The sequence below is a fragment of the Panthera pardus genome, unplaced genomic scaffold (assembly GCF_024362965.1).
Source record: "Panthera pardus isolate Hobbes unplaced genomic scaffold, ASM2436296v1 HiC_scaffold_22, whole genome shotgun sequence".
NCBI classification, from domain to species: domain Eukaryota; kingdom Metazoa; phylum Chordata; class Mammalia; order Carnivora; family Felidae; genus Panthera; species Panthera pardus.
This window is the reverse complement of record NW_026526788.1, coordinates 58632914-58774927: the sequence shown is the minus strand read 5'-3', so window position 1 is coordinate 58774927 and position 142014 is coordinate 58632914. Positions and strand designations below refer to the sequence as shown.

General features: G+C 52.4%; 1 protein-coding gene across 12 annotated transcripts; it reads right to left on the bottom strand.

Moving 5' to 3' along the window:
* Positions 1–21592: 21592 nt before the first annotated feature.
* On the bottom strand, positions 21593–99352 carry PAX2 (paired box 2). 12 transcript variants are annotated; one of them, XM_019459163.2, is made up of 11 exons: positions 99197–99352; positions 95498–95666; positions 94501–94698; positions 68308–68393; positions 66918–67037; positions 61269–61337; positions 41372–41547; positions 39052–39178; positions 24581–24682; positions 22317–22403; positions 21593–21824 (listed from the first exon to the last, which is right to left on the bottom strand). In XM_019459163.2, the coding sequence occupies exons 1-11, from the start codon at positions 99237–99239 to the stop codon at positions 21703–21705; spliced, it is 1299 nt and encodes a 432-aa protein (XP_019314708.2). In that variant the 5' UTR covers positions 99240–99352; the 3' UTR covers positions 21593–21702. The 12 variants fall into 12 exon arrangements, with proteins under 12 accessions (XP_019314708.2, XP_019314709.2, XP_019314712.2 ...); XM_019459164.2 differs by having other exon boundaries at positions 95498–95663; positions 99197–99344; XM_019459165.2 differs by having other exon boundaries at positions 21659–21843; positions 99197–99344.
* Between the last annotated feature and the right edge of the window lie 42662 nt (positions 99353–142014).

Here is a 142014-nt window from a genome sequence, read left to right as displayed (position 1 = left end):
AGCAATAATAAGGGCCCTCAGTTCAGCCACACTCCAGCCTCACATCCTCTTTGTTGACACTTTTCAAAACGTCTACACATGACTCTGACACCTACCTCCCAATTCCATTTGAAAAGGAACTCAGGGTTTTCCCTGTACGTCACTATGTTCAGAATGCCATATTGAATTTTGGGGATGCAAATGCTGTATATGTGTTTCCTAGATAAATAATTGAAACACATTATTGGGAGATACATGTGTTCTATAAAGTCTGAGTGCCGAAAACCTAGAGATGTTCTGCCAGGAAAATGTTAATGGGGGAATATGTTCTACAGGACATGCCAACATAGTTAAATAAAAGCCCAAAGCATATGTTTTTTAAATGTACATATATGTGTGTAAATGCATAGAAGAGTATACACCAAGCCAGTAATAAAGAATGGACTAGAATTAGGAGGACTGGTCAATGACAGCTCTAGCTTTATTTGTAATATTTGCATTTTAATGAGTGTGTATGATATGTGTGATTACAAATAAATGAATGAATGAATTTTACTTATTAATTAATTAAGTAAATAAATGAATAAAATGTGCTTAATACCCAGGACAACGTTTGGGGTAGAAGGTCATGGTGTTAACCAAATACGGAGAGAAGGGCTGCTATCTTCCCCTACTCCCTTCTTTCCGGGGTACAGAGGAGAATGACTTCAAATCAGAAATAGTAGGAAAAAAATCATGCACAAAGGGTTCAGGTCCAGATAGGTGTCAAGATCACATGTGATCAAGAATCTGCTCTCAGTGACCTTTGGGGAATCATGGCAGATGGGAGGGGTGCTATGAGTAATGGGCAAGCGTTGCCATTATATTCGTTGTAGACAACGGATTTGGAAATTAAGGACTGTCAAGACTGAGGTTATTCCTGACAAAATTCTTGAAATGACTATTATATATGGTAATATGTAGCAAGGTATATATATCATGACATACCATAATGTATATGGTAATGTTTATATGGTCAATGTTTAGCAAGGAAAATGTGTCTCCTTTTTGACAGAAGCCAGCATGAGTTCTCTAAGAACACATTGTCAAAGGGCAGAATATCATGCTGCTTTTGTTGGGAAGTATCCTGGATGAGGAGGTGAGGGGAATGCTGAAGATACCGTTTTTTTGTTTTTTGTGTTGTTTTGCTTTCAACAGGGCATGAAGCAGTTTGTCATATTATCCCTGTGGATACAATGAAGAAGTGTGGGCTGCGTGATGGCCCCGCTTAGAGGATTCATAACTGGTGACTCACTACCCAAAGAAATGCAAGGATGATAGGGATTATGTCTTGCCAGTGGAAGGCCCCGGTCAGGCAGTGTTTGTAGAAGTGGCTCAGATGACGATCTAGCTGTCCAGCGCATCACACTTCCAGATGTCACATAGAGGAACAGGGTCACTAATAGGTTGGATGACGGAATTGAGATTCAAAATGATCTTGACAGGCTGGAACAATGATCTTCCATGAGCAAGTGACACTTGGAGAAGGGCAAATATGGAATCCTGCAGGCAGGTTAAAAAGATCAGAGGTACAAATATGGGACTGGGAGCCCTCTTCGAAGAATGAGTCACTCAGAGGCGCCTGGCCCGTTCAGCTGGGGGAGCATGTGAAGCCTTGATCTCAGGGTTGTAAGTTCAAGCCCCACGGGGGGTGTAGAGATTACTTAAAATCTTTAAAAAAGAATGAGTCACTCAAAGAAGACTGAGTTTATTTGATACTTAATTCGTTGTGCATCAGTTACGTGGCACGGTCGGGAGGATGACTGCCAGGCTCCCAAGCTGCCTTGGTAGACGCAGAAGGCTTGGAATGAGAAAGGCCAATGGTTCCTAGGTTCCATATTTTGCTAGGGTCAGGGCTGAGGACCCTTCTAAAGAGTGATGACTAGGGAAGGGCAACCCCCATGGCAAAGGATTTAAACACCAAGCACTATGACCATAAAATTTATCACCTAAACCAGCACACATTTGAGAGTAAAGGAAAGTGTTATTAATAACGGTAATGCATAATAATTCTACCTTTGAGGCATCATTGGAAGAGCTAGGACTTTATATACTTGGGGGGAAAAAGAATTCAAATAACCAAATGGTTGTCATATGAAAAGGAGAATAGATTTCTATGGTTCGTTATTTTTAAAAATTATTACTTAAAAAGGAACACCTGCTCATCGAAAAAACTTCAAACGATAGCCAACTCTCTTCTGTCAAGGAGGATGGTCCGACTTGAATTGTTATGAGGATTAAATGAGTGTAAATTGTTTCGAATAGCACATGGCATAAGAATTTGTAAGATAGGGGCACCTGGGTGGCTCAGTGGGTTGAGTGTCCAACTTTGGCTCAGGTCATGATCTCGCGGTTTGTGGGTTCGACCCTCTCGTCCGACCCTGTGCTGACAGCTCAGAACCTGGAGCCTGCTTCGGATTCTGTGTCTTCCTCTCTCCCTGCCCCTCCCCTGCTCATGTTCTGTCTCTCTCTCTCTCTCTCTCTCTCTCTCAAAATAAAGAAACATTTAAAAAATTAAAAAAAAGAATTTGTAAGATAAATAATCAAAATAAAACTATTTAAAAGAAAAAAAGTTCTCCCTTCTCCACTAACTCCCATCCCTCACTTATCAGTCATGTGCCTCAGAGGTAGCCATGTTATTTACTTGTTGTGTTTTTTCCCTGGAGTTAAAAATCGCCTTTGTTTTTGCTGTTGTTGTTTGCTATGTTTTCTAGTCAGTTAACTAATTCATATCCAAATTGCCAACAGAAAGATGAAACTTTTTATTTTTGTCAAGCATATTTTGCAATCTATTGTTACCATATTTTTATCGGTGACATCCTTTTTGGATCTCCAGTTTTTCCATACAGAGCCATCACTAACACAAATGGCCCTTTCGAGTCCATTTCCTTAAAAGGCATCCCCTCTGGATGATGGATTATGAAAAGGAGCTACCTGGGATTACAAGTTACAAAATACTGCTTTCTTAGGGAAGACCAGTTAGTAAGAGTATCTTCTGCCTCTAGGTTTGATGCAATCCTTCATCAGGAATGTGGTTTGGCAAGCACTGTGTGAGATGAATTTTGGCTCTCATCTATGGCCACCACGCCAGACACCTTTGGTCAGGCAGAACGTGTATAACTGTATGTGGTATGTACCTGTTCCTGTTCCTAACTTGTACCGATTGTTCCATGGATATGTTCCCAACTGTCATTATGAAATTTTCCTTCTCCATCATTTTAGGGATTCCACTCACCTCTTTCCTGTGTTACATCTTTTGCTCACTGTGACCCAAGTATTATTCCTCTTTCTAATTCATTCCTTTTTGATGGAGAACATCCTCCAATAATTGAAGCAAGGATGCAAAGGAATGTGGGGGGGGGACGTTGGAACTGGGAGAAAGGTGTTATTTTGGTCTCACACCTCACTGATGTTTAAGCTGGGAATTCTAGACTCAGGAACATTTTTCCTAAGAATTTTGAAGATATTGTTCCATTATCTTAATAGTTTCCATTGTTGCTGTTGAGAAGTTTTCTGCCATTCGTATTTCCACACGGTCGTATTAAACCCTTACCCCCCCTAATTCTCTCATTCTGGAGGTGTCTCTTCATCCCTTGGTGTTTTTATAAGTTTATGATTATGTGCTTTGAGGTGGGAATTTGTAAATCTGTTGTTCTGGGTGTTTGGCAAGTCTTTTCAATCTAGAAATTTATGTCCTTCACTTGTGGAAAATTTATGGAATTATTTTAAAATAATTTTATCACCTCCATTTTCTTCGTCCCCTTTTTCCGACTCCTATTAGTCAGATGTTTATTTGTTCTGTATTTATCCTCTACTTTTCTTTTTTCTTTTTTTTTTCCTGGCTTCATCTCTGCGGCTATTCATTCTACTTTCTGGATATTTTCTCAACTTTACCTTGAAAACCTTCTATTAATATTTTTTGCTTCTGATATATATATGCATATATAATATACATATATGTACATATACATATATGTTAATTCCAAGGAGGTTAAAATTATTATTGTTCTCCAAATGTACCTTAAAAATATCCCCTTCTTTTGTTTCATGGATGTGAGTTTCTTTTCCCTCTCTGAGGCTATTAATTGAAGATGGATTTTTGTCTCTCTGGTTTGATTTTAGTTTTCTTCTTTTCCCTGAATTGTCTTTGGTTGCTTCAAGTTATTTTTCCTGTGGCAATCAATTCTGGTCTTTATCTCTTATGTTAGAAGCTCGTTTAAAACCATTAGTATCCAGGGGTGCCTGGGTGGCTCAGTCGGTTGAGCGCCCGACTTCAGCTCAGGTCATGATCTCACGGTTCGTGAGTTTGTGAGTTCGAGCCCCGTGACGGGCTCTGTGCTGATGGCTCGGAGCCTGGAGCCTGCTTTGGATTCTGTGTTTCCCTCTCTCTCTGCCCCTCCCCCCACTCGCACTCTGTCTCTCTCTGTCTCAAAAATAAAATAAACATTAAAACAATTAGTATCCATTCATGTCCATCAATACACAAAAGTAAGGCAATGAAAGACTGCTTGGAAACTCTATATGCATGTTTGAGATTTGTTGATTAGTAGACTTCACTGAAAAGCAGTAAGGCGGGGACTCAAATGTTTTATGGGAGAGCCCAATTACCAGAATCTAGAAGCATTTTCTTTTGGGCTGTTCAGTTTTTTCAAAATCTCTAGCTTGGACAGATAAGTAATTGAAGACAGATGTCAGCTTTCTAAAAATCAAGATGGTGAGATGGCTATCCCCAAATTTAAGTAGTTTGTTTCAATATAACAATGCTTTAACATTGTTTATTACTGAAAATTTAAACATATATAAAAATAGAGAGGATAACATAACAAACAAATCCAGCTCCAACAACGATCAATTTATAGCTGGTCATGTTCCATATAATCTCCAAGTACCCCACCCCCCAAATTATTTTATAGCAAGTCCCAGACATTATATCACTTAATCTGTAAATATTTTGGCTTATATTTCTAAAATAAAAAGGCTTTTAAAAATGATCATAATATCACTAGTACATCTAAAAAACTTCATAGCGTTCTCAATAAGATACCCAATCCAAAATTACATTAAAAGAATTATTTACCATGATCAAGTGGGATTAATTCCTAGGCTGCAAGGGGGGGATGGTTCAATATTTGCAAATCAATCAATGTGATATACCACATCAATAAAAGAAAGGATAAGAACCATTCGATCTTCTCAATAGATGCAAAAAAAAAAAAAACAAAAAACAAAAAAACATTTGACAAAGTACAGCATCCATTCTTGATAAAAACCCTCAATAAAGTAGGGATAGAGGGAACATACCTCAACATCATAAAGGCCATATATGGAAGACCCACAACTAATATCATCCTCAATGGGGAGCAACTAAGATCTTTTCCTCTATGGTCAGGAACAAGACAGGGATGTGCATTTTCACCATTGTTATTTAACATAGTAGTGGAAGTCCTAGCCTCAGCAATCAGACAACAAAAAGAAATAAAAGGCATCCAAATTGGCAAGGAAGAAGTCAAACTTTCACTGTTTGCAGACAATATGATATTCTGTGTGAAAATCTGAAAGACTCCATCAAAAAATGGCTAGAACTGATACACGAATTCAATAAAGTCTCAGGTTACAAAATCAATGTACAGAAACCTGTTGCATTTCTATACACCGGTAATGAAGCAGCAGAAAGAGAAATCAAGGAATTGATCCCATTTGCAATGGCACCAAAACCCATAAGATACCTAAGAATAAACCTAACCGAAAAGGTAAAAGATCTGTACTCTGAAAACTATAAACCACTGATGAAAAAAATTGAAGATGACATAAAGAAATGGAAAAACATCCTATGCTTATGGATTGGAAGAACAAATATTGTTAAAATGTCCATGCTACCCAAAACAATATACACATTTAATGCAATCCCTATCAAAATACCACTAGCATTTTTCACAGAACTAGAACAAATAATCCTAAAATTGGTACAGCACCACAAAAGACCTCAAATAGCTAAAGCAATCTTGAAAAAGAAAAGCAAAGCTGGAGGCATCACAATTCTGGACTTCAAGCTATATTTCAAAGCTTTAGTCATCAAGACAGTATGGTCCTGGCGCAAAAACAGACACATAGATCAATGGAACAGAACAGAAAACCCAGAAATAGACCCACAACTATATGGCGAACTAACCTTCAACAAAGCAGGAAAGAATATCCAATGGAGAAAAGACAGTCTCTTCAACAAATAGTGTTGGGAAAACTTGACAGCAACACGCAGAAAAATGACACTGGACCACTTTCTTACACCATACACAAAAAAATTCAGAATGGATGAAAGACATAAATGTCATCAAAATCCCAGAGGAGAACACAGGCAGCAACCTCTTTGACCTTGGCCATAGCAACTTCTTACTAGACGCATCTCCTGAGGCAAGAGAAATAAAAGCAAAAATGAATTATTAGGACTTCATCAAGATAAAAGGCTTCAGTCTTTTAAGGCAACCTACGGAATGGGAGAAGGCATTTTCAGATTACGTATTTGATAAAGGGTTAATATCCAAAAATCTGTAAAGAACTTTTCAAACTCAACACCCAAAAAACAAATGGTCCAGTTAAGAAATGGGCAGAAGACATGAATGGAAATTTTTCAAAAGAAGACATCCAGATGGCTAACAGACACATGAAAAGATGCTCAACATCGCTCATCATCAGGGAACTACAAATCAAAACTATAATGAGATACCACCTCACACCTGTCAGAACGGCTAAAACTAACAACACAGGAAACAACAGGTGTTGGTGAGGATGGAGAGGGGAACCCTCTTACGCTGCTAGTGGGAATGCGACCTGGTACAACCACTCTGGATAAGAGTATGGCAGTTCCTCAAAAAGTTAAAAATAGAATTACCCTACAATCCAGGAATTGCACTAGTAGGCGATTATCCAAAGGATACAAACTGATTCGTAGGGGCATATGCACCCCAGTGTTTATAGCAGCATTATCAACAATAGCCAAATTATGGAAAGAGCCCAAATGTCCATTGACTGATCAATGGATAAAGAAGATGTGGTGTGTGTGTGTGTGTGTGGGTATATATATATATATATATACACACATATATATATATATATATATATATATATATATATATATAACAGAATATTACTCAGCCATAAAAAAGAATGAAATCTTGCCATTTGCAATGATGTGGATGGAGCTAGAGAGTACCATGCTAAGCGAAATAAGTCAGCCAGAGAAAGACAAATACCATATGATTTCACTCATATGTGGAATTTAAGAAACAAAACAGATGAACATAGGGGAAAAATAAAGAGAGGCAAGCCATAAGAGACTCTTAACTATAGAGAATAAACTGAGAGTTGCTGAAGGGGTCGTGGGTGGGGAGATGGGCTAAATGGGTGATGGGGACAAGAACCTAAATCAGAATGCATCCTTGTGGTTCCTCTGTTCATAGTATTTTCTATAAAATACGAGTTATATCCAGTGACTTGTTCAGATTCAGGTTTGATATTTTTGGAAATACCAGTTAATAGGTTTTGTTGTTGTTGTTGTATTTTCATCAAGAGGCACATAATGTTCTGTTATTTCTTTTTTTGGGAAATTAACAGCCATCAATGATTGTTGTCTAGATTTATTATTCCGTTAGGGATTACAAAATGAGAATATTCTAGTCCCATCCATGTCTTCTTCATTTATTAGCTGGAAGACTTCTATAAAGAGAAACTTCCCCTCACCTACTATTTGATTCTCCTAAGGTACAGTTCATATAAGAAACACAGTAGAAGTATACTTGATTTTTTTCTCTTTATCAGTTTCCCAAATAATTAGTTGATTTCTTAGAAACCTCCAAAGAAGATCAATAAGGCTTTTCTTTTAGGTATAACTATGGACTCATGAATTTAAATATATTTTATGATTTTTAATTAATTGCAGTTATTCTCATTGATGCTCAGTTAGTCATTGGCCAATGAGAGCCTCTAATTGGCAACTAAGTCCTTTTAATATGACCCTAGTATTCTTTAGTAGATTTTTTGCTTTCTGATATGACAAGATTTCCAGAATCATCTTTTACATTTCCTATTTCAAACTTGGAATCTTCCATTTTCCCAGAGTACTTGCTCCTTTTAGTGCAAAGTGGTATTTAAAGACCACAATCTGGGGATTGGGGTGCTTGGTATTGAGTTGGTCATTTTCTTTTTCTTTTTCCATGGATAGATCCAGGAAAGTAATTTTTTAAAAAAGGTAAAATGCATTGAGTTATTACTAATACGTCCAATTAAATCCAGGACCATGGAGCTTTTACTTATCTTTGTTGATTTTCCATCTGGTTTTGTTTGTTTCTCTCACACTGAAAAACTCCACGAATATTGATATCATTATTTATTTTCTCTATTAATGTATGTCCCACTAGGGAATGTATGTACAGTCAATGACTAGGTTTTAAATTACTTGAAATGGTTTCTGTCTATGTGGTTGTGACACCAGCTCCACGAATAGTTAGGTTCATTTGTCTCATTTTGCTTTTGTTTTTTTTTTTGGGGGGGGGGTCAGAGATTCCTTATTAATTTAATTAGTTTTGTTGTATTATTATATAAAATATTTGCATGGTTCTAAAGTCAAGTCTACAAAATAAGATATAGTCAGTTATGTCTATTTTCTGCCCTGTTCCTCGTCGTTTATTTCCTCCCCTCTTCAACAGATGAACATTTTAAAAAGCCTTTTGGTTCATATTTCCATTTTGTAAAAGGTGTATAAATAAGTATATGTGTTCATATTCCTCCTTTCTTTATGAGATAGGTGGTTGCTTATTATACATATTTTTATCCACCTTAACACTGGTCTTTTAATAAAATTAGTGTTTAGGGATATGTTACACACTTTCATCGTGGCTCAACCTGCCCCCTGGTTTGCTTCTTACTTAGAGACACATGCTAAAGCAGATACCCAATGGCAAGGGCACGGATGTGCTCTAAAGGGAAATGGGCCTGGGTTTGAATTCCAGCTCTACCCCTTACTTGCTTTGTGACTCTGGGCAAATATATTAACCAATCTCATTATTCTTATCTATAAAATAGAAACAGTAAAACCTTCTTAACAGGGTTGTTGTGGATAATGCAGGGAAAGTACTGATTACCGTGCCTAGTCCATGCTAAAGATTGGATAAAGGTGAGTTGTTTTCAATTGTGTTATTATTATTAGCTCTGGGTTTTCTTTTATATATTTGTCAACTTGATGGTTCTAAGAATCTTACAAGTACAGTACTGAACGTGATTTACCGTCCTTTCTAGCTCCTGAGGGAGCAGACATCTCTTGGGCCAAATGAGCACTCAGAATACTGAACGCTGTTAGGGCTGTTCAGATACTACTCGGCAGTCAGAGACTGCCTCCTTCTGACCCCAGCCCAGGCCCCTCCATTCTGGCCAGCTCCACAGCACTGTGTCCTGTCCTGCAAAGCCAATACTATTTTTGTTTGTTTGTTTTGCCTTGCCAACTTTCCTTCTTGGCTCAACTCTTTCCTGTCCCAGGCTATATCATCCCTCCAGCAGCTGCTTCCAGACCTTTGCTGCATCCTGAGGAAGGTTCTATTCAAACTTAGGACTCTCTCACTCTGTTCTCAGGGCCTTGGGGCTCATGTTAAGAGTTCTGTCCTCTTTCTTTTCACTGATCTCGAGGCTTTATTACTGTGTGACGTCATCACCACTCTGCCATTGAGTCATGGCATCCTTATATCAGTACCTCATTACCAAGTTAACATGATTACACTGTCAGGTTGTCATTTTATTGCTGGGTTGTATGCCTTGTTACAGTCATTTCAACACTAATTCACTGCAATCACTGATTACATGGTTACCTCGTTACCAAAATACAGCCCATACTGTTAACCAATATATTGACTCATAATTTCCTGGTTGATATTCGTAAATTGTCATATGGTTATTTTATTTCTAGATTATGTTATTACATATTATTATTATTATTATTACACTATCACTTGTATTTGATGACATATCTTTACTGCATTATATGTATTATTGTAGGATTACCTTAAGCGTTATACTATTGTAATTCGTCACAAAGTTACACTGGCTTATCCAAACTGAAATGCAAATTTGGAGGATAGGTGGGAAAGCAAAGGTAGGAAGGTATAGCTCCCAATTCTACATCCCAAGGCCAATTCACACCCCTGAGCTACTGCTCTTTAATTCTGTCTTTTGGACATCATGCCCAAGCATGCCAAACTCAGGCATGTAGACAAAGTCATGTTCATTGTTTCTAGTACCGAGTCAGCCTCTTGTCTTACTGCTGATGGCCTCATCAGCCATCCAGGCTCTTGGAACACAAACCTTGGAGCCAATCATCTGTTGTTCTCTCTCTCTCCCTCACCTTCAGATACAATTGGCAGCCAAGTCCCGATATGCTATCTCAGTGAGGCTGCCACCAGGCCTTCTTGAACTTCTTGGAGAGAAGATCCCTCCGCTCACCTCATCCCCCTCTGCTTGTCATGGGAGACTTCTCTATCACAAACCTTCTTTCCATAGGTCAACTTCTCTCTCTCTCTCTGTCTCTCATAACTCTACCAGCTTCCTAATGATCTCTTTGCCTCAACTTTTCCCTTTAATCACCCTGTTGGGCAGCCTGAATTAACTCTGCAAATAAAACTCTGCATCTGGCCATCGTCAGAAGGAGTCAATGACAGGAGAAAGGCCAAACTCAGCCTGGCATTCATTGCCCTTCACAAACTGGTCTCCCTCATCCCTCTCATCTAATCAGTATCCAAGTCCTGTCAGTTCAACCTTTGGGAAGTATAGCAAAATCATATTTGGAAAGTTCTCTTTCCAACTTTTTTACCCCTTCCTTCTCTGATCAGCCCCATGCTTCAACCAACCCATGTCTCTGCATAGAGCATGCTTCTTCCAGACCCTGGGCTTTGCTCTTCTAGGAAGTCCTTCCAGCCATTCTCTTGACCAATCTAACCTCCAGCTCTCAGCAGCCTCATCTGAACCCACCTAGTGTAGCTGGTTTGGGTCAGTCTCAGGGGCTCACAAGTATCCTGAGGGTTTCTCATCTCCCCAGTCACGCCAGCATGTCTTGGGCTTCCAGGAAAGATCTGACTCTGAGGAGCTTGGCCCCAGAGTCAGGCTAGGGATAGAGCCAAGACAAGGTTAGGCCTTTATTCATTAATTTATTTATTCAACAAATATTTTCTGATATCCATTAAGTGCCAGGTTAGAAGGATAAGGACATGGACTCCATTCTCATGAAATTAACATTTTGATGGAAAGACAGACAATGCATAAATAAGGTGACATGTTGATGAATGGAAGTTTGGGAGCTATACAAGCACATCAAGGGGTCAGGGAAGGCTTTCTGGAAGGAGTAACATTTAATCTGAGATCTCAAAGATGAATAGGAGTTAGTAAAGTTAGTTGGGGGGCGGGTAGCATCACAGGGTAGAAAGAGGTTTGTAGGCGGGGAGAAAAACCAGAAAGGGAGGTCAGTGGGACTCAGAAAGGGAGGATGGTAGAGAAAGCAAGGGAAGCATACTGGAGGTGAGGCTGGGACTTTGTGCCTTGAGAGTCAAGTCAAGAGTTTGAACTTGACACCCTGCGGGTCCATGGTGGTCCACCAAAGAGTGTCAAACTGGAAGGTAGTGTGTATGTGTATGTGTGTTTGTGTGGAGGGGCACAACAGGATACTACTTGTATTTTTAAAGATAATTGTTAGTTGTTAGCAAGAGCCTAAATCAGGAGTTCAAGTGGAGCTGCTGATGGCTCAGCCTTGGGTGGTGGTCAGGAGCTAGAAGCAACTGGCCCAGATTTCATACGTTTATGGGAGGCTGAACCAACCGGACTTGGATTCTGGTTGGATGAGAGGTATAAGGGAGAGGAAAGAGTCAAGGACAACCAGTAGGATTCTGACTTGAGCAGTTGTGTGAAACATGGTGCCATTCCCTCACACCAGGATCAATGGGTGGGACAATCATATCTTGGGCTACCCACAAAGAGTTACCCAAGATGGCTGAGGGTAATGATGGAGGAGTACAGGGAGTTATGGGGCCTAACCCAGTCAAGAGGTCAAAGAGGCTTCCTGGTTGGCCTAAGCTGATGACAAGACCTGACTAAATGCACCTGAGGGTCTACAATATGAGGTTGGACATAGGATTGGGATGTGGAAGGATGTGGAAGCGAGGAAGCAAGAGGCCTGAAGACTTGGAAGTGGACTCAGGGTGGCCCAAGTCCTGGGTGACTCCAGCCTTGGTTGGTGACAGATGGCTGGGCTGGGCTGGGCTGCCCTCTCCTCCTCTGATAATTAATCCCGCGCGGGGGCCGCGGGCGATGACAGGGCTGTCTAGCGTGCACTTAAGCATTAAATGACCAATTTCTGTCAGACTAACTTCCCCAGCCTCCCTGTCCCCTCCTCTGCCGCCCACCCCCCGCCTGCACCCCCTCCCTCTGCTCCCTGCACTCTGAGTTTTTCAGCAACTGATGGCTCCTGGTTCATTTCTGTGGAATTAATTGGTCCCTGAATGAATTCTGTTGACAGGGCAATTTATCATGTGTTTGGGCTGACAGTGCGGGTGTCGGGGGGTAAGGGGGTGGGGAGACGAATGGGAGATGAAGGGGAGGAGAGGGTCTGGATTGGGGTGAATATTGACCATAGATGGGGGCCTGAGAGGTGCCATCCCAAGGGCTTGGGGTGCCATAGGGCACCCCCACTCATGGCTTCATCCTTTGCTATACATTCTTGGTCCCATAAGTTTGAGAGAAAACTCCAATTGGAAAGCACCCCCAAACTTTCCCTGGCTTCTCCCCAACTCTTCAATCATCTCAAGTGGGGGTGTCTTCATTGGGAGAATTTAGTACTACCCTAAATTAACCCTCTGAAGGCGAGAATGAGGCCTGGGGCTCTGGGAGAGAATAAGGGTGTGTGTGTGTGTGTGTGTGTGTGTGTGTGTGTGTACATGCGCGCGCACGCTCATGCACTCAAGGAGCAAAGGACTGATTAGTCTGGGGGGTAAGGGGGCTGGTCCCCAGGGAGTTGGGCGCTCAGCCGGCCTGACTAACAGGGGCCTAAGGGACTGGCTAATTAGGGTATTGGGATGCTTTGGGCAGGTGGGGGTGTGGGGGGAGGCAGAGAATGTAGTTGGCCCCAAATAGCTGCTTCCTTTGTCTTCCTCCCTTAGTCCCCTACCTTGCACCCTCAATGGGCCCCACCACTCTCCTGTCTCAATGCTTGCAGCCCCTATCCCTAGAGACCTCTGGGCAGACACTGGGAAGAGAGATAGGAAAAGGCAGTACTAACTCCCAGATGGGAGAGATGGCAACAAATAAATCCATGCCTCCTCCTTCTACAGTTCAAAAAACCCTCCTCCATCACCTTCACCATCTGAATATACCTACTCAACCTCCACAGAGGTTTCTTGAATTCTCCTGCTCACAGAGATTGCCTGAGCACCTAGAGTTTATAACTGTAGAAGCCTAGAATGTCAAAGTGGGAAGGAGTCCTAGAGGCCATCTGGTTTTTACACATGAGGAAACTGAGGCACAGAGAGAGGAAGGGCTTTATTGGCCCTTTTAGACCCAACTTTTGCGTCCCTTCTGCTCTTGGCTTAGAGATGCCTCCAGGCACACATGCTTGTTGTTCTGCCTCTAGGTTGCATATGGGGGCTGGGAATTCCTTGTGAGGGAACGCTGGGAGGATGGGTCTTCTACAGACCTCTCCTACAAGGCAGTTGAGGTCATGCCTGGGCACTTGGGGATGGACAGTCACAAAGATCAGATCATGAAAATGGGCCTGAGTGGCTGCTGGGGTTCTTTCAGGTAGGGAGGCCACATGGAGGAGGGGGATGTGGATCAGATCAGAAAGGGAGGAGCAGTGCAATCTTGGGAGGGGGTATCTAGTTGCTATGCCCTGACAGATGGAACCAGCCTGGGCAAGGGGAGCCAGAGATCTACCACCCCCGTGTGTTCTCTCTGCTGCTGGCTGGCAACACGCTCCTGCTGTCAGAAGTCCTTCTGAATCCCCAGGAGATTCTTCTACAACTCTACCCTCCTCAAGGCTGGGCCCAGCCCTGCGCCCCACACTCTGAGCAGACAGAAGTTGTGCCTCCTAAATTCCCTCTGAGTAACCCCGGCAGTTCCCTTCCCCTTACGACCTTCCTCTCCCAGTAGAATTCTCTGGGTCCTCCCCACCCCTCACCCCTATGCCTCTGCCCCATTCTTTCAGACCTCCTTCCATAAGCCTCTCACATCCATCTTCAAACAGCCTCCCTTCACCCCCTACCCCTGCCTTCCACCCTCTGCCTCAGCCAGCAGGCTTATCCACAGCCCTTAGCCTGAAAGAACATACCCTTGAACTCACCAATCACAACGTCTCAAACCTTTTCCTCTCCAAACCTTTCAAAAGAATTGTTTACACTCTGTCTCCAGCTTCCTCAGGTCTTGGCCACATCCCCTCCCCCGTCCCCACCCCAGTCCTCCCTCCACCTTCAAAAAGCACTAGCTTTCTGGTCACCACGTATCCCCTACTCACCAAATGCAATGTCCTTTTCCTTAGTCATACAGCAAAAAACCAAAATTTGGTTTATTCATTAAACAGTTATGCCTATACATGCCAAGGACCTGATTGTCTCTTTGCATTTTTTAATTTAAATTTCATTTTTTTTTCAATAAAGTTAAAATTACATTAAAAAGGTATATACCCAGAGATACCTTACTCCTTTGGGTCTGCATCTACACTGTTCCCCACACAGGGACAGCTCTTTTCATTAGATTGGTGTTTATCTTTCCAATGTGTATGTAATATAGAAGCAAATGATTTCTATTTTTCCTTTTTCTTATACAGTGTGTCTACTGCTCGACACATTTCTTTTCTTTTTTACTTAAAAATATACCCTCATCATTTTCCAATGCCAGTGTCCTTCCTGAGTGAATCCTGAGTGTAGACCGCCATTATCTCTTGCCTGGGCCACTGCAGTACAGGCCTGTCTGTACCCAATGTCTCTTCTCCTATCCTACTCCTCACATTATGGACAGAGAGCTCTTCCAAAAACACAGACCCATTAAGCCATTCTCTCTTGCTCAAAAAATTTCATGGCTCTCATTGCCTATAGAAAAAAAAAAAAATCAAAGTTCTTAACAGGGCATGTGTGCACTCTACAACTGTTTAAGTCAGAACCCCCTTTCAGGTGCAATTGACAGACATCCAACACATTTGCTTAAGTGAAAAAAAAGGAGAAAATACCGGGTTACGACCCTGGAAGTCCAAAAGTGGTCTTGTTTCAGGCCTAGCCGGCTCCAGAAGCTTGGATAAAACCAGCAGAACTCTTTCTCTCTCTCTACTTCTCAGCTCTGTGTCCCTGCCTGACTCTGAGTGGGTCTGCTTTCTCCACATGGTGGGTGGCAGTCCTTAGGGGTCCAAAGCCCTTATCACTTGAGCTTATAGGCCGAGAGAAGAGAACTTCTCTCTTCCAGTTCCCAGTAATGAGCCTTCTGACAAGACTCTGTTCCTAACTTGAGGACTATGTGCTTTGGACAAGGACATGAGGTCCTCATTGGCCAGATGTGGGTCTCAGGCCCACAGCTGTGGTCAGGGGTTGCTAGGACGCTCTGATCGACAGCCCCATAAGCACTGTACAGGATGGTGGAGGGGCAGTGTCCCACTGGATGAAGAGATGCATCCTCAACGCCCCCGTGGGGACAACGGTGGGAAAGAGTCACCCTAGGTAACGGAGGAAGTTGTTCAAGGAGTTCTGTGATCACATCAAACCACTGGGCCGTGAGAGAAGTAGGAACAGCCTCTGCCCTTTCTCACTTCTTTCTTAGCTACTCGGCTGCTCTCTGGGGGTCATCCTCCTCTTCTATGTGACTGAGGGTTCCTCTCATCTCTCACTCTTTACTGTTTCTCTCCCCTGCCTCAGCCCCCTGCCTACTCACAATTTCTTGTTCTCATCACCCCATTCATTTATTTGTCCATCACACATTTGCTGAGCATCTGTGTGCCAAACACTGTCCAGGCATTGGCGATACAGCAGCAAACAGATCACACAAAAATCTGCTCTCACGGAGCTCACATTCTAATGGGAGAGGACAAGACAGAAGCCAATAAAACATAATCTTTCAGGTGGTGGTAAAGAGCATGGAGAAGCAGAGGGATATTTAAGTTGGTCAGGGAAGGCCCTGTTGATAAGGTAACATTGGAGCAGAGTCCTTAAGGAAGTGGGGGCGAGTGTCGGGGGTATTAAGCACATCAAGCGCAAGTGTCTTGAGAAGGCTCATGCTTGGAGAAACCAAAGTATTGTGCAGGGGTCAGCAGGCTCAGAGCACAGTGAGCTAGAGGAGGTAATGGGAGGTGACTTATAGCAGCGGAAGGGATGTGGGGGCGGGGAGAGAGCCAGAATGTGCAGGGTGCAGAATGTGCATAGGTGCAGTTTTAGGATTCTGACTTTGACTCCGCAGGAGAAGGGGAGCCACTGGAAGGCTCTGGGCAGAGGAGGGACATGGTCTGCTCTACATTTTGGAGCATGAGTCTGGCTGCCTGGGGGAGAACAGACTGGGGTGGGTGGGGCAAAGACGGAAGCAGAAAGACTGATGAGAATGGTCTTTTGTAAACCCAGGCAAACGATCTTAGTGGCTTGGACTAAGACAGTGCAGTGCGGGTGGTCCGAAGCGGTCCAATTCCATGTCTGTTTTAAAGGTAGAGCTGTCTGATTGCGCCAGTGGATCAGAAGTGGCGTGAGAAAGATGAGGGCGTCAGGGAAGCTGTGAGTCTTTGGCTTGAGTGAGTGGTAGAATGGAGCTGTCCTCCACGGAGACGGAGACGAGGAAGACTGGGGAATCCCCTCAGGGCCTCCGCGGGGCTTTGCTCCCCAAGGGGAATGTCCTCATTGTCTCCCTCGTCCTGTGTGCTGTCCTGATTGGCTCGGCTTGGATTTGTGCTAGAGTCCAATTCGCATAGCAGAGTCATTGGTACAAATATGGTGTCTACATGCGCAGGAGGGGCGGGGAGTGGGGCAGCTTCCCTAAAGGGGCCGTGTAGGTGATGGATACCATTTTGACATTTTCCGGCACAGTATCCTGGCTCTCAACTACTTTTATGCTTCGTCTCCCGCCCTCACCCTCCACCCCCTCTGTCTCTCCCCAGGCACCAGATTCTCCAGCCACATTTTATCTGGTATATTTCCATGCCTCTATGTCTTTCCTCCCGCTGTTCCTTCAACCCAGGACACCTTTATTCATCTGTTTCTAATTGTCATACTTGGTGCACCTCAGCTGGGAACTCTGTGGGGTGGGGCAGGGACAGGACCTGCCAAGTCAAAATTAGGTGAGTTCTGGGGGATACTGAAACTAGAGAATGGGCCCTCTTGGTGTTTGGGGTGGGTAAATGGGGCTGCAGTTAGAACAGGAAACTGGCCAAAGAGGGCAGAACTGCTTGGGGGCCCCTCAGATTTCCAAGCGGAAATCAGTACCTCAGGAGGGGCACAACGTGAAAGCTTCTGGGCAAAGATGGTCACTGTAGACAATGGGATCCTTGCTGTCCAACTTGGTCTGAAGGTGACCAGAATAGAACAGAAGGCAAGGGGTTCTGGTGGGACCCAGGTAAGGGCTGGCTTCTAATTTAATGAACCCTGGGAAGGTTTCCCAGTCTAGGGGCACCTGGAGGCAAAGCCAGGTACTGGGGGCCCAGTAGCCTTCTTCATGATGAGAGCAGCATTGGCTGGGCCAACTCAGGAATTTCCAGGAACTCACCCACTGGGCATCAGGCAACAGCTAGGGGTTCTGCTGGATGGATGTCCTGGGTCTTGATGGATTCCGAGCAGGATCTCCCAAGTGGGGTGTAACTTTTCCAGGGAGTACAAAAGAATCTATTTAGGCATGAGATGAGAACACTAGAACTTCTCTTTCTATGTATTCCAATCGCACCCTTTTTCTTTTTTTTACGTGCTATGAAATTCATAACGTTAGTCCGGTAGTACATTTATGGAATTTGTAAATAAGGAAATATACCTATATTGGGGGTACACGTTCAGAATTCTTTTTGCCAATAGATGTGTATGATCAAAGAAGTCCGAAGACCATTCTTCTAGGAGACTCACTGCGCAGGGTGGAAAATCGGGACTGTCATTTGCTGAGATGGGGAATAGGGAGGAGACCTAGGTGGAGAGGGAGAAGAGAGGGGATAGCCTTGATTAGGGACTTGCTGATTTGTTGGGGATCCTTCATATCCTCCTGAAGTCCCATGATGTGGGTGAAGCTGGGCAAATGGGCTTGGGGAAAGAAAGGCCTCTGGGATCCTGGTGGGAAGGAGGTGTCCGGGAGATACCAGCCAAGGGAGAAGGTCACTCCTTAGTCCATCTCCAGGCCTTGGTTGTCATCCTTGGCAGCTCAGAGTTTCAATAGTCTTTCAAGTGAGAAAAGGCAGAGTTGGGGGCTAACGGCCGAGAAAGGAAGTCTCTGCGAGCAGAGAGACCAGGTGGAGGCTGTGACCTTTGTGGGAGGGCTGGAGTTGGGAGGTTGCTGGAGAGATAGAGGGGGTACCCCTTTCAAGTACCCGGGATGCAGCCTGGACAATCCTGGACAATCCCTCCATCCCTCCCCAAAGTAGGAACAGAGAGACACAGGGACGGCCGCACAGATCCTTCCCCGGACACCCGGGCACAAGAACAGTAAGGGTGTCCGAAAAAACGAACTGTTCTCCTACTTCTCCACTACCAGACCCTCCCAGGGCCGTACAGACCCACGGAAACATAAATAGAAGCCACCGACAGACACACAGACAGAAGCGCCTAAGCGCCCTCTCCAGGACAAAGCCAAGGGCACATGAGGTCTGGTGAGCGGCAAGTTCTCCGAGTCTCCGCGGGTCTGGGCACTGTCCAGGCCTGGAAGTAAATGACCGGCGAGGAAACTCGTGGCAGGCGTCTGCGGCCTCCGCGGTCGCTGTGTGGACTCAGGGGACAAAAATGCGGCCGAGGGATGAGCGGAGGAAGGAGCGGGCACAGCAGGCACCCCCCACCCACGGGTAGAGCGCCTCCGACGACGTTGCGTTCAGAGAGCCTGAACCCTCAATCGGGGTGCGGGGAGAGAGGCAGGGTGACCAAATAGGCCTGGTATAGACGCCTAACTCGAAGTTACCTAAGTTTTGGAAAGCGCAATTCCTTGCCCCCAGAGCGGGCCGGGCGGTGGGGGTAGCTACTGAAGGGAGGACTCATCTGGGCCTTTGCCGGATTTCAGCCATCACGAAAGGGTCTTGGCAAAGGGGGTGACAGGGAGGTCACGGTTGGAGGATCACTGAGTCAGGTATTTGGGGTCGACCAGTGTGAGAGGAGGCCTGTCCCAGAGACAGGGAGAGACAAACCTGGAGCCATGGGGAGTGCCATACAAAATTTTATTATTATTATTATTTATTATTATTATTTATTATTATTTATTTCTCATGTGCACAAAAAAAAAAAAAGAAGAAAAGAAAAGAAAGAAAAAGAAAAGAATCAAAACGAACCGACGCGCTGAAAGTGGCTAAGGAGACCAGAGCTGTCGGGGATCTCTCGAGGGTTTGGCTGGGTCCTGGGTCTGGGGCCCCTGCCCGGCCAGGCCAGCTCCACGAGGACTGGGAAGGACCGGGCCTCGGAGTTTGAACCTCAGCGCCCTCGCCGCCCCACTCGGGCCACTGGAGCCTGGCCGGGCGCCGGCAGTTCCCTTCAACTATTCTCTTTTCTCGTTTTCCTTTTCAAATAACAAGGCTCGAAGGGGAGAGAGATAATCTGGGCGAGGACTCCAAGCCTTTTCGGATTTGTTCAAGGATTTTTATTTATTTATTTATTTATTTATTTATTTTCACTTTTATTGACTTTGTTTCTGTTATTTCGAGTCGTCACGATCCACGGGTGAGGAGACATGCAGGGCGCATCGCCGCTACCGAGAGAGCAACTACGGGGCGGGGCGGCCCAGGGCGCGCGGGGCACGGCCGGAGGGGCGAGCCCAGGGCTGGGGTCGGGGGGCCACCTCGGGGCTAGCCGGCGAGGGCTAGGCGGCCGGGCCGGGGCTGGGGGAGAGGCCGAGGGAGGGGCGGAGACAGAGACGGAGACGGAGACAGAGGGGGAGAGAGGCGGGGACGAGAGAGATGGAGAGAGGGGAGAGATGCGGAGGAGAGAGACGAGGAGAGCGAAAACACGGAATTACAGAGAAATAGCCAACGAAACAGAGGCGAGAGGAGTCCACAGGACCATGTTCGTCGTTTTGCATAGAGATTTCTTTTCTTTCGTAATTTTTTTTTTTTTTTTGTAACATAAAAAATGCCCCCCTCCCCCGGGACGTGCTGTGCTTTAGTGGGCGTGTAGCTGTGTCCCCCCCTCCCCCCCAGCGAGCGGCGACTCTCACAGCACAGACAGAGGGGCGTATCTACAGGCAGGGCGGGCGGGCAGCGGGGACTCTACCGGGCGGGGCGGGGCGGAGGGGCGGGCTTATATACATCGGGGTTCGCCTTCACACGACACACACCGTCTTTTTACAAAGCAGCAGCCTGTTGGGTTTCTGTTTTGTTTTGCTTCTCCTTTTTGGAAAGACCATCATATTAAATGTAGACTTTTCGCGGTTCTGTTCGGTTCCTGCCGGAGGAGGAGGCTGGGGGTGGGGGTGGGGATGGGGCGGGCGGCCCTCACCCCCACCCCGCCGCAGCTCAGACGCCGGCTCAGAACCGGCTCCTACCACCGGCAGATCGCGAGTCTGTGTCGGGGGAGGGGACGTCCAGGAACTGCCCGGGAAGACCAGTGCCCGCGGCCTACGGAAACTGGTCCTGCAGCGGGCACTGGAGAGCCTCCGCAGGGGCGAGGAGTTAGGAAGGAGAGGTGCAGAGTCGTGGGGTGGGAAAAGGACAGGCAGGGGGGAAGAATGGGAGGGCCGCAGATGGAAGAGACGCTGAGGTAGGGGCGAGATGGGGCCGAGAGTCTGGTCACTAGTAGGCGTGCCCTGGGGAACCAGGCAGTTCAGGTGGAATAGGGTAGAGCCAAGAGTAGGGCTCGGTGGGTGCGCGCTGCTGGGGCCTGCGTGCCTTGGGTCCCAACTTCGGAAAGACCTGATGACCCCAACCCCCGTCCCAAGAGCCCGCACCCCACGCCCCCATTCCGTTCCGCCTTCTGGGGTAGGGCACACTCGGAAGGTGGGGGCAGTCCGGCTGGCGCGAGCGTAAGGACTTTTCCCCGAGGGTTCGGCAGGGGGCTCTTCCTCCTTCTGCAGAAAAATCGTTTTGTTCTTAATTTCCTTCGCCCAGTCCCTCCAGCGAAGCCTCCAGGCGCCGGAGCGTCCGAGGCGGGCCGCTCCGGGGCTGGGCCACGCTGCAGTCCGCGCTGATTGTGTGTCACAGAAACGTGTCCCCCGCGCGTGGCGGCGGGCCCGGCCAGGGTCCCGCGGTGTGGCTGGTCCGCTCCGGGGCCGGCTCGGGCCAAGTCGGGGCGAGCTGGGTCGCGCCCTCCTCTCGACGCCGCGCAGTCCAGGCAGGCGGGGAGGGGCGGCGGGCGGGGTTGGGGGCGGTGGGCCCGGGCCTGAGGGTCCCGCCCGCGGCTCCACCCGTCCTGTCCGGCCTTCGACGGGGTGGTGTGAAGGGCTGCAGGGTTCCTGGGGTGGGGGTGGGGCTGGGGCGGTGGCCGGGAGGCATCGCGTCGCGTCGGTCCTCCCTCCCTCCGGGGTGGGCGGTCAGACGGGGACGATGTGGAGGCCGAAGCTGTCGGCCTGAAGCTTGATGTGGTCCCCGCGGTAACTAGTGGCGGTCATAGGCAGCGGCAGCAGCGGCAGGGGCGGAGCCCCGGGGGGCGGCACTATAATAATAAGGGGAACCTGGAAGTTAACACAGGAGAAGAATGGGCTGGGTGAGAGGACAAACAGGAGAACAAAAAAGGAAAGAAAAGCAAAGACCTCCCCGGGGCTGGGGTCTGGCGGGATGGGGGCAAGGGAGACCTCGGCTGGGCTGCTGGGCCGGTTGCCCCCAGGAGAGCTTCATTCACGATGGGAGAGGGGCCCGATCAATGGGTGACCGCCGCCGCCCGACTGGGGACTTTCCAGGGGGGCCGAGGGTGGGGGCGGCGCAGAACCTTCTAACCCCCGGGAAGGGAGAGGAAGGGAGAGAAGGGACGGGAGGCGCGGGCGTCCTCTAGGGATCCCGGGGCCTCAGTGCTGCACTAACAGAGCCTGCCCGCCCGGCACCCGAAGGGCGGGTCGAGGGGAGCAAGACCGGCGTCCGGAAGCAGCCCGGCCAAGCCTGCCCGCGGGCTGACGCGCTGAGCCGCCGGCCAGCCAGGTGGCGTACTCACTTAGTAAGGCGGGGTTGCTGAATCTCCAAGCCTCGTTGTAGGCCGTGTACTGGGGGTGGCTGTACGGGTTGCCGGAGAACTCGCTCCCTGCGGGAGGGTTGGGGAGTGGGGATCAGACCAGCGCAACGCCCGGGCGGACCCGACGTGCCCCGCCAGCGGCCTCCCCCGGGCCCGAGGTGCAGGTGCGGCGGGCAGGACAGAGGCAGAGCAATCCACTGGGTCTGTGTGGGGAGAGCCCGTTGCGGGGGGGCGGGTGCAGAAGCACCGACGGCCCTCGCACATGGGCCTGGGGGCTCGGGGCTCCGCCGCGGAGGCGCTCTGGGTCACCCAGGGAGGGTTTGTTCCGGGTCCAGGCGCGCCTACCCCGCTGCGTTGGGGTCTAGGGCCTTTTTAGTGGATACTCTGGTTCTAGGAATCGTAGCCCCCACGGGATGGAAGCCGGGGAGGGTGGCGAAGAAAGGCCCTCGGGACACTTTGTCCCAGAAAGTCCTGAGAATGGCATCTCAGCACGGTGCCAATGCAAGGGGTGGGGGTTTCTGCTGGGAAACACCGCGCCCCCCCCCTCCCGCCTTTCCCTGGAGAGATTCGATAGGCGGGCCACGCAGCAGAAGGAGGCGGTGGGAAGCAGGGGGACAGCCCGCCGGTCCGCGAGCGGTTAGCGGAGGGCCCCGTGGGCTGGGAGCGGACGGAAGCTGCTTCCCTCCCTCCGCGGGAGAAAGGCCAGGCCTCCGGGTTTCCCCCTCGCCCTTTCTCCTGTGTGATGACCCCAGACTGTTTACAGTGATCCCTAACCGCGGGTTAAGTAGAGGAGAAGGGGCCCCTCTCCGAGAGGGAGCTGGGGTGGGGGTGGGGGATGCAGCCACTGGAAAGCCTGTTTATTGACGAGGAGGGAAAGCATGCGTGCAGCAGGATAATGAGCTTCTGAGCTCAACTGTGACCAAGAGGAACTGAGCTATCTCCTTCCCCATCGCTAATGAAACAAGTGTAATTTCCTCATCAGCACTAGATTCTGTTTAACGACTCCCCCCTTGCCACCATGAGCTCTCTGCGGCTCCCCTCATCCCCACCTCCTTGCAGGCTTCCCCCCTCCCTCACCCCCACCTCTCTAAGACCTTCTCCAGCCTCCACCTGCTCACTGCTGGGACCTTCCCAGAAGAATCTCCTTGTCCCCAACACTCCTACCCACGCCCCTCCAGATCTGGGCAGGAATCCCCTCACCTACACCTCCCAGCTTTCCTTAGCCAGTTCCTCTAACTCCCTTCAGCCCCTATGGGGGTACAGCACCCCGGGGCAGTCTTCCTCTTTGCCACTGCCCTTCCCCCCACGCTCTGCCTCCCCAGGGCTGCCCCTGGATGCACATCCGGGAGTGGGGCCAGTCACCCTCTTCTGTCCTCCCCCACCGTGAGGGTTGTGTGTCAGGGAAGGGACACACAAGAGGGCAACCAGCAGCAGTGGACTGCAGGCCCAGCGAGTCTCACCCTCTTGAAGATAAGAGGGTTTTTTGGTGTGTATACGAACAGAAGCTTCAGCTCCCTCTGGCTTCAAGCCAGGCTCCCAATCTGGGATGGGAGGTTGGAAAGAGCACAACCTCCAGCTACAGTCCTCAGTCCCTAAATCCGGCCTCTGCCTCTCCGATTCACACAGTCCAGACCCAACTCCTCCCAGGAGCAGTGAGGGCCCGGTACCTCTGAGGAGACGTGGTTCTCTAGCTTGTCTCTCTGAAGCCAGAGTCTCTCTGGATCCTGCCATAGCCTGTCTTCTGTTCCTCTTTCCTTAGGGACTAGCTCCCTCCTCTCCCTGGGGTGGGGTCAGTTCACACTGGTTTTCCCTGCGGGTTGGTGTGGACCAGGGTGGCTTTGTCTGAGTGACTGACAATGCCCCTGGAAATGGTTCTGGGCTCCAAGTTTCCATGGAAACCAGGGCAGGCCCTTCCAAGCAGTGTCAGCTGGCTGGGGTGGGCTGGGGCACCGAGAGAGGAGCCGGGGCACAGGCTCCGCTGGGTGGGCACCGGGGAGGGGCCCTGGCATACGGTGGGGTGCACACAAGAGCCCCTTCGGCCAACTCCCTCCCTGGGTTGCTCCTGAGGGAGGACGAGGGACCAACTGCAGCCTCTAGGGAGAGAGAGGGATGGAACAGAAAAGGCTTGGGGGGAGGGGACGTTGGGTCTCCCCCCACCCCCAGCCTCAGACTACAGCCGACTCAGCAGCTCACCCACAGCGTAGTCACCCCCATCTAAACGAGGCAGCTGCACCATTGTCACCTACCAGGCACCATTCCTGCCAGGGTGGAGGTGGGGTAGCTTCCCTGGCCAGTGGGGGGCACGTGAGGGGGGTAACCAGGCAGGGTGGTGCTCGCCATGTCGCGACCTAGAAAGACACAAAGGGGAAGGGGTGAGGCCTGGAAGGGAGAGGCCTGCCTCTGCTCCCACCAGGGTACTCCATGGGAAGGACGCTCTTGGCAAGGAAGGAGCAGACACGTGGCAGAAGAGCTGAATGAGCAGGTCCGCGTGCGCCCTTAACACGCGTTGAAGCCCGTTAGCTAAACGTCTGTCCTATGATCGGCCATGCACCTCTGCTGTTTCCAGCACTTTGTGTGTCTCTCTGTGCGTTCGTGTGCCTACGTGTTCGCCTTTGCTTGTGTCCCTTTGTTGCCCAAACCCAGATGGAGAAGGGGCGGGGGGTGACCTGCTTTTATTCCTCCTCCCCAGGAAGATACTCAGCTGTGGTCTCTCCGGTAGCCAAATGGACGTCTATCATCTTGCTCACCCCGCACCTCTCTAACACCCCATCTTTCCTTCAGGCTTGGAGGGTACCCCCACCCCCACCCATTCTGGGGCCAATGGGCATTTCTTGTCCTCTCTCAGTGGAGCTGCAGGTGCTGGGCCTGGCAGGTGTGGAGAGTGGGGGTGGGGGAGGCATCCAGTGGGTTACTTTGCTCTTAGCGTTTATGGCATTTAAATGATATGGGGCGCCTGGGTGGCTCAGTGGGTTGAGCGTCCGACTTTGGCTCAGGTCATGATCTTGTGGTTCATGAGTTCAAGCCCCGCCTCAGGCTCTGTGCTGACAGCTCAGAGCCTGGATCCCACTTTGGATTCTGTCTCCCTCTCTCTCTGTTCCTTCCCCGCTCACACTTGGTGTCGCTGTCTCTCTCTCAAAAATGAATAAAGAATTTAAAAAATTTTAAATGATAAAAAAAACCATCCCTGAAGTGAATCAGGGGCTTTGAGCCAACAGTTCAAGTGGATCAGATCAAGTTCCAACGAGCAAACCCCTCTCCCCCCACCAACTGCCGGACCTCAGTCTCTGGAAACTTCTACTAGCTAGAGTCTGGAGGGTGGGAAGCAGGGCTTTCCTTCACAGTGTCCTGGAGTGAAGGTAAAGCAAGCCAGTATTAGGGAGCCACCCATGGTTCACAGACATCTCTGGGATGCAGCGACACCTGAGTGGCCTCCCTTTCTTGCCTGTCCCCTCCATCGCCATGAAGGGATCACCACCTCCCTTACGTTTTATGCCTCAATCTTTAATGCCAACAATCTGCCCTCTTCCCTCTCCCGCAGTGCCATGCCCTAGAGACAATGTGATGCTCTCCTGGGTCCCATTTATCCTCTCCAGATTCCCCTTATCCTCCTCTTCAGCCTGTCCACTGTCCCACTCTGGTGCCTCTGTCTGACCCTGAGAAGGCAAGGTGTGGCAAGATGCAGGGAGTCACAGAACTCCGCACATCTGGCCCAGTGCGTTTCCTTTTCCTCAGCTCCCCCCACCCACCCGCAGCTTTCATCCTCCCTATGGCTATTCCAAAGTGCCCCTCGTTCTCCTGGCCACTCTCTCTGTGAATTTCACCTCATCTCCTACTTTTCTGACCCGTGTGAGTTTCCTCACTTCTCCCTCAACACATCTGAGTGATTCAATTCTCCCAAAGTACACAGGGCTACAGCTCAGGCTTTTGCATTTCCAGCTGCCTGCTGAACATTTTCATTAGCTGTCCCACCGTCACCTAAAACTGAGCAGGAATAAACGCAGACTCATCTTCCTCCCAATCAGGTCTCCTGACCCTCTTGAAGACCACCAGACCAAACACTTTAGAATCCTTCTTGATGTGTAGCCTTTGTCCTTCCCCTTTAGATGAAGTCAGTCAGAAAGTGTTATCAATTCCCCTTAGCAATGTCTGTAACATCAGTCCCGTCTCCATTGCCTCTCCCACCTCCAGAGCTCAGCTCCTGAGCACCTGCCCCTGGCCAGCCACAACAGTGTTTTTGCTTGTATTCCCTGCCTCCACGTTCTTGCCTCTCCCATCTATCCCAAGGGTGGCCGCCTGGCTAGTCCTCATGAAACGTTGCTTTCAACATATCGCTTCCCTTGTGAAGACCACCATGGATTCTCTGCGGTCCACAGTTGGAATCCACACTCTGCCAAGGCTTTCAAAGCCTCCTGGGTACTCTCCCCACCTGACTTTCTCAGCTCTGATTCTCACTCCACCTGGTTTAGTTGGACTGCTTTCATGGGCGGGTGTGCTTTTGCCGTATCGTTTTGTCTTCCGCATAGCTACCCTCTCCTTCCAGCTCGAGCCTTAAAATGCCTACCATTCTACCCATCAGGGAAGTTTCTTTCTTCCAAATTTCTACAGTGTCTGTGCTGCATGGCTGACCACGACATTATATTTCATAAGGCATCAGACCCGTTCTTTCATATTATGGCTTGCTTCCTCAAATAGACCATAATCAAACTGAGGGCAGGGCCCTGTCTTCTGCTCTGCCTTGCATGGTTGGTAACTCAATAAAGGATGCTCAATAAGTATTTACTGATTGATTCTCTATCACTCTGTTGCACTTACAGCCAACGCCAGGCGGGTTGTATTGTTTTCTGACTGTTTCATGTGTGCTGGTCTCCTTTGAAGAGGTAAAGGCTGGGGCAGAATGTCAATGCTGAAATCTGCTTTTTCTCTAAAAATAGTTTGAACAGGCCATTACGAATTTTTAGGGGATGATGAGAGATGACAGTGACTTGTATTGTGACTTATAGCCCATCAAGCAATAGAATGGTTCTCTTCTCTACTGTCTAATATAGCTAAGGTCTTATATTTCCTAAAACTCAAGAACAAACAACGGAGCAGAACCATCAGACAAGAGATCACTTCAGACCCCCAGAGAGGAAGAAGGAAGTATCTGTGCCTGCTTTGTTGTGGGTTTTCTTTCATTGACTTCTATTGTCAATAAAAGTTTCACTCCTCCTGACCATCTCTCAGTGGAGTGGGTCTGAAATGGACAAGGAAGGCAATATTTATCAACTCCCTGAGAGACGAATAATATGGCATGTGCTGGTCAAAAAGCCCCAAGACAGAGGAGAGTTAGGGAAGATGTAGAGGTTTTGAAATGAGAAAGATATAGAAATCCAATTCCTCCTGGTCCTGCGATCTTAATGCCTGGAAAGCAGCCAGAAAAGTGAAAAACAGGAATTTAAATGCGCCCGAATTCTGATTTTTAGCTGCCTGGTTCCTACAGCCTGCCACACATGAATTCCTTGTAATCTGAGGTTGTGTCATACAATTCCCTACCTAGCTTCGGAGAAAGGAAGAGAGGCTGGATGCCTGGAAAGGTGTCTTCAGCTAGCCTGGAGTTATCCCCACTGCACTGTTTAGTTCCACTGGCTTTTGCTCTTGCAAAAACAGTCAGGCTAACTTCTGGCACACAGAAACTTCTGCATGCTGGAAGTCACCCGCGGAATTGTTCATTGAAAGACACATTCCCAAATTCTAGTTAAAGAACTGAACCCGGGAAGTGCTTTTTAGACATTTTTAAAATGTGAGAGAAGATGCCCAGGACGAGGAAGAAGCATGCAAGCTTCCTGGTGTTCTGCATACAGCTGTGAAGCTGCTGCCACTGCGGATTCTGAAACATCAGCATCACCACAAAGAGGTGCCCATCAGGACCCCTGAGCCAACAGAGGTGCAAGCCGCCGCATACAAAGCACGCTCAATGGCTTCATTAGTACACAGGTGACACCAGAAGAGGAGGAAAAAATTGACCAAACTCTTGCCAGAGCCATATATTCTTCTGGAACCCCGTTGTCAATAATGGAAAACACGTACCGCAGGAAGTTTTCAAATTACTAAGACCATCATACCATTTGCCCAGCAGCATTCTTTGAGCAAGCCTCTTTTAGCGAGAGATATGAATGGGTAATGGAATCTGTGCAAGGAAGAATCGGCAGAGCACTGCAGACGGATGGACACAAGGGAGCAGAGAGAGACTCGAGAACTGGAAGCACAACCAACCCCTAAAAACAAAGGAGTGAAAGCACAGAAAGAGGAGAAAACAGCCACGTGGCGAAATACATAGGTTATTAAGTACGTGTTACCCAACAGAGGATAGGGAGAGGCAAGAGTGTTTTGCTCACCCACAGTGCCAGTCATGGGACAACAGCACCAGGAATCACAAATGGATAAGAACCCACATATGACCAGGGGAAGGGGCATTTCGTGTTGGATCCTTGCTTCCTAAGATGACAAAGTTTTAAAGATGGAAGAGCCTTCGAGAAGATCTAACGCCCTTGTTTCAAAGTTGAGAAAAATGGAGGCGCGGAGAGGCATAAAGATTTCCTGATGGGTCTAGAGCTAGTAAAGGAGAGAGCCAGAGTTCGAAGCTGTGTCTGTCCCACACCGCCTTTTAATGATAACGTGAAGCCAGATAATTCCCAAAAGAGCCAAAGGAAAGGAAAAGAAGTCATCCAACAGGCAAAAGCTCATACTGTCGCCGTTGTCATTAAGATGAGGCAAGAAAAAACAGGACATAAAGAATAAAATACTGACACCGAAAGTCTGTAGTAAAACTCCATGGGGTGGAGTATTAATCTCCTTGGAGTTTTCTAAAAAACAAAGAGGCTCTTTAAGAAACAGTAGTAGTCGAGAATCTTAAAGTACCCAGAAGTGTTAGCAGCACTGTACTTGATGAGGATGTCTTCTCAGTTCAACTGCAGAAGTCCCTGAAGAGTCTACAGCCAATTTCTACAGCAATCACTACATCTGAATCAGACGGTGCACTTTTGCCAGACATTCCTTACCAAATGGGCCAGATCGAATCAACTGTTTTGGAGAATCTAAGTGCAGTTCCTCTTCCAAAGCACAGAGAAAAGCAAGGCGAATGACTTTATTAAGAAATTGGAAAATTTCAGTCACCAGAGAATTTATGCTATCTTGTCAGCTCTAAGATTCAAGGGCAGAGTTGTGTTTCTACTTGATCTAGTCTAGCTAGCATTCATCGAACGCCGATGACAGCTGGGCACTGTCCGAAACATTTTCTGTGTCTTCTCTCTTTTAATCCTCATATCCACCAACGATGTCGATCTGCTTGTAATCCCCGTTGTATAGATGAAAAACTGAAACTCAGAGGGGCTAAGTATTATGTTCGAGATTTCACAGAGAGTAGAATGGTTGAATCTGGATGACAGAACAAGCAGGACCATAGGAACTGATTCTAGAATGACATTCTTGAATATTATAGACCCAGAAAGTAGGTATTTGGTCCAGGAAGGTAACCTGGGATGATGCTAAATGAATCCTTCCTAAAGCAACATCTTGTGGCTTCTTGTTTCTTGCATGGTTCAGGTTCTTTCATTTTCTACAGCAAGGGTTTTAAACGAGTTCACTGATCCTGCAGGGACTCCATAGATATGCTTCATAGGGTCCATGTAAAGCTATACATCAGACGTTATGAGTACACATATATAACACCTAGATGGCCTTTATCATATTCGCAAAAGTATGCCTGACTCAGAGATTGAGAAACACTACTCATAACACACCAAACGAACCTCCTTTCTTTGGCCTAAGAAAGACACCGATTTGTTCGAAAGCGCTTCAATCGTACCAGTAGACGAGATCCTACAGAGAACAGCAGGAGAGCATGTGAGGGAGCGGAGAGTCTTATCTCAAGTAGGGGAAACGTCAGCATTCCGAAGACCCAGGAAACAATAAAAAGGCAGCTGCCCGAGTGGCGGAGGTGCTCGGGCTCAGGGATGACTCAGACCACCAGACTTATTAGACACAGATTTATACAGCCAAAGTTCCAGCCGGTGAGTGTAGGGGTGCTTTTCCGCAGCATCGTTCTCTGAAAATGAGCACTTCTGCTATCCACTTGACACTGTGGAGGAGCCTAAGGCCAGAAAACATAACTCTTGTTTTACTCTCCTAGTCTCAAGTTTTGTCTGCTTCTCATAAGGTACTGAAGATGAAGACATTAGATTGCTCCGAGGGTGGCGGTCTGTGCCTGCGTTTGACACAAGCATCCGTAATACTCCCAAGAATGCGCGGTTATTAAATTTGTAATTGCCGCCTAAATACACTGCACATTTCCACTGGTGTACCGATTATAATCACTTAATGACCAGTCCAAGTTTAAATAATCTGCTAAAGTAACAAACTTCACATCTGTAAAAGCTGCTTTTTAAGGAGTTTCCCACTTAGTTCGTGCTGTTTCTTATTTCCAAGGTTTCCAAATCCTCCCAAAGGTTCTTCCTCGAGGGCAGAGGTGCCTGCGCGACGGCCCGCCAGCCCCGGGGAACCGTGCTGGCCCCAGAGCTCTTCATCCTGAGCCCTGCCTACTCTGGGTTCCAGCAGAGGGGGCTGTGCCCGCAGCTCAGGTGGCTGCTCTCCTAGCTGATCTTGCTTCCCACTGACAGCTGGACCTTTAGTCCCTGCGGTGTCCTGGGCGGGGACGCCGCCCAGATCTGTGTGGGCTCAGGGGGTTCTGCGCCCAGACAGCCAACCAGCTGGATACACCAGCCATGCCGTCCCCACCCCTTCCCCTTCCAGCACACTCACTGCCCTCATCTGAGCTGGCCTAGGGCCCCCCAAGGGTGGCTTCCCTTTAACTCAGCTGGACCATGGATGGAGCTACAGCCTCAGGATCCTGGGATAAGGCTAGGGAGTGTTGGGGAGAATCACATTTTCAAAGGCCTGAAAGAGAATGTGGCTATCTCCTAGTCCAACCCCCTTACCTTACAGAGAAGGAAACTGAGGCTAAGAGAGAGGGGAAGACATCCCAGCCCTCTCCTCCCTCACTTCCCAAAGCTGCCTTCTCTGGCTCCTTTAGCAAATCTCAAGTGGAGACCAGGAGTTGGGCAGGTGCTGGCGCACCGCCGCCCCCCACCCCCCGGAGGCGGGCCCAGGCTCACTGATGGGCTCAAGAGCACGAGAGACCCTCGTGCTGGGTGGGCAGAGGTTAAGCCTGTTTGCACAGTCTCCCGATACTCCAGGTCTCCCAGTTCCTCTCCGGCTTTATTTTGTTCTCTGAGACCACTGAATTGTCAGCTCTAATCCTTCCGAAAGCGCAGCGTTTTTCAGGCGCTCTGTGTAAGTGAAACCCTAATCCCAAGGAAAACGGCCACTTAAGCTGCTGGAGCATTAGGCTGCTCTTGGAGCGGGCCGCAGACTTCCTCCCTCCCTGCCTAGCAGCCCAGCCGCCACGGGGGAGGAGAGGAGAGGATTCCAGGCTGAAGGGAGCAAAGCCCTCTCAGAAGTAACAATAGTAGCAAGGCTTGCCTCCCAAAGCTCAGGGGTGAAACAGTACTGGCTTGTTTGTCCTGAGGCTAATAGTGGGGGAAGGAAAGATTCTGATCACCCTGGGCCAGGTGTGTGAGTGTGTGTGTGTGTGGGGGGGGGGGGGTGTTTCCTGTCACCTTGGGGGGTGGCTGGCTCTCTGGGGGAAACAGGCTTTCAGGTCTTACCTAGGTGGCCCACCAGGACATTTCTGAGCCCTTGGTCCCAAAGCATACCTGGAATACTCATCAGGATACCACCATTTAGAATTTCTGGTTATTCAGAAAAGATTAAGTTGACTGATTTTTACTTTTACTTAGCCAAACTTTTCTTCTTAGAAAGGGCCAAATAATGAACAAGCTCAGTGGCAGGGGAGCCCCCTTTTGGGGAATTGTCCTTTGGGACCCCCCCCCCCCCCATGCATCTCTAAACATCTATGACAGCTGAAAGGTCCTCTGTAACCCAGCTAATCATGAAGATAGTGCCCAGTGCTTTCTATTAGGCAACTCTTTGTTAGCCTGAGTTGGCTACTATACGCGCTTGGAATAAAGATCATTGATTTCTTAAAAATATTTTGAATTCATATTAAAACTGGCCCCTCCTGGGGTGCCTGGGTGGCTCAGTCAGTTAAGCGTCGGACTTCGGCTCAGGTCATGATCTCAAGGTCTGTGAGTTCGAGCCCCGCGTCAGCCTCTGTGCTGACAGCTCAGAGCCTGGACCCTGCTCTGGATTCTGTGTCTCCCTCTCTCTCTCTCTCTCTGCCCCTCCCCTGCTAGTACTCTGTCTATCAAAAATAAATAAAAACATTAAAAAATAAACCTGGCCCCTCTCCCTGGTCTCTACATGGGTCAGCGAGCCCTTGCTGTGGAGGATGAAGCACAATCCATCTGGGATGCTCAGACTTTGGGTCTCTTGGATGGAAGGAAGAGACGAAGGGAGAAGTCAAGAGGAAGGCCCAAGGTATGACCACAGTACTGCATCTTTGTTAAAATACCCTGGAGCTTTTCATACTGTCTTCATATTCCCCATGACTCTCCTCCCCTCTGCAACTCCATTAGCAGCCCACCCCGCACCCCGCTGTGCTTCTGTCCAAGGCACCCTGCTGGGATGGGCAGCCCATCACCACTGGGATGGCTGGTAGGCACAGACATGGGATGTGGATTGAGGATGGAAACTGGGGAGGTACAGCTATTATTCTGCTCCAATTTGATCTCACTCTCCCAGGCCTAGAGTGGATTGATGCCCCTTCTTTTCAGTATCCTTTCCCTTTAGAGGTGAACTGGATAAAGGAGGAAGGGGCAGAGCCCTGATTCAATGACTCCCTAAGCTGCAGGCCCAGGGCACCCGCATTATCTGTCAATGTCTCATTGCTATGGAAATGCCCCCATAATTAAATCAGAGCTGAGGTCTAAGGCCTGGAGGTCCTTGGGGATGTAGCCGGAGGCCTCAGGGATGTCTGGAGGAGGCTAGCTTCATACTGTTGGGCCTTCTCAGCCTAAATGAAGAGTCCAGGGCCCGTGGGTGCTGTGCAGAAGCCCTCTGGTCTGGTTTGGCCTCCTCAGCAAAGGGCTCTGACTTGCTGTATGTCAGAAGTTGCCCTAGCGCCCTTCTTTCAAGGTTGGAGAGGAACTCTGATGTCTGTGCCCTAAATTCCTCTAGCTAATCAGGGTCTTTGAGCTGACAGACAAGGCTAGGAGACTCCCAGCCTCCTTTAGAAACATTTCTCAGCCTTTATTGCCCTCTCCTCCCCCGGAGGGGCTGGCCAAGAGCTAAGCTGTTTGTTTTATGGAGGGAAGTGCAGTTGCATTGGAAGGGGGTTGTTAACTACAGGAAAGAGGCAGTTTCTGGAGGTCCTCAGGACTCCCCGGTAGGAGGAGGAGGGTTTCCCAGGACCCACACTTCTATCGGCTAAAAAGCCGCTTCGCTGACCATCCCAGATGTGGGCAGGGGATCTGAGCTTCTGAGAGCTCACAACCCTTTTTCAGAAGCTGAGCCTGCACTGTCCACACAGGCCTCCAGGACCTGGGGGGGGTCAGCCCTGCTTTCCAGCTTTGACCTCTGCCTTATTGACCTCCCCCCACCTCTGCTCAAATTTACCAGCTTCCAGGAGAATCTTCTGCTCCCTCTCTCCCCCGCCTTGAGCAGCATCCACCTCTCCTCCTGGGTCTTAGCTATAGATTCCTTCAGAGCTGTAGTCTTAAGGCATCACGAGAAGTTTCTCCCAAACTCTTGGAATAAGACCCCCTTCTCCCCCCACTGCCAGGGTAGGGAAGCTAACAAGGCTCTTCTTCTCACTGAGGAGGAGTGTATTTTCCTCATCCCTAGCTTTCCAAAGTTCAGATATTTTTTTCCAAAGAAAAGGGAAGATTCTCTGCTGACCCTTTGATCTGGGAGTTTGGAGAAGCAGGGGACAGGCTGTACTCTCAGGGTACAGGCCTGAGGCTCAGCTCTTTCCATGGCGCCTGGACCTCAAAACCATGTGCTATAGGTGCGGTCTTCAGCCTTTGTCCTTTCTGATTTTTATTACCTGACGATTGGCTGAGCAGTGGCGGGGAGGGGGATGTGATATCTAGATCTGTAACAAACACAAAACTGATACTTAACTTTTATCTTTTTAAGACTAAAACATGTTTATTTTATAGATGCTTTTGGACTGCTCTACTATGTCCCGTTCTTGGGGAGAGTAATCGTCCTTTTGATTGCTTCTGCTAACTCTCCCTCACGATAGCTTATATTCACATGAAGTGTGTAGTTTGTTTTGTTTTGTTTTGTTTTTTTGTAGCAAGCTCATCTTCAGTGGCAGAGTCCCAGGTGCCCGAGGTTGGGGACTGCCCCTACAGAGAAGGTCTGCCCTTGTCCCTGCAGGGGTTTCTGAGTGGGTCACTATTCTAGACACATTTTTATGCCAGCTATTGGCTGGGGAGTTCCTGTCACACTCTCGGGTATAAACTTGAACTCTTGAACCAGGGTCAGGCTTCAGGGTGCCATTTTTCATGGAGACCATTTTTCCCCCTTGCTTGCTTCCCTGGACCCACTGGGATACGTTTATGTGTCTCCCTTTCACGGACAGTGTTGTCCTGCTCTGTCCCTGGCTTTATGCGGGGTAATACTCAGTTCTAGCTTCCAGCTTCTTGTGGACCCAACGTCATGGCTCCTCTCTGGTGTGTTACAACCCCAACGTCCCCCAGTTAGGGTCCACCTCCAGTGCGATACCCTCAGTCTCTCACAGATCGCCCGGGGCTTTGAGTTTCCCTCTACGTCTGGTGCCACAGAATGAGATTTGTCTGTGTATTAACAATTCTTGTTGTTACATTTTACCCAGCGGTGTTTTGGTGAGTGCAACCTGCCTGGTTTCTGGACATTGGCCTCATTCCTCCATTACCTCTCTGGGACTAAAAGGAGGGCGACAAGGATTACGCTCGCGTGCATCTCTCCTGGTGCTTGGTGCTGATGCCCACTAGAGGCCAGTGAAGCCCACTTGTGCATCAAGTCCAGGGGCCGCTGGGTTCCTGGGATGCCAGGGTAAGCACGGAGAGCCGCCAAACCATCCCTGACTCGCTCCGTTTGGCCTCCAGGGTGGGGAACCTGCTCTCCCCTTCAGGGTGGACTTTCGCCAGGTCAAGGGACTCTCTCAATGCTCAGGCGCGTCTCCGAGGGACTCAGGGAATCCCGAAACTAGTACTCATCTTCTCTCAGATCAACATTGTTGCCAGTGTCCCCTCATGCTCCTCTATGGCTAGAGACCTGGACAGACACAGGAAGGGAGAGGCTGGGGTGGGGGTCACGGGGGAAGAAGGGCTGTTTCCTACCGGTGGTGCGAAATTTGAAGGCATCGGCAGGCACACAGTTGGAGCCAGAGGCCTCACTGAAGTCCTGACCTAGAGGTCCCTGGGGCTACTGAGGGGTCGATGGCGGCCCCCTATGGAGTCCTTTGGAAGGGTGAGAAGTGATAGAAGGCACCAGCCATCAGCCAGCCAACCTGAGGAAGCCTGGGGCCAGAGTACCCCCAACCCACTCTCTCATCTAGCTGGTCCCTTTTTCCTTATCACTTCGGAGACGCTCGGCTCCGTTCCAGACCAGCAGCCTAGAGCAGTGGGCTGGAGAGAAGAGACGCCGCTGAGCTAGAGCAGCCCAGCGGCGGAGGGGAAAGTGGGTGATAAATTTAAATAACCAGCTTGACTTGGCAGCTTGCTGAGTTGTGATGCAGTGAAATTAAAATCTCGGCAGAACTTGCAAACACTACCCAGAAAAATCGGTCTCTCTCCTTGGTTCCAAGATGGAAGGTGGGGAGGGGAGGCTATCAGGCCAGGCCCCAGTCGCTGGCAGCCACCCTTGCTTGCAATGTGATTAGCTGTGTCCTGGCCCACTGGGCCCCACTCTCCCCTCCACACAATAGCCAAGGCTCCTCTCTCCTCTCAGTCCTGACCTTGTGGAACAGCTGTATCAAGTGGCTGGTGAAGTTTGAAATCAGCCTCCAGTGCCAGGATGGTGGCAGGAATATCAATAAGGTCGGCTCTTCAGGTTGGGCTAGGGCCTTGCTGGGCCGGTTTCCTCAGGGCTCACACCTAAAGGTTTATAGCCTCAGCTGCCTGTCCCCCGGGGAGGAAGGCGAGCTGGGTGCCTGAGGCACGGTTGGGGGGGGGGGGGTGAAGAGGGTTCCTTGAACACCTTAGCACGCCCAAGCCAGGCTGTGGGCACGGATGACCTCCCTGCTCCCTCCCCTTTAGCACACGCCTGGCCAGAACGAGCCTCCCCTTTTCCTTCTCCACCAAAGCCCTTCATATTCTCCAACCAAATAAGCTTTTTAAGACTCTCCGAGGGGAATTTCCACAAATACACCAAAAGCCTCTCCCGTATCCCAGCTGGGCTTGAAGTTGTCACAGATGCCAAGATCCTTCTAGAAGAACACAGCCCAAGTCCACCTCTCTCGTGTCTGTTCTCCTTGCATCGCTGCTCACTGCTACCCACAAAGTCCCGGCCCGAAGGCCACCATGCTGGACCCGCTCCTGAGCCGGCCCATGAAGTCTCTGGGCACTGCCCCGTTTCTCACCTTGATAGTACCTCTAACAATTTCTGTTTGTCCCCATAATAAACACATCGTGAATCATTCATCTTTAATAGATTATGCAAATCAGGAGGACATAAAATCAACAAAGATCAATAACTGCAGCCGTTTAATTGCCAGCAAAAACATTTTAAGAATGAGCATAATCTGAAGCCCTTTCTCGGGTAATGGCACCATTAATCCAAACACTGGATCTTGGCCTAAGTCTGGAAAAATCATTCCCTGCCCCCACCTCCTCCCACCTCCCCTCCCCCACCTCTCCACACACTTCCCTCTTTTTGGTAATTTCCAGTTTCTGAGCGAGTTTCCCGTCATTACCACTGGTGAACAGCTCCGAATGTTAATGGTTCTGCTTTTGTTACTCCTCGCTTGATTGAAATGTCGCATACAGATTGAGATGTTAGTGCTAACTTGCCACCTGGGAATGTCAAGCTGGGTCTGAAATGAACTTTTCTCACACTTGGATCCAGATGGATCAGCCGGAGATGTTCCCAGGCTGAGCTGGGACCGTTCCAGGGCCATGGGGGGGGCGGGCGGGAAGGCGGGCGGGGGATGCTCAAGGTGGAGGCACTTCTCTGCACCAGCCTGAGTTCTCCTGCAGCAGGAACCCTACCCGAAGGTCCATCTCTCCACCCTGGGGAGCCTCTGCCTTCTGGACTGTGGCCCCGGGCACAGAGAAGCACAGCTGGGATTAGAGACGAGTCTCTTGGACTCTCTTTTGTCAGCTGCCTGGGGTGGACCACCTTTGGGAAGTGGCCACTGAAACTCTCAGCAGACCGGAAAGGTGGCCCGGCCTGCACCATTGCTCTGCCTTGGGTCAGAACCCCCAGCGGCTCAGAGGGCTTCCACGTTGGCTAAGGAGGGCTCGAGTCGAGGCCCAGTTGATAACAGGCAGTGTCCTGACCCACCCACCTGTCACTCCCGAAAGCCCCATCCAGTTCTCTGACACTTCCAGAACAGTCTCTGATTGCCTAGCCAAAGAGCTCCACCCTGTCCCGGGCCAGAGACAGTTGTAGCAGGACACCTCTGGAGGAGAAGCTGCGAGAGCTCACAGCAGGGCCCTCCCCAGCCCCCAGCTGGAGGCCGTGTGGCCACTCACAGCCCATCTCAGGCCTGAGCCCTGCTCAGATGGGCTCCAAGTCAGAACAGGGCCTGTTCCCTGTCTTTGCCGCTGGTTGTGACGCTGGCTGCCAGGTCCCCGGGCCGCCTCCGCCCGCCTCGCTCGGCAGGTAACGCCTCAGTGTCTCCCAATCCCCACCGAGACCCTTCTCAATCATTCTGTCTCCCAAGGAACAAACGGCACATTGGCTTTAGTGTCTCCAGAATAATTAGGTGAATTTTAATAACACCTCAATGTGTGTTTCTCCCACTTGGGCACTTCCCTGGCCCGGAAAGCCTTCCACAGTGCCAGGCGCCTTCCACAGCCCGCAGCCCGGTGGCCTAGAGCGGCATCGGCTGGCCCTGCGCGGCGCCACACTCCGGCCTTCTTCCCGCGAGCTGCCTCTGCCGCTCCTAACCCATGAAAGCGGCTGGACAAATGCCCTCTCCCCCTGCGTTTGACTGTGCGACAGGCCTGACCCTGCCTTGAAATCAAGCCTCAGTCTCTGTGATTTCTCCGGCAAGCGGACGGAGGGCTGGAAGAATCGTGCTTATCTGTAACCACAGAGATGGATGCCATATGCCACGAAGCCCAAAGCCACACAGCTAACCCGGCTTCCCGGGGGGTAGAGGAAGGCACGCTTGGAGACATGGGAGTACGGAGGCTGGACCCTGGGCCTCACGCTCCATTCTCCCCAGCCCGGCCTCTGCGTTCTTCTGCACATGTCCTAGCAAGAGGCTAATAACTCTGGGCGCCTTGGTGGAGGCAAGAGAAAAAGGCAAAAGGAGAGGCAGGAGGATGGGCAGAAGGGACCAGCAGTAGCCCCCTCCTCGCTTCGACCTTTCCAGGCAGAGACCCTGACCACAACTCTGTCTCGCCACATCTGCACACATCTGTGCAGGAAGCACCCTGGTTTTCGGAGGCTCGCTCTCTCTGCAGATATCATGGCAGGGGGCCCCTTGTCACACTGGGCCCAGATGGCACCGGCTGAGGTGCCCCCACTGAAAGCAGTGCCCCCACCCTCCCGGAAGCCTCCTTACCGGTCACCACGGGGTATGTCTGCGTGCCTGACACGTTGCTGCCCAGCTCGGGGTTGGTGGATGCAGATAGACTCGACTTGACTTCATCAAGCCCAGGGGTCAGGGCTGGGAGGGAGTACTCGTTCCCCTGGGAGAAGAGAGAAAAGCGACAGCTCTCTATTGATGCACACATGCGGAGAAAGGGCTCAGTGTGCAGATGGGGAGGAGGAACAGGGAGCCTTCCCAGATGGGGTGGAAGGAGATGGCCGGGCAGAGGGAGGGGAGAGAGGGAGGGGCGGGCTCGGCGGATGATGGAGAGTTTTGTGTGGGTGGGGGGGAGACCGGACTCGGTGTAGCTGGAGGTATACGCTGTTGGCGGTTATCCCAGCATCCTTCCAATTGCCACAGCGTCCCCTGCCTAAGAAGCCCCAAGGGCGGAGTGTAGCAGTTGGGTTCCCCCTGCTGCGAGGCAAGGGGTGCTTTCAGGTCCCTCCTGGAGTCCTGGGGAGGAGGGCGAACTGTGCAGTGATGGCAGAAGCAGGGGCTGGGGGAAGGGCCTAGCGGGGCCTCTGGCCTGGCGCCGCTGGGCTAGCTGCTCGGGTGCTGGCGCCCCCTTTTTAAAAAACAAACAAAGACAGCCCCACGGGCCCCTCGCTCTCTGCCTGTGCACTGGGGTATGAAATTGGGGAGGGGGAGAGTCCACATGGCTAACAGAAGGGTGGGAGGGGGCCAGTCATTGACTCTGAAAGGGTGTCCTGCCCGAAACACTCGGGTAATTGCCTTTTTATTGCAGCCACCGCTAAGCCAGACCCCAGAGCTGGGCAGCCCAGGAGTCTGCACAAAGCAGGAAAAGTTGCTCTGATTAATATTACGTTAAATTAAAACTGATTTTCTGCTCTTTCGGGTCCGTTTTTTTCCCTTCCGCTTCCTGGCCCCCCCAGAGGGCCCCCTCCCCTCCCTGGCTGGACGGGATTGCCTCGTCATTTCCAATTCCTTCTCGTATTGATCTTCCTGTAGAAATCAGTTTTGTAATTAGCTGCAAATTAGGCCTTCTACTGGGGGTGAAGCTGCCCCCTGATTTATCACCAGAGTAATTCGCTGTGATCGGAGAGAAATTAAAATGAACTCAATTAGGCTTCGGATTTGCTTTATGGGCCCTGCTCCGAGTTTCAGGGGGAAAAATGACTGTGCTGGTGTTTAATAGTCTAATGAAAGTAAATAAAGGTTATTCATTGTAATACAGCCGGGGACTCGTGGAGGGTGCACCGAGCCGCCCGCCTCGGCCGGCTCCTCCTTTGTTGGTTTATGGCTCAGGGCACCTTAAAAAGACTTTTGATTTTTGTTTTATGAAGACAAACAGCTTATGGGATAAAAGGACGGGCGGAGAGAAAGGCGAGTGGCTGGGAGCTGCCGGAGTCCGAGGGAGGAACTGTGCCGCGCGGGGCGGCGCTGCTGTGCCACCGCGCGGGTGCGCGTGCAAGCCCGGCTGACCGTGTTGGGCGGCGGTTGTGGGCCTGGCCTGGGCCGTAGGTGTGGGAGGAATGGGTGTGTGCTCCTATCTTTGAGTGCGTGCACCGGGGGCCCACAGGGATGTGTGGGTGGAGGCAGGTGCGGGAGGTGTGCTGAGCTGTGGCCTGGGAAAGGCGCCCCTTCCGGCTCTCGGGGCCGTGCTTTGAGTACAGTGAGCAGGGGCCCGTGGTGGTGGGTGAACACGCGCACATGGGTACACGGGAGGAATCAGAGACGTATGTCCGCGTTGTGCATCGTGCCGCTGTGTTGCGGGCTGCAGTCACGCTGGGCTGTTCTGCATCTGGAGGGAGTACTGGGTGTGAGGGCCGTTGGCCTATCTGGGGTCACACCGGACAGCTGCACTGGGGAGTAGGAGGCAGGCACAGAGGGCTCTCCTCGTGACGCTGGGCGAGAAGAGCACCCAGGCTTGCACAAACTTTCTGTAAGACCTTCGGGCCATTTAGGCGAGGGACACGGCAGGGGCATGGGGACATTTTCTGGGTATTCTATGCCAGACTCATGGAAGAGCAGGGCTGGAAGGGACCTATTAGACCTTACCCAAGTCCTTCATTCTACAGATGGGGAAACTGAGGCTCTGAAGGGGGCAAGACTTACCCAAGACCATCCTAGCACCCAGAGCTCATCATTTCTAACTGCCCTATACCAGAACGGTTTTTCTTAACTCCGACCATTACGTCCTCGTGTGTGTTCACACAGCACACACGTGGTGCGCACACATGTAGCACGTGCGATGCTGGGGACGCACACTGTCCAGAGGCCTTGTCCTGCCCTGTTCCTTTGCGCTTCTGCAAGCAGAAAACGCCTTCCTCACCTGTTCTGATTTGATGTGCTCTGATGCCTGGAAGACGTCAGGGTAGGAAGGACGCTCAAAGACCCGATCCAAAGCTTCCAGCTGCTGCTGGGTGAAGGTGTCAGCTCGCAAGTGCTTCCGCAAACTGTCCACGCCACTCTGGGAGTCTCCATTGGGGACTGAGCCCTCGGACACATCTGCAGGACACATGGACACTGGGGGCATCAGCACAGGCCAGCAGAGGTACAGTGGGCCCGGGGGGCTGGCACTTGGCTTGGCCCCCAGAGCTTTGTACCCCTGCTGGGACCCCTTACTCCCAGCTTCTAGGCTGGAGTATGACCCAGGGGCTGGCCATGCCTCTGAGATCTGGCTGAGGAAGCCAGAGCCTCTGAAGGACCTGGGAAGAGAAAGGGAAGTTGTCCCAGTGTGTGTGGGTTGGTGGTGGGTGGGTGGGGGGGGGGGAGTGAGGGAAAAACTGGGCAGAAGTAGAGCCAGGGGGCTGCTAGGAATCGTCTCCTTAGGGGATGTCTCCCCTGAGCCCCTTCTGTCCCCAGGCCTGGGTCAGCCTGAGGGAGGAGCTGGGTGTCTCAGACCAGCATTACCGAGCCTGTGGAGAATTGAACTCGGCTCTGAGATGAATTTCAGTTCCACTGACTCCAGGGGTGGAAAATCATCAAATCTCCGAGGCTGAGTGTAACATGGAGACTGGGTGAAGTAATTAACTTCACCGCCGAGGGAGGAGGGGCTCTGAAAGTCAAGCTGAGGCATTCTGCTTGCATTGGGCCAGGACTCAGACCAGAGCAGGAGAACAGCGGCTGGCACGTGAGCAGTGGCACACTGCCTTGGGCAGAGACTAAACACAGGGTCTTTGTGGATGCTCTTGTGCCCAGGCCGCCTGCCTCAGCCTCTGTCCCTGACCCGGACTCTGAGTAGGCCCACATCAGAGGCCATCCTCTGCCCTCCAGTTCCTCCTGCGGGTCTCACAGAGAGCTGAGACTCACTCAGTGAAGAAAAGGCCATTCTGGTGCCACACTAGTGCCCGTCCTGGGGCTGCAGGCCAATTCTGTCTATGTCCTGCTCTGCCCGGGCTTTCTTCTAGGTGTGGGGGCTTTCCACCCCTCCCTACCTCCTTGCATCAGGTCTGTTAGGGTTTTCGGAGCACGCAGTGAGCTAAGTGCCTGCTCTCGGTCTCTCTCTGAACCTCTACCCAGCAACCCCCCAGCCCAAAGCTGGGTCCCCCCCCCACCCAGGCACAGCAGGGACACTTCTCAGCTTCCCTCGGCCCAAGACCTGCTGGGGAGCCTTGGGCCTGGGGCCAGCCCATGCTGTAGGCCTCAGGGTGTTCCTCTGGGACTGTTATATATATCAGTTTATAGGTGATTATATGATATGATATAATCAATATTGCATTATATACAGTAACACCATACAGTATCATTCAGGAGACCATAGAAAATATTACATATTGATTAACCTCCACCTGCAGCCATCCTCTCTTCTGGCCTCCCAGATGGAGCATGGGGGTCTGCTTTCCAAATGGGACCTGCTGCCTTTCCTCCACTCTATTCCTCAGGAGGTGGGAAAGCAAAGAAAGTGTGTGTGTGTGTGTGTGTGTGTGTGTGTGTGTGTAAGAAAGGGAGAGAAATGAAGACCAGGACCAAGTCTGAGGTGGACAGACAGGGACAGCTTTCACGGTATTTCGATGTCTCCACATTCCTATGGACACAAAACTTGGTGGTTGTGTTTTTTACTGTGTAAGCCTCTGGAATGACGTTCTGTCTTGGAGAGTGTGTGTGTCTCTCTTATATGAGGTAGGGTGTGGCATGTTTATTTTTTCCTTTTGTGTGGGCATTCCCTGTGTATATGTATTTGTACATGTATAAACATCCAGATAAATATGTGTCTGTGTCTTTGTAAGTGACAGAGCAAGAACCGTTATCAAAGGGTGTGTGTGTGTGTGTGTGTGTGTGTGTGTGTGATTGCATGGGGAGCATGAGCTCACGTGCCCCATGTTTCTTCTCTGCCTGTTTTTCTTTTGAGGAGGTGCTATCATCCCAATTCCACCCCCTTGTAGTTATTTGCATGTTCCATTGTGTCCAGTTCTCTCTTGCTGGAGTCCTCCTACCTTTCTGGGAAGCCCTGTTGTCAAGGCCGAGGGAGGCAGCGGGTGTCTTTGTGTGTGGTTATTACGGTGTCACCAAATGGGTCCTGGGAAGGAAAGCGTGCATTTGTCTGCGAGCATGTGCTCACACATGATGTGCATGAGTGTGTGCATATGTGTGGGAAGACTCATATCGTGCCTCTGTGTGGATTTGTGTATATGCCTGTGTGTGGCTTGGCTCAACCTTGTGTGTGTGTGTGTGTGTGTGTGTGTGTGTGTGTGTGTGTGTAGGGGCTGAACTGAGGCTTTGTCCTCAGGTCACTGGCTGGAGGAGTCTCTTTTCCTTCATTTATTCAGGGGCCCTTCAGATCTTGACAAATCTGTCACTCTAAATTTGCGAGAGATTATGGTGCTCTCTCCCCAGCCCGCAGAGAGGTGATATATGATATCTGCTGCCCCTATTGATTGCCTGATCTGGTGGCAGAGGCCGGCGAAATGAACTTGAAATGAACATCATGCCTCAACTCATTGTGCGTATAATACACTACTTAATCCCACATTTTTCAGCCGCTATGGAATTCAATTGATCAATCATGTTCCACTGATAGTACTGTTTTAGGGGTTATTGCTGCTCCCTCCACTCACTGACCTTTTTATTTATTTATTTTTTTGTATACTCAGGCCCTGGTGATAAGACAGGTTACAGAGGCAGCGATGGAAGGGGGAGGGAGGAAGGAGAGGCAGAGGGAAGCCTGCTACTGGAAGAGGTGGCAGTGGGAGGCGGGCAAAGGGAAGAACAAGAGGAGGAAGGGCGTGGGGGAAGAAGAGAAAGAAGGTGCTGGAGGATCAGGGAGGCAAGGTGGTATGATGAAAGCCTGCAGAGAAACAACCCCAAGAGAGGCTGCAGGAAGCTTGAGGAAACGCCCCAGAGGAGAAGGAAGATCCTGAAGAGTCAGGAAAGGTGGCTGTAATCATGAATGGTGCAGGAGCACAGAGAAAGTTCTGGGAGGTGGGGGGTTGGGGCTTGCGGGCGGGGAGAGGGCAGTGGCATCCTTGGTGGGGACAGGGAGCTCTCACAGGCTCTCTCCAGAGGGGGGGTGGCACCCTTGCTTCAGCTGGAGAAGGAAGGGAGGGACGAAGGCAAGGAGAAAGTGTGGGAAGGAAGTGAGGAAAGGTGGTGGGGAGAAGCCTGGGGTCAGAGGTCCAAGAAGGAAGAGCTCAGGAAGGAGGAAACCCAGAGGCGGAGAAAGGGCAGACAGAGGGAGAGGAAAAAGGGCAGAAGTTCCCCATGCCAGAAGCCTAGGGAAATGCTGGCTGGGGGAGGGCACATGAATGGTACACTTGGGTATCTAGCTAAGGGAGGGCCTGGATGGGGGCGGGTTCGGACAGTAGGGTGAGGAAGGGGAAAAGAGAAGAGAGGAGAGGAAGAGGAGCAGGCATGAAAAGAGAACAGGGGAGAATAGAAAAGGAATGGAAAAATGAAGCGTTGACCAGGGTCAGTGTTGACCGCTGGCAGGGACCTCCTCAGGATGATGGAGAAAGCGCTCAGGGTGGGGGTTCCTAAGGGTGGAACTTCCCAAGGGTGGATTCTCAGAGGTGACAGCGAGGAGAGGCTGGAACCGTGCTATGACACCAGTGCTAGGCCCGGACATTCAGGGCTCTCTGGCAGAGCTGGGCCAAAGTAGAGGAGGAGGCAGAAGCGGGTCTTGATCTAGGTTTCCGAGTGAGTGGGGAGGGAAAATATGTGAGTAATTAGATAGCACTTTTCCCCAAGAAGACTCCTGACCCAACACCGACTGCTCCCTTGTGCCAAGGTGCCAGGCTGTGAGTTCCCTGTGGGCAGAGGACATGCCTGATGCATCTCTGTTGGTCTGGCACCAGGCACAGAGGTGGGCACAGAGTAGGTGTTGATGAGTGACTGAATGAATGACTGAGGCTCCCCTGGGTAACATTCAAAGCCAAAGCCCTGGCCGGAGGTGTCTGGACTGGCCATCGGACTGGCTTGGCGCTTCAGAACACCCAGTCACCTATCAGGGAAGTCCCGCGTATCTCTAGCTATCAGAGGGATGTGGGAAGATCCACAGCAGGCCCCAGGGTAGACTTATGCTCCTCCTTCACTCACCCCCACTCTGGTGAGCACCACCCTCAGCAAACCACCTGCCCGCCTAAGTGCCAAGGGACAGAGAACACTGTGTTCCCAGTTAAGAGTCGAACTTAACCTCGGAGCTACAGAACTGCCATCCAAAGAAGGCAGTGGAATTCACTTGAGAACAGGGCTCAGAGACAGCCTCTAAATTGGACATCCCACACCATGGCCCTGTCACAGAAAGCAAGGTTGGGATAAAATGGGTCTATCGGCCCACGGTGCCTATTGGTTCCAGGGAAGTCCTTCCCTAAATGAAGGGAGGAGGCCCTCAGCCTTTATCTTGAAGACAAAAGCCAACTTGTTATCAGGGCTCCGAGAAGAGGGCTGGAGTATAGTGGCCACATGTCCTGGGCTTTGTGGAGCAATTCTGAGTTTTAGGATTCTTTCCCACTGCCAGTCCATTTTTTTAGATTAAGGTTGGAAAATGTGGTTGCTGTACGTTTAGTAAGACCTCCCCCCGCACCCTGCCAGAGCAAGGGAGGGACCGTGTGCTAGTCAGTCTCCACGTGTGGAGGAGTCAGCCCTGTTCTCCAGCTGTCCCCTACCCAGCCACCATCCATTAGCTGCTCACAACACTCAGAACTTATTACATGCCATTTAATCCTCCCAACAACCCTGTGAGGGGAGTACCGTGATACCTATGTGACAGAGAGGGAAACTGAGGTGGAGAGGTTAAGTAGCTTATCCAAGGCTATACCGCTGGTAAATGACAGTCGGGATTCGAATTCAGGTCTGCTTGGCCCAGAGCCTACCCACTACGTCATTTCACTCCGCAGGCCAGGTTCCAAACCCAGGGGCTCAGCTGGGGACCACTTGACTCCATCTGGGACATGATCTTAGCCACTCCCCCCACCCCCGCCCCAGCCTTCTCTGCCTTGCACCCTCCCTACACCGAAGGAGCGGCCTTCAGTGAGCTGGCGGGGCTGGCTGAGCACAGACTACTTCAGAATGATTAGGGGGACACTTGGTCCAAATTCTCATTTTACAGAAAGGAAAACTAGAAGGGGTGAGAGGTGATGTGGGGCAGGTGACCAGTCCCAGATCACACAACTGGGTAGTAAGGACTCTCAGGACTGGAGCCCATTCGGGCGTTTTGTCCACTACAGCATGAGAGTTGTCAAGGAGAGTAAGCTACTACAAGTCCTTTTGGAAACGAGGCCGGATATAAATTAATTAATTAAATTAAACAAACCGCTGAGCTAAAACTCTGATGTATATTATTCTTTCGGGGGAACAAAGGCTCATATTGTCTTCTCCTCTGACTGCTTCCTATTTGCTGAGCAGTTAACAAAAAGCTTTCATAGACCTTGGGTTATCTGGGCTTCCTAACTACTCTCTAAGGCAGGTAGGGATTATGGTCCCTTTTTTTTTTTTTTTTTTTCTTTTTTTTTTCCTTACTGGTGAGGAAACAGGCTCAGAGTAAACAAAGAATAGCTTCTATAAGGGTAAGTCGCTAGCTCAAGGGCATATCCACCAGGGAGCCTGGCACAGGGAAGGGGCTCCGTGCACAGCTGTGGACGGGGCAGCAATGGGCTGCAGCATCCAGAGCATGGGCTCCAGCAGCGGCGTCCCAGTCCCCACGTGGATGAAGACAACTGTAAAACCAGAGGTCATCTCGACTGAAGGGAGAGCCGCTGACATGGTTGACAATGGTTACCGTCTGATCAGGAGCAAGTTATCTTCTTTTCACCTAAGTTTTTCGATATTGTCCGGTCTTTGTATAACAAGCGTGCACCACTTCTGGAATCCTTAATAAAAATGCCTTTTACTCTTCAGCAAAAGATCTGATCTCCTCGCTCACTTAGCCTTGTCACTCCCCATCCACTGTGGGCTTCCTGAGGGCAGAGCCCTACCTTCCACCTCTCTGACCCCAGGCTAGGCCAATTATGAATAGTGTTGTCCAGTGAGGTCCCAGCAGCTTGGGCAGGAGGGAGGCTAGTGAACACCATGTCGCAGGGAGCAGGGCTAGGAACAGAAGTGTTCTGAGCTCCTTGTGTGAAGACATACTACCTGAGTTCTGAAAGTAGTCACCGCAAGGGACAGGAGAAGTTCTTGTGCACTGACCAAAAGGTGGGTGGGGTGATGATTAGAGACAGAATGAAATCATGCCATTTCCTTGGTCAGAAAGCCCCAAGGCTCACCAAAGTCTACAGAATTAAGGGGGGGACGAACAAGTGTCACCTCCCAAATCCCAAGAAGTAGGAATCAGGCCTTTGAGAGGAATTCTTTTAAAGTCTAGCAAAGAGCTATACTAACCTCAGTTTTGTGAGCCCAAATACACCTGTCTGTGGGGAAACTGACAATATTAGGGCTTTCACATACACTCATTAAATCCACCCAACTTTACAACGTACTTCTTCTTCTTCTCATTCTTCAGATGAGAGGCAAACTTATTTGTTCAACATTATCCTGGATTTGAACTCGGGGATGTCTAACCCCAAAGTTCTACGCCACCAAAGTTACCTTCTTTGTCAAAGATCAGCATCACCATCATTTACGGACACTAACTATGTACTGGGCAGGCTCCACTGCTTTCCTCACATTATCTCCAATTTCCACAGAACACTTGCCAAAGAGATACCATTAGTTCAGTTTTACAAATGAGGGAGCAAGCTGAGGGAGATGTGCGAGATCGTACAGCTGACAGGAAGCAATCTGGGGGAAAGGAAGTCTTGTTTCATCCCAAGACAGAAAATGAGCGGGGGGAAAAGTGATGCAGGAAGAAAAGAGAAAGGCATGGAAGTGGGAAGGTGGGTGATGGGCCTCGGCCCCTAGGGCCTGGGCGCAAGGGAGGAGCAGGGGCTAGCGGTGGTTGGGGTGGGGGTTCTGGGCTAACGCCCCGAAGGTGGCCTCTGCGCCCCTCCCTGGCTCCTCTAACACTACCTTCCCCCTCTGAGGGGTTCACCCCCAGCTGCCAGTTGTTGCAGTTTCAAACTCAATTGTTCTCCTCGGTACTGAGGCAAATGGAGTCATTAATTACCTTCTATCGGCTGGGCTGAGTTCAGAATGCGATCAATATCCCCGCTTGTCATTCAGGGCAGCCGCCGGTGCGGCCCCGGCCCCACCCCCACGCGGCGCCGGGCCCTCCCACGGATGCAGCGGATGCAGCGGGGCGGCCTTTCCCAGCGAGGAGTGGGCCGCTTTCATCCAGGGAAAGAGCCGGGATTCGTGCCACGGGGAGGGCAGAGGATAGGGGGAAAGAGAGGGAAAAGTGTGAGGGAGTGAAGAGGGAAGGGGAGGAAAGGGGAGTGGAAGGGGGAAGAGGGGGAGGAGATGGAAGGAAGAGGGGAAGCTTGGAGGAAAGGAGAAATTGGCAGGAACAGGGCTGCCCTGTACTGGGAAGGGCTGCAAAGGCCAGGCTTGGAGAGTGTGCCGGCGGGAACACTGTCCAAGGAGATGTGGGGTGACGTGCCCCGTTGCCTCCCATCCTTAAGCTGGACAATCTGTGGGTCTGCCCTGGCCAAGCCAAGCTCAAGAAGAGAGCACGAAGAAACCTTTGGAAATATGGCTCAAAGCTTAGGCTCGGAGCAAGACTAGCTTCTGCCTAGCCTTCTAGTCCTGGCAAACCACCTGCTATCCTTGACCAAGTTCAGCCTCTAAACGCTCAGTGAGTTCATGGCAGGGGGGAACGTGGGGGTGGCCGGCTGGTCTGCCTAACCTCAGTCTTGCTGTGCCCATTCGCACCCGCGTGCCTCTAGGGACACTAACCTGCATTAGACATCCTAACATAACGCTGGACTAGGGGTAACATCTGGTTTGAAATCCTGGTTTTGTCGCTCACTGTTACATGGCCTTGTCCAAGTCCCATGAGCTTTTCTGGACTGAGCTTCCTTAAAATTACACCAGGGTGGCTAGCTCCTCCCTCCGCAGTATTAATTTCTTCTTCCTCTGTGTTCCAATAGCCATTTATCCAAACCTCTATTGTAGAAATAATAATAATAACTGAAATCTATCCAGTTTCTATTACAGTAGCAGACAGGATGCGTAACATATATACGCTGATTTAATCCTTACACTAACAGCAACTAACATTAAGTGCTTACTCTATATTAGGTGCTCAGCTAATAACTGTACATATATTAACTCATTTAATTTGCACCAGAACTTAAGCAGGAAGCTTCTACTATCATCCCCATTTTGTAGGTGAGGAAATGGACGTGCACAGGTTCCAGAATTTTCCTAAGGCTATGAAGCTAACAAGTGATGGAAGAGGCAGAAGCAAACCCAGGCAATGAGCCTGTGGCAGCTGAGCTCGTAATGTGGAGAAACCAAGGGATAGAAAGGTAACTTGCCCCAAATTACCTACTATGGCCAGTTAGTGGCAGAGCCAAATTCGGAATCTATATTATGGTTATTTTTCTCAATGCTTCTTTGTTTTTGAGAGAGACAGAGCACGAGTGGTGGAGGGGCAGAGAGAGAGGGGGACAGAGGACCTGAAGCGGGCTCTGCATGGACAGCAGTGAGCCCGACGTGGTGCTCGAACTCACGACGTATGAGATCCTGAATGGCCTGAGCGAAAGTTGGATGTTCAACTGACTGAGCCACCCAGGTGCCCCTATCATGGTTATTTGTTTGGTTTGGGTTTTTTCCTCACTAAACTGAGACTGTTTGAAAGGCAGAAACCCATCTTTTTAATCTTTGTAAACCTAGCATAGGGCCTGAGGTGATAAAAAAAAAATGTTGACTGATTCATCTAACCGAATTCCAGAAATAAAGGCTGGTAAATTCTTAGCTTGCCTCGCTCAACAGTTTACCTTTTAGAAGAGAAAAGAAGCAACAAAGGAAATTGCCACTCTGGATTTGGTGTCATTGCATTTTACAGCTGTAAATTATTATGGAGATCATTTAATATGATTCCTTCTTAAAGGCAAAAAAAAAAAAAAAAAGGCTCAGAAAGATTGAGTAATTTTCCCATGTCACACAGCTAGTCATTGTTAGGATGGGGACTGAGGTTCTCAGTTTCACTATTCCAAGCCGCTTAATTCTGACCAAGAAACGAAAACTGATCAAAAGGATGTGACGGGGATCTGGGGAGAAAGCAACCATGTCTGGATGTGACAGTAGCAAAGGAAGGAGGCATTGGACAGAATCCAACTTGAGGAAAGCAAACTGTTACACGTGGAGGGAAAGAATGGTCGTGCGATCCCATGGCAAGAGATTCTACAAGGGAATGTGATTCCATAAAGACAGGGTGCTCTAAAAATGAAATTCCGCCTCTACAAGCTCAAATAATCAACCCAACAAAACAAAGGGGGTTGGAGTGGGGGAGGGCTTGAAAGAGAAGGACATTTAAGGAAAGTCATTGTTGTTGCACACGGATAAGCTTTAAAATATGATGAGCCTAGATTTTAAAAGGACATGTACACCGAACAGTGGAAGATTATGCAGCCATTAAAAAAACCATGTTTTCAAAGAATATTTAATGACATGTGAAAATGGTCCTATGGAATGTTAAGTGAAAATAGCAAGACACAAGCTGTATATACAGTATCATTCCAATTTTGATAAAAAATTATATATGCACAGAAGAAAAAAAAGACTATAAAGATTATACCAAATTTAAGAGCAGTTATCTCTCAGAGATGAGATTATGGGTGATTTTGTAAAAATTTACTATATCTTCCAAATATTTTACAATGAGCATGTATTGCACTGATCGTCAGACAAAAGTTATTTTTTTCCCCTCTTAAAAAGGACACACAACAGATGGGAGGAGGGGACCATAACCAAGGATGGATAGGAGAGTAGCATGAACCTGTCAGGAAGACAAAAGCTCAGAACAAGCTGAGACAACAAAAAAGGGCCTTCAATAGCTATGTTTGAAGAAAGAACAAAAAGGAAGGCAGGTTTAGGGCTCAGTACTTGGGAAGGGGAGGTAATACTGAGGAAAAAAAAGGGCGGGGGGAGACAAGGCAGAACTTCTCGACCCTCAGCTTGCCTTGGCCTTCTCCCTCAAAGAAAGAATCTTCAAAACAGGACCGGTAGGAGTTGCCCAGGTCAGGAGGGGGCCCGGCAGGTCACTCCTAACAATTTCAATGGACTTAACTTTCCCAGACCCAGATAATTCATGCACCAGGACCCTGGGGGGAAAAGTAGGTAGGGTCCTAAATGTTTTGTTGATAATCCTTGAGAAGTCATAATGGAAGGACGTAGCAGTGACAAAACTCAATGCCATCTGCCCTGCAAAAGGGGGAAAGGTACGCGTCTGCAAGTAACGCTTTGGTAAGTTTAATGCCAGGGTGCGGAAATCTTATAGGAGAAATTATTATACAGTTAATCTGTGGGCACGAGGAAGGAACATGGATGCCCTGGAACCTGTATGCGCTCACTGAAAAGTTGTGGCACATTAATTAGATATCAATGATTAGATATCAAATGCAAACCCCACTAGAACCTCCTGAACTGCCCTGGTTGGAAGCAACCGCTCTTTCTTTTTAAAAATTTTTTTCACGTTTATTTATTTTTGAGACAGAGAGAGACAGAGCATGAACGGGGGAGGGTCAGAGAGAGAGGGAGACACAGAATCTGAAACAGGCTCCAGGCTCTGAGCAGTCAGCACAGAGCCCGACGCGGGGCTCGAACTCACATACCGCGAGATCGTGACCTGAGCCGAAGTCGGACGCTTAACTGACTGAGGCACCCAGGCGCCCCAACGCTCTTTCTTTTTTCTTTTTTCTTTTTTAAAAATTTTTTTTTAAACGTTTTTTATTTACTTTTGAGACAGGGAGAGACAGAGCATGAACAGGGGAGGGTCAGAGAGAGGGAGACACAGAATCTGAAACAGGCTCCAGGCTCCCAGCTGTCAGCACAGAGCCCGACGCGGGGCTCGAACTCACGGACCGCGAGATCATGACCTGGGCCAAAGTCGGGTGCTTAACCGACTGAGCCACCCAGGCGCCCCCGCTCTTTCTTTTTTAAAGAAACAATTCATCGTAGTGCTTTATACCTTGATCATAGCCCCTATCACATTCTGCTTGTATTGTGATGTACACACTTAATCTCCCTACTGGATTAGAAGCTTCCTGCAGTCAAGAACCGCATTCTATTTACTTTTGTAAATCGTCCTGCCCTGTTTAAAAAAAATTTTTTTTAAGTCTATTTATTTTTGACAGAGACAGAGTGCGAGCATGAGCTGGGGAGGTGCAGAGAGAGAGAGGGAGACACAGAATCCGAAGCAGGCTCCAGGCTCCAAGCTGTCAGCACAGAGCCTGATGCAGGGCTCGAACTCATGAACTATGAGATCATGACCTGGGCCGAAGTCGGACACTTAACCGACTGAGCCACCCAGGCACCCCAGTCCTGCCCTGTTTTATATATAGATCTGTTCACCAACTTAAATTGCATTCTTTAATCGATTAAGAAAATGCTGTGGATGTTGTGCATGTAAACATTTCACAAAGAATCTCCTTCCTAATTTTATGGACAAGATGAAGAAAAGTGAAATGGTTGATGGCTGCTGGGCTCAATTGTACCTAAAGCATTCGTTTATTGCAACCAGAAGGGAGGTTTTCGCTGGTGGGGCATTGTCTCTCCTTTATTTTATTTTTTGACGTTTATTTATTTATTTTGAGGGAGAGAGAGAAAGAGAAGCAGAGAGACTAGGAGAGAGAGAATCTTAAGCAGGTGCCACACCCAGCGGGGAGCCCGATGCGGGGCTCGATCTCATCAAGTCAGCTGTTTTACCCTCTCCTTTATTTTAAAGGCCAATACTTCTTGTAAAAAAAACCCTACTAGGATGATGCTACATAAGACATCCTTGTGATCTTAATCAGGTGGAATTAAGAGCCCAAAGCAACGAGATGAAATTCAACAGGGATAAATGGAATGCCCTATGTTTAGGTTAAAAAAATCAATTATACAAGTGCAGAATGGGGTAGACCTGGCTTGATAGCAATTGATGTGAAAAAGATCTCGAGGTTTTAGTTGACCACGAACTCAATATGATCTTGAGTGTGACAGAGCTGCTAAAAAAATCGAAGGTAATCTTAGGCTACCGTATGGACGCAGACTCTCCAGATGGAGAGCGGCAATGGTTCTACTGATCTTGGCATTGGCTAGACTGTCTGTAGAGTTCAGTGTTCACGTAGGAGGGACTTTGACTGTCAAGAATGAATTCAGAGATGGGTAACCAGGATGGTGAAAAACCTTCCTCAAGTGCAGGAAACTAAAATCCACCCAGGGCTCAGCCCAGTGTTTTTCCAGGCACTCAGCAAATCAGGTGGAACGAATGGAAGGAAGGGTGGGAGGGAGGGAGAAAAGACAGAGTGTCAAAGGAAGATCTTTACCACCACTCTAATAAGGAGTTAATATTGTCGTCGCTATTTTAAAGATGAGGAAACTGAGATTCAGAGAGATTATGTAAATAGCCAAAGGTCCCACAGCAAGCAAGGAGTAGAGATAGACCCCACATCCAGACATTCGGATTCCAAGGTGTTTCCCTCAACACTACCGGGACTCAGTATAAAGGCAGTGGTGCTAACAATGACAACCGTCCATCTATGTCCTGTGTCCAGGCAGGGGCAGTGGCCTGTCATGCAGAACTGCTGGAAGGGAGAGTCCTATGTGAGTGGCAGATAAGACCAGATGACCTTCAAGAATCTGAGGCTTTGCCTTGTCACCACCCTCAGCACAGCCACAGGGCCCCCCTCCACACGGGAGGGGGTCTCTGGAGACAGTCTGTCTGCATCTTGGCCACTCCCAGGCTCAAGTCCCATCTCCTGCTTGCCCTTCTAGCCACTTCCTCGGATTCCTATTGGATGCTCAGCCACATGGTTTAGCATTTAATTAAGAGCTTATTGTCTGATGTGTGATAGCCTTGCCTCCCCCAGCAGATTGTACGTTCCTGGAGACCCAAGTCCTCATTACGTGTCCCTCTCATACATCCCAACACAGTGGGCACCTGGGCCCGCATTGATACACAGCTCCCCAAAGAAGTAAGTGTAAGTTTTGTCAATATTCCACTATTTACACACCAAAGCAAAACCATAGGCTCTCAGCCCTCTGAAATGGTTTATAGGAAATTTGCCCAAGGACAGAGGGATGGCCTGAATGATCACTTAGGGCCCTCATATTTTGTAACCAAACAGTAGATAAGAGGGAGATAAGGGGGAGACCTAGAACTCCACGGAGAATTTATGCCAGTTCGGTTACTTTCCCCCTTCTGAGTAAGAGGTCCCTTCGCTCCTCCCAGAAGCCCCCGGGGTTACCTGTAGCAAAGAAGGGCGTGGGCACCCACGGCCAACGCACAGCCAGCGTGAGTGTGTGTGACTCATATATGAAGTAGAAGGAGGGTAAGCAGGTAGAGATGAAGCTGGAGGGAAGGGAAGGCCAGAGCCAGTGATGGGAGGGGAGCAAACAGGTAGTGGAGAGAAAACTGAAATGCACGGAGAAAGGGGAGGGGTGAGTACTGGGTGGGACTGGGTGACTTCCCCAGAGTGATCAGCTTTCCTGCCCGAGAGCATGTACTGTGTCTTTTTGCTGGCCGGCTGGCCGAGGCTGGGACTCCAGGCTCCCCAGCCGCCAGTGGGGAAGGGGGGTTGGCAGAGGGTCTGTCTGTGTGGGACCTGTGTCCTCCTTCAGCCCTACGTGGGCTCTCAGGGAGGGGCTGGGGCCTCCTGCCTGATGCTGGGTTCCAGCTGGGGCCAGAACCAGTTAGAAACCTCTCTGGAGCCGGGAGGGAAGGGGGCTTTGTTAGCTCAAAGGACACAAGCAAGGCGAAAAATTACATACCAGGCCGCCCTAAGTATGCTTGTTTAGAGAAACTGCTTGCATTTATGAAGTCTTTGGTGCGGAAAGCAGGGTTGCAAATGACTGCATCAGAGCGACAGTAAAGGCCATTAATTTCCTGTTATGTTTTCCTGTGTTGGGGGCTTTATTAATTTAATTTTACACTGTCGAACAACAGCGAGAGCTGACACTGCCACACCGCCACGGCTGGGGTTTTCTTTTTGTGTGCGTAGCAAGGCTTTGCCTGACATGCAAATCAACGCTATTACCGGAACCAATAAAGATGTGTGGCGGGAAGAGGGGAGGGATAAGGGAAGGAGGGAAGGGAAAGGGGAGAGAAGGGGAGAGAAAGGGCGAGAGCCATCCTTGGCCAGTTTCTGCCTCCCTCCATGCCTGGCATCTCCTGGCTTCCAGAGCGTCCTCCGCAATCAGCAATTTCTGCCCACTTTCCCTCTGACTCTTCTCTGGACGCCCTGCCTTCGGATGACTCTACCTCTGCTGTCCTCCTCTGTCCCAGCTCCTGGCAGAACTTGAACAGGGACAGAGTTCCCAGGAAGAGGCGGGAGCCAGACTTCTTCTCCCCACTTCCCATCCCCAGATGAGGCACAGGGGCAAGGGAGCGCCATGCCCCCACCCGGGCCGAGTGACACCCTTTACCGGACACTCCCCTTTCCTCTAAAGTCAAGGCCCACTTACATATTATTAGTGTACGTACACACAAACCTGCGTGCCTGTGCACACGAAGAAAGGTCTAGAAGGGCAGCTATCCCACCTTGCTTGTAAGTCCCTCTGAGAACGCTGGTATCCTAACCTTGTCAACCATTTGTTTCCTCTGAATTCCCAGAAAAAATACGGTTGCTAATCGTGTCTGCTTAAGAGACTCCAGCAGCTGTCTTCAGTAGCTGCAAGGTACCCAGTTGGCCTAGACCAAGGTACCGGAGAAAATGAATCCCAGCCTCAGAAAAAAAAAGGCAGCTCCCTGGGAGACCACGTTCTGGTCCTTTCTACTACTTAGGCCTCACGCCTACCACCCCAAGACCATCCTCACTGCGCTGTCCCTCACCCGGGGCAGCTTCCACCAGCCGGCTGCCCCGGGGTCCACACTGCCCACATTACCCTCGGCCCAGCTTGCCACACCACCAGTCCACCCAGGCGTCCACGTCGCCCGTGTGTCTGGGTTGGCCACGCCACCAAAGGAGATGAGGTGGGGGGCTGGGGAAGTGAGAGGGAAAGAAAGTGAAGGTCCTGGAGTCACTCGCACCAAACACACCAACCCCCACCCCCACCCTGCCGTCCCAGACTTTGCAGTGGCCTCGGGAGACCTGGCGGAAGAGGTGGGGGGGACGGGGAGGAGAGAGAGAAAGAGGGTATGTGTCCACGCATCTCTCCCTCTGTCACTGGCTTGCTTGAGCTCCTGCCCGCACTTTCTGCTTCAGGAGCTGTTTGCCAGGCTCTGAGAGGCTGTTGGATAGAATCCAGCTCTCCCTAGGAGGAAAGCATAAACTTCATAAACTGCATTTCCTTTAATGCAGGTTCCTGTGGCTGCTTTCCTCCGGCTTTTCTTCCCTCCTCTGTCCGCTCTGTCTCCATCACATTTTATCCCTGCCCCTGTGTGCACTCAGACCGCGCACGCGCACGCACACACACATACACACACACACACACACACACACACGCCATGTTTCTAGAAAAGATGAAGCCTCAGGCAGGAGGAGAACGGGCAAGGCATAAAAGCCCAATTTACGGGCGCCTGGGTGGCTCAGTCAGTTAAGCATTCGGCCCTTGATTTCCGCTCAGCTCATGATCTTGCGTTCCTGGGATCGAGCCCTGAGTTGGGCTCTGCGCTAACAGCTGGGAACCTGCTTGGGATTCTCTCTCTCCCTCTCTCTCTGCTGCTCCCCTGCTTGTGTTCTCTGTGTCTCTCTCTCACTCTCTCTCAAAAATAAATAAACCTTTTTTAAAAAGCCCTATTTAAAGGAGAATTCCTGGACCTGGCCCTGCAGCCCACCCCCCCCACCACCACCCCATGAGATGCCCATGTACTGTCTCCAGTGGAGCCAAGCACAGAGGGTGCTTTGAGGCAGGCAGGCGGACGGGCGGGTACTTCAGGGAGGCAGAGATGCTGACATTTGGTGGGGACAGCCAAATTAGGAGCCACCTGGAGGCTGGGCCACAGGGCTCCAAGTACGGGAGGGAGAGAAGGCGAGGCCTTCGTGCAGGTTGAGGTTTGTGAGGCCTCCCTTGTCTGGTGTTGTCAAGGTCAGCAGGTTCGGGTTCACCGAAGGGTCAGGATGGTTTGAATTACTGGCGCTGCTGCAACTCGGCTCTGAGGCTCGTGATCTGTCTCCCAGCCCCAGAGCCAGGTCCGGCCCTCCCCCAAGCCTCCTTGCCTTTTCACCCCCCACACAGGGCAGAATGGAGAGGGTCCGGGAGAGTCCTGTGGCCACCATGGCCCTGGCGAAGGCAGGCAGGGAAGGGGTCCCGCCCTGAGCTCAGGGCTCCTCCGCGGGCAGCCAGCCAAGGTCCGGAGGCTGCTCGGATCCACCCCTCCGGCAGCAGCACTCGGGGTCTCCCCAGCCTACCTGCCTTCCGGACCCTTTCTCTGAAGTGTCCCCCACGCCCCTGCGCTTCCCAGCTGCCCCCTCCCCGGCCTGCAGAGGAGGAGGCGCCTGGGAAGGTGAGCCCGAGAGCAGCAGGGCCCGGCTCCTCCCTCCTGCATCCCTAGCCTGCACTTGGGGGAGAAGGGCAGAGCTGAGGCAGCGGATTTCTCGCTTGGTGCCCTTGCCGGTGGAGGAAGGAGAACGATGCCTACCGGCAGGGCTGGAAGGTAGTCACCGGGTGGAAGACTCGGAGGCGAAGACCTAGTCTGACAAGACGGGCGCGTGTGCGTGGTGGGCAGCAGTGCACAGACGCAGGGGTGGGGGCAGGAGGCGGCCCTTGCTGGAAAAGTTGCGATGCTGTGGTTCCCCCAGCACAAGTTCCAGTGGCGGAGGGACACATACAGGCCCCTCGACTGCAAATCTGTACCTTCTCTCCTGGGGGGTGGGGGTGGGGGGAGAGTCTACCTACCTATTCCGACCTTTTGGCACCTTATGAAAAAAATTCTCTTTCGTGCTAAACCTCAACATACTTCCTCAAACAACCAAACGGAACTCTTTATCCACAGCAGCATGAACTGGCCAGGAGACTGCGCTGGTTAATGATTTGGCTGCCAGTCTCTGGCGTAAACGCAGAGACTTATGTGCAATTCAGGCACCTATGTCCACTGCACACAGCCATGGCTAAGTCCTAGGGCTTCCCCACAGACACACGTAAGTCCACGTAAGCACAGATGACAAGGAAAAAGGTCTTAAGAAAATATCAGCATGACCTACCCCTACCTCTGTATAACGACATGGTCGGTGTTCAACAGGCTCATGGCCAACGCTACCCAGAAAGTTTGGCTAAAATATGTGATCCAACTAAGATAGAAAAACTCCCCCCTCAGGTATGAACGGTCTAATTTCCCAGGTTACTAGGAAGATATAATCATAACAATGAACGTGTGTTCATGAGTGGATTTTTTTTTTTTTTTGGTGGCTTAGTGAATGCTGACCTTTGAAGATTAGCTCTTTCTTGGACTGGCGTGGACAGTAGCCAGGTTTTGAATATTTGTTGGAAAACGAACATAGGTTGAGTTGTGTTGATGCAGTTAAACTCGGGCGCTTGTCTAGACAAATGACTACCTTCATGTGCATTTGGTTTCTGGACTCTTATAGGACCTGCCTCATGAGGCGCAGAATCCGTGACCCGGGCTAAGTACTATCGTGCATGTGGAATCATATAATCCCAGCAATAATCCACAGAATACGTCCTCGTCTCCTTTGAGAAACTCAAACTCTGCTCAGCTTCCCTCTGCCAATATAATGTTTTCTTACAGTCCCTGGCCAGGGCCTGGAGGAGAGTAAAAGCCAAAAGAGGTTCTGTGATTCCGTTGCCTGCGATGTAAACTCACGCCAGAGTTCTGAGAGCACAATGCCACCCCGGCCACCCTGCTGGGTGAGTGTTCTTTGAGAAGGGAAGCGGACGGCTCGGTACAGGTGTAAGGGTTAGGTGGCAAACAGACATAACTGTGCCCCAGTCCTGGGTTTAGGTTAAGGAATCTGCAACAAGGTACAGCCTCAGGGAGTCTTCCGGACCCTCCTCGGCACCCCTACCAGCTCCTTCGGGCCGAATCCTGCTGACATGGTGTATACTCAACAAAACTTCCCTAAGCTCTTCCCGTGCAAGGAGTGCGTGGGTCCCTCTCTGCTTCTGCCAGTCCTCTGCATCTGGACCAAAAGGCCACAGAAAACGGCCCTGCGGGCCTGGGCGAGTCAGGCTCTGGCCCCTGCCTCTGCCTCTAAGCGTCCGCCCACGCCAGCCTACCAAGGAATGCTCACCTGCAGGCTTCCCCCATCACCTCCTCTGGGACTGTGGGCGCACCCCAAGTCCCAGGGCCTGGCAGCCGGGCAGTGCAGCCTCTCCTCTTCCCCGGGGTCCTCCTCGTCTGCCTTTTCTGACACCGGCACTCCTCCCGCTGCCCCTCCAGAAAGAGTGAGGAAGAGAGACCGGTGGCCAGGGCATGCCTGGTTTACATTAATGAGATACACCGAGTGTGATCCAGCCATGGAGGCAGCCCACAAAAGGAGGCGATCGCGGGCGGCCAGGAGCAGGGCTGCTCAGGTAATTGGTTTATCTATCTGGAAGCAGGGGGAGCAATCTCGGCACAGACAGACTAGCAGTAAAGTCTCTTCCTTAAGGCTATTTCCTTTGTCTTTTCAATTGCTTGCACATCCATGTGAGAGAGGGAGAGAGTGTTAAAGAGAGAGGGAGAGGGAGAAATGTTAATTTGTGAATTAATGGCTTTTCTCAGCGGAATTGTAAATTCAAATGTCACCTCACACGGTGACACCACGGCTGGTCTGCTGAAGAAGCAATGATAAGATCCCCCACCTCCCTCGGTGCCCCTCCCTCCCCAAAGATAGCTGTGGAGTGGAACATGCTACTTTTAATTTGCAATAACAACACAACAGAGGTATGCAGTAATGACTGCCTTCTTCCACCCTCCTCCTGGCTTCCTTCCCCCCAGTCCAGTTGGCTCCCCATTTCCTCCCTCCCCACCCCTCTGGTCTTCTGCAACACCACCTCACCTCACCCGGGCTGCCCCCCGCCCCACCCCAGCCCGGGCTTGATCACATGGGGGGGGGGGTGTGCCTTTGGAATTGAAGGTGCTGCAACCCTCTCTTCTCCTTCAATAATCAGGGAATTAATGACCCTGAAGTTAAAGTGGGGCTGATACCGAGGCCCTGCCCAGCGTTGGGAAAAAGCCTTCATTGTTTTCAAGCAGGAGGCGGGCAGCAGTGAGGGAGATTCATGGATGGAGATTGAATATGCAATTTTCTTTCACCTTGCCAAGAGCTGCCCCTGGGCTGTGCCTGGCCTAAATTTTTCCTTTTACCATCTCTGCCTTATCCGGCCCTCCCACCTCCCTTCCATTCTTTCCAGAAAATTACCTTCAAAATTGATTTCCACTTTTACAAACAAATATAATGGGAACACAGGAAAAAACTTGGGCCGTGATGAATTAGGGCTGTCAGGTGCTTCCAGGTCTCCTTTGCTTTTGTTTTACTACCCGATCCGCTCTTTGTTTTTCCAAGGGCTGGGAAAAGTACCCCCCATCCACTGAGCGCCTGACCCTCCAGGCCACCGGGGCCTCCGCCCCCGAACCCAGCGGTCGCCCATGGCGGAAGTGATCCAGGCCCCGAGACTCTGTTAGCCTCTTGGTTTCCCAGTGGAAGCCTGACCCACCTCCTCCTTCTCTGCTCCTTGGCTCTCAGGAGCCCACTCTCTGAATAGTCTCTAACCGCCACCCCCCCCGGCTCTTTCCCCTGACCCCCACACCAGGTTCCCTCTGGCCCCCATACCTCTTAAAGTCCAGACCAGATGCAAACCTCCACCTCCTCTAATGTGGGCAGGATCAGTGTATACCTCGACTAGAGCAAATAAGAGACAGACAGACACTGAGAGATCCCGAAAGACAGGCAGGTAGAAGACCGAGACCCTGAGACTGGGAGACCAGGCTCCTCTTCAAGAGAGGGGTTGTGAGGTTTCTGAGAGACGACTCCCACACAGCCTGAGGGTGTCAGGGTTCCCAGCCTCAGTCTCCCCAGCCTTCGGCCCTGAGCAAACCTGGAGGCAGGCTCAGGACAGCCCATCCATTTGCCAACAGAACGCAAGGCGATGCCTACGGGGCCCTTTGGGCAAAACTCTATATGCACACCTGTGTCTTAGTACTGTGGACCCTTAACGCACTCAGGCCTAGCTTCGAGCTCTCCCCGCTCACTAGTACTGGTGGAAACGCACCTGCTCGCATCTGGTCATCTCTCCAATCATCTCTCCATCTCTCCATCATCACCCGGAAGATGGCACGCCTGCCCAGTGCATGGCGTTCCACACCCCTTTTCACCCAAAGATCTCAGCATGGTAGAAAACACACCCACATTTGCATAAACCACGTAAGAAATTACACGGGGTCCATAAAACAACAAACACATGTTTCCCTAGATAAAGAAAGTTACGTGTGGAAGCAGAAATGCACAGCAATGGATGGAGGGAGGGGTGCCTCCACGTTAGAAAAGAAGGGGGTCCTAGATTTACTGAGACACATCTAAAATGCCTGCGGACGCTACGAGATGCCATGCGGCCCTCCTGGATAACCACAGAGCAAATGACTGAGCAGAGCTACACAAAGGTCCTCCCAAGTCACACAGGCGAGGCTGACATCTCTCCCCCACTGCCCCGGTCCCATCCAGGTTGGCTCATCCCAGCATTAGCTTTTCCCGCACCAAGATGAGGGAGCCTGTGCCCGAATGTTTCCTTCTGTCATGACTTTATTTCCCCTCAACACATAAACCTGCCATTTAGGTCTTCCCCCAGAGACCCCCGACGGCCCATCTGCCAAGATGGAGTTGACTCGACACTACCTCCGTGATTTTGTGTAGCCCGCTCCACAGCCCCGTGACATAAGTGCTGTTACCATGTCCATTCTACGGAGGAGACCGAGCTGATGAAGGGTAAGTGACATGCGCAAAGCCCTAGGATTCAACCCTGGGTGTGCCTCATTCCAGAGCCCACACCCCTCCCCACCGAGCCACGCTGCCCATCCACGCCACTCCAGGGACTTCCTGCTGGCCTCCCCCTGGCACCCTCCTTCTCGCTGGGGGTCTTACAGCCTCCTCTTGCCCGAGGCCGGGGCTCCTGGACAGGGCAGGCACTGCTCATGTTCGCAGCCTAATCCCCTCATTTGCCCCAAGTCTAACCTGAGCAACGCACTCGGGGACTTCGAGAAGGGAAACCAACTAAGGAAATAAGCCTCTTTTTTCCAGTTATAGCTTCATCCAAAGCAGAAGGGAGCTATTAGAGGCAGTGACAGGACTGAGCCGTTAGTGGCCGTGCAAACCCGTCCTGTCTGCAAACGCACAACGGTACCGGTTTGGCTCCACTCAGCTGCACAATTCATTGTGCACCTAATTAATGGAATGCAAAATCACGGCCCCCTGCAATCCCACACATCAAAGGATGATACCAACACACCTCCCCGCACACAGATCAACAGACTCACGCCATATGACTTCATTTGGATTTCTGGACAAGTTATGTAACTGCTCCGTGCTTCAACAACACGGATGGACAGCAATGTTTTGGGCTACGGCCGAGAGCAACTGGGTAAAGGCAAAGGTCTTTGGTTTCCCAGCCTGAAAACATCGAGAGGCTGTATCTTCCAGCCACATAAACCAGGGAATGCAACAGTCATGGAAACAGGGTCCCTCCCAAGGACCCTAATATACTCCCCCCGAATCGTAGCCAAAAAGAGGCGGAGATTTTAGCAGGGTACTAAATGGGGATCTACCTTCTCAGACTGATGGACAGCCTGTCTTCTGGATACTTCATGACACAGCTTCCTCATCTACCCGGGCCCATCTACCTGTCCCATTCTGGGGGCTCCTGGACTCAGGCAGGTGGGGAGTGTCAAAGCTTCCTGACTAGCACATTTCTCAAAGGAAAGCCCCGGAATGTTTCCGTACTTCCAATGGCCAGGGTGTGAGAAGGCGTCTCAAGCAGGCTGATAGCCACTGTGGGTTTCCTTTCTCCCCAGAGTCACAGCTGATCGGCCCTTTACTAATATCCCCACAGATATGATTGCTGCAGATACTAATAACGCTGTCCATATTCGGAGTGCCAATGCCAATAACGCTCTGGGTATTATCACTGTGAACACCAATAACTACTGCTGAGATTGTCTCCAATAATGCCAGCACACGCCGCAGCGATTGTCCTCGCTAATGCCCACCACCGTGACATTGTTAGAGCTGAAGAATAGGCCGGACCGTACCCAGAGGCGGGAGCGGGAGTGGTTTCCTTGAGGACAGACAGGCTCACGGCTTGCCCTCGGGATATGGCACTTCTAGAAAGATGCCACAGTGTGTGGGGCCCAAGGAGAGCCAGCCTGGCAGGGAGAGTGGGGTCCTCCGGGAGGAAGCTATGGCCCTCCACTCCCCCAAGGTCTAGTCCCTTGACATGGATCCCCGTCCTCATCCCAACACCCCTCAGTGCCCCAAGTCGGGTTTCTCTTAGCCCTCGGTGCTGGCCCAGTAGCTGAAGGACATACCTGGGTGTCTGCAGCCCACGCCTGAGGCTGCCTCCTGCTACCGGCCTGCCAGCTGCTGTGCTACCTTGGCCTGACTGCAGACTTGGGCTACATCATCTTGACACATAATTATCTCTCCTATTCTTAATCATCTGAGCTGCTCCCTAATGCAAACCGGGCCTGGCTGCTTGGAGGCACCCAGGGTGGGGGAGGGGGCAGGGCTGCGAAAGGTCTGCCTTTGCTCTCTCCTTTCCTTCTTCTCCCTTCCACCTGGATCTGACAGGTCAAGTGTGCACCGTGGCCTGGGGGGGGTGGGTGGGGGAAGGTCAGGGAGACCTAGCCTCCCTCAAAGGTGCTGGCCTCCACCAGGGAAAGGGCAGCTCCATCTGGTTTGGGGTTAGTCAAGAGAAGCAGGAGTCAAGGCCAGAGAACCGTCCCCCCACCAAAAAAAAAAAAAAAAAAAAGAAATAGGGCCTCTGATCCTCCTTGTACCCTGGCTAGGCCCAGAAGAGAAGTGTTTAAGCAGGAAGAGGAACCTAAGAGTCCCCATTATCCTTCACCTAGGAGATACTGACTGCTTCCTGAGATGTCTCCCCACTCCCGTCACAGTCACTCTGCTGCAGGATGGTCTTCCCAAACCCGGCCCTGCTCTTCTCTCTTCCTGCTCAGACACTTTCAGTGGCTACTCATGCTTGCAGAAAAAAGTCTAGACTCCTTATAGTTGGTCCGGTCTTGGCCTAGCCCCCTGTGGCCCTAACCCATCTACTGAGCTTCCCTCCCAGCCCTTCCCTAGTGCCCTCGCAACTCTGCCAGAGCACATCTGCACCTTCCCGGCACAGCACCCTCTGGTCCTAAGGCTCCCCCACCAGACAGAATTTCACCCTGCATCGTCCATGCACATGCCCCTCACCCATCGTTCAGGTTCCTCCTCAAAATGCGGCCCTTTCTGCCAGGTTACTCCCTCCTGACTCTGAGTTCCCATGGCCTGCGGCCCAGGCCTCCCATCACGACACAGATATCTGATGGAGCTTTCTGCTTTCTGGGGTCACGTGTTTTACACGCCCCGCTAGACTGGAAGCTCCTTAAGGACAAGAATCATATCTTGTTCTGCTTTGGGATCCTGTAGCACCAAGCCTTTCTTGCAGCTGATGCACAGGAAAAGGTTCACTGAATTGAATTGACTTGAAACAATGAATGTAATCAATTGCAGGGAGGAGAGCAGTCTGTTCTGGGCCAGTGGGGCCTGACCCTGGGTGGCCACAGCCTCATGCCAGTGCCTCCCTACTCTTGGCCTCCTCTCATGGCCCACGGGAGCCCGGGAAGCAGAGGGTATGCTTGGCCCCAACTGAGAACCAGCAGGGGAGAGCACACAGGGGGTCCTGTGGCCTCCCCCGCCCTGCCTGCTGGACATCTCACACTCTAAAAAATGCAGGGGCCAGTGGTTAAAGGAGAAACCCTTGGGGCCTGAGGCAGAATCTTCCCAACCACTCGGGGTGCCAGGGCACCTGGCTAAGGCTGGAGTATGGTCAGCCCCCAGGGAGAATTAGGACTTAGGGCCTTTCGCGAAGCCTCCCCCTGCCCATCAAGGGTGGCCGCCAAAACAACCACAATGAAATTTAGTGAGTGGCAAAGGCCGTGGCAGCCAAATGGGTTTGGATATTTTGGAAGAAGGAGAAATAGAGCCAGACAAGCTGTTTCCCTGTGAAACGAGGCCATTAGGGCTTCTGGAAGGAGGCCAGCACCAGGTCATCACTGTCTTGCCAGACCTAGGCCTGTCCTGTCCCTTCCGCTGGAGGCCAGGGCTTTCACACTCTCTTTCCCCTCAGCCTGGGCCCAGGGAAGCTCAGTTTTGTTCCTTTTCTCTGTTCCTTACCCTCTAAAGCCGCCCCAATCAAGGGCTTGTCTATGCTTGGGATGGCCACATGATTTATCGCCCAAACAGGACATTTTTGAGAGAAAAAGGAGATGCTGACTGGCCAAGATGCAGAGACAAAGAGCATAAATTGGGACTGTCCAGGCTAAAGGGGTATGCAGTCCCCCTGTATGCTCATCTCTAGAGGATTCTATTTCATGGGAGATTCTCTAGACCTCCCTAGACCAGAAGGTTACTGCTTCCCCAGCAGGGACCATGAGACTGGGGCAGGAAGCAGGCTTGAGACACTGGTGTCTCCGTTTGTCTGGGCTGGTCAGCCCTGCGCCCTGGGCTCATGCATGAGAAGAGCACCAGATGGTCACCAAGGGACCCCTCACATCCCAACATTTGTAAAACACCTTCTCCCAGGCCCATGGCCACCACTCCCTCTTCCTGTATCCTTTCCCCTCTCTTCCTCCTCTTCATTTCTCCCTCGCCTGAACTCCCTGCCTAACAGCTGGCTGCACTTGAGGCATTATAGGGAACGGAAGGGAAGGGACAGAGAGGAGCCTGAGTGGTGTCTCCTCCCATAGGGAAGAAGAGTACAGAGGGCCCGTGTCCAGCTCAATGGGGGGCAGAATCCATGTGTCACAGAGAAAGGACACTGGGGTCAGCTGCACGTGACATCACGCCCCCATCTTTTGAGGGGTCGGATCAGGTAAGAATAAGGCAGATCGGCCTCTCATCCTTGGGTCAAAGACCAGCTGTCCCCCAACTTCCCGAACCCTCCCAAGGTACCTGGTTTGTGCTTCTCCCCTGGCACCCCACTGGGATATTAGGGGCAGTCCCGGTGGAAGGTGAGGCCACCAAGACTGCTGAGCAGATGGTGAAGCTGATGGCCCCACCAGCAGCCTGCCTCCCTCTCCAGGAGCCAGCAGGGCAGTGGGGGGACCTGGGCTTTGCTACTAAAACTGATCTCCCAGCAGAGCAGCTGCGAGGCCGGGCCGAAACCGGAGCCCTGAGTCCAAGGACAAAGCATGCACAGGGAAGCCAAGCCTCTTCCCTCCTCCCTACCTTCATCACGTTTCCTCTTCTCACCATTGGAGCGAGGGATCCCCAGGATCCCGTTGATAGAGTAGGATCCCACTGGATCGTTGGAGGCGCTGGAAACAGGAGGGGAGGCCGTACTGGGAACTGGACGAGAGTAAGGAGGAAATGCCATCAGGATAACAGTTGTGATCACAGACCAAAGCCCCGAGGCTGGGGGCAGAGAGAAGCAGAGGATTAAGAGGGATGGCGAGCCCATGTTCTCCTCCGCCCTCTAAACAAACCCCAGCTCGCTGCCTCTGGTCTCCTGGGCTGGCCTTTACTTATCTCCTTTCAGACGCCGTGGCTTTCTAAGATCTGTCTCTCTCTAGGAGACACAAGAATGGCCACGATATTCCCCAGGAGGGCACAGCTCCTCTCTCCCAGTTGCTTCTGGTCTTGAAATCACTTGAGAAGTTCCCAATTTCTCCCTCAGGGCACAGACTAGTGAAACCATTCACTCTGCTCAGGTACAGCCCGGCCCGATCCTCCCTCCCGGCGCACGTTGTGACACGGCCTCATGAACAGCGGCTCCTGCCAACTTCAGGAGGCCTGGGACCAGCCATTCTACTTCCTGCTGGTCAAGAGATAAGGGGACAGCTTCCAAGAGGGGCAGCAACAAAAGTATAATCACATTTCAGCCCCTTAAACTCCAGGCTTCATCTATGGCTGCAGGACCACCAAGCACCCTTGGGTCAAAGGGAAGACAATATGGGGGGGGGGGGTCTATCTGGTGCTCTGGTAGGCCTGGGTTGTGTCTCTGAGAGGCCATGGCCAAGGATCAGTAAACAAGGAGGCTGGAGCAGCAGAGAGTTACAGAGGGGAGGAAGGAGAGACAGATCAAGAAGAGACAGGCTAAGAGGAGAGAAGCTGTGAAGAGCGAAGCAGAGAGATGTGAACAGATCCAGAGCCACACATACAGAGAGAAGAAAAGAGAAAGGGAGAGGCAGAGAGAGGAAAGGAGAGAGAGAAGGGAGAGGAGGGGAGAAGAGAGAAAGAATTTAAAAAATTTTAAAAAGGCAGTAAGAGGGTAGGCAGGAAAGAAAAAGGGGCAAGGGGAGACAGAATCAGATAAAAACAAAAGATGAGGAAGGGGAAGGCAGGGAGAGAAGAAAAGCCAAAGGAAAAGCTTGATTTAGAAGGAGACAGAGACAGAAAGACAGACAAGGCAGCTACAAGGTGATGTGCGCAAGAAGCAAAAACAGTCCTGGTGAGCTAGTCTCCTGGGAAGATCCCCACCTCTAGGAGCTCAGGGAGAGCGTGGGCTGGGGAAGGGGTCCTGGGGCCTCAGCAGGAATGCCATTTTGAAGGGAATGGGGGTGGCGTCCTGGCTCTCCTGGGTGGGCCCCCGCTTCCTCCCTTCCCTGAGCCCTCTTACCAATGGTGTGGCCAGGGGCAGTCACTCCCGTCCCAGCCCCATCCGGCGTTGGGTGGAAAGGCTGCTGAACTTTGGTCCTGATGATCCTGCAACAGCATCACAACAGCATCACACATCACGTGCCTTCTCCTGCCTGCACCAGCTCCAGCCCAGCCCAGAGGGGCTCGCCCAAGCTCCCCAGCTCCTTCCTCATGTAGCTGTTCCCTGCACCCCTGCCCTCACTGACTGCTGCAAGGCACGCACTTTCCCTCCCACTGGCTCTGCAGACCCAACCTAGTGCAGCTGGACAGAGGGAGTCTGTATTCTCTCCTGCGGTGTGCATCATCTGAATTGCAGCTTGATTTTTGGTAGCAAGGATTGGGGCAGCAGAGTGAGTGGAGCACAGCATCCTTCCCCTTTCTGGGGGTGGGGGCTGCCCTGATGGCTTGCTGTCCCCCCTTCCCTCCTCAACCACACGCAAACCTCCTCCTGGGAACAAGACTCCCTTGTCTAGAGATCATCTTGGAGCTGGTTTTCCTATTGGGACTGTATCACAGTCTTCTAGAGTTGGGGGGGAAAGTGAGATTTTCCTATTTCTTGGGCTAAAAAGAAATAGCCCGGAAAGGGCTGGGTCACAGATGACCCTTTTGTCCCAGGGAATCCAGCATAGCACATGGCCCCTTTGCCAGATGTCAGGCCTTGAACAACTTCTTCCTGAGCCCACTTACTGTCCTATCTCTGCCCAGCTTGCTGGCCCAATGGCCTGCTTTTCTGGGGTCTTACTTGGACCACAGCTTCTTTTCCAGCCTAGTTGAACAGCCTCACACCCACCCTGTGCACTTTAGGGGTAGAGGGCTGGATCAAACGTCCCAGGACTGGGGATAGGCCTGCTTGTCAGTGGTCTGAGAAGCCCAGGGCTCAGACGTGCAAAAGACCAATGCTGGGGCCAAGACCAAGGAATGCTCCCCTCCATCCGCTAGTCAAAATAGGTACCCTTGAGGCAATTTCTCCAATGGCATCGCTCCTCCCTGCAGCGTGTCGTGTGAGTCAAGTTCACCCACACTGACCAGGTGAGTCACAAACCATGAGCAGACTCCACTGTAACCAGGTTTAACCGAGCACCCACAGGCAATAGAGGTAAGGCACCTGCCTCACAGTGCTGGAGATGAAGTTGGGGAGGGAGGACATACACCCAAAGAAAGCAAAGGAGCCCCGAGGGGCCAGGCCATAAGCACTAGAGGGAGGCAAGGGAGGAATCCAGCCACCTTGCAGGTGGGGACTGGGAAAGAAGTCACTGAGGAGGCAGAGCTTCATGTAGACCTTCATAGCAGGACAGGGCTGAACAGATGAAGGGGCCCAAGGCACGGAGGAGAGTGATAAGGGCACCGGGATGCCTGGCCGGGACCCTGAGTCCTGATTCTGACTCTGCCATTAATCGGCCACCATAGCTTTGGGCTCATCATTCTACTGCTCTGGGCCTCAGAGGTACATCACTCTACTTTTCTGGACCTTTACTTTTCAGTTGTAAAGTAAAAAAGGTTGGACTACAGGATCTCTAAGGTCTCCTCTGCAATGAAAAAAATACCATGGTTCTAAGGTGAACAGAGAAGCCGTGGCAGAGGGGATGGGTAGGGACCATGAAAAGTAGGTACTGGAGGAAGACAGAAGCAAAGCATGGAGCCAAATGAGCTTTAGGGGTAAAGCCCAGACCAGCCAGCCAGGAGCAGTGGAGGTACAGAGAGAAGCAAGAGGAAATAAGGCTGAAAACTTGGAAGTGACGACGACGATCGTGATTTTTCCATTTGCTGGGCATCTATTATGCGCCAACATTATATGCAATTTATATTACTTATATATGCTACTGTTCATTCTCCCAACAACCTCCAAAGTAGATACTATTATCCTCGTTTTTCAGATGGAAAACCAAAGCTAACAGAGGTTAAGTAGCTTAGTCAAAATCACACTGTCAGGACAGAGTCAGAACTCAGTCTCTAGAATGTGGGCTTTTTCTGGTACTTTGTCATACTTCTCCCAACATACAGCAACCAGGTTTAGAGAATCTCAAGCCATGAGTGATTTCTAAACCAGAGGGGACACTTGCAAACAGATCCTGGTAAAGCAATATACAGGCGCAAGATCACAGGAAAGAAAAGAAAGAGTCTGTAAGACGTCATGAAGGCAGAATGGCCGACTGGGCACCTAACTGGAGTCCAGCATGGCTCTAAGAACCTAATTCTGTGTACCTGGAAGGCTGGGGGTTTGTACCACTGTCAGGAGGAGAGACACAGGGAGGTGGCGGGTTTTGTCTCAGACACGCAGTGTTTGAGGTGGGAGGGGGGTGTCCAGCTGGCACAGCACATGTGGATTTAAGAAACCATCAAGGAAAAAGAGCGTCGATAGGGACAAGAGGCCGAAGGAGTGGATGTTGGAGGGCACTGACTTTCACAGGCTGGGGGAAAGAACCTGACCTTGCAGAGGGGCCAGAATTGGTTACACTGGAAATGGCAGAGCAAGGATTGGGCGGTTTCACCTAAATCGACGGAGAAAAACGTTTCCGGAAGGAGAAGACAATTCGCGGCATCGGTGACAATGCAAAGGTTGGAGGGAACTGGGAATAAGAAGAGGCACAGGTTTGGGGACTTGGGGGACAGAGGTGTCAACAAAGCAACTGGAGCAGGAGCCAGACAGAAAGGTTAGGGATTGATTAGGAAGAGACGGGGCAGTGAAAGTAGATTCCTGCCTTCGGGAGTTCGTAGAAAGGAAGAGAGAAAAATGTGGAAGCTGGTGGATGGAACTGACAGCTGAGTGGAGGGAAGGCTGGTTGGGGGAGGAAAGACTTGGGTACACTTGCAGGCTGAGGAGGGAGAACCAGACAAGAGGGAGGGCCTGAAGTTGCCTGACAGAATGTGGATGATGGGAGAAAGCGAGACAGAACAAGGAGAGGCGCCAGGGGGAGTTGGTGAGAGATGGTGCATTTTGAGGTGGCCAAAAGCTTCGAGAAGGAGCTCTTACAGTTTTTATCTCTCAGCGAAGCAGAAGGGAAGGTCATCTCCCAAGAGTTGGGGGAATGTTTGGAGCATGATCACAATGGGAAAGATGGGACAGTGGCTAAGGGCGATGTAGACGGGTGTACCGGAAAAGTCTAGAAGGAGGCTGTGTACACAGCTCAGAGCAGCCGCTCCTAATTCACTGCAGCAAAAGCTTCTGGGATCTCACTGGTCCTGCTGTGGGTGGCTCTGGCTTGTGGGCTGATGAGCCCTGGACTAAGGGAGCCCCAGGGCTGGGGCTGGTTGAAGACAGGTAACTAGATGGCCTTGTGGGGTCTCTATCTTTGTTACCCAGAGCCTCTGACCCCTGAGGCACCAGTGCAGATTTAGCTGAGGCAGCAAGTGATAGAAAATCACTACTCCCTGATGGGGGCTTGGTGGTGCATGGGACAGGAGCTGGGCGGGATGCCTGCCGTGAGTTACTAATGCTCCTGGCGTCCATCCATGCCCCCCAGGCAGTGGGCACTTGCTAGTCCCCAGAGCTGCTCTCGGGAAATTTAAGAACTGAGATCGCGGCTCCCTAGTAGTCATCCATTGCCCCCCTGCATCCTGTACACAACCCAACAACTCGTGGGAATATCACCACAGCTTAAAAGGATAAAGTAAAGCACTGCTTTGGGTGATTGTCTGGCACTATTTCCCCCTGTTGATCTTCCTTCTCTTCCGATCTTTTTCATTCTTGGCACGGCGAGACAACCAGACACATCCTGGCCTCCATGGCCCCGGGCAGGCTTGGCCTTCAAGTCAAGTCTGCAGGTATGGGTCTTCGGAGGGTGCAGTGGGGGTGCTGGAGGCCATAGCTCTACTCAGGGGAGCCGAGCAGCGCTGTTTCCTGTTGCCATGGGAACACGTCAGGACGCCTGCTCATCACTTCCCTTTCTAGCATGTTCTCCTTCACAGCGATGCCCTTCCTCCTCCACCTTTCTGGCTTTGCCTGAGCCCCAGCACGGGGACTTTAGGCACTTAGCAAGGGTGCGACTAGGGCAAAGGGAAGAAGGGGATGGGCTCTGGGCTCTGGGTCAGGCTCGGCTCTGTTACTTAACTGCCTGTGAAACCCTTGGCAGTCTCTTACTCCCTCACCTGTAAAATAAGATAATAATACTGCCCACCTCCTAGGATTGTGGTGGGGTAAACAGGATAACGCATGTAAGATGATTTGTATGATGCTGGGCTCAATACATGCTAATGTTGCTAATAACAATAATCACGACTAGTAGTAGCATTACTCCTATGAGTGACCGCCAGGACTGGCTGCTTTCTCTTTAGGGACTGAGCCAGGTACGGGCAGAAGGCCTCTCAGCCCAGCACGGTCCAGCCTGGCCAGTGTAGCTGCTATGGCGGCCCTGGAAAGGGCACTGAGAAGACAGGAAACACCAGTGGCAGGTGTCACAGCCTGACCCCAAAAGAGGTGAATCAGAGACACTCTCAGGAAGATACATTAGGGTCCTCTGCCTGGGGGCCCCAGGAAGGGTCCACAGACAGTATGAGCAGTAGCTTCTTCGGGACCCGGTAGATGCCAGGGAGCTGTGGTGGTGCTTCGGGGTATAGACGACAAGGCGGGGGGGGGGGGGGGCGAAGCCACTCTTTCTTTGGTTAAATTCCCAGGAAGCCTCCACCTCCCACCGAGCTGGAGATCAAAACAGTTTCATCAGCTCTGTGAGTTAGAAGGAAGGCATGTAATGAGACTCCCATTAACAGTTTGTTAAACTCATGAAGAAACCGAGGAGCTCTCAACATTCCAAGAAAGCGCCGGGGACACTCTTACCCCTCCGCCGGCTCTCCTCCCTCTCTCACTTCTTCCTCCACCTCGCATCCCTGCCTCTGTGTTTCGTTCTCTGTCTTTCTCTGCCCCTCTGTCGCTCTCCCTTCTCTTTGTCCGTCTGTCTGTCTCTGGGCACCCTGTAGTCCCACTGTGGCTGTGTGAGTTTATTGATTCCCGGGAGCTGGGGGAAAGCGGGAGGCAGGGCTGGGGTGCAGGCTCAGGGATGGAAATAGAAGGCTATAAATTATTTGTGACAGGAAAGCAATAGTGGCAGAGTGCTGAGCACAAGTCCTGTGTCACTATTAGATTCCTTTTAGCCTGATGACACTGTAAAAAAGGTTAAGTGTCTGCTGAAATCGTACACCTGGGGGGCCGGGGCAGCCTGGGAGCAGAACAAGCCACTGAGAGCAGGTATATCAATTCTCCAGGCCAATAATATTCCACTCATTGATCGCCACGCAAAGTTCAAAAATCTCATTACAGCCAGGCAGACCGGGAACTTTTTACAAATCAATAGAATGATATAATGTATGTATACTTAGTACAAATGTATCTATTCATCTATCCATCCATCCACGGTCCGCCTCAGGGTTTCCAAGTTAACCTACCCATCATATTATGTTATGTTATGTATGATATTATATTGCATTGTATTATATGATAATAAATGGTGTGCAAAAACTCCCCCTGAGGTGGAGACGAGAAGAGGTCCTATTAGCATTGGGGTGACCTCAGACAGCTCACCTTGGAGAGACAGGTGGCGGCATTTCTGGGACTGGGCCGGTCAGGATTTCTAGGAGCAGTGCTCCCTTAGCAGGAGCTCCAGTAATGAAAGCCATTGTCTATTGAGTGTTTACTATGTGTTGGGCAGTGTTCTGTGTGCCCCAAACAAATAGTTTACCTAATCCTCACAATAGCCCATTTTGTAGATGTGGCATATTATCATTTACCCAAGGTCACCTGTTTACTTAGTGGCAAGTCTGGGGACTGAACTCAAGTGGACTAAATGCAGGGCCCATACCCATAACCACCAAACTCTCCTGCCTCCAGAAAAGAGAGACCCTAAAGCCCAGAGTCCAAACTCCTGGATTCTATTTCCAGTCTCTGCTGTTGTGTTCTGAGAAACCAAGGGTAAGGGGCTCCCTGAGCTTCAGTATTCCCTGCTCTAAAACGGGAGTAGTAACACCTACTAGAAGCAGCCGCTGACAATGTGATATATACACATGATCTGCAAGCCTGTCCCCATCACGTCCCGTCCAGCTGCCTAGAACAGACTGCTTTCCCTACACTGGAATTACTTCCTAGTAGAATAGCCTTCTGGCCTTCCGCCTGGCCTCAGGCCTGGTCATATTACTGGTTTGCTGAAATGGTTTTTTAGCGCAAGAAGTCCTAGGTACCCCCACACGCGTGCCATATACATGTAAAAATCAGTTGAAATTGCCCGAGGATAGTAGACTGCTCACTTCACAGTTTTTGCAGAAAATACTTCCTTCTTCACAGAGGGAAAGTCTTTCCTGATTTGGTAAACTAAGGGAACTCCAGGGAATGTCTCAGACTAGCTGACCCCACGGCCCACTGAGCCAGGCAAGCGGTGGGAGGGGCCCCTGCCACAGCTTTGGGCTGCCTGGCTATGGCAGGCCGGGTCACTCCAAAGGACACAATGATTTTTGCTTCAGCAAAGGATATTTTGCCCAGTGATTGCACGTAATCGCTTCAACACAGGCCCTTGAGAAAGCCTCTATCAGGTACGTGTCCCTGGCTCAGCCCTGAGTCAAACTGGACCAGTTTGACCTGGACCAGTCTCCAGCAAACAGCTGGAGACTTTTCACAGCAGAACCTCGAGTTAGGGATCATAGATTCTCCAGGAAGATTTCACCTCTCCTAAAAAATGGTCCCTACCTCCCCCCACTCCGGGGGAGTAAAGAACTAGAATTTCCCCTCTGTACATCCCAGGAACTAAAACCCTAAATTTACCACTTCCTCCTCGCAGAGGACACAGCATCCATCCAATCTGCCCTCCCCACTGGCAGCCCGGAAGCACTTTCTTTGTGTGAACTCTGTCGTCCCAGGTTCCAGCTTGGCAATTTGTGCAGCTTAGAGTTGCCTGCCCGCGCCCACTCACATGCCCTACAGGTTTGGGTTTGGACAACTAACCATAGGTCAGGCAGGGTCTGTGCATGAGAACGGCCGCTGGTGAGGAGAAGGTATGGGCAGGACCTTCCGTTCTGGCCATAGCATGGCGGAGCTGGAATGCACAGCTTCCGAGGTTAACAGGGGTCCCCCTACATGTGTCAAGAGCTTCTGCCTCTTTGGTTGCTTCTCAGAAGTCACGACTGAGCTCCAATAAATGAAAAGTTTGCAGAAGAGTTTCCTCAAACCAGTGTCCTTGAACGACCTGCATTTAGAATCCCCTGGACTCGTGCTAAAATGCGATCCCTGAGGACCACCCCACGCCTCCTGATTAGAGTTTCTGATGGTGGTAGGGCCCAGGAATCTGGATTTAAGCAAGTTCTCTAGACTACTCTTAAACTCTATAGTATTTGAGAGGACTAGCTTAAGCCAGAGGAGGAAGAACCCATCCTTGTGGTTATAGAAGGGAGCCTTGAGAGGGTTGAGAGAAAGTCTTAGTGGCTGAGAAGGTTCCTTACTCATTTCTATCAATTGACATACCTCTCCATCTGCTGATCCTGACTTCTACTGGCCCAGTAACCAAAATTCAAGAAGCTACCGGTTCCTCTGTGGCAACTGAACTACAGGTTAAAAATAAAAGTAATTTGCAGATAGTTTTTTGTGCATTCCGAGACGATAGATTCCCACTGGGTTCCTTAGATATCACCTTAGCTATTATTTCTTTAGGTATTCTGCATCACCTTAGCCTTCTAAGACTGGCACTAAGGGCGATAATCCTTCCACCACGTGTCCCTGGGAGCCCAGGCCAGATACAATTTACCAGGCTAGATGGGCCATGGGGCTGGCCCAAGGGGGCAATAGTGATGGTTTATATGATGGATGGTAAGCATATGGATTGATTTAACTTCAAGATATGCATAGGTTTAAAAATTAAGGGGCAATGTGTTTAACTAACCATTTGGAAACCAGTCTGCAGTGCATGCCAAGCCCAGAGCGTGACCAGACTAGCTCCTCTCGCCACCGGCCTGCCCTCATCTGTCAGGGCTTCTGGGCTAGAACTGGGGTCCACCAGCTGTCCAGCCCGCGGTCCTGCTCGGGAAGGTCCAGAGGCTAGAAGACTGCCTCGTATCCTGATAGGATAGCGGAAGGGGTGCTGTGTAGACTCACTGCTGGGACCAAGTCCTGCCCGTCCAACCTTCGTGTCCCTCCCTGGCATGCCCACCTCCCTGGGTGAGCGGAAGGAAGCCTGGAGGAAGTGCCCTGAGTGGCAGCAGAGGTGGGACCTGACCTCTGTGCCCCTAGCCCCTCTACCTCTTACCTAGTTATTTCAGTATTCAAAAACAACCCATTAGTCTGCCTGCTGAAAGAATGGGATGTGGCTAAGCCCCGCAACTGCCTTCTGTTACCGACGGAATTCATTCAAAATTCCTTAGCCTGGCCTTCAAAATCTTTCCCAGTTTGGCTCCACCCTGGCTTTCCGATCTATTCTGCCCTGAACCCCTCTTCCCCTCAGGGTCTAGCACAGAGCTGAAAGCTTGTTTTCTTGCTTACTCAGTTCACCCTGAGTCCTCCCCTGGACGCTGAACTCTACAAGGACAGATGTCATGCCCATTTTTCTCACTATTGTATTTTCAGCACCTAGTAACAGGGCCTGGCGTGATGTCAGTATTTACATATATTTTTTTAAGCTTTTTTCAATGTTTATTTATTTTTGAGAGAGACAGAGAGAGAGAGAGAGAGAGAGCGCAAGTTGGGGCGGGGCAGAGAGAGGGGGAGACACAGAATCTGAAGCAGGCTCCAGGCTCGGAGCGGTTAGCACAGAGCCCGACTTGGGGCTCGAACTCATGAACCATGAAATCATGACCTGAGCCGAAGTCCGAAGCTTAACTGACTGAGCCACCCAGGGCGCCCCCATGATGTCAGTATTTCAAAACTATTTGCAGAATTTTAAGAATTTTTTGAAGAAAAAACCTATTTGCTGAAAAACAACTGAATGTTATTATTAATACCAAGGATGACACCTTAAGGGATATAGTGAGCTAATATATGCTCACCATGTACCAGGCACTGTGCTAAGCACTTTAGGTGGATTATTTAATTTATTACAACTTCTTACAAAGATTATTATCCCTATTCTACAGACGTGGAAGCTGAGGCTCAGAGAAGTTAAGTCACTTGCCCAAGCACACACAGCTGGTAAGTAGCAGAGCCAGGATTTAGACCTGGGAGCTTGACTCCAGAACCCACGCTGCCAACCACTGGGTAGAATAACTCATATCAAGAACAGATGATAGAATCTATGAGAGGCTGGCCCTGAATAGAAGAGCTGCATATAATAACGGCAAAAGAAATAACTAAAATTTATTTCATATTCACTAACTGACAGGCATTGTGACAAGTGCATTTTCTCATTCAAATCTGAACTACAACTCTGTCAAATACGCGTGTTGTCTCTTACACCAACGCGACAACAAGGAGGCTGAGCAATTCGCCTAAGGTCACGTGCTGAACAGCACTGGAGCCAGACTTTGGGGCCTGGGACTCCAGTGTGGATAGGCTGAACCATCTTACCTCTCCTGGAAATTTCTACATTAATAGCTATCTGTGTTTATTAACTATTTGGGCATGAACAAATTTCCCCTACAGTCTTCTCGCCTCTGCGATCTGGACAACTGAGCAAATGTATGTGGAGACAATAAACAGAAATTGCATACAGCAGTGATTCCAAACATGCTTAACCTCTCCCCTGTATTTGATGAGCAGCACGTCTGTGTAACAAACGAACCACAATTTTAGGTTAAGTGGCTATGGTTTCAGTATTTTACATGCACTGGTAGGTTTGGGTGTAGAGTTTCCAAATTCTCTGCATCCATCTCTTTATCTGTCTCTCGAGTTTTCAAATCATGTACATGATCGCGTGGCGAAACCGCACACAGAAGTGTTTCTCGGCTTCTATGTTTCTAGAAACTACTTCCATGATTAGTGTATCTTTATATTCATGTCTGCTCTGATGCATTGATCCAAGATTTATAATACTGGATATATTTATCAAAACCTACTTCATGAATTTCTGCCCCAGTTATGCCTATTTCTGCCAAACATGGAAGCCGCAGTCACACTTATCACTGGTCCCTTCCCAGGGCGTCTAGATTCTCACATCACAACTGTGTTTTTATATTGGTCCGTGAACCAGTATTGATGTGCATAAATGTGCACTTGTACACCTGTGTATCTTTCTGTCTATGGCTAGAATGGGGTGCAGGGGATGTGGAAATGAGAGAATTATTAAATGCCAAGTAGATGTGCAATAAATTCCATTGATTTTATAAACTCCAACTTGTCTTCAGTCTCCTTCCATTCTTTATCCTGGGGGCATTGCAACAAAAACCTATTTTAAATACCTTTACGTCCCCCCCCTCCCCCTCCCCAAAAAAGTGTCAATATTTTATTTGGATTTTTAACTTCGCTCCATAACAGTTGTTTGACCTCCTGACTCGTGCGAGTCACATAAATTCTGGGACTTTATTCAGGAGCCATGTTCCTGCTATTGAATAAGCAATTTGGGAGGGTGAATTAATGACTTGTGCTGTTGCTGGAAAGTCCCTGAAGAAATATTAAAATTGCTTGCAGACTGAATCGATACTCAGTGAACACCCAGCAAGAGGGCTTCGGCTCTGGAATGGCCACGGAAGGCAGGGCTTGGTGGAGGAAGGGGAATCCCGCACCCAGCCTGGTGAGCCCCCTCCCAGTCCTCCCCCACCTTTCCCTCCCTCCCCGGAGCTCTGTCGTTCTCAGTAACAGCAAAGTCTTATTAAACCCCAACCAGGACAGAGCGGGGTTCGTCCTGTCTCAGGAAGCAGGCTCAGGGGACAGTTTATTCTCTTACTAGCAACCAGGGCCCGGAGGCCTTATTGAAGGTGATGGTCTGGACACATCCACCTGCTGGAGAAACCGGATGGTGCTGCTGCTTTCTGGCAGGCTGCGCTGAGCTTGGGGGTCAAGAGCACGCTGAGCTTGGGGAGGCTGCGGCGGGGACCGGTTTCTGCTGGGTGTGCAGAAGGGCCGGGTGCTGTGCTTCCAGGTCCACTGCTGTGTCTGTCTGAGTCGCGTTTACTATTGCTCTGGTGGCCGCATGATTTCAGCCTTTGCGTGTGGGTGCGCCGGTGGGATGCAGAGTTTGAATTGTGTTGGGTGTACGTTGTAACGCATTGTGGCCGGACGCGTTCCTGCAGCCGGCGTGAGGTTTGTTACTCGGTGTTTTGTGATATGACATTGAGGTGACTGCACTTTGTGTCACACTGAGCTGGAGGAATTTGAGTATTGTTTAGCAGCAATGTCTGCGTCTCAGCTTTGAATTATTGTGTTCGTTGATCATATCAGCATCTTTTTTTTTTTTTTTTTTTTTGTAATGTACGTCTCAGAGATTAGGTTAATGGGTGTCTCCTTGGTGATGTGGGTTGAGTAATGATGTTGGATCTGGGTGGTGCTGTATGATTCGGTAATTGCTTTCTCGGTGTGGTGGCGGGAGGCGGGCGAGAGGGCCCACCCTTTAGCTTTTTTAGCTTACTTCGACCTGGTCATTTGCACTGCTGCTTTCCAGAAGGAAGATTCTAGAGATGAGGGACAGATCTCTTCTCGATGACCAGAAGCACGGCTCTGTTCTGTTGGAAGCACACTGCCCCTGATCCATGGGACACTTCTGACCTGGCCACACTGACACAGGTCCTGGGGCCACCCTCCCTACATCTGCCTCATGTGGAAAGTTAAGCCTCCAAGCCTGTGTAGAGGAGGATAGATGGGAGTAAACTCCCCGATTCCAAGGAACATGAACCCAAGTCCAACAGGAATCCTAGTTCCCCAGTCCCCTCCTCTCTGGGATTCTGGCCATCAGCACCTTCTTCCTTCCCAGCATCCCCAGATGATGTGGCTCAGCAGCGGCCTGCACTCACCAGGCCGCGGACGCGTGAGCACACACACACACACACACACACACACACACACACACACACACCACGGAAGAGTACAGCAACACCTACTAGGCATAACTTTCTACTAAGGTTCAGGGTCTTTGTTCTGAGCTTGTCAGGAAATGTGTAACTACATCGCTGGGTGTGAGGCTGCGAGATATACAGAGCCCTGCAAGAGACTGCAGACACCTGCTCTTCCTCTGATGGCGAAGGCGATCTGAAGGGTGGAGTGCTGGATGAACACATAGGTTTTAGAGCCAGTACCGCCTGGGTTCAAATCCTAGTTCTGCTGCTTAGCCTTGTGACCCGAGTAACTTACTTAACGTCACTAAACTCCAGTTACCTCATCTATAAACAATCCTATAAAGCCCTATGGGGTTGTTTACGAGGCTTAAATCAATTAATACATGCAACATGCTTATAATGATTTCTACTATAGTAAGCACTTGTTAGCTACTGTTATTATGAACAAAAGGGCTTACCAAGTAAAGCAGCCATAGATTGGCCTCTGCATGTGTACAAGCGTGTACACACGTGTGCTAACATACCTAAAACCCCAAGATGAGTAAAGCTGTGTGTGATCTAAGCGGAGAAGTGTAAAAACTTCAGTCAGGTAGTGTGGAGGCAGGGGGTAGCTCCCTCCTCGACCTTCCGGTCCCTTTGGACAGCGGCAGGGGCTGGGCGATGACAGATTTCGCCACTGCCTGTCTCCATACAGAGGGCTGCATCCAGCCCCGCAAGGATGAATAGGTGGAAAGGAAGGTGGTGGCCCTTAGGCATTTTATACTTATGAAAAAAATTCAAGGGTAATTGAGTCCTCAGGGTTCAAATTTAGCTCATTTAAAATATTTGCTTTCTAATTTTAAAAGTCAGAACCTTTGCCAGCCAATAGGTATAAATAAGGGATAGTGAAATCCAGGTGTCAAATTGGGAAATAAGGAAGGGGTAAGAAGGAAATCAGATCAGTGAATATTAAGGCAGTTGCGTGTGGATCTTATGAAAGTCCATTGAGCTGAACTTGGTTACCCACCCAGACCAAAGGGGCCGGGAAAACTACAGGCAAGAATGGGATTGGGCCTTGGCCTCATTCCATGGGCCTTTCCATAGAGGTGGGGAGACAGAACACATCATCGGGGGTTTGGAGAACTTTGGTTTTCACCTTTGTTCTTATTGAGTGTAGGGTAAAAAGAATCTGTAGTTGTCGTTACTTGGAACCATTGCTCAATGTGTTCATACATCAAGCCCAAAGTGAAATTTTCTCCTAAATTTGCTTCTTAAAATCTTTTAGCCCTTAGCAGTGAAAATAACTGCAGTGATTATCAACCTCCTATGGTTCCCTGGAACATCCAGATATGTGGGACAATAGTAGGCAGATCAGTTTGAACTTGTCAAATATTTGCTTACTTCCCCCTCACCTCTCTCTTTATCCTTTATCTTGTCTCTACTTTCTCTTCTCTCTTTCCTTCCTCTTCCTGTTTACCTCCCTTCTCTTCCCTCTATGACATTTAAGAATCAGAGGAACCCTTCAAACCCATCAAATAAGGATTTTTTTTCCCACTACCGTTTCATTTTATCTTAAAAAAAAAAACCCTATAAAATGCAAAGCACCACAACCCATGAAAATGCCATGAAGCCCAGAAAATGCCAACCTTCAACTCCTCAAGCAATAGTAAGCTCATTCCAGAGAAGGAGTGTGCAGGCATATGAAGTTTACACACACACACACACACACACACACACACACACACACACACACAGGCTGGGCTCTCCAACAACGTGGACAAAGGGGGCAATTATCTGACTAATTCTGTTCAGTGCTCAGGTAAGTGACTCAGAGCGCTTTTTCCCTGCACACACATAGGGGCCTGCACACAGGCCCCTTCCTCAATCCGGCTGGGCCCAGAGAGCACCATAATTCTCACCGGCATTCATGATACACATTTCTGTTCACAGAATATCCTTTCAACTCGAGCTTTTTATTTAAAAGAGTTCACTGTTTGTGCACACACAGGCCAGAACTCACACACATTGACACAGACACATAGCAAGAAATGTACACTTGATGGCTACGACTGCCACAATAATAACTAACATTTATTGAGCACTTGCTTCGTGCCAGGTGCAATGCTAAGCAGGTTTATGTGGATGAACTCACATAACCCTCACAAGCACCTATGACAGAACTGTGTGGTTATCTCCGTGCTAGAGGGGTGGAGAGGCTGAGGTCCAGGGAGGAGATGAGATTGACCTGTAACCACGCAGCCAGTGAGCAGGGAAGCTTGCTTCAAACTCCAGAAATCTCTCCTAGAGCCCATTTTCTTACTTTTTCTGGGTTACAAAGGTTTGCACGAATTGCTTGGTATATGGCAGGTGCTTAGCAAAGGTTTTCCGGATGGACAAATGAAAGTATAAATGAATGAAAGGCCATGTCTACTAAGCACCTGATACTCCCCTTTAAGGTGGCAAAAAGGATCCCCTTATGGAAGCCAGGCCTACCAGACAGTTTACCCTTATTTGGACAAGGCGATTTGCCCTCCCAACCAACCTTCCGGGGCAAGTGTCCATCAGCTGTACTTGTCCAGATGCTAAGCGCTCTAAGTACCAGCTCTCCGGAGACCTGACTTTCGGGTCAAGACCAGCCTCTTTTTAAACCAGAAGCCAGACCCAAATGCATCAAAGATGCTTTCTAACCACAACACTTTGTCGCCTACAATACTTCCCTCTGGAAACAGGTGTTTTCCAGTGAAATGCAACACCAGTGGAATGAAAACGAGTGTTGATGCTGCGCCTGGATAAAAACTAAGAAATTTGATCAATGATGTCTCTAAATCACCAGATATTTGGCATCCTATTGACAACCCTTATAGACGACTGACTAAAGCTTTGATTTTCGTTCAGATGTTTGGGAGTTGTCACATTTACCTGTTTGTCAGCAAGTGCTCATACGTTTCTAAGAGACGTAAGTGAACACTAAAAAGGACAAGAACAACCCAGAATAAAACAGACTAAAGAGAACAGGGGTAGCAAGCTATTTAATGAAACTAGTCAATCAGACTCCATCTTGGAGATCCGTTAGAACGTGGATCCAGTTCACAAGAGCCTCATGTACTCAGAGACCTTTAAAAACGTCCTAAGGCTGTATCCTGGACCGTCTGCAGAACCGGACCAGTCAGATCCCTGCACGGCGGAGCTAATGAATCAGTCCCCTTGTCCGGCAGGGAGAGACCACGTTGTGGCCACATCCAGCCTCTTGGTGCTGACATGGCCCCATCCACTCTCTGGATGCCTGCGTGCCCGGGTGCAGAGTATCTCTGTGTGTTGTCAGTCCAAGCTGTAGATTTTGCAACGCTTGGTGTAAATCTGGTTTGTGACTTTGTGCACGTACCCCTACTTGTGATTTAGTGCTCTGCCTTTTATCATCTCTCTACTTCCATTTTCTTTCCCTCTCTACTTTTTAATGCTGTTTACAACTTCCTTATCCATGGAGCAGCACAGCGATCTTTCAGTGTCGCTACTGATCTACCCACATGATTTTCCTTACCCGTGTTTTCTCTCCACTTGACTTAATTTATGCTTTAGTAAATAGGAACTTTAGATCGCTCCATTCAACAGTATTTAGGGTTACTGCTTTTTATCAAAGGCATCGTGGCACTAAAGGACTCCCTGCAAGGGACATTTGTTTATTCTTATGAGCGACCGGCTCTCCCTACACACGACAAGGCTGCGTGCGGGCGGGCGTGCCTGCACAGCGTCCTCGGTTCTATGCTCCACTGCCCTGTGTCAATGCCGTTTGGCACCGGCAGGAAGAGATCAGTGAAACCGTGATGTGGACAGCAGCCCATCCTCAAGGTGCTGCAGATAAATCCAGGCCCAGGGCCTTCCCTGCTGATGACCACTCAGTTCTTTTAGGAGGAGGCCCACATATGCCTGGCAGGGCTGATTCCTCCAAATTCTCCCTCCCACGTACACCCTTCATCCCAGAGCTGCAGCAGAGGCTTGTGATGACATTATTCCCAAGCAAGATTTTAGGGATCTCTTCTCTTAGAGGTGTGAGTTCGAAGTGGTGGGGGTGGGGGTGGGGGGGACCAGGGCAATGCCTTCCTATATTTCTGGGTCATCTGTTGCCTTTTTCTCCCTCTCTGCAAATCTTTCCACACTTCCTCATTGCTAATTCTATTTGACCTTGAACTCTGTCCTCTCCCTTCACACCAGAATGTGTCCCAAGGGGGACAGCACTTCCAAAGAAGCAGTTACCTGGCCGGACAGGCCTGGAGACCAGTAGCCAGAGGGGCCAGCCCATCACTCCACTCCTGGAAATAAATCCCATTGTATTTGCATTTTAATTTTCCACATAAACAAAGGCCCAGAGTACTCGCTTGGGCAGCATCACTGGACGAATTTAATTAGAAATGAAAAGTTTATAGGGCCCTCTTTAATGCGATTAATGCTCAGTTAACATTTATCACATTCGTATGCTGGAATCGCCTTTTCTAAGCAGCCACTGGCCATGAAATGAATTTCTCTCAACTTTTTTTGTACCCACCCTGGGAGGTCATCTCCTAAGGAATCTCCAGGCTGCCTCCCTGGGTCCAGGAACTACCTAATCCTCAGAGCTAAGTTAAGGGAAGGGTTGGGAGGGGGAAGAGGCGAATGCATATGTGCTGGGGCTGGAGGGCAGGGGGCATAAGAGTGAGGGCTGGACACTATTTCTAGGAAGACCTGGACAAAACCAGGCCTGTACCTCTGAAAAGAGCTGAGTGCTCAGCCCAGCAGACCGGCCGAAAGGCTTCAGAGCCTCTTCTCCAATAAAAAAAAAAATGACCTCCCTTCCCAACACACATACTCAGTTCATTTCTGTGGCCCCCAAACCAGGCTTTAGTTGGAGCTGACCGGTGTCAGTCACCTCCGCTTCTCACTGCTCCTGTCTTAGGCCGTCTCTCTTCTACCCCTTTTTCCTCTTTGGTCAGGGCCTCCCCCCGGCCAGACCCATGGTGACTGGGAAAGGAACCTGAGTCTTGACCCCAAGGGATACTTCATTTTCTCTGGCTCTGCCAGAGGCCAGACAGTCACAGTGTGTGGGAAGGCCGCCTGCCCTGGTGTCAGCTCCCTAGAGAAGCCGAGCGGAGTGGGGGAACATGAAACCTCTATTGGTCCCCAGAGCGTGGATGGCCTTCCTTATCTTATCACCTTCTCTTCCCTCTTCAATTAGAGTCTACTGAGATTGGCCTCCTAACCCAAACCAGCTAACCCGAGGAGAAGGAGACAGAGGAAGGAAAAAGGTAAGGGATAGGGGGAGGGAGGGGAGGTCTCCTCTCTGCAGATGAAAAAAGGAGATAAATCGCTTGACCTGTGTCCTTACCTAGATGCACACCCGCCTCGAGGATCTCAACAGACGCAAACCACGCACCGCGACTGTGCTCCCGGTAGCGACCTGGCCCTCGCACACCACTCTACACCCTCACGCCTAGCAGAGAACACGCACATGTGCCCGCGTTCAGACTGAGTGTGTCGGGACCCTGCGGACCTGACCGGAAACCCTACTCCTCAGCCTAGCGGGAGCTCTACCGTCCATTCAACTCACGCTTGCCAGGTAACGCTTGCTAACGTCCCAAACAGGCAAGTTGTCCAAGCGACGGCAGAGACTTTCATTCTGAGACCAAACGATCCCTTCAGCCGCAAACCCTCTGAGTAACAAGCCACCAGCTCCCCGTTTGATAAGCCCGACTCCTTCTAAGAGCTCCTTGGAATACCAGCACCAGGTAGACAGCTTCCCAGGGCGTGAATGCTACGCTCAGCTGGACCCACACACTCTTCCCAAAGTTCCCAGACTCTCCCCACGACAGAGCCACACAGAGGCCCTCGACACACCGTCACCAACTTCTCTTGGTATGATGCACACGGCAGGTGCCACCTTGCCCTCGACAATCAGGATGGAAAGTCACAAGATAAGGGGCAGGATGAAGGTCTCCTCCCTGACCATCCCTGGGGCCTGTCGAGCCAGACACTGCCCACGAGGCTCCCGGTTTCCTGAAGCTTCCTCCACCAGCCCAGCAAAGACCCTGGCGCCAAGAGGGAGCATCGGGGCAGGGAATGCTTGTTCCCGTTTGCTCAAGCTCTGGGGCCGCCATTGCTCTCCCTTCCTGCCCTCCTTTCTCCTCCCGCAGTCCTCTGAGCCCTTCCTCTCTGATTTTGTGACCTTACTGTGCCTACAAGGTGAGGACAGTCCCCCTTCCGGCCTGCTGCCCTGTCCTACAGCCTCTCCGCCACTCCTGCCAGGAGCTGCTCCCGGCGTCCTCTGGCTTCCTCTGTTCCTGAATGGCTGCAGAGGGAGCTCACTGCAGAGAAGTTCGGGCAGGGCTGAAGGCAGGCAGAAGAGGAAGCCCTGAGCAAAGCGGCCAGAGGCTCCCAGGTGGAGGGGGCTCCACTCTGGAACACCTCGGAAGTGAGGACCTCTCTCCCTTCCTCTTGGCTTCCCTCCCACTCTCCCTTCTGCGGGGACCAGGCTGCAGCAGCTACACCTGCAGCAGCTTTGCAGCGGCCGCCAGCCCGCCTGGTGCTGTGTGCTGCCTGGTGCGGGCGGCCCTGAGCCCCGGCTCCCGCCACTTGACCTCCCGTGCCACCTCCTTCACTCTGACACCTCTCCCTCTCCTGGCTGGCCTCCCTTCTCTCCTTTCCCACCTTCTAAGCTTCCTGAGTACCCCCCCCCCCGCCCTTAGCCTGGTCTACCAGCTGTCCAGAGCTGACGGTCCCTCCAACTGCCTCCAAGCTCTACTAGAGGCCCTTGGCTGAGATGCACGGGATCCAGCCCAATTTTCAAGCTTCTGGAGCTCCTTGCTTTGTATTCCCGCCATTCACTCCATTCTCCTCAGGCCAAGCCAGCTCAGAGGCCTCACCCTTTTGCCCCTCAGCCTCCCTGCCTCCTTCCTCACTCTTCAGCCTTTCTTCTGACTTCTGTCCTCCTCTCCCACTCCCGCCTCACCCTCTCCTGCCCTCACGGTAGAGAGTGGATGTCCCCTCCACCTCCCTCCCTCAGGGGCTCCTGGACCAAGGGGCTCAGGAAGTACCACCTGCACCCCTGCACCTGCCCTGCTACCCCTCTGGTCTGAAGCAGAGAAGAGAAGCTATGTCTTGTTACACAGCCCTGGGGCTGCAGACCAGGGCCCATGGACTGAATCAGGCCAGAAATGGTGTTTTCTTTGCCCAGCACAGAGTTTTTAAACCCCAAATCTTCCTGCCTCTGGGCTGGGCCTGCATATTCCAGGCCCTTTTTCGTCCAGCTCTCACCAGCTCCATCCCATCTCCTGCAGCCCTACCCTCCTCCATCCACGTCCCTACGGTAAACCTGACCTCTCTAGAAGGTCAGCAAGTCTCATTTTCTCTCACTGTTATGTGAAAAACACAAAATACTTCCTTATCATATATATTATCCCTCAGAAACCAAAAGACAGAGTCCAGGGTGTGTGTGTGTGTGTGTGTGTCTGTGTGTGGTTGTTGAGGATGGGCTACAAGAGGAACGTGGCTCTACAGCCTCTCCCCTCTCCGTACCTCCCCTCGACATACCTTCTTCTCCCACCCAGGAGTTCCCACAGGGAACTGCACAAGGCCTTGCCCCTTCTCCTCCAGTGCTCGGTCACTCTCCTCTTATTTCCCACTCCCAACAGCTCCCCGAGGCCCAGCCCTCTCTGGAGCCCCCAGGCATCTGCCTGTGCCTTCATGCCCTTCCTGGTCTCCAAGCCCACTCCAGTTCCCATTTACGTGGTTCTCACACATAGCCTCTCCTTTCTTTTCCTGGCATCTGGGTTACTGGGGAAGGACTTGGAAGCTGGGCCCAGGGCCTGGTCCTTGGGAGAGCTCTGCCAATGACCATCCCCCAGTGCTGCTGCCATGCCTCCTGCTGGAGGGACCCGCACTCCTTGGTGGGTCTCTGTGACACAAGTCTATAGGAAGGAGACCCACTGGGAAGAGCATCTTTTCGGCTGCTTGTGCAGTTGGCCCCTAACTAGTCCTGCCAACTGGGCTGGGAGTCAGGTATCTAAGAGAAGATGGACCGCTGACCATTCAGCTCTCCACTACAAAGGTGACATCACTGTAGCCAGGGCCCTCTTTTGGGGGGCTAACTGGACCATGGAGTGTTACAGTGCCAATAAAGATTGAAGGAAAATTTGACCTGGGTTTGCCCAAATTACAAAACAAAGAATCTTCAGCTGAGTCCTATTATCAGCCAATGGCCCCATGACTGCATCACTGGTTAAACTGTTGGGCCAGAGACAAGGTGTCCAGCCTCTGTCAGTGATTGTAGGTCACGTCCTGTGGGCCTTCCTCCCTTTGCTCTTGGCCTCCTCGCCCTTTTACCAAAGAGCAGACACGGGATGGCACACACATACATATACAAATACACATGCACTGAAGATGTCAACCTCTATGCCTAGAAACCATCGTGAATATGTGCAAGCTGCACCTTGATGGCACCAAAACAACAGGCTCAACAGGAGGAAACCATTCAACCCCGTGGCTTCCTGGTAGATAGATAAACCCAATGTGATTTAATTTCCCATCTGTTTCACTTGTTACTTGGGCATTGTCGTGAGATACTGTTTCCCACGCCTCAGATCTGTCACGGGCCCTTCTCTCTTTTCTAGACTCACCCACATGGCTGGTGAGCTGCACTGACTGAAGCTGTACTTGTAACTGCTTCCTTTGCAAGGGTCTGAACTCTGGACAACTGGCTTGGGGAGTGGGGGGAAACAGCAGGGGTTCAGAGAAGTGGTGGCCCAGGTTAGAACACTTTAGTGCACTCTTTTAAAGGACCAGAAGTGAAAAGGAAATACATATACGTCGTTTCCTCTTGCCGTGAGGACCTCCAGCTCCAGGTAGCAACAAAGGGGGACTAAGGACAAACCTGAAACTAAGAGGGGAAGTTGCAAAGTAGCTACAGCCAGAGATCTCCGAAGCTAGGAGCATATGGTGGAGCCCTTGGCACACAGTATTCCTTTATCAGTCCTGCTCACAAGACGGGGAAGCAGGACCCCTATCCCATTTTGGCTCATACCAAGCCCCTCTTCGTGGTGCAGGCTCTTGGTGGCAGGGGTCGGGGGTGGCGATTCCCCTTCTGCACCCGTTACTACCATTGCCACTCCTTCTCTGGAATCTGTGATGTTCTAGTCTATAAGCACATACCATCACATATACAACCACACTCTCTCCCGTGCGCCAGAATAAGCCCAACTGTTCCCTCCCAAACCGACTTCCAACAGTGCCTCTCCGTCCCTGGATCTACTCTACACAATAATTCACCCATTCTGCCAATATGCACACAAAGCCGCTGCTCTCCCCTGCCACAGCCCACTCCCTCCCCAACCTTCCCTTCTCCAGGCACCCTGTTTCCCTTCTCCAGGGTCTGCTCCTGCCTGGCCCCCATCTCCACTGGCTAATTCCCCCTGTGGCCCCTGTATTGAACTGTTGTGTTGTCCATTTCCCTGTGACAAGGGCTCTGGTTACAGAGTTATTGATTGGTTTTCATGCAGACAGATGGGCCCTTCCCGAGCTCCCATCGAAATCCCTGGCTCTATGGGCTGATTGTTGCCTCTCAGGGTGTAGGATTGCACTGGAGACCACCCTCTATGCAACCTCCTTTGCCCAGGCTGTGGACGGTAATAAATGGAGGCAGCCTGAGCGATAATAAAAGCAATTGAGTAGGTTACCTGTGCAGACACAAGATTTATGCCTCTTCATATTTGATGTGATTGTTTTATTGAGTTCTCAAAATAGTTGGGACACTATTTAGCTAGTTAGTTAGGAGTTTCCCTCTCTTTTCTTCCTTGCATCGCCTTCCAAAACCTACCTAGAGTTCTCACTAGGAACAAGCCCTCCTGTCTTCCTCTTCTCCAGAGCTGCCAGCTGAGGTAAGAGCTCAGGACCACCAGCCACTGCTCTCACCTGAAGCCATCTGGTGGCCTGAGGGCCCACTCTGAGCCAGCCAACGAGAGAAACAGTCAGACCAATACAACCACTGGCCGAGAAGTCTAACATAACTAAGGGAACAAAAATGACCCTTCGGGGGGAGAACTCCAGGTCGTTTTAAGAAATAAGATCAGCAGTCCCGCCTATTACACATGTTTGTCTAATGACAGGGGGACCTCAGCAGCGGGAGAGCCCTCCCCGGGGAACGACAGGTGAGCAAGGCTTCTCAGACAGAAACTGTCATATTCGTTCGCTATTTGGGGCTCTTTGTGGCTGGTAGGTCCCAGGCCACAGAAGGCAAGTTCTCTGTCCTTATTTCTCCCATTCTTCTGAGGAGAGAAGTCTTCCTCTTAGCTCACCAACTTGCCTTAGCTCTTTGGCGTGAGACCACCAGCCCTGACCACGAAACAGCTCCACGACTATGGAGATGGGGCAGGTGAAGCTGCCCTTCTGGCCAAGTCAGGTCTAAGAGTCAAAAGTGCGATGTTGTAGAACCCAGGTTTCAGAGAGACAGACACAGGCTCTGGCCCTGAACATGTCTACGTGTCTTCAGCATTCCCTCAGCTAGGATGAGTGGCTCCTGGCTTGTTTGGATAGTCTTTGAATGAACAGCTGGCCCACGACTGTCACCCCACTGCCAGACCTCTGATGAGGCCTGTGAACGACACAGGATGGAATTCTTGAACAGCCCTGGGACTGCAGCCTTGAAGCCACTGTTGCCACTGCTGGGAAAATGAACGTGCTCACTTAGAGCCAAACAGGCTGAGAGAGAGTGTGGGTAGCAGGTGATCAGCGAGAAACTGACTCTGGAAGAGTCCAGTCCAAAGATCTAGGAGCAGGGAAGGCCCTGATCCTAAGAGTGTAGGGCAGGCTGAAAAAGTTAAGAGGGCAACGGCCTTTTTATCGACTTGTTCCAAGGGGGCACCCTCAGGGGATCCTCCGTAACCCTAGACTCTACTTGGAGTTTGCGCCTATTCTTTCAAAGGAGCAGTACTCTCTGCCCAGAGCAACAGCCAAACCAGGAGACTCTGGCACATAATCAGGAGAATCATTCCTGCCTCGTCAATTGCTCAGCGTTATAATTGGGTGACTTCCTCCTTCGGTAGCATCACTTCCCCCATCTATAGGCCATTTCCCACACCAGGCTTCAACCTCAAGTCACCTGTTCGTAAACACCCACCCTCTACAGTGGCAGCGTGCAAGCTGAAGAACTGGCAACTCCCTGGTCAGCAATCAGTAACCCAACATCAAGAATGAGTCACAAAAGTTCCACATGCTAAGCAATCCAGTCAACCCTCTGGGTGTTTGACAGTGGTCTCCGGGGGCAGGAGTGGCTTTGGGAGGCCTCCCTGACCTACTCCATTGACTCAGAGAGGTATTTCTCTGAGGATTTGCCAGTGGAGTGTACGGATTGAATGTCCAAGCCTTTATCGCGACAGGATCAGAGAAAGCCAAAACCAATTTTAGAGGCACGAAAAGCAATTGAGTTTGTAACCATAACAGCATATTTCAAGTGCGGCGACAGCATCTGTTTTGGGGAGGAGAAAATGAAAAAAAATCTCACAATTTGGCTCAGGTGGGTGAGCATGTGTGGACTTCCTTTCTTGCCAACCACCGGCACATGCACACTCTGACAATGGTTACACGTACCTAAGACGAGTGGACACCTCACCAACAGTAAGACTCTAAACTCAAGAGCCACCCTTTCCCCAGTGCACTTTCTGCATGGAGGAAAGTCTCCAGGCTCTTCCTATAGAGGATGAGAATTCACAAAGTTCCCGACATCACCAACGCTGGCAGAAACATCCTGCTTTATCCGGTTTCAGGGTGGACCAACAAATCTCAGAATAAACCCTTCCTTCTTTCAAGCAAAGCACCTACAAGGATGAAGCTAAGGGCACGGGGGCCCAGACGCATCCCTCCAGCCCCAACTCAGCAGCACACTGGGAAGCCCTCAGAATCTTCCTCCGAAATTTGAACCATGGTAGGACTCTGTCCCACAGTGAAATCCAGAATACCCTGACTGCTCCTGGTTGACAAAGCAAGCCAGGAGGCCTAACCACAGGCCCAGGGCTGGTTGCCCATGCTGCCCGTGGCTTCCCCGTTCCTCTCCTCCCACTCTCTCTCCATCTCCAGCAACACCTGCCCACAGATGGCTATTTCTACACACCCGAGGAAGCCTCTGTGCCCCTTAGGTGGTGGGGCGCCACGCTGAGCAGACGGGGCCATGGTCAGAGCTGTCAAGCTGAGGCTGTTCTCTTCCCACTCTCAACCCGCTCTCTACTCCTCACTCCTTTACCTCCCCCCAATTCCGGTGGAGTACCCCAAGGCTCCTGAGCTTGATCCTGGGGTCACCCGTTCCCCGTCTTCTGTGGCTTTTCAGGATGAGGGCATTCCCAAACTCTTGCATGAGCCAGCTTCCCAAAACATCTCAGCCTGAGAGGGTATATGTTGGGGGAGAGGCGGGGGTGGGTGCTGGACGGGGTGGTAGACAAGGGAGGCTGCCACCATAACTGCCTTGATCGCTCCGGCCCTCTGCCCATCAAGAAAAGCAAATTGCCTTAACTGTGCGTGCATGTCTTGGGTTCCTCCAAAGGCTTGCAAATCCTATCACTGACAACAAGCATTTCTCTGGAATGTCCCCCAGAACACCAGCGCCCAGTCCCAACAACACTGCTCTTCAGCAGGCTGCTCTCCTCGCAAGATCTCAGTTCCAACTCACTCCCAGGACCAGCAGACAGCCAAGAGGCTGTCTCCAGATGGCTCAGAAAACAATGCTTTGTCCCCTGCCCTTCCCTAACCGCCAATCCCGCCCCGGCCCCAAAGCTTCCCCAGCCTCCTCTGGCTTTTAAATGCAAAAGACACATTCCCCTCCCAAACCACCCACAGTCTTTCTCGGGCTTCTTCCGAAGGTGTCTGAATGTCAAACCGCTATGCTTTCAACACCTAGTGAGCCAGGCCCAGGGAGCTGGAGGGTTTTCGGAGGGTGTATAATTAGCTGATCAGTATTATGTTACCCTGTTCATAACTGAATAACCATTTTAATACAGATGGCACACACTGGGATAATTTCTGGGGTCGCCTCGCAGTACGTTACAGCACGAGTGTGGCAGAGGGAATCTTCTTTAGCCAAGGTACATTCTACCAGCTAATTTTACCTGCTGTTTTCAGGATGATTTGGGATAATTCCATATCATTTGCAAAATATTAAAAAAAAAAAAACCTTAATACGTGATGCCAGTTTCAGGAAAAGGCACCATCTGAATTATTAGTTGTCCTGATAATGAGCCCGTGAAAAGTGCAAAGAATAACAAGGGTAGGAAACCCTCTTCTAATTTGGGAATCTGCCTTAAAATGGGGGGGGGGGGGCAGGGGTTGAAAGGCCGGCCAAGCAGTCTGGAACTTGTACAGGGTCTCTGTTGATGTCAGATTGCACAGCTCCGTGATGTCGGAGCCATCCTGGGCTCTTGCATCCAACTGCTGTTTGCATGTGCTGTACCCAGCACAGGCCCATTTGCACACTGGCGGGGGTGTGTGTACATGGGGTGTGCACGTGCGTTCTGCCAGAGAGCGTGCTAGAGTAGCTTGGGGATTGGGAGACTACCTTGTGCAGCTATATGTGCGGCTGACTCCAGCCTATGTCGTCCCCATGTGCCTGAGCCTGTCATCTGGTGCAGACTGAGTCCTGGCCCTAAGCACCCTAAAGTTGAGCCTCGGGGTCCAGAGCTCTCCCTTCTTGCCTGGTGCCCCACTCCTTGTCCGGCTTCTCTACTCCCTGCCAACTGCTGGCTGGTGGTTAGCGTTTGCTCTGCAGGCCTGGATACTCGGTGCTCGTAGGCCGGAAATTTGTGCGGAGCTGGCTAGCATGGCCTGGGCTCCTGGGAGGCAAGCTTTGTGGGAGTTGGCAGGGAGGGTGGGGAAGCCAGAACAGGAGGCTGCCCCTGGAGAAGGGAGCATGCCTTTAGAAAGGGAAGTCTGTTTGGAAGCGATGAATAGACACTGGTCATTTTAAAGGCTTCGGCTGTGGGCTGTGATTGTCTCTAGATACCGAGGCACGTAATCTTGGAGTCTTAATTACCACAAACACTTGGATTCATTTCCAGGACGCCGGCGGGAGAAGCCTGGCAGGGAATACCCAGCCCTGAGCTGGAGACAGCTCTGTCTGTCTGTCTAGCTCTCTGCCTCCCAGGTCCCCTCTCCCTGCCTAAAGGACGTTGGGGCTGAGATCCTGGAGCAAGGGCAGGGGCTGGAGAAAGAACAGAGACCGCAAGCTGGGAGTCGCGCTGGTAGGCAAGAGCTGGGAGGTGGAGTCCCGCCCCTAGCCCGTAGCCCCGGGCGGCTTGCTCACCTGTTGATGGAGGAGACGCTGGGCACCGTGTCATTGTCGCAGATGCCCTCGGCCAGGAGCCGGTCTCGGATCTCCCAGGCGAACATAGTTGGGTTCTGTCGCTTGTATTCAGCAATCTTGTCCACCACTTTGGGGGTCGCCACTTTGGGCTTGGAGCCTCCGATCACTCCGGGCTTGATGCTGCCGGTTTCATAGTACCTGCGCCCGGAAGGCCGGCGGGGTCAGCGAGAAGCAGGCTACGTACGGCGGGGGCAGGGAGGCTGCAGGCTCCAGAGCGGCCGAGCCACTCTCCCACCCGAGGCAAGAGCGTGGAGGGAAAAGACTCAGCATGGCTGAGCCAGCTTCCAGAGGGCGCGTGGCTAGGGTGAGGGATAGCCTGGAGGATGAAGGGGAGGACGAGAGGGACACTCCCTCCGGGAAGGCAGTCACGGGGGAGGGGGGCTGTGAGCACACCAGCGGGAATAGGCGCCCCTGGGAGTCTGAAAGCCCAGACTTTCATTGGGAAGGAACTGGAGGAACAGCACGATTCCAGGCCTCCAGGGCCACCATGGCGGAGGCACCACCTCCAGCCCTTTCCTACTGAGCGCAGAGCCCCCTGAGAACCAGGACCCTCCTTTCCCCTACCCAGTGCTGATTTTTTTCTTCTCTTGGGGACCCATTTCCGTTCCCCACCGTGTTCCTCCAACCCCCCTCCCCAGTCTGCGTTAACTCTCCTAGAAGAGGAGTCCTTCCCTTACTGAAGGCTGGAAACTGGCAGCCTCGAGAACCCTGAGGCTGGGCGGAATTTGAGTGACCCTGCTCCGCCCTGGCTCCTGGGGCCGCGGCCACCACCTGAGCGCCCTCACCGAAAGGAGCAGCTCTCTAGATACCTCTGAGTATCTGGATAGCCCCTCTCCCACTGGCGTCCTTGACTTTTAGCCAAGTCCTTGGTCTGGAGACCCAGGGCGGAGGGATAAGGAGGCAAGGTGTCTCCCAGGGGCAGCTCTGAGGCCCTCACCTGCCCAGGATTTTGCTGACACAGCCGTGGCTGACCCGCAGCTGCCGGGATATGTCGCAGGGCCGCACACCCTGGTGGGCCAGCTCCACGATGCGCTGCCTCACCACGTCGGGCAGGGGCCGGCCGTTCACAAACACCCCCCCGAGCTGGTTCACACCCCCGTGTCCTGCTGGGGAGAGACAAGAAAAAAACACAACACCCCACAGACAGCAGGGACCGGCCATTAGTCAGGGTCCGCGGCCCAGGACGTGCAAAGGGAGCAGGCAGGGCGCAAGGGCATGATCCCGGACTCCCGGAAGAACAGTGGTCCGGTCAACACCACGCGGCGGATTGGGGATTGAAACCCACGGGGCGTTAGAGATGCGGGAGCGCGACGCTGGGCAGAGGGCTGGGAAGAACGCGTCTCGCGTCTCGAAGGCCAGTACCTCGCAAGGGAGAAAGTGAGGGAAGGAATGGAGAAGCAGGGTGAGAGGAAAGAGGGAAGAGGGGGAATTAATGCAGGCAGGAAAGAATGTAGGAGAGGAAAGGAAGGGCCGAGCAGAGAACAGAAGCAGCGCGAAGCGGGATCCCGCCTGAGCCGCAAGCAAGGGGGAGTCATTGGTGCGTGCTAGGGCTTGGAGGCAGATGATTTGGGGGGGGGTGTCTGGGACCGGTGGACTCAGTACAAAAGGGTTCTAAGGACAGAAAGAGGCTAAGTCCCTGCCCCTCTCCTTTTGTTCCCTACCTCTTGTATCTATTTTTAATCAGAGTTGGAGTTTTCCTACCTCTTTCCCTGTGTTTTTGTTTTTATTTTATTTTGGTTTTTGACCGGGATTTTCCCTTTCCTTTATGTTTTCTGTATTTATATATTTGGGGGCCATATTTCCCACTGGTCTCCCTAGTGTCTAAAGTTCAAAGAACGCCAGGTGGAGGAGGGAAGGCTGAAGAGGCAGGGGCCCGGAGCCTGCTGCGCTCAGAGACTGGGAGGCAGCGGAGAGCGGCCGGGCGCTCTGCTCGGTAACAGCCAGAGAACGCAGGCTGCAGGGGCTTGTCTGCCTGCCGCCTTGCGCCAGGCTTGGGACCCATTGCCTTGCCTAGGTAACATGGCTCAGGTGGCCCAGACAGGCTAAGGGCTCACCGGGGCACCCCGTGCTGCCAGCCGGAGCCAGCTCCTGTCCCTCTGACCTCTTAGACCTCGGCAGCCTCCCAGGACACCGCGAAGCAAGGGCGTTTGCTCTCCCGCCCAGGACAAGGGCGCTGGGTCTCCAACCCAACTCCAGCGCGGGCCCTCAACCTCAGAGCCCAAGTGGTCACCGGATGCCAGACCTGAGGACGCTGCGCGGCGCCCCGTTCTCCCTGGCCTACAGCAGTCTAGAAATCCTGCACCCAGAGCCATCAACCCGCAGCCGCAGTTCCTGAGCAATCCAAGCGCAGAGTTCTAGCGGCCAGCCTGACCTGACCGGCAACCTACAGCCCCTGCCCTGCTAGCCTCAGCCGACTTTCGGAGAAAGCGGGGACATCTGTGTTCCGCTCGTTTCTTTCGCGTCCCCTTCTGGGGGTGCTGAGAGCAAGGGCCGGCGAAACCCCTGGGGAGAGGCTTCTGATCTGGAGGCTGAGGGAGGCCACAACCTCTGATTTTTGCCCCTCATCCCTGCTACTCTCCCTACCTCTAGCCCCACTCCTCACCCCTCCCCTCCCTCCAAACCTCGACCATCAATAATTTAGGCCCCGGGAGAACTCGCGTTACCGGTATGAAAAGGCGGCAGCTGCGGGCAGATTAAAGATGAATAATTCAGCCTCCCCGGGCTCCGGGCCCGGCCCCTCGTCCCCAATCTAAGGGAAGGGGATGGGAAGGGGGCACGGCAGGAGTCCAGGCCAGGGGGCCGGGAGCCGCCGATGAGTCGGGCCTGGAATGCGCCACTGCCGCCGGCGCGGACTCGGGATCCGGCTGATTGCTGGCCCGCCCGCCCGCCCGCTTGCTCGCTCGCTCGCTCCGCGGTCTCTTCCTTCCTCCGACCGCCCTCAGCTCGCCTTGCTCCCCTTTGGGTTTCCAAGTGACACCCAGTGGGCGGCCGGGACTCGGCAGATTTCCCCGCGGAATCAGCCAGAGAGAAGGGCGAGAGCAGAGGCGGCGGAGCAGGGAGGCCGGCGGGCTGGGCGAAGACGGCGGGTCGACCTGGTTCCACTCACTCCGAAAAGGAGACAGGATTTCTGGCTCAGCTCACAGAGATCCGCCGCGGCCAGAGGGCCCTGACTTGGATTAGCTGTGCTTAGAAATTCTTTAGGAAAATATATTTTATCCCAGGAGTATTTTTTAAAGCTCCCCCTGTAACGCTAATTATATGCTTATAGAAAAACACAACTCTTCCTCCTCGGCTCTCTTGTCCAGAGCACCGATCCAAGCCAGGTCTAAAAAAGTTTCCCTGTGAAAAGTTACAAACCATCCTTAATTATTAATCTACAGAGGAGGAGAAGTTTTCTATTTAGAATTCATTTATCTGGGAGTGAAAAAAAAAAGCCTGCAAAAAACAATCTCTGAATTCTTCTCCAAGCTAAAGATATAGGACATGAATTAGATAAATTCAGATTTCATTAAAATAATTCCCTCTTTTTCTATTTTTTCATTTTTCTCCCCTTCTCTTTCTTCTGGAACATCCTTTCTGTTTTCTTTCTTTTATTTCCTTCCCCCTGTTTTTTTTTTTTTCTCTTTCCTTTCTCCCCAGCTTTGGCATTTGCTTGCCTTCCTTTTGTTCTTTCCCCCTCGTTTTCTCCCTCTTTGACTACCCACTGGCCAGGTCACTGGCTGGACCATTTTCACCAGGGAGTGGGAGGCCGGCAAGGAGCCTCCAGAACTGCAAGCGGAGCTTGGCTGTGCCCAGGGGCCGCCTGGCAGGCTCCTCTACTCCCATCTCTTGCTGACTTGGATTTCTCCTTGGAACCCCTCTTTGTTTTTAGAGCATCTCCCAGGGAGAGGCGGAGAAAGATGACCATCACATCCTGCCAATCTCAGACTCCCAACTCAAGGAGAAGAGAAGGGGAAGGAGAAGGGAAGGAGGTGGGAAAGAAAAGGAGAGGAAGGAAGTATTACAAACCAGCTCACAAGAAGCCCTGCCGGGGCCTGGAGGTGCTAGGAGCTGAGGGTCAGATGGGGGCACCCCACCCCCACACTCTTCTGCCTGATTGTCCTGACACTGAAGCTGCCCATGTTAGGAGTCTCCTCCTGGACAATCACACTCTAAGTTTGAGAAAGGTAGAGATGAATGGAGGGAGGAGGAGGTAGAGAGAGAGAGACAGAGAGAGAGAGAACAAACACCACAACACAAACCCCTCAAAACTGCCTGCCAATTAGTCTCCCAGCCCAGGGCAAGAGGGTGACCAGGGAGTAGGATGGCTGGAGCCAGGACCAGGGGCTGTGGATCGATGACCTAAGAAGAAGCAGGTGGAAGGAAGGAAGACAGGTGATGGGCACCAGGGAAGGTAGGAAGGCTGGTAGAGGGAGAAGTACCAGGAACATAAGGCAGAAGAGAGAAACTGGAGGCTTTGAAAACACTGGAAAATGGGGGAAAGAGGAAGAACGAAGGGGGGGGGGGGGCTAGAGAAGCCAGCGTGGTCCCCAAGGTGGGACCTGAGCGCAGGGGGCCAGGGCCACGCGGGGCGGGACAGGATAGGGTTAGGACGGGAAGCCCCGAGCCGGGACAGGAGCCGGGCGCGGGTACTCACGGTGCATCGCGGAGAAGGGGTCTGCTTTGCAGTGCATATCCATGGGGAGGCAGAGGAGCGGGAGCAGCGCGGCCGCCGCCGCCGTGTCGCCTCTCAAACTCAACTTCAGGACTTGAGGAGAAAAGGGAGGGACGTTGGGGAGGCGGGGGTGGGGGAGGTGAGCGGGCGCCCGGCAGCGGCGGGGAGGGCGGGGGGCGCCGCGCTGCGCTCCCCGCGGGGACGCTTCCCGGGCGGGTCGGAGCTTGCAACCGCAGCGACCGCAACTTCCCACCGTCGGGGCGCGGGGCCGGGCGGTCAGCAGAGCGGCCCCGGGGCGGCGGGCCGGGCCGGGGGGATCTGGGGGCGCATGGCGCGCGCGGCCGCTGAGGCCAGGGCTGAGGCTGGGCGGGGGAGGCGGCTCGCTCAGCTCCCCTGGAACCCGGTCATCCAAGAGGCGGCGGTCGGAGAGGGCGAGGAGCCGAGGGGGGGGCGGCCCGAGGGCGCCGGGCGGGGAGCCGGGCCGCTCCAAGTGCGGGTGAGTTGGCGAAGTTGGCAGAGAAGTAGCAATCCTCGGGATGTCCGAGCGGGCGCCTCGGAGAGGGGAGAGCGCAAGCCGGGCCCCCGCCCCCAGAAAAGGCAGGCGCGCGCCGCCGCGGCCGAAGGGCCGGGAAGGAGGGAGGGAGCTGAGCAGCGCCGGCCGCACCGGGCTGGCCCCAGGTGGGCTGCGGCTGCGAGAAGGCTCGGCCGGAGACTGGAGCCTCGGCTCCCGGTGTGTGTCTCTCTAAAAGCTGCAAAGCCCCCTCCAGACCCCCTCCCCCTCCCCGCGCTGGGAGATGGATGACTTGTCAGACAAAGGCAATAGATTCCACCACTCTGTGATTCGCCAGCGCCGGAGCCCCGAGCTTCGGCGAGGAGGGCCCCGCGCCTGTCACTCCGGTGCCGGCGAGGGGAGGGGAGGGGAGGGGGAAACGGCAGGGAGGGAGGGAGGGAGCAGCAGGCGAAGGAAGGGAGAGGGAGGCGAGCGGGCCAGGGGGAGGGGAAAGGGGAGCCCGGGATTAAAACTACACTGAGCAACGAAACTCGCCGATAAGATAAACGTTAGATAAGGAGAAAGAGCCGCCGGTCTAATGAATATTCAGGCAACGACAGAGTGCCGCGGAGCGCGCCGCTCTCGGCAGCCGGGCTCACAGTCCCAACTCACCCAGCCCTGCCATCCACCGGCCAGTGCCCGCGTGGGCCACGCGGCCCCGAGCCCGGTCCGCATCCCTAGTCTTAACCCCCCTCCTCTCAGCTCTGAGTTCCCTTCCGTTCCTTCCTGATTCTTCCTTCCTCTCTCTGGTCCTTCCCTCTCGCCTTTCCCTCCTGAGGTACCTCCCCACCCACGCACCCCCCAATCTCATTCCGGGGCAAAGTGCCCGGCAGTTTGTCCTCTTGCATCCCACGCGCGGCTGCGCGGAGGGCTCCCTCGTCCCCTTGCCCATCGGGGTCTGGGCAGCCCAGAACGCTCGGTTTCCGATGGAGCTGGAGACCTCCGGCGAGGACCCACCTGCCTCAGTGGGACCCAGCGGACGGTGGGACAGCCCCGGGACTTGGCTTCTGGACCCTCGGGTGGCCTGGGAGAAGGGCTTGGGGAGGGAGACAGTGCAGAGCGACTGGTCGCTGTCGGCAGAGGACGCGGGAGACGAGGCTTGCTCTCCCCGGCTGGGGAGAAGAGGCTGCGAACGAGGCTGAGCGCCGCCCGCCGCCAGCTTGGCGGCTCCCGAGCTAGCGCTCGGCCCGGGCCCGCTCCTGCCAGAGCCTCTGGCCCGGCCTCCGCAGCCTTCGTCCGCACCCGCTCGGTCCGCTCGTACGCACCAGGCAGGAGAAGCCCTTTGTCTCCTAACTGGTTAAGTACAGAATATCCGGGAGATCTTTATGAAATATTTTCCCTCGTCTCATAAATCATCTTGGCACTTCAGCTGATGTTTTAACTCTCTCTCCCTCCTTCGCTCCCTCCCCCCGCTTCCCTGGGTCTGCGAAAGGGCGGCTCGGGGAAGCCCGCGCTCCGCTCCCGCTGCCCGGTCTTGAGGTGCCTCTGGCCCCTGACTGCAGACCCTGGCGCCGGCGAAAGAGCCGCAGACTCGCGCCGCTGTCCCGCTGGCTGGAGCCCAGGCGGCAGCTAGGCTGGGTGCCGCACCTGCCCCACTGAGCCAGGAGGAGACTCCTCCTGGGCCTCTTACACCCGGGTTTTCCAGGGCCCCTAATCCTCGGGCCGGGATCCAGCCAGGCTCAGTCCCACAGGATTCGGAACCTCCCACTCCTTAAGAGGCTGTCTTTGGAATTCTGACATTTGCCTCCCTTCCTGGATCCTCCTGAGCCTGATCCGCTTAATCCACCTGCGGAGTAACTCCTGGGAGGAAAAAAAAATCCTCCCCGCCAACCCTCTCCCTCCCAGCCCTCACTCCCTCTCCCCTTGGTCGGCGGGGCTGGTTCCCTTCCGCTGGAGGTTGAAGGCGCAGAGTCCAGCCCCGAAGGTCAGTCTCTTCCTCTCGAGACCTGCAGATGGCGCTCCCGGGTTTGCTTTGGCCTCACAACCCCACGTACACGCGCTAACTTCGTGTGGGGAGCGAAAAAAGGAAAACAGAGTTCGGGCAGCCTAAAGGAAAGGGCTCCCAGGCCTGGAAGAAAGGGGCTCTCAGGTGGTATTACCTGGTACAGCCTTGGGCTTCCTGCAGGAAGGTAATTAACCAAGAATTGGGGTGTAGGGAGAGGCACAGAGGAAGGATCCTTGCTGAGGGGAGTTGACAACTAAGGGAACCTTTTGCCCCAGGTCTCCTTACGTTGGTTCAGGAAGTTAAGTCCCGGGGAGTCTGAACTATTGCAGGAATAAAACTGTGGGCAGAACCCCGCCTCCCCCCCCCCCACTAGGCACAAAGACACACAGATTTTTCTAGAACCAGCTAGACATATCCCTATGTTACACACACTATGAAGAAGTGTGGATGCAGACAACAGGCATTTTCACGTATTGGTCAAGAGGGATTTTACGTTTTGTGAAAGGAGACTTACAAGGACTTAATGCACAAAGCGTGCAGGAAGCTATAGTCACACATCTATCTTTCCCAAATGCCCCCTGAGGAGTAAAGACCCTTCCATGATAGTCCAATTCCCAGGCAACCTCTGAGGCTCCAGAATCGCTCCCACCCCACCCCACCCCCAATTCCTGGGACCCTTTCCACAGCACTACACCAGCTCGACACTCACCCTCCCACCAAGCCAGCCCCTGGCAGCTTCTTCCTCAGCTCCAGCCCATTCCTGGGTCTAGAAAGTTAAAGAGCAATGATCCCTGATGGTTAGAAACCCTTTTAGCCAAGACTCTGCCTTCTTCTATTGCTCTGGGGCTGGACTACAGATTTCTCTCCAGGCACTCGCCTCTCTCTCTGATGCTCCCTTTCCTGTTCTTCCCTTTCTTCTATAGAGTCTAGTAGAGGAGAAAAAAGCAAGAAAGGGAAAAAGGGAAGAAGAAAGTAGAGGAAAGAGGAAAAGAAAGAGAAAAAAAGAAAACAACCCAACCCCAAACACAACCCGGGCTCCGACCTGTCAGGGTTGGTTGCTTTTCCCGTCTGCCTCTAAATGAACCTTTTCTCTCTGGTGTTTTCAAAGCGGCCTTTCCACCCCCCAACCTAGGGGCATTTACACTTCAAACAAGGCGCCCGCCTCCCTGCGGAAATTTAAAGGCAAATAAACTTTTGGGGAGTTGCTCTGATACCCATCTCGGGATTTGCTTCATTAGCCGCCTCTGTGCATCTGATCTGCCCAATAAATCTTCCTTGTGGATCTCCGTTCCTTCTCCTTCTCTGCTCCCTTCCTGGCCTGGCTCTCGGGGTGCCCCAGCCCTTGCCTCCTTCCCAACTGCTGAGCTGCAGCTGGCCTGACTCTCCCACTGTCCGGGGCAGAGCAGGGCGGGGGAGGGGGGGGTACGGGGTAGGTGTGGGATACTAGGATACGTGTGGGATACGTTGAGTTCTTCCTCCGCCCCCACCCCACACCCCAAGTGTACACCCGCACAGGCATCCCAAGCCAAGCTAAGCACGACTAGCACTTCGAGCTACGAAATGCGTTTCTGGGTAGATTGTGCACGGAGTGAAGTGCTCATATACACCCTGTCTGCTGCTCCCACTTGCACCCCCTCTCTTCTCCACCCTTCGCCTCCTTTTCCGGTTTCCCGGTCCCTGGCTCTGCGCTTTCTGTCCGGGTGCGGGTAGGCAGAGGCGTGGCTGCCTCTCCTCTGCAGGCAGGGCCCTGACCCAGAGCCCAGGCCCCCGACCTCAGGCAGTTTGGAAAGGCTGCTGGGCCGTGGGGGCCTGGGGGCTTCGAAGGAGCGTCCCAGCCACGCCCCTCCCCCTTGGCCTGGGCTTCTCTTCCTCCAACGACTCCTTTCACCTCCTGGGGAGCGGCAAAGGGAGCCAGGGCCGGGCCTCTGAGGGAGGGGATTAGAAATTCCGAAATTAAATGTATCTCCCTAGGAAATGCTCCCCACAGCGCGGACCAAATTAAACGCATTAAAGTTCAGGGGGGAAAAAGCTGTTTAGAACCAAGGGGGGAAACTAGTCCGAAGGGAAGAGCAGAAACGTAGGAGGGAAGAAAGGAAGGTAGCTTCGCAGCCGAGCTCCTTTCCTGAATTAGTCCCAGTTTGGGAAGTCCCACCACCACCACCACCACCACCAAAAAAGAAAAAAGCAAAGAGGAAAAAAGTTCACTGACAATCCAAGTGCGGGACCGCCGCGGCCCACTCGCCCTCTGGGTCCCGGCGCACCCTGGGGCGCCAGCTCTCCACGACCAGATCCCCGGCCGCCGGCGCACGCACCCGGCCCCCTCTCCAGCTTGGCCGGCCCGGCTCCGGCTCGGCCCTCTCCCTTCCTCCTCCCCATTCTCTCCCCGCCCCTCCCCCTTCCTAGCCCTCTGGTCACGTTGGAGGATGGCTTTTTTTTTTTTTTTTTTTTTTTTGGAAGAGCTTCTGGTACAATATGGAGCACCATGGGCTGCAATTTCACACTCCACAGCACATTCCCCCTAAAGCTACTTTCTTTTTTTTTTTTTTTTTTCATCTAAGACCCCCTAATTTCTGCTTCCTCGCTCCCTCCCTGGCTCCCTCCCTCCCTCCTGCTCTCACTCTTCTTTTCCCGCTTTTGTTCCCAATATTTGGGCTCCCCGCGTGAAGCCCGGGGGGGCAGCCTCCCGGCCGGCCCCGCCCGCTCGGTCTGTTGGTCCTGTGGAGGCCGGGCGCACGTGCTGCGCCTTTATCCTCGCCGGCCCCTCCCCCTTTAACCCGGCTGCTCCTCGCCAGAGGTCCCAGCGACCTGCCCGGCCCTTTGAGGGAAAACGACAATGCAAGCCACTTGGCCACCAAAGCGGCCTCTTAGCGGCACGGGCCTGCCAGGTGGCTGCCGCCGGTGGCCCACCCGACCGGGGAGCTGAAAAAGATAGTCAAACAGGACAAACTGGGCCAGTAGGTCTGCAGGGTAGGAGCAGAGGGCCCTGGGTAACAGAAAACAAGCTGGAGGGTGGGGGGCAAGAGGCCCCACAGAGGCCGGGGTACTCGCGGCTCAGACCTGCACAGAGCCTGTCCCCAGACACTCACAGACCTCTGCACAGCTAAAGGGGCTGGTGACCCCCACAGCCCATGAGAAGGAGCAGCAGCCACCACATTCACAGTCCCTTTGCCTCTTGAGCCTCCTCAGTTTTCTCACCTGTAAAATAGGGACGATTACCCGTCTTGCCTACTACCTGGAGCTAGCCAATAGAAAAGCACTTTGAAAACCCAACATTGCTGTGGTAGATTAAGGAATAAGTGCCCAGCTTCCCGGAACACTTACCCCTCCACAAAGAGGGAAGGGGGGGGGGAGCTGGGCTGCTTAGGCAGGGCAAGGGGTGGTGCTTTCCACCCAACTTCTATCCTATAAAGGTAACAAGAGGATTCCTTGCTGCCTCGCTTCCTGTGTTCCTTCCATTCAGGATTTTTTTCCCTTCCATTGACTATACCACACCCTGTCCATGTTTATCACTCTGCTCTCTTTCCTGCTACTCCATTCCTACTTCTTCCTGCACCCTCGCCGCCCCCCTGCGTCAGCGCAGATGCTAGAGGGTCCATTAAATTCTTACCCCCTCCCCCAACAGCCAGGTTAATTGTGGCCTCAGGCGCAGTCCCCTTCGGGCCAGTCTGCCAAAATGGTTGGGAGGAGGCTGGCCCGTTCTCAGAGACCTGGGAAAGGAAATCCCGTCCAGTCCGGTTCCAAACAAAGAAAGTTGGTCCTCTCTGGACCTTCAGTCAACCTGCCAAAGCCAGAGCGAAGATGAGACGGTGGGGGAGAGGCCTGATGAAGGGGAGGCGTGGAAGGCGGGGAGAGAGGAGGGGAAGGAAATGGACATGAAAGGGGTGCTGAGGGCACAGAGAAGACACCTGTCTCTGGAAGGCCCGAAGAGGCTGGTTTGGGCGAAGCCGAGGTCCCCATCCGGCCAACTATCTCTTCCCTTCCTCCCCAAGCCCGGGTGAGAGAGTGCGAGTGAAGGCTGTGTCGGTAGCGAAGTAATGATTAACCCTCTTCTGAGCCAGGCCCTGAGCCTGCAGCTTGACCTGGCTGGGGTGGAGGGAGACAGTGCCTGCGGGCCCGCGGACCGCTCCGGCGCTACCCGCCACCGCCACCGCCACCGCGACGTAGAGGGCTGCGGAGAGAGGGGGCAGGCGGTAGCCGGGGGCAGCCGAAAGGGAGCGCAGTGCAGGGCAGGGTGGGGGAGCGCAACTGCAGATGCTGGGCAGGCCAGGGGGAGCGAAAGAGCCACAGCCAATGCACGAGGAAAGGAAGGGGCCAAACGCAGGCGAGGGCGCACGGCTCCGCAGCGTTGAGGAATAGTTGGAGAGGGGCGGGAGCACCCCGGCGGGCTGAGTTTTCCCGGAGTTGCGAGCAAGCACCAAATCTACTCTGCCGGATCCATCCGCGGCGCGCCCGCCCTCCCTTCCTCCTCTCCCAGCAAGCGGTGTGGATGTGAGGAGCAGGCGGAGAACGCGCCAGAGCCGGGAGCGGGTAAGGCAGGGGGAGACCCGCCAACGAAACAAGGAAGCGAAGGGCAGGGCCGCCAAGGCGGGGGACAAGCTGCTTGGCGCCGCGGAGTGGCTGGAGACAAAGGATCGGAGCGGAGGGGAGAGGGGAAAACCGGGGAGAGAGGGGCTGGCTGAGACAGGGAGAGAACCCAGACACAGGGGTATCTCTGGGGACGGGCTGAGGTTTGTCTACTCCTGCCGCCTCCGCCCACCCCAGCCCAGAGCCGGGACGTCCGGGGGCTCACTCCCGCTTGGGTGCCTGGCCCGCGGGCCTGTGGCTTGGGTTCGGGGCGAGGGGTGTTGCTGTGGATGGGGGGGGGGAGGGCGTGGAAGTGTGTGTGTGTGTGTGTGTGTGTGTGTGTGCGCGCGCGCGCGCGTACAGAGGTTTAGGCAGGCAGGGGTGGGGTGGGGTGGGGTGGGGGTGGGGAGGGAGGGTCTCCGCTGCTGCAGGGTTAGACCCCCCCACCCCAGGCGGCTGCAAGCCTGCGCCCTCCACCCTCCGAGGTCCAGAGCCGTCCACTCCCCGAACTTGAAACAAAAGGGCTGCACAGAATCCCTCAGGAGCCAGGACAAGGGCTCTTTCTGGAAAAAGTGCTTTGGTTTGAGACACTAAGGGTCACGGCATCCAGGATTATTTAACTTTCTGTAACTGTTCCTAGGGAAGGGGAAAAAAAAAGATGCAAAGTAAATCTTGGACAGAAAAAAGCCCGGGTCCCAGTAGTTCGCTCCGCCATGTCTGGACCGGTCGTGAGGTCTAGACCCGCGGCTAACGAACATATTGAAGAAACTGACTAATGGAGGGAGGGAGCCTCTTTCCATTTCTAAATCAATTAAGGAGAATTTCTGATGGGTCTCCTTGGGGGCTAAGCATCTCTTGGCGAGGGGATCGTGTGAGCGTGTGTGTTGTGAGGGTGCGTGGAAGGTGTGTGTGTGTGAGGGGGTTGGAGAAGGGTGTCTGGGAAAACAGCTGTGTCCCAGGCGGGGCCGAGATAGGAGCTCAGGACCCATATCCAACACCTCCCCCTCCTCTCTCTGCCCTCAGCCGAGGCTGCTCGGAGGCCAAGGCCTTCTCAGCCTCTTCCTGCGGGGCCGCCAATCAATCCTGCAGGTCAACACAGCAATTAATAACGGGGTGAGGAGGCCTGGCAAAAGAGGGCGGGGAGGCATCGGGCTGTGTCTCCCCCAGGCTCTGAGGCCCCGGCGGCAGGACCAGGGAGCGGAAGGGGTCCCGGAGGGCAGAAAGAGACCTGGGAACTCAGTGTGGGCCAGGGAGCGGGCTCAGAGCCCCAGGAGGGAGAGGCAGAGGACCAGCTAGGACAGGCCAGCGGACATCAAATAAACGTCTTATTTTTATGATTCTAGGGGTATAGGCGACGATGGCCAAAGACCACAATTAACCTTGTTACTGATTATCTCTCCTTCCCCCATACCTCGCCTTTTCCTGGTGGTTTTCGCTGTTGGGGATCTGGCTCAGCGAGACTAAATAAAACCCGCGTCCTTCGCACACCCGGCTGCGGCGGTTGCGCCAGGGCGGCAACCAGGCACGCTCGCTCGTGCGCGCCTGTGTCATTGTCATTTTGAACTAGCCGGATGAGGCCAAAGAGGGCGCCAGGGCCGTCTGGGGGACGCGGAGCCCCCGGGGAGCCGTGTCGGCCAGGCGTGCCTAAGGAAGAAATTAAGGCAGAGGAACGGGAGGGGGCGGTGAAAAGAGAAAGAAAGAGAGAGAGAGAGAGAGAAAGCGGCTCCGTGGGCGGAAGACTCCGAGGCTCCGTGGGGCCACCTCAAGGGGAAAGGGGGTTTCCTTCTCTCAAATACAGCCCTACCTCCTGCCCAGCTCCGCAGCTCCTCCCCACCCTTCCCCAAGCCTTGGCTGGCGGCAGTGCGACCCCCGCACTGGCCAAAGCGGGGGGAAAAGGAGGGAAGGGAAAGGGGGTGCGGTGCACAGCTGGTCTGCCCGGCCCCTCTGCCACCCGTGCCAGGAGAGCAGCTACCAGGCCTGGCGCAGGTAGGCACAGGCGCCCCGGGGTAAGCGCCCTGGTCCGTTCTGGAGTGTCCCAAGCGCCCAGAAACTTGGGGTGATGGCCTGGCCAGGTGCTCAAAGATGCCCCCCCACACACACACCACCGCTCTGCCTTTTCTTTTCCGAGGCGCCATGGAGAGGGCCTGTCTGCACCCGGGGGAAGACTTGCTGGGGCTAGGAACCAGATCCACGCACCTCCCGCCTGCAAGGCAGGGAGAGCCTCCTTTGGAGCAGGAAAATGGAAAAGTGGGAGTGTCGGTAGCCTGAGCAAAGACCGGGAAAGAAGGAGGGGTCGGGGCAGGAGGTGGTAGGAGGCAAAATAGAGGCAGTGGGTGAGGGAGAAGCCCTGTACTGGGGAGGAAGAAAGGGGGAGAGAGGTTTCCAGGAAGGCCCAGCCATTAGGTCTGTCCTTGGGCTGCATATTTATACGGTCGAGGGGGTGCACAGATGGGCTCTCAATTGAATTCCATCTTCAACACCATCAGAGATTGATTTTGTACTCGCTTTTAATTTTGCCATAATTAATTAGATCATTACAACTGTTTGCTATTGATCTCCCTACTTAAACCTCTGGTGCGGAGGGGTGGCCCAGGGCCCTCAAAGCCCAGGAGACCACAGTTGACCCTCCTGGGGGCCCAGGTCCCCCAGTGGGTACCAGGCTCCTAAGGGGGAATGGAGGCAGTCCAGGGACTGGGCCAAAAAGCTTAGATGAGGACCAGTGCTGAGGGAGGAAACTGGATTATCAGCTGAAAAAGCTAGAACCTGAGCTGGTGGGGGCTGGTTCAAGGGGGAGAGATTTGGGAAAGATAAGGAGTGAGGGGAGGGAAGAGGGGCTGGAGTTGGTTGGTCCTTGACCTCTGTGGAATTATTTGGAAAACTCTTGGAAACTGATCCAACCTTCTCCCTCCCCACCAATCCAAGACTAAATCTGGGTCCCTGGCTTCCACACCCACACTATTCTAGGGCCCCTGGTGGGCAGACAGAACTGAGCTGGCAGACCTGGGGGGGGGGGGGTTGGTGAAGGAAAAAAAAAAAAAAAGGAACAGCTCTCCACTCCCTTAGCCCTTTGGGTCAGATTTTAATCCCCACCTGTGTGTGTGTGGGGGGGGGGGGCTGCCATTCCTCCCCTTGCCCCAGGCCTCCCTTGAGTTGTTTATTTGGGGGGGGGGTGCAGAGTCTTCTTTCCAAATGTTAGGCACGTCTACACCAGAGCTTACACTTTGGTTTATATTCAAAGACACAGGACCCTCACACACGTGCACAGAGACATGTGCACACAGCATGTCCCCATCCACTAACACATATGTACACACACCCAGGCTCCATTCCCACTAGAAACTAAGACCTTCCTTGTGCACCCAACTTGGAGGAAGTTATGCAAAATATTTATACACTGGAAAGTGGAAAGATAAAGTCATAAGGGCACAACAGAATGGAAAAGCCCGGTTCTGTAAAGAGACCAAGAGAAGTTGTAAAACTCACGTTTTTTGGATGGAAAGTTTTTAGCAGATTTAGAGGACACCCGGAGGGAGGTACCCAGGAGGTCCCACGGGTGGGAAGAGGCCGCAGAGCCCCAGTCCCCAGCGATTACGGTGCCCCCCCCCCCCGCCCTCAAGCACAGAAAATAAGAGTGGGGTTCGTCCTCGGCTGGGCTGGGCCGCCCCATCTTTCTCACGCCGCCGCCCCCACCCCCGCCCCTCGCCTGTGGCGCAGACGGGCCGCTCCTCCTCGCTCTTACCTGCCCGGCCCGTACGCTGGTCCATGCTCTGCGCGCCGCCGCTGCCGTCCCGGCCCGGGTCTCGCTCCTCCGCGGCGCCGCGGCCGCGACAGCGCGTCTCGCCCGTGCCGCCGCCTCCCCGAGATCTGGGCGCAGCCACCCAAGACCGAGCGGCTCAGATAACCCAGGCTGCCCGCCGCCTGGGCGGTGAGTCCGCCGGCGCCCGCGTTCACACAGCCGGCCGCGCCGAGGCACAGCCCCGCGCGGAGGAGCCCCCCGGCTCTCCGCCCCGCGCACACGCGCGCACACGCGCCCAGGCCCGGAGCCAGCCGTCCGCAAGCCGCCGCCCGCGCCGCCGCGGGCGCCCGGAGACCGAATCCCCACCAGCCTAGCCGCCGGCACACCCTCTCACCCCACCCCCTCTTCTTCACTGTCACACTCTCCCCGGCAGCCGCGCGGCCTCGCACGCGGGGGCGTCCTCACTCGTGCACTCCCCAACTTCGTGCGGCTCCCTCCCCTCAACTCTCAGCCTCGCCCCATCCTGCTTCCCCGACCACTGGGCTCCACCGCCCACCCCCAACCCCTGTCTCAGCCTCGGTTTCCAAGATCCCTACGAAGGCATCCCAACTTTGTCGGAACACATAGTTGCTCCCTGAAGGTCCCTGTCATCCGCATATTATGGAACTGCTCACTAAATTCCTCACAAGCTCTCCTGTTCCTCCTCCTCCTCCTCCTCCTTCCTCTTCCTCTTCATTTTCCTCCTCTTCCTCCTCCCTCCTTCTCCTCCTCCTCCTTCTCCTTCCTCTTCCTCTTCATTTTCCTCCTCCTCCTAATACCCCTCCTCCTCCTCCTCCTCCTTGTCCTTTTCCTCCCCCTCCTCTTCCTCCTCTTCTTCCTCCTCCTAGTTCTCCTCTTCTTCCCTCTCCTCTTCCTCCCTCTCCTCCTCTTAGTCCTCCCCTTCCTCTCTCTCTCCATCCCTTTCCCTTCCTCCCCCCTCCTCCTCTTCTTCCCTCTCCTCCCCCTCCTCTTCCTTCCTCTTTTCCCCTTCTTCCTCCTCCTCCTCCTCCCTTTAACTTAGAATAAAAGGAAAACGTCTTGGCTTCCGTGCCCTTAAGGAGGTGATCAGGGTCTCAGGAAAGGGAGGAAGGGAGAATGACCAGAGCCCTCCCAAGCTCCTGCCACACTCAAATAGCCACCGACTTGAGCCACATCATTCCAAAATATTCTGGTCCTCTTACCCCAAGTCTCTTGGACCCTCAGGTTGACACCATCTCTAAGCACCCATGCTTTCAGCCATGATCAAAGGCTCGCTTTAGCTTTGTCCACATCATACCCTCCCACATCTGGAGGTTACACCTCACACCTTGTCACAAATTCTCATTCAGACCCCTCCTCCACCACTTTTCACATATGCACTCTCTTATACTTCTTACACGATTGCACACCTCTCAAGCAGTCTGTTCCTCTTTCTACCCCCATGTACCCCTTTCTTATTTACCCTGTTTTATGTGCCCAGAAACTTGCCCACCTTGGGCCTCCCACTCTCACTCAGCCTTGCTCCTATGTGCTGAGTAACGCCGAGAGGCTGACAGGGAAAGTGCTGGGTAAGCCCCTGTGTGCAGGCAGGGGTCTCCAGCTGGCCTCATCTCCTGTACACACACCTCCAGGCCCCGGGGCAGCAGGGCACCAAGGCAAAGGGCAGGGCTCAGGTCCATAGGGCCCACTAGCCCGCTTAGGTTAGGAACTGGAATTCTTCTCTGTGAGTCCCTTCCACTTCAACAAAAGTTTCTCCAGACAGATTGTGCAACCAGGGACAGGAAGCTGGGGGGTGGGGCAGAGGCAAACCTGTATCATGGCTCCTCCACTTTTAAAAATCTTCCTACAGGAACAAGAATGTCTACCCTTGTTAGGAAAGTCATGGCCAAATTATCCTGGCCAACGTTTGTGATTTTAAACATCAGACTTTGCCGGTGTGTCTTCTCTGTCTTCTTTTTAAAAGATTAAAACAGTGATTAGCTGAGAGCACAAAAACTGGATGCAAAAAAACCCACTTTTTTTTTGTTTTGCTTTTTGTTTTTGTTGTTATACACAGAACATTACCAAGAGCAAGGATGGGAGAGCAATATGCATAAATGAAACCCTAGTGTCACACATACACAAATCACACTCATGTGGTCACTCTTTTACACACACATGAGATAGTCACACACACAGCCTCTTACCCAGTCACCTACTCAGAGCCGCACCCAGTCATACACAAGGGCCACGGCCGGCTGAGTCACACCTTCCCTGCATAGTTCTTTGTGCCTTTGTTGCCTCTTTAAAACAGTGCTAATAACCCTTGCACTTCTCCCAGGGCTCTCAAGAGATAACTTGGGTGGAAGTGATTTATAAAATGTAGGCGCGACCACACACACATTTGTTTCTCTTGCTTCTGCATTATCAGAGACAGGACTACAGAGCCCAACGTTCTAGATACACACATAGCAGGGAGGCACCCACTGGGGAACCAGGTGTTTTGAACTGGGGAGAACACACACTTGGATCGGTGTCCCTGCCTGCTCTGGAGCCAGCTCGTCACAGTTACCTGAACACAGGGCCCGGGGTTGGGACAGTGCCAGGGCTGGGGCCTAAGCCCAGGGGAAGGCAGCAGAGGCCATTGTGCTAAGTAGCCTGTCGCAGACCAGAGGGCCAAGAGGAGGAAAGAGCTTTCTTAGCTCTTGGCTCTGATACTCTGGGAGCCTTGGAGACTCCGGAGGCCTGCAAAGTGATGCCAGTCAAAGGGCCCAGCTTTTGTACCTCAGCCTCCTTCCAGCCTCCTCCCTCAGGCTCTGCTTCCCTTTGTCTTCCAGCCCTCACCCCTGTCCCACACCGTCTCTTGGGCCCTTTTGCTCATTGCCCGCCCCATTGATTGAAAGTCTCTCTCAGGTCCTCCAAGGAGTCCCAGGAAAAATGAACCACCAGTCTATTGATTCTTCATTAGAATTACATTTTCACGTGTGCTAAATTGGTTTTAAAAGCTTTTTCTGTTGTTATTGTCTTGTCAGACCCCGCGGTCCAGGGCAAACCAAGTTTAAACGTTGTGGCTTCTTAGGAAAAAAAAAAAAAAAACCACTGAGGCCAGGTCTGTGATTACTTGCTCTCCTGACTTATTGTTGTCATGATGACAATTGTGATCTGGTTTAAGTAGCTTTAGGGAAAGGGCCCTGCAGGAAGCTGTTCAGATCAGGCTGGGTCTGGCTGGTGAGATGGGTGTGCGTGGAGAGGGCTCTGAAGGCCTTGGAAGAAGACCAGAGCAGTGTTTCTTTCCTTGAAAATTAAATTTAGCACTCGAACCTGTAGCAATTGCTTCTGGGACAAGAAGAAAGGTAAAAGTTTTAAAAATCACATTTCTTTTTCTCCTTCCCATTATAGATTAAATAGAGGAGAAATAAAAAAAACAAACAAACAAACAAACAAAAAACCAGACCCCACCTATTCTGGCTTCCTCCTCTTTCCCCTAAATAGCTGAGGAGGGGGTGTCAGTGTCTCACCAGGCGCTAAAGGAGAGCTTGAAGCCTCCAGCTTTGTAGCAGGGTGGTCACAAGGACGCTTTTAATCATTACACTCTGTGCTGGGAGAGAAATGAATCCAAATGAAGGGGGAGCCGGAGGAAGAGAGAGGTAGAGATTCCCACAGAGAAAGGGGGGTTGGGGGCCCAGACAGCCAGAGACAGACAGACAGACACAACCGGGGCAGTCTGATGCACTGGTCTTTGCAGTTCAGAAGCAGAAGACAGAGAAGAATGAAAGGGAGGAAGACAGAAGAAAGAAGGCAAGAAAAGGAAAAGAGGAGAGACTGAGAAAAGGAACCGTACAGAGGAAGGGAAAGAGAAAGACACAGAGAAAGAGCGGGAAAGAAGACCAAGGCAGTCAGAGGAGCGAGCCCCCAGGGAACTCGCAGCCCCTCCGGCCCCCGCCCTCCTTCTGGCCTGGTAACCTGCAGGCTGCACCGGGGAGTGGGCACCGGGCGGCGGCGGAGCCCAGGCAGGAGAGCCGAATGTCTTCGTGATGTGTTTATCCCCTAATCAGTTCATTAGTTATAAACAACATGACATTAGAAGTTAGGAGGCAGTTGATATTAATTTTTATTTAACTAGTTGATGTTTAATCCGTCACGCCAGGCTGGGTAGCAGCGAGAAAGATCTTCCTGACACAAAACCAGTTAGAACTTCATAAGGCGCAATCAGTGTCCGCGCGTTGAAACAAACAAGAGAGACAGAGACAGAGAGACAGGGAGAGACAGAGAGACAGAGGCAGCCCCGCCTGAGACGGAGCTGGCGAGTCGGGCGGGAGAGAGCTAACCCCGGGCGTGGGCTGTGGGGGAACGACCTGCGGAGACTGGGAACGCAGGGGGGACGGCCGGCGACGGCCTGGCCGCCCTGAACCGGGGCTTCGCGCCCCAGCGCCGCCCGATGCGGTAGTGGGGGGCCGGCCGGGCGCCCCGGGAAGGCCCGGCCCGAAGGCGGCGGGGCTGGCGGCCAGGGCCCTGCCTAGCCTCCCCGCGGCACCCAACAGCGCCTTCCGCGGTGGAACGCGTTGGGGGTCCGGCGGCCTGGAGGGTGGCAGGGGCTAACAAGCCGGCGAGGCCAGGCCACCACCCTCACAGCACGGCCATCCCTCCCTCCCCCCCCCCCCCTCGTCTGGAAGCCGGGAACCCCTCCCGGCCTGCACCAGGAAGAGCGGCCCGGGGCAAAAGAGGAAAGGAGGAAAAGGCGAGGAGTTTTTGCCCGGTGGCTCAAGTTTGGCAAAGTTTGCGGCGGTCACGAGCCCGAGCAGGGTGTGTGTGCGTGTGTGTTGGGGTGCTCGGCAGTGGCGAAGGGGGAGGAAGTGAGGCACAGTGCTAGGGTTCTGGAGGAGGGAAAGTTTGCCAACGCCTCCAGGAGCGTCCCCGCATTCCGGGGCTCCGAGTAGGGAGCAGGCTGTGTCGGTCGCGGGCTCCTCGGAGGTGCCCCGGGCTTGCCCAGGTAAAGCTGCCCTCTCAACCCCGCCCCCAAGCACGAGCGTTCGGCTTTTTCCACCTTCGCTCCGGGCACCGGCCGGGCGCCGGCTTGGTCACGGCTTCGTGCGTCGGCACGGGGCGGGGGGCGGGCTGTAGTTTTCCGCGGTCGCGAAGGACACCGTTTGGAGGGACAGAGGCATCCTCGCCCGCGCGCAGACTCAAGCCGAGCATCTCCCATTTGCATGTTAATCTGCCTCCACCGCGGAAAGGAAATCGCTGAATTCCGAAGAAAATTGCCTCTCGCCAACAGTTAATAGTTAACTCAGACAGGAAAGTTCCCAGGGAAAGGCGAAAGCCAGGGCGAGAGCCGCAGGGGAGGAGGCCGGGGAGGCGGCCTGGGAGGGCCTGGTCCCGGCCGTGGCCTCTCCCCTCCGCCCAGCGCGCTCGGCCTGGCGCGCCTCCCCACCTCCGGCAGCGCGTCCCCCACCCCGTAATTAGCATCGTTTAGTTCACAAAACCCTTCCTGGGAGAAATCTGTTCCCTCTTTCCGGGGCTCGGTTCAGCACCTGATTCCGCCGGGTGAGGCGAATAAATCACTGCGGAGGCGGCGGTGGCGGCGGCGGCGGCGGCGGGGGAGCCGGACCCGAGCTCACCAGACTGGGGCCGCCGGGAGAACGAAAAAGTGAGAAAGAGGAGCGGAGTCAGGGGGAAAAAAAAGAAAAGAAAAAGAAAAAAAGAGTCACAGAGATGGCGCGACCCTAGCGTAGGGACACAGAAGGGTCCGGGAAGGGAGACCCAAAGAAAGTCAGGGACCCAGAGGCAGAGAGGGGGCCAAAATAAACAAGGGAGATACAGAGAAAGACGGACAGAGAGAGGCAGAAATAAAGGCGAACGAAAAGAATGGGGAAACGAGGGGAAAGAGAAGTTAAAGAAGAAAGGAGGGCGGGGGTGGGGGGGGAGATTAAGAAGATGGGGACAAAAGAATAAAATAAAAGAAACCCAAAAGAGCAAACGCTTTTATCTACAAAAACTCCCCTGCGAGAGGCTCGGCAGTGAGAACGCGCCCCGCGGCGGCCAGGAATTTCGCGCCAGGGCCGCAGACCCCAGAGGCCCCGGTGGGCAGCGCAGCCTTCGCACTCGGGGCTCTAGACTGGGTCTCGTGCAGAATCGGACTCCAAGTTGAAGTTCCAGGGCTCTGGGCACGCAGGAGCATCTGCTCCCGGAAGGCATGGTGTTTGTGTGTGAGAACGTCACCCCAGATCCGTGGCGGAGGAGGGGATGGGGAGATGAAAAGGCACAAGGCTCTCTTGGGCGCGCGCGGGGCGCCTAGGACTTCCTGCCCTCGTGCGAAAGGAGACGGGGACGCGGGGCGGGCTGGCTTCGGTCGCTTAGCTCAGACCCCTGGGCGTCCCCGCAGCTAGGACCCCCGGGGCCCGTTCTTGGGCAGAGCCTCGGAGAACTCGCCACCCCCGCCCCCTCTCGCAGAGCCCTCGCTCCCAGGCCCGCGCACCCTGCTCTGCTTGGAGAAAAAAAGTAACGTGGCGAGAACCGCGCCCCGGCGCCAGCGGAGGGCGCATTTCCCGAACCGCCTCCCCGCGGCGACCGAGAGGCGCCGCGCAGATTCCTCTCGCTCTAGGGGCCAGGCCCCGCACTGATCCTCCCGGGGCAGAGAGTGGGGAGGGGGAGAGGAAAGAAGAGGAGGAAGAAGTGGGGAAGGGTGGGGAGAGGTGCAGAAGAGAAGCAGCGAGGGATGAAAAGTGGAAATGTGGACCGGAGGGAAAGGAAGGAGCAAGGAGGTTAGGGGGCGTCTCCCCTCCGGTCTGACGAGGTCACTGCACGGACAAAAGGCGCTCCCTCCCGGGTCTCTCTCATTGCGAGTGAGACCTGTGCTATGGCTCCCCCGGGACGTCGGGCTAGAGACTGAGACCCCGACAGGGCCGCTGGTGGCCTCTGTGCCTGTGGGCCCCAGGGTGAGGCGAGTAAGGCTTCGCCCCTGGAGTGACTAGCGCCCGGAAATTTTCCAACCCCTGGGATTTCCGGGTCGATGTGGTCCAGTCCAGTCCACTCCTCCTCCCCGCTCCTGTCCCTTTCTCCTGCCTTCTCTGGCAGGCCTGGTGCAGCTATAGAGCTGGACTAGAGAGGAGTTGGATGAAAAGACCTTCAGGAAGAAGATTGACAGTTCAGTCCATTCCTACTTTTGTATGGAGACAGGACAAAACCTAGATCAGAATCCTTTGGGCTAGGGAAGTCGGGAGGCAGTGACCAAGCAAAACCAGCTCAGAGGGCATCAGTCAGTTGGTCAGTCCACTTTGGTCTGCTCAGTGATGGACGCCAGGACTACAGAGGTAAATCGGACACAGCCCCCATTTTCAAGGAGGACATTATCTGGTGGCAAAGACAGAGCTTTGCCAAGAAACTCCAGAAAGTGTCAAGATGAGGGACAGAAGGGTGACTAAGACACAGAGGATGTCAGAGAATGCCTCATAAAGGGGATGGGGTCTTGCAAGATGATTAGGTGTCTACTAGATGTAGGTCATAGCTGGTTGGAATATTCCCAAGCAGAAAGAGATCAGGGCAAAGGCACAGAGAGAGGGCAAAAACCCACCTAGTTGGGGCCTGGCGAAGGGTTCTGGGAGGCCAATACTGGGGTCAAAGGTAAGGCAAGGGAAATAAGACTGGGAGGTAGAGGGGGTCTAGATCAAGGAACACTTTTGCTAAGGAGTTTTTTTGTTTTGTTTTGTTTTTTTCTCCTTTAGACCATGGGATGCCATTGAAGGATTTTAAGCAGGGAAGGAAAAAGATCTGATTTGGGAGGAAAGACCACTGTGCAGGTGTGGGCGGGAGGTAAACAGGGAGTGGCAGAGACTGGACAAACAGTCTTCTCGGCAAAAGAAGATGGAAGGCCTCAAAACAAAATAGTCTGAGGGAGACAGAGAAGAGAGGTGAGAAATGGAAGCAGAGTGGTGAGTACTTGGGCACAGATTGTGTGTGTGTGTGTGTGTGTGTGTGTGTGTGTGTGTGTGTGTGTTGTGGGGTGAGATGATAAATTAAGATCTGTCTAAGTCTCTGGATAACTTCAGTCTCAACTCTGATCCCTCCCCTCACTCACCATCCCCTTCTTCTCATAAAGCCTCCCCCCCCCCCCCCCCCCCCGTAATTGTTACAGAAGCCAAAATCCAGGCATCTTGTCTGGAGGCAACACTTGTCTCCTCATCTCATGACCTTACCAGGCAGCCTCATAGAACAAGGTGCACTACAGAAGAAGGTAACTTCTCACTAACCCCAAGACAGAGAGGGTGGCATCCAAGAGTGAAAAATGGGGCCAGGCAGTCCTGAGGTAGATCTCATCTTTCTCAGGTCTAAAACAGGCCAGTTATGTGACCTAGAACTCATTGTGCCTGTGTCCACATCTGTAAAAGGGGAGTGAGGGTATTTGCCTTGTGGAATTGTTGGGTGGTATTAAATAAGGGGTGTATATTAAGCCCTAACAATAATGTCTGACCACATTAGGTCATTCCCCATGCCCATCCCAGACCTAGACCTCTGCAGGCACTGATTGTGCATTTTCTCCTGCACAGGCACGAAGTGTCAGGGGGTACAAAGAGCAGTGAGATAGAGACACTCCGGAGAAGATGTCAATCCAGAGGGAAGGCCAGGTGCCCCACTAGAGCAAAGTTAATAATGACAGTAAAAGCAGCTAACATGCCTGAAGGCTTACTGTATGTCAGGCATCATTTTAAGTGCTTTACACATATTAATTCCATTCATCCACATCCATTATTATGAACCCCACTTTAACGATGTGGAAACAGAGGCACAGAGCATATTAGTAATGTGTCCACAATCACAGAGCGAGGAGGTAGCAAAAGTAGGATCTGTACCCAGATGTTGCTTCCATGACCTACGTTCTTAAGCACGTGCTGTAGTAGATATTCTTAATGCCCAGAGAGAAGTCAGGGGGAGGAGGGACACTGGCTGTGGCTCAGGGCTTGAATGGGTCTGAGAGGATTTCTTCAGGGCATCCATTTGGTGGGACTCAGGAGTCCTTCTTCCCTCTTTCTTGCAGATTCTCACACCAGTCCCCTTTCACCACCTCCATGCTCTTTTCTCATCTCTGCCTAGCGCCTCCGAATCCAACACTCGGAGCTGGCTCCTGGGACCAGGCCAGACAAGTCTGTGAAACTGCAGGGCCACCAAGCCCTCGCTCAGCTCAGCCCTTCAGGGAGCTGGGAGCCCTACCCCAAGAGCTGTCCTGTGTATTGGGAGACTCTGACTTCTCTAGCCTGGCCTTGTCCCTCTCTAAGAGCCCTCAGGCTTTTCCAGCTTCCAGGCCTGCAGCTCCTCTCTGGCTGGACTCAGGCCTTGATCAGACCTGGGTGGATCCTGAGCCTCAACAGCAGCCACAGCCAAGAGTTGCCTGGATTGATCTCCATGCCTGCCCCTCCTAGGCCTAACCTGGGTTGTCCCACACAGATCCCCAGGAGTTGGACCACGGTGCCCCTGGGAACTGCAGGGAAGCACAGAGGACCCCACTCAGGGGCCCATCCTCTCCACTGGCTCCTCTGGGTTCACATACCAGGCACTGTGGCTGTCCTCAGAACTGACTTCCCTGTGGCCAGAGAGCTGCCTTTCCCTGTGCTGCAACTACCTTCAGTCCCTCCCGCCTCTAGGCCCACAGAGGTCGTTCTTTTCCCTGCTCTGAGCAGGAGTTATGTCCGCCAAAAGATACAAGTTGAAGTTCTGGAATTTTCCAAGCCTGTGGAAACTATTTACACTCTTAACCCATCCAGGAAGAGTGAGGCAGAAATGAGTGTGTGTGCGAGTATGAGAGTATGAGAGGAGAGGTCTGGGCCTACATTGGAGAGGTTCTTTTTTTTTTTTTTTTTACGGGAATTTAACCAATTCCTTACCTGTGAGTTCTTTAAAAATGGTCACTGTAGCCAGGAAGATATTAGTCCCAAAGTGCCAGGCCCACAGAACAAAACCCTTTATGGACTTATAGGTGTCTGCTTCCCAGTTTGCAGCCTTGTCTCTTGAGAACCTTCCTCCAAGACCCACAGGGTGTTAGGCAAGAGTCCAATCGCTCAGAACCAGCACTTAGCGAGGGTGACTGGATGGATGTAAATGAGAGAGGATTCTCTCCCGCTGCTCCCTTCCTGTCCCCTACCCCAGGTCTTCAGGTGAAGTTGTTGTGTACTTGGTGGCATGGGGGCTGGGGGTGGGGGCTGAGAGGAGGGGGGGGGGCTCTGCCCTCAGCATCCCTGAAGTAAATACATCCTTTCCCAAGGACAAGTTACTCTCCAAGTTTTAGTTTCCTCATCTGAGAAGTGGGAAGGCTCATCCCTTCTGCACGCATTGGAGCGCTGGCGCGGCTTCTGGCACACACAGGGTCCACCCTTCAGTGTCATTATCATATGTCTTTGAAGGAACCCGAACTGCCTGGGTCACAGGTTCGGGGTTCATGGCGACTGCTCAGCACCTGTGGACGCTGAGAGCTGGGACGTGAGCCTTCTCGGGCAGAGCCGCGCCTCTCGGGCCCGGGGGCTGCGGACCCACCGGTCTCCGTGGCGCAGAGCCAGACCCTCGGGTGCGCAGAGGGGAGCCGGCCAGGCCGAGAGGTTGGACCGCCCGGTCGGATCAAGGCTAGGGGTGAGGGGTGCGGAGCGCGCACGGGAGGACTCGGCCTCTCCCGGCCCGTGTCCGAAGCCCGCCGGGCGGCGGTGGCCGAGGAGCCGGCGGGGCTTAGAGCTGCCCCGGGGCCTGGTGCGTCCTCCGCGCTCCGAGCGCTCGCCCGCCCGGCCCCGCCCGCCGCGCGCCGGCGCTCGATTAATAATCATAAACCCCCCGCTCACCCTCCTCTTAAAATTAATAACTCTGTAATTAGAGTCATTTCAGAAGCCTCCTGAGCCGCCGAGGCCGGCCGGGCCGCCGGCCGCCCTGCGCCGTGGGCAGGAGGGAGGAGGAGGCCGGGCGCGGCGGCCGCGGCATCTGCAGGTACAGAATGAGAATTAAAATCGCTCTCAACAATCCAATACACTTTTTATCAGCCATCTATCTGAGAGCCGGGCCCATTCATCATCCGAGGCATTCTCCCTGAAAACAAGACCCATTCAGATTTTATACAAATTATCATATTTATCATCGTCTCCAACTCCGGAGTAACATCTCCGCAAAGTGTCTGCCGTCTCCCCGGGGAGCCGCGCGGCTCGGAGCGCCCGAGCGCCCGCCTGGCAATTCCCCCCGCCGGCCCCCTCCCCTCGCCTCTCCTTCCCCAACCGCCCTCCCCACCCCCCCCCACCCCCACCCCCGGCCCGGGACGTGGTCCCCGACTCTGGCCTTTGATCCGCTGCCTCCACTTGCTCCCACCGCTCTCTCTTTTCTCCCCCCTCCCCATTAATCTCTCTTTCTCTCCTGTCTCTCCCACTCTCTTCCCTCTTCTCAGCTCTCCCTCTGGCCTCTGATCCACTGGGTCTCTTTCCCTCCCTACTAGCTTGCTCCCACTGGCTCTCACTTTCCCTCTTCACCCCCAACCCCTCACCTGGTCTCCAGTGCCCCATCAGGTCTCTCCTCTTTTCATCTCTTTCTCTCTGTCTGTCTCTTTGGGCCTTTGCTTTCTCCCCAGCCAGCATCCCCATCCCAGAAGCAAGACGGGCAGTTCCTAACAGAACAGCTTGAGCCTCCCCTCCCTGGCCGAGGAGGGCTTCCCCAGATCGATTCAGGGGCCAACTCTGGCCCATATCCAGGAAGTCTAAGGAAATGAAGCAGGGCCACACACTAGTCTGCTACACACTACACACACACACACACACACACACACTCACAGCCCTACACCGCGTGTACCACACACAGCCCCCAACACACACAACCCTCAATACACTCCCCGACACTGACCCCAACCACACTCATCCAATCTCTCCATACACATATTTCCCCTCATACTGCACACAGTCCCCCAATGCATACACATACCCCCCCAATACATACCCCCAATACATACACATACACCCCACTGCCTACAGATGCACAGAAGTCTCAGGGGCACACATCTTTCAACCACACAGGTGTGCAGATATGCAGCGCCCTCTCATGCCCTCTTACCCAGATTCTCAGCCCCCTCATCTCTCTCCTCTCTCTCTCAGCATGTACACACACTTGAGGCAGGAACAGGTCACCACTGCCCCTGGGACGACTTCTGCCTTGGTAGAGGAGTTCCCCTGTCACCAGCAAGATCACAGGCGCTCCATCTAACTACTGGAAGAGCCCCACTTGCTCTGCCCTGACCTCCAGGGGTTAGTGAGGTTTCCCTAGTTCTGATTCACAGACACTGGGATATTTTAAAAGAGGCCTTTATTCAGATTCTAAGGAGGGAGACCTCACAACAAGTGACAGCAGCAATGTTCAGAACACAGGTTTCTGACTCCAACAACCGTCTGTGGGTGACTGTTTTGTTTCTAGGCCTCCGCCCTGGGGGGACCCTGCTGGGCTTCCTGGAGGCAGGCAGCCTCCAGCGTTATATTGAGTTCCCTCTGACCTAGCCCATCCTCAGTCTCCCATCAAAAGCCTGCCTCAGTTGGTCACCGTGGGGGAGCCTGTGGTTGTGTGTCCCGTGGGCGGTTGGGTTGGTTGATTCATTCATTCCTCAGTCACTAATTCAACAACCATAGCTGCGTGCCTCCTCTGTGTCAGCTCCAAGCTTGGCATGGGGATTCCAGTGGCGGACGAGAGATACCCAGTCCTGCCTGCATGTAGGTTCAGTCTAGAGCAGTGCTATCCCATAGAACTATCTGTGATCGTGCAAAGGTTTTATATCTGCGCTGTTCAATCTGGTGACCACTAGCCACATGTGGCAATTGAGCACTCAGAGAGTGGCAGATGTGACATCGGAACTGATTTTTTCTTTTATTTATTTAAAGTTAAATTTAATCAAATTTGATTTAATTATTCCGCTTACTTGCAGCGGAGGGCTACTGTATTGACCAGCATGGGTCTCTTGGTGGGTTAGTCTTCATCTCATTAAATGGGGCAGGATGTGTGGGAAGGAATCCCTTCCTCCTTCCAGAGCTGTGGGAAGCCTGTAAGTGTCAGCGGGGGGGTCTCTGAGCATAGCTCCTCTTCCTGTGTGGACCGCCAGGACCACTACATTTTATAAGAACCTGTGCCCCTAAAACAGGCCCATTCCAAAGACTGTAGATGAGTGATCCCCCTCGTTATGAAAGAGTAACACTAGCACTCCTTGGCTAGTAGACAAGACACTATTTACATCCAATCTCTCCTAAGTCTTACTTGGGGTTCTTAAACACAAATGCCGGTGAGGGCAGAAATGGTTGGAAAGACCAACAGGGGTGGGGGTTCTGGGGCAGCTGGAGAGGGCAAGGCCTCTCTAATGGATGTGACTGTCATGCAGAAGTGGGGGCCGGTGATGCCAATGGTCTGATTTTTTAAGAATACCCATGAGTCTTAGTTTTTATTTGAAATTCATTGAAAACTATCAAAAATTTAAAATTTAATGTTTATTTATTTTTGAGAGAGAGAGAGAGACAGAGCGCGAGCAGGGGAGGAGCAGGGAGAGGGAGACACAGAATCCGAAGCAGGCTCCAGGCTCCGAGCTGTCGGCACAGAGCCCGACGCAGGGGTCGAACTCACAGACCGCAAGATCAGGACCTGAGCTGAAGTTGGATGCTTAACTGACTGAGCCACCCAGGCGCCTATGAAAACTATCAAAAATTGAAAAAACAAAGCAAACTCACAAAACCTAAGCAGGCAGATGGTGTATAAGGCAAATGACCAATGTGTAAAGATAGTCAGTCACTGCAGGTTTGTTTGCAGATTAGAAGTTACCTAAATGTTCACTATTAGAAGCCTGGTTAAATGACTGACGACACATCTATTCAATGGAATATTAGACAGCCTTGACCAAGAATGAAGTGAATCTTTCTATATAAAGATATGGAAAGATCTCCAAGGGGAATTGAGTGAAAAAGTTAGGCATGGAACAATGCATAAGGGAGCATTTATTGAGAGAAGAAGGGACACACACATACACGTACGCACACGTTTGTACCTGTACGGACAAGTCCTAAAAAGATATACAAAAAATTGGAAATAGTAGTTGCCTCAAGGAATCGGGCAGGGATGATACGAAGACTTTTTCCCTAGATGCTGTTCAGTATATTTTGGCTTTTGAGGTAACTGCGTCAGTTACCTATTTACAGGACAGGCAGAGCAAACCGAGCTGAAGGCCAGCTATGGCTTTTGGGCCACATGTTTATTAATTCTGATCCTCACGGTGTGTCCCTTGGAGGTCGTTACTACCCCATTAGACAGATGAGGAAGCTGAGACAGAGAGGTTAATTAAGCTGTCCAGAGTTACATTGGCCAGGAAGTGATAGAGCCGGGATCTTTACCTGGGTATTCTAACTCCAGAGTGCAGGACTTAAACATCGCAATGCACACAGAGAACTCTGAATCCTATGTTTGCACCCGTGGTGGACTCATGCCAAGAATGCTCTCTCACACCTCCCTGGGGCCTGCTCAAGTGGCGCCTATAGTCCAGACACATCTGCAAAGACCTCCTGTGTCCTCTTCCGTGGTGAAAAGGAATGGACATCCAACTGCCAGCAATGGTCCTTCAGAACCTTGTGATTCACCTTCCCTACTTGTGTCCTTGCCCAAGAACAACTAGAGTTGTTTCTTTTCTTCAAGTAGATGTGAGTCTGGCTCCAGGGCCCCAGGCGTCGACGGTACCAAGAGATTGTAGAGCATGTTCTCTTTTGAGTCTCTCTTTTTTTAAATTTATTTATTTATTTGAGAGAGAGAGAGAGAGAGAGAGAGAGAGAGAGAGAGAGAATGCACAAGAGGGGACGGGGCAGAGAGAAGGAGAGACAGAATCCGAAGCAAGCTCCACACTGTCAGCACAGAGCCCGATGCGGGGCTCGAACTCACGAACTGTGAGATCATGACCTGAGCCAAGGTCAGAGTCAGACGCTTAACCAACTGTGCCACCCAGGTGCCCCTCTTTTGAATCTCTCAATGCCCAGTGAGGAAGGCAGGAAAGGATTACTATTACTATTCCCTTTTTGTGGATGAGGAAACGGATGCTCATACATGACACCTACTTGCATGAATTAAAAATATATTGTGGTGCAAATTAATCCACTTGTTTCATTATCTCATGGCAATGTGTCCAAAATCCCTGTCCCCATCTGGAAACTATGGGGGGGGGGGAGGCATTACCCAGGGGCGCCAAGCTGGAGATGGAGGGAGACAGCAGAAGAAGCAGAGAGGTAAGGGGGAGAGCCAAGGCCTATTGATGGCTCAAGTTCTGTGGCTAAAATTGTGGCTGAGTGTGACCTGGTGTAGCTCTCTGTGTGCAAGGACAAGTGTATACTCCACTGGAACTCGAGGCCCAACTTCCCACACAAGTTTCTCTTCCCCCACGACAACTTCGTTCTCCTGCCAAGCATGAGCCAAAGAGCAAGAACGCTGAAAAGTCCAAAGATTCTCAACCTGCCCCCCAACTCCCTCAGCCACAGGCCTAGATTCCCAGTACTAGCCTGAACTCCAGCGCATGATTAAAGAAGAATAAACAGGCAGATATTGAGGGAACTCCCACCCCCCGCACCACCACCACCCCCCCCCCCCCCCCCCCGCTGCCACCATGTGTCCATGCTTGTGTTGGCAAAACACAGCCTCTGGCAGGATCCAGAATCTTGAAGGGTTCCGGGTAGCCAAAGACAGTCTTAGATGGGGAAAGCAAATCTGGCAACTGACTAACAAACTAGGCTTCCCCTGGAGCCTCAAGTGTCACGGCCAAGACATTTATTTAACAAATACTTATAAAGTACTTGCTGTGTACTTGACACGATTGCAAGCACCTTACAAGGGTGCTAGTTTCCTATTGCTACTGTAACAAAGTACCATAAACTTAGTGGCTTAAAACAAAACACAGTTATTGTTTTACGGTTCTTGCGTGAGAAGTCTAAAATAGGTTAGCAGGGCTGTGTTCCCTTTGAAGGCTCTAGAGGAGAAAGTTCCCTGGTCTTTTTCGGTTTCTAGAAGCGACCACATTCCTTGGCTCACGGCTACATCACTGTGATCTCTGCCTCTGTCCTCACATCTTCTTTGACTCATATTCCTGCTTCTCTCTTTCTTTTTTTAATTTTTTTTAACGTTTATTTATTTTTGAGACAGAGAGAGACAGCATGAACAGGGGAGGGTCAGAGAGAGGGAGACACAGAATCTGAAACAGGCTCCGGGCTCTGAGCTGTCAGCACAGAGCCCGACGCGGGGCTTGAACTCACGGATCGCGAGATCATGACCTGAGCCGAAGTCGGCCGCTTAACCGACTGAGCCACCCAGGCGCCCCTCTGCTTCTCTCTTATAAAGGCCCTTGTGATGACACTGAGCCTTCTCAGATAATGCAGGACCATCTTCTCATCTCAAAATCCTTAACATAATCACATCTTCAAAATCCCTTTTGTCAGGTAAGGTAACATAATCATAGATTTGGGAGATTAGGAATTGAACATCTTTGGGCGGCCAGCCATTATTCTTCCTACCACAGCAAGTATTAACTCAATTCCAACAAGAACTCTGTGAAGTGGTGCTATTACTATATCCATTTTTGCAGCTGGGGGAGCTAAAACAACCAAAGGTTAAGTTTGACTAAGGTCATATACTTAGTGCATGACAAAGCTATAATTCAGTCCCAATCTGCCTGTCTCCAAATCTATGCTTTTAATGACCACACTACAAGTCCTTGGGAGCCTGACAGAAACAGACGCTCTGTGACATCCATAGACACTCCATGCACTCAGACATCTCACATGGTGTTTATATACTTTTCATAAACATGTAACATATACATACACATGCCTTTCACATATATGTATTCTGCTCACATACATATGCACTACAAATACTTGAATATACACAAAATACCTGGACACACACATTCACAAACAGCCCCTCTGTTCACATACACTCATGCTGCCCTGAACACACATAGACACATTTGTTCACGCTATCCCATTCAGAGCTTATGCAGAAGTTCATATTCTGCACATGTAGCAAACACATTATACTTTCTATGCTGTTATGCACACACAGACATTCTGTGTTCACAAGCACATAATACCCTGTCGTGATATGCCTTGCGCATGCGTGCACACAGAACCAAGCAAACCTATGTTCTTTTAATAAACACACCTTGCAAAGATACATACTATGCCTGCAATGACACCATGACCTATAGGTGAATACACCATGCACATCCATGTACCATAGCAAATACCTATGCTATGCAGACACATATCTTACCTACACATAAACCCTACATACTCATTTGACATACATACATTTTATGAACGTGCACACTCTGCACCCCAAAGCTCTGTGTCCTGCATACACGTTTACGTGCCCCGCGTTATGTTCTCAAGAACTGTGCACATACATACAGAGACCCTGGGGACACCCACCCTGCACATGCACACATATCTCACCCCGAATACATATACTCATACACACACACAATCCTTTCTTCATACATTTTATATGCACATTCTGCAGTTACAGAAATGGATATCCCATTCAGCAGGACCAAATCCATGGGTGAATTGTCTGCCTTAATTAGCACTTCACACAAAAAATAGCCTCGCAAGCGCCCAGCCCTGCCCGAGGTTGTGAAGTGCTTCAATCCCAGCGCTGGACGGGGTCATCCCCATTTCCTTGGGGAGGATGCTGAGGCTGGGGAGGGGCGGGGCTAGCCCAGGGCCGCCCCGCCCCTCCCGCCGCCGCCGAGGTGTGATCAGCCCCCGGCTCGTATCCCTCAGCCCCAACAGAAAAGTAGTTCCAATACCATGTTTGTTAACTAGGTTATCTAGGCTGTGGAAGATTTTAATGTTGAATTTTATAGCTTTACCACGCTCTGCCGTCCTTGTGAATATTGTAATATTGCATTTTTTACAAGTTACTCTTCTGTTAATGTTCCAGCTAGTAACTTTTATAATCCTCCTCAATGAAATTTTTTTGTATTCTTCCGCACCGTTAACCCCAATGGCGGCGCCTCGGCCCCTGGCAGGAGGCAGATACGAGATGAATTCCTCTTTAATCAGAAATAATAATAATAAAAACACACACGCGGCTCCGCCGCCTCTCACTCCGGCTTCCCTCGCCGCCGCCTCTCAGGGCCGCCTGTGGGCCCTGCGGCCTAGGCTCCGGGCGGCTTCCGACAGCCAGCCGGCACCGCGGCTCGGCCAGGCCCAGACTCCGCGCGGCTTCCACGCTTCTCGGACCCTCGTCCTTGAGCATCTCCCGCCCCGACGCTCGGCTTCCAGAACCCGAGTCTTTGCTCTTGCCCCGACTCTTCAGCCTTCCCGGGCCTCCCCCCTCCCCCGCCAGCACCCTCCCTCCTTTCTATCCCTCTTTCCACCAGCGTCCGCCTGGGCCTCTCCCGTGGCCGCTGCCAATCTCTGTCCCTCCCTCTTGTCTTTGCATCCGCCTCTGTCCTGCGTCTCTCAGGCGCCCTTCTTTCCCCTCCGTGTGCGCCTTTCTGCCCCTGCCTGTGCTGTGGGTCTCTTCCACCTGTCTAGGTTTCTTCTCCGGCTTTTCTTGTCCACCTCTTTAAACACTACATTTCAGAGTCTCCACCTCCTTCCCTTACTTTTTCTTCTCAGAAGCCCAGAGCTGGGGGTGCCTGGGTGGCTCGGTCGGTTAAGCGTCAGACTTGGGCTCAGGTCATGATCTCTCCTCCGTTTGTGGGTTCAAGCCCCGCATCGGGCTCTGCGCTGACAGTTCAGAGCCTGGAGCCTGCTTTGGATTCTGTGTCTCCCTCTCTCTCTGCCCCTTCCCTGCTCACACTCTGTCTCTCTCTCCCTCAAAAAAATGAATAAATATTTTAAAAACTTTGAAGAAGAAGAAGACCAGAAGCCGAGGGGAGACTAGGGGTCCCAGTGATGGAATGGACCCTGCTTAGTGAAATAGGGCTTTGGATTAGGTCGGGACTGGGCTTGGACTGGGGGCACATCCCCCACTAGGAAGGGAAGTGTCAGAGAGGTCATGGTGCCTGGCCATGCAAACAGAAGGAGTTAGCTGGGGGAAATGGAGAAGATGTCCAAGAGTTGTGGGTGAACCCTGAGTCAGAGGGACCTAGCTCCTGGGGTCTGGGGAGAGAAGGTAGCTTGCCAAAGGAGCCCTGGCTTAGTGCCGGACACACTCTTGCCCTGGCGTCCCCTTGTATTGAATGAAAGAGACCCATCGTGGAGGTAGGGGGGGAAATGGGCTATTAACCGGAGTGATGAGAGCTACAGTTTGGGAAGTCTTTGGAGGGGGATGTGTGTGCATGCTTTAGGTGTATGGGGGTGCAGGGTCTATCTTCACTGATAATGGCACAAGAAAATATGATCCAAGACTATAGCAGACTGTACAAGTTCTCTATTCTGTCAACACATATTTATTGAGTGTCTACTTTGTGCCAGGCCCTGTATTAAGACCCAGGGAACACAACAATGAGTGAAAACAGTCTTTGACCTCATGGAACTTATGGACTAGTGGAAGTGACACATAGTAATCAAACCATCACAAGAATAATCTCTTAGAAAACTGGGATCACTGTTAAGGATTTCTGAGCTGGGAAAAGAGTACATCCCTGTGGCTTTCAGGGATCCTATGAGGATTACGGAGAGCAAGTTGGACTCAGAGCCTAATAAGGGCTCCATTTTCCTCCTCGTGCTCAAGCTCCAAGTAGCAGGAGGAATTTCTGCCCCAACTTTACAGAGGGCACAACTCCACAACTGAAGTGAGACCCCCATCCTGCCAGAATTCCTTAGGGCCTTCCAGATCTGACCACGAAAGTAATCTCCCCTATCATGATGCAGAGGGGATCGTGGTCCCACGCGTGAGAACAGAGGTGCCCAACATCTGGAAGTTGGAACCCCAGAGCAACTGAACATCTGGAACGCTAATCACAGGAGCCGCGAGCGGCCCGTCGGTAGGGTCGGGGAAAGGGGTGGGGGTGGGGCAGCTCAGCTAGTGTGGCACTAGGTAGCCCTGTTCCAGCGTTCCCCAATCTGGACGGGCCGGGAATCCGCCTCGACACAATAGAGTGCCGCCCCTGCCCCGCCAGTGCCCCTGCGTGTGCCCGCACCAGCGGAGCCCCAGGTCCGTTAGGAAAGGTTAATGGCCCTGCGCCCCACTCCCATCTCCGCGGCAGGCCAGGAGCGTGCAGGTGAAGGGGAAGTTGTTGAACGACCACCAGGGATGGGGAGAAGAAGACGGACCACAGGGGGAGGGTGGGGGCGGGCGGGGCGAGGCGGGGCGGGGGCGCCGGGCGCGCCTGTGCGGAGCGCGGAAGCTGCGAGCGCCCGCGACAGTAAAACATCTGTAATGTGCCATTCGCCGCTGCTCGCTGATTGCTCATGGATTAAAGATTAAAATCTCGGCTTTGGCAGATGGGGAGAGAGAGGAAACTCTTACGAGCACGTTTTGCATCTGCATTTCATTCTGCTCGGTTCCCTGCGCCACGCCTGGTGGCGCCCGCCCTACCCCGCCCACCCCGCTCCCGGCTCCCCCTGCGCGGTCAGGCTGGGCTGGACCTCTCGGGCCACCCGTCCTCTTCCCACCCGTCCTGTCGCTCCGAGCCTTAGGCACCTGGCCCCCCTCGTCTCGTTCTCATCTGGGGTTCTCGCCTCTGATCCAGTGTTGGTCACCCCTGCTCCCATCCAGACTCCAGACAGGACACGATAAACCTCCCCAGAAAAGGGGTTCACTCCATTCCACCGGCTGGGGGCGCAGCCCACAAGTCCACCATGCTAAGCTGCCTAACCCTGGCTAGTACGGTGGGCCGCGAGGGCTGGGGCGGCCTGGGGCGTAGAAGGTGAATCCAATGGTGGTACTCCTGGCCCTTGGAGAGGGTGAAAAGTAACTGTGACGTGGCCGGGCGGATGCGTCGCTCTGTGATTCCCACTGACCTGCTGCGGAGGCAGGGAGAGGGATTGGAGAAAGGATGGAGGCTAAGAGGACTCTTAGGAGCTCTCAGGGCCGGGAGGGTTACTCCTGGAACAGGGTCTGTTCTGGCTTTTGGAGAATCCCTGTAAATCAGCCTGGTCCTGTACCACGGAGGCGTCCAAACGTGTGCTCATGTGCTCAGGCGCCTGAGGCAGATCCACCCGCTTCCTCATTTTCCAGTCTCCACCAGAATGTGTCCCCGGCATCAAACTTTGCTGGAGAAGGAAATCCGGGCAGAGAGAACTAGAGACAAAGGACTGTCAAAAAGACAGACAGGTATTAGAGAAACAGAAAAAGGAACAAAAAGCTGCAGAGTAGCATGGCAGATGTGAGCACCTGCATCTGGTTGGGGGGGGGGGGGGTGGAGAAAGCTGGGGATGGAGGAGGGGAGGCCCTGACGGGGTTCTCAGGCCCCAAATGGGAGGAGGAGGTTGGTTCAGGGTGAGCAGAAGAAAAGCTGAAGAAGGATGAACGAGAGGAGGGTCGGTGTGGCAGATGTAATTAATTACTGCATATTAAAATGTTTGTTTACAGAGATGAACAGCGGCCGGAGGTCTGATGGTAATTAATTCACAGCATTTCCCAGCCCTCTTTGAGCCCGAACCCCTCTGGGAGGCCTGGGGGTGGATGGGGTTGGGTGAGGTGCTGGATGGCTTTTTGCCCTGCTCTCAGCAGAGATTGGAACGCAGATTGTTGACACTGGAGGGAACCTCAGACAGCACCTACTCCAGCCCCATCCCACTCCACACACTTGGGGGAACCCAAGCCAGAGAAGATTTGTGATGAATGATTTGCTCGAGGCCGCCAGCTAAGCAATGATGGAGCAAAGACCGTAGTCTCTATCTTCTTGCTCCTGGAAATGTGTTCAAGGCCAAGGTTACACCGTGGAGATGGTGGTCTTGAGCAGAGATGATGTTATAGACAGGGTGGAAGGGGAGATTAGACCGAAGAAAAGGTTTGGGAGGAGGGAGAGAGACTTAGGACCCAAGATGGAGAGGGGATAAGAGGCCCCTTGCTCCTGGAGAGGTTGGGTGGGCCAGGAGGGTTATGGGAGAGCGGTTCCTCCCCACCCCTGCACCATCCTGAGCCTTGAGGAGGGAGGCAGACGCAGCTAGTATCCTGGGCCTGTGACTCTGCCAATCTGACTAGCTCTGCCATGCCCAGCCCTGTGGCCTTGCGGAAATAACGTAACCTCTCTGAGCCTCTGTTTCCTTATAAAATCAACACCTCCCACTTAGACTGAGCACACTGTTGGTAGTACTTTCGCAGAGGAAACAGGTGGCGGCGCTTCCCCCATGTGCCTGCCTCTATCCCCACTTCTTCTTCATTCACACGCGGTCACACTCAATGGCACAGACAAGCCATATTCACAAACAGCCTTCAGCTCATTCATTCATTCATCTGGAAGTCAGCCGAGGGACAGCTAGGGACTGATTGTGGGGGCTGGGGGGAATGCGTGATGAAGCCCCTGTTTTGTAGGAGCTCACAGGACTCATAACCCTGAAGAGAGAATCCCAGGTGAAGGCACAGAAAGAATGTCACCCGAGTGAGGGGTAATGTCAGGGGATAGGAGTCCCAGGTAGCAGCCAGGCCTTTGGCTGCTGGCTCCAGGAGGGGTGGCTTTCCAGAGAGCCTAGGCCCCAGGTGAGGCCATATAGGATGGGTAGGAGTAAGGTAGGAGGGGGAGGAAGAGGGAGGCTCTGTGGTGGAGCTGGGCAGGTCAGGGGTTCACAGGTAGAAGGCAGGAGGGCCCTGGGTTCAGGAGGCCTGTTTGGGGGGGGGGCGGGGGGTGGGGGGGGCGGAATTCCTTCACTTTCTCCCTCAGGCAATCCTTCCATACCAAATCTGGGGTGAGGCCAGGTGCTAGGGCAGGCAAATCTTCCCTCATATCTCAAGGCCAAGTGGAGTAGGAGCTTAGGGGAGAGGGAGAGGACGGAGGGAGGTTGGGTTGAGGTAAGCAGGAAAACAGCTGGACAAGGATGGGTAGTATTTGTCTGGGGCTGTGAGGGACAGCCTGAGCATGTGCGTACAGGAGCACATGCCTACGAATGTGTTCTTGGGCGTGTGGCCATGAGTGCAAGGGTGTGTGACAGGTGAGTACACACGTGAGTGTGTGTGGCTGTGTGCCGGTACAGCAGTGTGCTCCTGCGTGTCCATGTGTGAGGAAATGCCGAGAGGCTACTTTTGTACATCTGGGCCCTTCTATAGCCAGTGTCCTTCCTCGCATACCTTTAGCCTCTGCAGGTGCAGGGGGAGCAGGGGCAGGGTCCCCCAGGGAGAGGTCATTCCCCAGCCTGGTCTGACACCCAGGGCCCTTCCAGAGTGCACTAGCCTCCCTCTCTGTGACTAAATTAGTGCCAGGGCCTGGGGTCTGGGTGGGAGCTCTCTCCAACGGCACCTCTGCCCTGGCATGGCTTTTATATATGTTTATTTACGTTTATTGCACACACACACATACACACACACACGGGGAGGGGGGAGGCGGGGTGGAGAACCCAGGAGTTACAGATAAGCAAAAAAGAAGAAAGGAAACCCCACCTGTCATTTCACACCCCGGGAAAGCCCCCTCTAAAGTTGATGTGTTTCTTTCCAGTCTTTTTTTTTCTACGCGAACACGGTGAAACCAGAAGCAGGGGCGCACAATACAAGCGGTTCCGCTGCCTGCTTTCCCCTGCCACCGTGGAGGGCTGCCGCGTACCTGTCCGGGTGTCCCTGTTGTCCCCACTCCCCCTCACCCCAGCCCGGAGGGCTCGCGGCAGAGAGAGAGGCTCCTTCTCCTCCCCGTCCCCACCCTAGGACCCCCAGGAGGGCTTGGTGGCGACTTGTCGGGCCGGACTGGGGGGCCCGGGGCACCTGCTGGGGTCCCCCAGCCGGGCTGGGCCCGCGGCGGGGCGGCGAGCGAGGCTCGGGGGAGGAGCCGCGGGACGGATGGGAGCGGAGGGAGGCGGAGCGGAGCTGTCGCTTCCCATCAGGCGGAGGATTGTTCCCGACACGCGCAGGCCCCGCGGCGTTTCTGTGTCAGGGAGTTTTGCCGGCGCCGTGACCCATGCGAGGGGGGTCGGGCTGCGCGCGGGGAGCGGCCAAGAGTGACCAGCGCGGCCGGCCGCATCATCACCACCTGGCCGGGTCACTGCTTCCCTCCTGCCGGGAGCGCCGCCGAGAGGGGGAGGGGCGGGGGGCTCCCGGGCTCGCCGCCACCCCCCCTGCCTCGGAGAAGGTCGGGTGGGACCAGCATCTCCCTCGGAGGGGGAGAGCGAGAGACATCACCACCCTGGGCCTCAGTTTCTTTCCTTTGCAACGGAGGGGAGCTCTTTCCAGGTCCCGAGTTGACATGTTCTGTTCCCTGAGAAGTGGATGAGGCCGCTGGCCAGAGACTGCGATGTCTGAGGGTGGACAGGGCCCCCTGAGAGGCGCGGGGCTGGCCCCAGAGCCAGAGCTGCTGAAATAGGACCGGAGGCCGGACTCTCAATGGAGTGAGGCCAGGGACCTGGAAGGCTGGGGGTGGGGTGTCTATGCCAGGAAGATGATAATGAAGGTGTGGGTGGCCGACTTTCCAAAGCCGGAATGGGGGGCGGGGAAGGGCTCCAGGGAGGGAGGGACAGGCTCCTGACCTCTTCCCCCCCAACCACTGGTCCCATCTGAGATCCGCGGCTCCCATCTTCGGCACTTAATGATTTTGACGGGCTCCATCCGCGCACCATCGGGGCCTTTGTGTCTGCCCAGACCAATGGCCCCTCTCCTGGGCCCACCCATCAGTCACCCGGAGCTCCAGCTGTTCCCAGCCTTTGGAGCAACCTCGGCCGTCACCACTACAAATTGGCTCTCAACAGCCGCTCCGAGACCCCTTCTCTGCCATTGTCTCGGGACAAATGGCCCTTCCCCTGCACGCCGCCCCACAGGCCCAGCCCAGGCTGCCTGCTGCTTCTGGGAAGGGGAGGGAGTGCCCACCGCGCTCTTCCGGGAAGCCCTCCTCCCTCTCCATCCCCAATAATGTAGGCAGGCTGGGTCAGCAAACAGTCCCTGCTGCCCAGTTCTAGCCTAGACATCACTGTCCTTTCCTTAGACCTGGGCTTCATGGGGCAAGGGACTGAAACTCCTCCTTCTACTTCTCTCACGGCCCCCAGAGCCAAAGAAGCCTCAGTGGGTACTTGTTGACTGAGGCTGCAGAGAGGGGTGAAAGAGGAGGGAGGGGAGGATTGGGGGAGGAGGGCGCGGGAGCTGGGAGCCGGGGGTCCCAGGAGCCCCCATGGCCAAGCACAGAGCCAAGACAATTACATGCTTAGTTTTGCTGATTGCATTAAAATCATTAGAATGAGGGATCTGAAAATTGTACGTGAAGGAGTAGAATTAGAAAGGGCTTTAGAGACTGGCCCAGGCATCCCCGAAGTGAATCTGGTACAATTAGCTCAAATTGTGTTACACAGACACTTCCACAAACCATCCCAATGACCTACTCGCCATACCACACCCACCTCCCTTTCCTTCTTCCTTTTTCTCCCATTTGCCTGACCTCTGCTCAAACTCTTTCTCCTCTCTCCACCTCTTTGGCTTTCTTCGTCTGCCCTGCCCCACCTTGCCCCTCCAGCTGCCAAGGTTGTATTAATGGGTGGGCCTGAGAGGACACAGCGTGTGTGTTTTGGGGGGTGGGGGGTTGGCTTTGGGGGAGGGAGACAGACCAAGACATCCCCCAGAGAGCCTCCCCTTAGTCAAAATGCCCCTCCTCGGTATCTGTCCCAGTATCTGAGCTAGGGCAGCAGGAGAGTTCCAATGATCTGCTTTGGGGTGGGCAGGGGGGTGGGCCTGTCTGTTGGTGTCTGTGTGAGAGGTGGCCTGAATGTCAAAGTCTGGATGAGACTGAGTCCACGGCTGCCTTTGTGAGGGTCTCGTGTGTGTGTGTGTGTGTGTGTGTGTGTGTCTCCATGTGTGTGTCCGTGGGTGTCCCTGCTGTACCTTAATCCTGTTGGTAGCCAGTCTTCCTCCAGTGGACATTGGTCGGTCAACTGGGGAAGGGAAGTGCCTCTTCTGATCTCGAGGAGCAGCGAGCTAGGGGTTAGGTTGTCATGGGATGGGCCCAGGCCCGGCTAGACTGAGCTGCCGTGGGGAGCGTCTGTTCTCACCCTGGTGAATGGGCCTCTCTGGCTAGGGGAATGGTGGAGAAAGGATGGGGCGTGAGTGGGGGTGGAAAATGGAATTGCCAGCCTGGAATGAATGGATGGTGGAGTTTCTCTTTTGTAACCGGGAATAATTAAGATAGATGTGCGGATGGATTAGCTGTCCTGCAAGGTCAGGAGCGCATTGCCGGATCACTCTATTATTTCGCTGCGCCACAGCTACCCGGCTAACGCCTTTTTCATGATATTTTGAACATCCGCGCAGAAAAAAACCAAGTGAGTGCACGAGAGATACAAATGGATCGTTTGGTGGAGAAATCCGTCTTCGTCACCGCCGCCAGGCTGGGATTAATGCGATTGAAGGCTCCTCCAGGCTCCGCCAGGGAGACGGGCTCGGGAAAGCAAGAGAAATTGGTTTGTACCCCTGGGAGCACGATTGATGGGCCAGGCCCGCCAGGCTGGGCTGGGTCACCGTGTTCTCAGGCTGGGTTGGAGGTGGAATGGGTATGAGGCCTGACTTTGGCCTGGGTGGGCCTTTCCCTGAAAGGAGAGACTTAGACTGGACAGAAGCCTCCAGAAGCCTGCTTTGGAGACTGTGGGTGTGATGGTGGGGAAGATCTCAGGCTCTGATGCCCCAGGGGGCTGAGAGACTTTGGAGAAAGAACAGGAATGGAGAGGCCTCATCCCTTCTTTCATGAGTAGCCAAGAGGAGGCTGCTAAAGTCTATAAGGACATGGTATCTGAGGAAGGGGCTGGGCAAAGGCAATGTGGCCCTTTACTCTCAGAACAAATATTTGCTGAGCCCAAGCATGTGCCAGGCACTGTGCTAGGTGTGATCAACGCAGCATGGCTCCTGTCCTCATGGAGCTTGTAATCTAATTGGGACGGCAACACTAGACAAGTCGTGCTGACCAAGTGTGATGGGGCTTGTGACAGGGAAGCCCACAGCAAGAGAACAGGACCTTGACCAAGAGATCAGAGATGTCTTCCTGCAGGGGTGACTTGAAAGCTGAGTCTTGAAGGATGGGTAGGAGCTACTGAGACAGGGAAGGGAGAAGAGGGCTACTTTTAGCTAGAGGGGACACATTGTTTGAAGATCTGGAAGTTAAGGGGCCAGTGGAGAACTCCTCACCTGACTGATGGAGAAGACAGAATGAATTTACCCTCAGAGAGGTCAAATGATTTGTCCAGTGTTACACAGCTAGCAAATGGCAGAGCTAGGGCTGGAACAGAAGTCCTTGGCCTTGGTGACTGCAGAATCCTATAGTCTGATGGAAGAGACTACTTCTTCAGTCTCTGAAAATAGTCCATATTCGACACTAATTTGGGAGGTCCCCATCAAAAGGGGGGACCAGGGCACGCATTTTCACATACATGGGGCTAAGACGGGCTCAGTGGGGTGATCAGACAAAGCTTGGCAATTTTTGTCTTTGTTTTTGTTTTTGCTCTTTTATGTATTAAGGGCATGGGCATGGTGAAAATTCGAACATTATATATAGGTGCATTTTCACCCTCAACTTTCAGTCGCCATTCTCCTTCCCAGAAGCCACAACTGGTGTCATTTTTGTGTGTAGAAATATTGTACACATACATTGGAGAAATACTCCCTACGTTCATAAATGATGGCAAACCATCCGCATCATTCCACGTCTTGGGGTTTTTTTGATTTACAAATTATTTGAGGGGTCATTCCGGAGGAATACATAAAGATCTTCCTTGTGCCTGAGAACAACCGCCTAGTATTCCATTGTGAGGATGTATCGTTACTAGTTAAACCAGTGTGGACATACATTTTGGTTGTTACGGGTCTTCTGCTGCTGCAGAAAATGCCAAAGTGGCTCTCCTGGAAGTAGAATCACTGGGTTAAAGGGAATGTGTCAGAGTTTGGCTTTGAGTCTGAAGGGAGAAAGCAGGCGATGTGAGACAAGATGGAGGAGAGGGACAGGGAGAAGGGCCAGAGAGATGGTAAGAGCAGGGGGCTCGGAGTCAGCGAGGCTAGAGGCCCATCTCCCAATCCCAGCCTTGTTGTGCAATAGTTCTGTGTGATCTTGAACAAGTTAGTAAACATATCTGAACCTTCTACCCTCTCTTTAAAAAAATTTTATTTATTTATTTATTTTAATGTTTATTTTTGAGAGAGAGAGTGAGACAGAGCATGAGTGGGGGAGGGGCAGAGGGAGAGGGAGACACAGAATCCGAAGCAGGCTCCAGGCTCTGAGCTGTCAGCACAGAGCCCTACGTGGGGCACGAACCCACGAACCGTGAGAACATGACCCGAGCCGAAGTCGGACGCCCAACTGACTGAGCCACCCAGGCACCTCTCTCTCTCTTTTTTTTTTAATGAGACCGATATGAACCTCATTGATTAGTTGTGAGGTTACAGATTTTTCCGTGACTATGAATGGGAAAATGGGTGGACACACTCTACAACAGAAGCAGCAGTTATCAGTGGGTAGTCGTATTAGAAATGTTCTGTTTTCTTTCATATTTTTTTGCACTATCCGTGTTATCTAAAATTCCTGCGATGTACGTGTATTGCTTTCACAATCGGAAAGAAATAATACAAACTGTAGACGCTTTTGGTGGGGCAGGGAGGGAGGGAATGGAGGTAAAAGCCACTGGAGGCTCAAATATTGAGCACGATTACTTGGCGGAGGCTGCCAGGGGTGGGTTGGATTTACAGAAGAACAGACTTGGCAAGAAAGCATATCAGGTAGAGGGACGTGGGTGAGGAAGGCGTGGAGACAAGAAAGCGCCCATGGGAAAAGCAATCCAGTTGAGCTGAGGCAGAGTCCTTGTACTGGTTTCATTCATTCGTTCCTTTATTTTATTTTTTATTTCCTCATTCATTCCTTTAACATAATTTGCTGAGCACAGATTCTGGGCCAGGCACTGTGCTCTGCCCTGCAGACATGAAGGTGATCTGAAACAGAGACAGCCCCAGACCTTGTGGACCTAATGGCAATTGAATAAGCACATGAAAAGGTATAAGCTACTCCTGTGAGACAGTCTACAAAGGAGCAGTCTAATAGCTTCTAACTAGGGAAATTTGGCCTCATCAGAGAGGCCAGGGAAGACCTCCCAGAGGAAGTCCCCACTAAATTAAGGATCAGAAAGACAAACAGGTGTTAAGTAGGCAAAGAGGGAAGAGAAGAGTGGGGAAGAGGGAACAGCAAGAGGGGTGGCCTAGTGGCGGGTGGTGGGGAGGCCGATGAGTATGAGGGACAAGTGCAGAAAGCAAGGGAAGGGGGCTGGAGGTGTTGGCAAGCCAGGCTGTCCAGGGCCTCGCCAGTTGTGGGAAGGGTTTTGAACTTCATGTTGAGAGCCGTGGGGAGCTATGGAAGGAATTAAACCCACAAGTGACTTTCATTATCACTTGTGTTCTCAGCAGTCCCCGCTGGGTGCAGAGAAAGGAGGTGTGTGGATCAGTGAGGAGACCACTGGGAATAGGACGGATAATGGTGAGGAAGATGGAGGGAAGGTTGGGACTAACAGAAGAGGAGTGGGAGCAAAGGCCGGAGAGGTGTAGGTGTGTGTGCGTGCATGCCTGTGCCCGCATGCATGTGCAGCCTGCGGCCTGTGAACGTAAGACCAGGCTGAAGAGTTTGATCAGCCAGCAACCTGGAGCCATTGATAGTGATAAACCGGCAACCACCATTCACAGCCTGGAGTGCCTACCTATGCTGGGTCATGCATACCTAATGTTTGCATACATATCTCATCTAACCCTTGCAACTACCCTCTGAGGCTGGTTCTCTCACTTCCAATGTATGAATGAAGTTAGGCAACTTGATGTGGGTCACCCACTACTTAGGAGGCAGAGCTGGGCTTTATACCCAGCATTCTGGATCCAGGGTGCAACCACCAAGCTATACTGTCGTGGGAGCTTTTTGAGCAGAAAGAGAGATGGGATCAGTGTGGGTGATTTTGGAAAATTAGTCCAGTGGCAGTGAGCTGGATGGATGGGTTTGGGGAGAAAGTATTTCTTACCCGGAAACTAGTATTTCAGTTGGGCGGAAATGAGATCAGAGGGTCTGAGCCGTGGTGGAACCAAAATCATGGGAGGCAATGGATGGAAACAAACGCCTCTGTGAATAGGCAGGATTGAAGATAGGTATTAGTCCCCTCTTGCTGCTATAACAATTTACTGCGAATTTAGTGGTTTAAAACAACACCCATTTTTTAAAATCCCATAGTTCTATCAGTCAGAAGTCTGCGTGGGCTGGGTCAGTCTCACAAGGCTGAAATCAAGGTATCAGCTGGCCTGACTTCTTATCTGGAGGCTCTGGGGAAGAATCCGCTTCCCCGCTCGTTGTTGTTGGCAGAACTCATTTCCTTGCAGCCGTAGGACTTAGGTTCCTGTTCCTCTGCCAGCAGCCAAGAAAACCATTTTGAACCAGCGCTGTGATTAGATTACCCCCCACCCTGATAATCTCCCTTTTGCCAAGTAACAGAAGCATGGGAGTAAGAGCAGGGGGTGAAAGTCATGGGGCCATCTTGAATTTCTGCATAACCGCAGGATCCCTTGGGTGTATGTGTCTTGGAAAGCTGGGTGAGGTGGGCTAGAAGAAGAGGTGGCGGTGGGGGGAGGGAACAAGATGGTTCTGAGGTTTGGACACTAAATTATCGGGAGCGTGATGGTGACATCTTAGGAATGGGATTGCAGCAAGAGAGCTGATTTGAGAGGCTGGGCAAGATCACGAGGTGGACATTGAGATGGGCACACAGAGCAGTTAGAAATTGGGAATTCTCTCTCCGGAGAGTAGGGACATTGCAGATTTTTAACTTTTTTATTGAGCTATGCCGTACATAAAGAACATTAACCCCACACTTACAGCTCAGTGAACTTTTATGTCTGCAGTCAGCTGGCTGGTACCACTCGGATGGAGATTTCCAGCTGCCCCTCTCCCCGAGTTCCCTGGTGCTCCTTCCCAGTCACCATCTCCCCAAGATAACCACTCTTCTTACATCAATCACCATTTTGCCTATTCTGGAGCTCCACGTGGACAGAATCATACAGAGTATACTCCCGTGGAGTAATTTATTGGGTGCCTGCTGTATGCCAGGCCCTGTGCCAGGCTCCGGGGACACCATAACGACAAGACAAAGTCCCAGCTCTCGTGGAACTTAAGCGCTGCCCAGAAGGAACAGCTCGGGACTGTTGGAGGCAGCGGGATGACCAATGTGGTGGGGCGGGGGCGGGGGGGGGGGCGTGGTGAGGAGCGTGGACAAAGAAGAAAGAATGAAGCTGAACGGACGAGAAGAGCTCAGAGTGGGGGTGGTGGGAGGCTGGAGGGGTCAGAAGGTGGAGAGAAGCCGGGGCTTGCTGCAGCGCAGGAGCCCGAGAACCAGGGCTGCTGGAGGAGGGAATGATCAACAGCATCACATGCTGCTGAGAGGTTAATTAACACATATTTATGGAGCACCTGCTTCGTACAAGGCTAGGCACGGAGTGAAATACAGAGTGGCATAAAACTCCCTGTAATAATGATCTCTAACATGTCTATAGAGATAAGAGAAGGCCCTGGCGGGGAAAAACACCATAAAACTCAAATATGATCATGTCATTGCCCTGCTTAAAACCTTCCTCTGGCTTCCCATTGTCATTGGGATTGAGATCGAAACCCTGCCACAGCCTCCCTGGCCCCGGTGGTCTGACCTCTGTGGACTTCTGCTTTTCAAGCATCGTAGCTTTCTTTTTTCCCTTGCTCTCCTCCCTCCTGCCCCAGGGCCTTTGCACATATCATTTCTTCCCTCCTTCCCTCTCTCCCTAGAAAGACCTAGTTAAGTGTACTTACCATTATTTATGGCTCCGCCCCATGGCTGAGTCTTCAGAGAACTGAATTTCCAGATTAAAACAGTTCCCATCTGTGCTTCACACTCCCACAGCTTGCTTTGTGGAACTTTCTTTCCTAACACTTATCACGGTGA

Excerpts from the sequence above, each read along its gene's own strand:
- PAX2 (XM_053909844.1), bottom strand. The coding sequence starts at position 95,721 with ATGGCCGGTCCCTGCTGTCTGTGGGGTGTTGTGTTTTTTTCTTGTCTC. Across the intron at positions 67,038-68,307 it reads TGCCCCTGGCCACACCATTG|TTCCCAGTACGGCCTCCCCT; the intron begins GTAAGAGGGCTC and ends ACTCTCGTCCAG. Across the intron at positions 41,548-61,268 it reads TCTGGTCTGGACTTTAAGAG|ATGTGTCCGAGGGCTCAGTC; the intron begins GTATGGGGGCCA and ends TGTGTCCTGCAG.